This window comes from Tinamus guttatus, unplaced genomic scaffold (genome assembly GCF_059628265.1).
Source record: "Tinamus guttatus ecotype Peru unplaced genomic scaffold, ASM5962826v1 Tinamus_guttatus_pri_ptg000172l, whole genome shotgun sequence".
NCBI lineage: Eukaryota > Metazoa > Chordata > Aves > Tinamiformes > Tinamidae > Tinamus > Tinamus guttatus.
The window spans coordinates 229,275-338,111 of NW_028288706.1; the positions used below are offsets into that span (position 1 = coordinate 229,275).

Below are 108,837 nucleotides of genomic sequence, written 5' to 3' on the forward strand. Positions count from 1 at the left end.
CCGCATCCGCGGGGCGGCGGGCGCCCGTGCGCTCGGCCGCGCTACCCCCGGCGGAGCGTGCTCCGGAGCGGGGCCGGGGCCGCCGCGCTGCCCGCCCGCCGCGGGCCGCCCCCCCACATCGCACCTCGGCACCGAGTCGGGCGGGCGGCTCCGCGGGGCGCGCACAGGCTGCGGGCGGTTTGCGAGGCGCCGAATTAAAACAACTTCCCCCCGAACGGAGGTCTGACTCTGGGAAAGACTTTTTAGTGATTCGCTCCCCATCCCCACTGCTTAACTCTCTCGTCTCCATCTTTTGCCTTGGCAGTAACCTGCGCAAGTAGTGATAATATTATCCCGAATACTATGCTGCCACCAAATGTAGGAAATAAGCCCATTATGGCGTGATTTAGCAGCGTGGGCTGGTGCTTAAGGCCGTTTCCCTTTCCCCCAGGGACATGTGTGGATAGTCCCGCTGTGGCCTTGCAGGCACTGCTGTCCCCAGGGGATCAGGGCTCGTGTGCCAGGGCATCAGGCTCGCCATCCACAGCGGCCTGACCCTCCTCCCTCCATCTGTGCTTGCAGGGGGCTCTGCTGCTGCTGCTGCTGCTGCACTTCGGTAACTTTGGCCAACTTCGCGCAGAGAGGATGAGCAGTAAATCACCAGAAAGGTGAGGCAGAGGACAAAGCAGACGTCTGGAATCGGAGAGGGCTGTAGTTAGCTAATTGTGATCCTTTGCCTTCCCTTAAAAATAGACTCCAAGTATAGTGATGATTCTACTGAATGGTGCGACAGTAAGCCAGGCATCCTTGTCCAGGAGGGAGGTAAGAAAGGCCCCTGATTTCTCAGCAGGAGAAACAATCAGTCCTGGCCAAAGGCAGCCTCTTTGTTTTTAATATTTAATTCTTAAAACCTCCACCTCATCAACATCCCCTTTCAATTCTCCTCTGAAATCATTTCATTCCTCCCTTGTGTATACTTCTTGCTGCTATTATTTATTATTTAACACTTTGTGATGCAGCTTGTGCTTGAAATACTGCACAAAATGAATCTGTTCCATACTTCTTACTGCATCTGGAGACATTTAAGGTCCAGTCCTGTCAGGCACATCAGATTATGCAAGCCTCTCTGTTGATTTCACTGCTAAAAAGCTGCTTAAATATTTTGCATGATTAGTACTATGCATGTGCTGAAATAATAACATCATGAAATGATTTATTTTATGGGCTCTTAATCCTGACTAGCTATAGTACAAGTTTCTTGTTTTGCTGAGATCATGGTATTTTCCTTAAGAATTCTCCCACCACTGCAAAGCCTAAAGGATTTAGGCTAGATTCTGCTATCTGCTGGCTTCTACTCCATGAGAATAAAATCTGGCCCTAAGTGGAATATACTCAGAAAGAAAACCCAGCACTAGGGAATGGAGGAGCTTGATTTAAAGCTCCTTGAAGAAAACATTTCTTATGACACCAGAAGGCTTTGAATCTCTTCACGGAACCCATAAGCCATATATTGTAAGCCTAGTTAATCATAAGTTACTCCAGTTGTGCCTCTTAGTCCTATTAGCAGTAAGGTTATTTTATCTGGATCATGTCTCAAATATTTAACATGCATTGCAGTTCTGGGCCTGCTAAAGAGTATGTTAGTGGCTGCAGAGCACATAGTTGTAAAAACACTTGCATACATTATCTAAATACAAAAACATTAAGTAGAACAGTGGAAATACAAAACTTTCACACAGTATTGATGTACAAGTTGGTTCATTATGTCATTTTTGTAAATCTTTTTGCACTGGAGTCAATCAAAAAATGTTATTGATTTCAGTTGTCATTATGAACTGTCCAGAAGCACTTAAGATTTCACAATTTACCACTAAGGCTTTCTGCTTTTAGGAGTTTTCTTATTAGCATTGCTTTAAGGTAAGCATTAATTGCCTGCTTTTCTACAGTTGTATCCTGTAACTAATGCAATTTGCCTTTGGAACAATTGTAAAGATGAATGCTTTGAGTTGTGCCTATAGAGTTGTCCTCACACAAACATATATCCATTCCATTTTGTTAAGTGAAATACTTAATGTCAAGCATAGACTTTACGCAAAAACTCCTATTATTTCCTGCCCCCCCCCGCCCCGCCCTTTCCCCTGATTCCACTGAAACTCTTACATGTGGATCAACAGCAAGCTTGTAGCTCAAACATAGAAACTAGGCATGGAAATCACATACCAATGTATAACCACATTTCAGTGGAAGTTACATAAACAGTTCAGCTATAACAATAATACATTGTTATAATAAAATAATACAGAGAATAATATATTAGCACCTAGAGACCTGATACAAAGGATGTAGTATGCTATGCACCCTACAGGCAAAAACATCAATGCTGTTAAAACTGTCATCGCCTTAATTACAAAGCCAACATATAGTTCTGTTCTCTGTGCACATGTACCAACAACTCAACGTGCCTGTATTTTACCAGATGGAAGTACATTGTATGCATGCTTATCCATATGCAGAAATTGTTAGTGTTGGGCACCTTCACTAGCCCCAGCAGTGAAACCAAGGCTTTAGGGGCCTGGAAAACATTCTCAGTGTTAAAGTTCATCCTTCTGGGTCAATGTGGTGCTCTTGAAAATTAGCATGCCTTTACAAAACATGTTGGTTGGTCAGCTTTTCAAAGGCAGCACCCCCCATAAAACACTAAAAATAATATTTTACTGCAGGATACTCTGTAGATGTATGTATGTATGTATAGGTCCGATATTCTGCTTAACTGTATAAGCTATTAGACCTGATCATTACAGGTTTTTAAAGAAGATGAGAAACTGAAAAAGAGTAAAATTAGGAGAGAAAGATAATAAATTAGTCTGAATGTTAAAGTGGAGATAAATCTGAAGAATCAATGTACAAAATCATAATTTTATAGAGATATTTCTTACGCAACAATTGCAAAAACCATGTTCCAGAATACATTTTTTAATAATAATGACAATGTTGATACAACCCTTGAGTGTCTCTTGCTGGAAAGAATAGTCCTTTGCTGAGCACTAAGCCTTTGGAGCTGCCCAGCCAATCATTAATTCCCAGGAAATGCCATATATGCCGTGTAGCTCAATCATTATTATTAACAGACATTCTGCAGCCATGGAAAACTAGAAAAAAAACAAAAAACAAACAAACAAAAAACCCAGCTAGACAGGTCTGATCTCAGGTAGTACTGATGTGAAAGAGTTTTAGTGATATGGAATGTCATGTGAAACTGCAATGAAGCAGTCAGTGTCTCTTTTCTTGATCATAGAACCATAGAATTGTTTAGGTTGGAAGGGACCTCTAGAGGCCATCTAGTCCAACCCCCCTGCACATGCAGGGTCACCCAGAGCACGTGGCACAGCACAGGGATGTGTCCAAGCGGGTTTGGAAGCTCTCCAGAGAAGGAGATTCCACAACCTCTCTTAGCAACCTGTTCCAGTGCTCTGTCACCCTCTGTCAAGAAATTTTTCCTGTGGAACTTTTGGTGTTTCAGTTTGTGGCCATTTCTTCTAGTTCTTTCAGTGGCCACCACTGAAAAGAGGCCAGCACCATCCTCCTCACTGCCTTCCTTGAGGTACTTCTAGACACTGCTCAGGTCCCCTCTCAGCCTTCTCTTCTCCAGGCTGAACAGGCCCAGCTCCCTCAGCCTCTCCTCATAGGGCAGATGTTACAGGCCCTTGATCATCCTTGTAATAGTTGACAGTTATTTCATAAGAAAAGGGGATGTTTGGATGCATAGATACAAAACACATTGCAGATGGAAAACAAAAATGTGTTTTATCAGGCCATCTTACAGCAGCATGTGCTGCTAATCTTGCTAATCTTGAAAACAGTACTTTTAAATGTTCAAATGTTTCCGCTGTGGAGTAACAGGGTAGCTTGAGATATGAAAGAAATTACCCTAACATACAAGAGTTGAAGCCACAAAATGAAGTTAGCTATGAGAAACCTGGGATTTACAGACACAATCTCAGGATTTGGAAGTATTATAAACAGCCCTGGACCACACAGCTCACAAGTTTGTATCGCACATCTCCACATTCTTGAATCAATGCACATCATACAACCCCATCTGCTCCTGCTGAAGTTTAGTCATTCCTTCCATTAAGAGAGGAGTTTTGCCACTGTGATTAGGCTAGCACATGGTTAAAATACAGCTGGTACTAGACCTTTCTTTTAGTTATAAAGATAACTCTTCATAAGCCTTTTCTTTATATTGTAATTTTGAAAAATTGTAATCATTAGTATCATATCAATGTAGCACTGTGTAAAAACCTGGCCTACAGTGTGTTGGTACTAAATACATATTTCCTTTTATAGTTCCTGAACACACATAATTTAAACTAACCTTGCTCTCTTTGTTAAAAGATTGGGATAGAATGAGCTTGTTGTTATAATTTCATGAGCTCATGGCAACTTTAAATGGAACAGCTTACATACATACATTACACATCACACTGAGCATTTCTTAGTTACTGTCTTCAAGACTGGAAAAATATATAGCTTATGCATAGCACAGGGATCACAATCAAACTTAAATTCTTATCGAGGCAACAGGAACAAAAAAGCACAAGGGGCTTGTTTTTATGGCTCATTAATGTAGAGAAAATAGTTTACTACAATTCTACAGTGCTGAAACTACTTATAACACCTAATATTTTGCTCTTCAGTCTTATTGTAGAACCAGAATTGTAGTAGTTGCACAGATTGGGGGTGGGGAAGAAGCAATACATTCACTTTTGGAGTGAAGTTAATGAAATCCTGACAGTTCTTTTGTGTAATTCAAAGGAAATGGTTTAATTTGGAAAATTTAGATAAATTTGGTAAGTGGATAATTTGCAAATATACCGGATGAACCCCATGTAAACTGCATAGGTCTTCAGAAAACAGAGGGAAAAAAACCCTGAAATGTCTAGAACAGCTTGAAGCAGGATAGCTGAAAAATGAGTTGTGCCCTCAGGTTTTCCTGTTGCACAGCTCTTGCTGTGATTCTGAACAAGGAAAACTGCCAGTCAGTTTCTCTCTTTGGCAAGATTGATATTGCCTTTGAATTGTAATGTTATTGCAAGTACCTGAGAACAACATATGTTTCTGCTCCTTAAAATTAGGCTGCCATGGAATTTAGATCTGGAATGATTGGCCAGGTGTCTAAAGATTGCTGCAACAGACAAAGGAGGCTCTGCAGATCATTCCAGAATTCAAGCCAACAAAATCTTTATGTCTTCCTACCAAAAAAAAAAAAATCCATGGAGGATCAAACGAACAATTGGAGCTGCTTTTGTATCCTTCCACCTGAAACCCCAACTACCTTTGTTCCTGGGAGCTCAACTTTTCAAGGCAGAGAGGAAGCTTTTTTAAACAGACCTAAAATAGCATTAACACTTTTCAAGGTTATAGGCAGTATAATAGGCTGTATACTCTGCCTGACCACAGAGAAGCTGGGCTTAGACATTGAAGAGGATACAGCAAAGAAAAATTTCTAATCTTCTGCTGTCTGTCTCTGGCATATGCTAGAACAGCTAAGGAGCCAGTACCTTCACTAAAAAAATCCCAAATGACTTTATATAACCTCTGTTATCCTGATAACTCAGACAAGTTGTGTTCTAGCACAACTAGGAATAGGAATGGCTATACTAATCAATCAGGTTTGGTCTCTCAGTGTCAGTGCTATTAACTCTCAAGGGCTAGCAGCAAGCCTCCAAACTCCTCAGAAGTAAAGCAGCTCCTCTACACAGAAACATAAACTTGCTGTATTACATACTTAACAACAGACTTTTGCTACCGTGTATTTTTGTGCCTTCCAAAATGTATCACCAGGCAACCAATACCAAAATTCTTATTAAACACTAGACCTTTCTAGTACATCTCCCTGATGGTAACTTTAATGGTTTCTCTCCATACTAATATCACAATATGCCCATCCAAGGCTTAAAGTATTTTGTATCTTATATATAGTAATAATATTTAGATGCAGGAACTTTCACGTTTGTGAAGAAGATTGCTCTGACAGTTCCATTAAAAAAAAAAAAAAGTTAGCTCCTAAAAGATCCTCAGTAGTTTAGTACTTTAAAATGATGAGTAAGTCACAAGAGATGAAATAATGGGTACAGAGAAAGTAAAAATGGCCAGAGTTCTATGATACTTCTTTGATTATATGACATTTCATGGGGCTATCGGGTTTACTTGTGTATAATATCTGGCCACAAGTCTCAAATTTGTTTTTTAAATGTTAATATCCGCAGTCCAATTCAGTATCCATCAGATTCAACAACTGTCTTTCCATTGATATAAAATGAGAACTGCACTGCGTGCTTTTGTTCAGAGATGTTGCATAATTCCAGCATACACAGAAATCACCAGATGTCTGTGTGGTCAGTACTGAAAACCGGGTCACATATTTAAAAGCCTAATAACAAATTCAAAGACTAAATCTAGGCCCATATGTTGGAAAGTTGTTGACGCTCACAAATACACACACAGGTCCCAGACCAGCCTTTGAGGCAGATGGTAACGATTGTCCCTTCTTAACTCTTCTTGACAGTCAAAGTAAAGAGCAGTATCAGAGCTGGCTCCAAGGGGATTTGCTCGTCCGCTCCGCAGGGTCACAGACAGAGAAAAGAAATTATCGGCCAAATGTGCTGACAGATGAGTCAAAAAACCCCAAGATCTCAAAGAGAGAAAGTAAATGCAATTTCCTATATTTTCTTCCTAGAGAGCATTGTGATAATGCTAATAGGATTTATCACTGATATTTCTCAGCACAGTGCAAGTGTGTTATACCTATCTTGAACATCTAAACATCTGTTTAGGCATTATAGCTATATGGAACAAACTAACACCAGTCCAGTCTCTTTGCTTTTTGCATCATGTTAACAATGCACTGAAAAGTAAATGCTTAAAGGAACAAGAGTGTTTTGTAGCAAAATGTTAGTTCTTTTTATCTTGCAGTTTCATAAATTGTATTTGTCTAAGGTTAATATTATTATTAACATGAAGTGCAGTGATCAACCATAAATAATGGGAAAAATTAACTGTAATGTGAAACATGAAGCAGGGAGTCTTGAGAAGTGGTAAAAAAGGATGCTGATAGCAGATCCTAGTTGTATCTTTTTGTTGTTGTGTTCATTTAAATCAGCAGATTATCTCTCACCTGAAAAATATAATCTAATTTCAGTAACATACCTAGAATATCTGCTCCCTAAAAAACAGGTATGAGATTACTGCAGACTACAATAAGATTAAACACATTTTTAACGCTTGATGCTGGTACCTGAGAGTACAGTTTTCAGAATGGATTACCTGATCGGCGTTTGGATAGTCAAGCGACATCGGCATAAAATGTAAAAGGAACTGCAATGGAGATACTTTTGTGTAATATAGAAATTATACATATATAGGGTCGGTTGTAATGGCGTACTTTTTAAAAGGACAACTCACAATTTTCTTGAGTGTGTGTGGGAATTAGTCTGTCATTCACTCCCACACACCTGACAGAAAGCTGGCCTCTTTAAAGTCAATTTTGTAATTTATATACACCTTGAAGTTTTAAATATGATTTTCCAGTTTAACAAATTCTCCCTGTGAATATATTGATTTTATTTCTTCTCTAAAAAAATGAAAAATAACAAAATTAAGAAGGAAATCATGTGTGATTTCTACATAAAATAGAACAACAGTTGAAATTAAAAGTAATCCTTGATAAAAAATAAAATGAAAAGGAGATAATTTAGATGATGGAATAATAGAATCACTTTCCTACATAAACAATGCAAGTATCTCAACTTATAATATGATCATGAGTGAAAGAGAACAGATATCTCATAACATCTGATTATCTCACATTTTTTGTAATGTTCAGCTCAGCTTGAAATAAAAGCGCTTGCATACCAAGATCAGAAGGAGACCCTACATGCAAAGACTGAATCTGAGTCCAATTTTCAGTCCCTTCATCTCATCACAAAGGATTTTTGCAGTATTAGGTCTATTGGTTGTCATTAATTTCTTATTAACAGCTGTACACTGAGGACAAAATCTTGACTAATTAGTGCTAATAGAAACATTATCATTGACTTCAATGAAGTGAAGATTTCACTCTAAGGATCAAGATTTAACGAGTTTATTCTCACTGAGATATTCTTGATAGGACATAAAGTTCCATTGGTTTCCATAGGGTCACTTCATAAGTTTGGTGTTATTTATAATGAACGCGAAAAACATGAACATAAACATAATGAACATGAAAAAGATAGCCAGATTCTGATGCCTGCTGTATGAGACAATATGGAAATACTTAAGGAAATAATATTTGCACGTCCAACTTATCTTAAGTTGCAGTGCAGATACCTATGCATTGCTCAAAGTGTATTAAAACAGCGCTCTGGTTTCTTGCGTCTCTGTCTGTCCGTGTCGGAGGCACAGTGAAGCCCAGGGGAGGCATCACCTGCTGGCAAAGAGATAAGCACAGATCCCCAGCACATACACTGAGAGGAGCAGCCTGCACCACCAGCGCAGCCAATAAAAATCAGGAGTCCTTTTCAGGAGCTCTTTTTTTCTACCTTCCTCCAAACACCCATCCTAAACCACTTTGTGTGCCATAACAGAATTAATGGGTGAAGGCTGCTTCCCTCTGTGTTCATGAGCTTTCCCTAAAATCATAGTCCACTGGGACAAGAGAAGAGCCATCCAGATAAAATTTTCCTGGCAGCCAGCCTACAGCTGTGGAGTTCATGCCCTGATGATGCTAGAACAATTACAAATCTGCTCTTTCTGAATGAAATATAAAATCCATTTTCTTCACTACCTGTTTGAGAATAATAATAATAAAACCATCCCTGTGAGGACATGAGCAGAGAGCTAGAAATCCTTTACTGTGATTACACTTAAAGCTTGTAAAGGTGTTCTGATACCATGGTGATGAAGACAGTACAATTGCCAAGATAGATGATAGTCCAGCTGGCACTTCTCCTTCCACCCCCACACGTCATGGTGCTCACCACAACAAATTTATGATTTGGTCTTAAAAATCTGTTGAGTCTTGTTGGTCTTTATCAATTTTCCTGCAGAAACTGCAAAATGTTCTCTTCACATTTTTTGATTTAGTCTGGGCTGTGTGAGAGGTGCACAGTGCTTGCAGAAACGACACCCATTTAGTATTTTAGGCTCATATTGTTTATTGGACAAAAAAAAAGCACCTCTAAAACCCTAGGTGATTAATAAACAAATGTCAGTTCTCCTTCTTGGTGAAGGACTATTCCGTACGCCTATCTGTCTTCTCTGTCATCTTAGGCAAGATTTACCCAGAATGGTATTATTACATTTCTCCAGGTGTGATGTGATTTATTGTTCAGAAACTCAGAGAGAAAGCCCCCTAACTCCTATTTTGTACTTTTTCTGTTTACATAGGATTTATACAAGGTGTCAGTTCTTCTTATCTAAAAGATAAGACAAATACCTTCTAGATTAGACTATGTAAGAATCTAGTAATATTACAGATGTCTTTTCTTCCAGAAAGAAGTGTGAAAAATAATAGCAATCTCACTAGTTTACAACATCTTTGTCAGGATACTTACTCAACCCTAAGTTTCAAGCGCAAAGCACATTTTCACAAATTCTTAATACCCGCTTTACCCCAAAATGCCACTGCACCCTGCACTGGCAGTGCCTTTGCTGGCAGGATTTGCTGGCATATGTCAAAACCTGAACAGGTATGGACAAGGCGCTAATCTTCTGCCTGTAGACCAAGGTACTACCAGGAGAAGGTGTTGCAGGGAAAGCAGATACCATTCTCCAAGATTTATAAATTCTTTAGGCAATATGCTAGCAGTTAAGGGTAAAACATATTTTTGTTAAGAAATTAGTGCCAAATTTTAGCTATCTGTGTACAAATCTATATGCTTACAAAATATTTATACTCGAGAAGATAGAGGAAGTAATTAATATTCAGGTAGTATTTGTAGATGGAATTTTAATGGCCCTAAATGGAACTGAGGTTCCTTTCACTCAGAGAGATTTGTCCCTTTATCTGCTTGAGGTACAGAATTCTGATTAACCAAAGTTTAGCCAGAAAGCAAATTAGTGCTAAAGCGTGAAAATCAGAGCTCTGAGACTACTCGCATAGCCAGTAGTCTCAAAGCATAGCTAGCTTTTTCCATCCAAAGAGTCCAATTAAGCAAACCTGGCAGAAGTCTTAAGAGCAAATACTCTCTGCTGCTAAAAACCTGATCACTCTTTTTATTAAGACAAAGGGTGCCTGTCTGCTCTATGGGGAGCTAAAACTGTTTTTCTAAGAGGAAAAACAGCTCAGCTTCCAAGATCAGTGCTGCATTTCAGCAATACAGAGCTACATCTTTTCTTTTTTTTTTTTTTTTTTTTCTGGATTTGGAACCTAAGGCCGGAAGTTAGAAATTCTAATACACTCACTTTATGATACCACCTTTTCTGGCTTACAGCAAGGTAACAGATACCTTTTTAGGCCAGGGCTAAAAAGGGCTTAGGGCTTCTCGGTCTGTTCCAGGACAGGCTTCCCACCCGTTTGCTGTAGGTGGGCTGCAAGTACCGGAGCATAGCAAGTGCATGCAAGTGCATAGCAAGAACAGACTATACAGAGATCTCTAAAAGCCTTGAAATGCACAGTGGAAGAATCCCTAGTACATGTCCAGCTATGTTGGCTTATATTGGCTGCATTGGGAACGAAATTTAGAATTATGCAAACGATCAGTTCTGTTAAATACCTTCTTAAGGTTTAAGTGAGATAGAAGTAATCCAGAGAGTTTATCTTGATTCTTCTCACAAATCCCTTCTCCTTCTGTCTAGATGAGTGAAAATCTGCTGAACTGTGTAAGTATCTTGTTTATATAGCTATACATTTTATATTTAATAATATTTAAGCTTTGTTTGACCATAGCTTGCCTGAAAACAAACATGTAAAACAACCCAGCTTCAGATTGTACTTGACCTTCACTTAAGCAAATTATCCCTGAAGATTTCTGGAAAGGCAAACAGAGGAGTTGCTTTCCCATCATCCTGTTCCAGCAAAGAATGTCATAATGTCCATCCAGGTAAGCTTTGAAACATAATCAAGAATGCTGTTCTGCCAAAAGCTCAGCTCTGGCAAATTCTCACCAACTCAGAATTCTTTAACACTTTGCACGGCAAAAATCAAACAATTTGGTGGCAGCTTAGACTAGACTTAGACTAAGTGCTTGAGAGCTGATAAAAGCAAAAAAAAAATACCAACATCTTGGAATGAGGAATAGAAGAAATCCATCATATACAAAAGTAAATACTGTACTGAGGTGTAGCTCGTTGTTATGGCATTACCTCACATTCTGTATGTTACCTAAGCATAGGATATCACGATCTTCATTCACTGAATCAAATTAGTCTATCATTTGTATATTTTAGGTATTATACAAGCATTTTGTAGACATATATAAGTTTATATACTTTTTTTTTTCCTCCAAAAAAATCAGTTATTCCATTCTGCAATACCTAGGTTTGTACATTTTTCCCCCATAAAAGCTGTCATTCAGTCAGGAGTCTCAAATGCAAGACTGAGACCAAGTACACAAGCCTTCTACATAGAGAGGTAGATGCCTTGGAAGGAAGATCCTAAAATTCTGTCTGCTGCCTGGAAAACATGGCAACCAATAAGGAAATGCTGATCACAGAGGTTGCAGTGTCCTCTGGAGGTTAAATAGCTGGCTGAAGAGTCAAGCAGGTGCCTCTAGCTATTCAATTCCAGAAGCTGGGCACTTGGAAAGAATCCCATTTTTATTTTCTCAGCATGGGAAGAAGTGATCCCCTCTTCTTTTTGTTGTTTTTGGTTAGCATTTTAACAGAAGTCATTAAAAAGAGACGAGAAAGCCTCTTCAGATTAAGATGAGGAAGGAGAAAAGCCCCACTTTTGAAATCTCAAGTGGTAGGACGAGTAATACACCCACCCGGGGTACACTCCACTGGGGCTCCCTCCAGTCAGTGATTCTTTTTCATATTCAAGGCCTTTCTTCAAGGCTCTCCCTGGAGTTTAACATAATTCCTGTGGCAGCTGCAACTCAAAAGGTCACTGCATTCATTGCAAACACCTTGAGTTATGGTACTGTTCATGACATGGGAGTAAGGAAATACCCCTTCAGAGTCTAAACATCAACTCCAAAAATCAAAACCTTATACTGGATTTATAAGTAGTTGAATGTGATTGATGGATGACATTTCTTCCATCCATGCTAAGACATTAATGTTAAAAAAAAAAGGATTTATAAGGAAGAGACTCATGCATAGGCACCTAACTGACAGTCTGTGCTACAGATTTAATTCAAAGACAAAATATATATTTGTATTCTCTTGATATTCAAGTTAATTGGTAAATACTGACCCCAATAACTACTGGCGATCTTGCTGTGTGTGTAAGAGCCTTAGCTAGGATGCTAATATCCAAACGATACCAACTTATACTCTCCTTGGAATGATAAATTCCTATTTTTTTCATCTGATTTATTTCCATGGAGCAGTCCAAATGGATAGGAATGTATCACGCTTTTGATCTATGCACGTAATTCCAAATGACAACATATACAGCATGCATGCCATAGCCTCAGCCACTATGAAAGTTTTCAGTGTCCATTTATTTTTTATTTCCTCCTAGGCACTTACTGTATTCTTTCTACCATGCTGAGTTCTTCTGTTTAGAAATATTGTAGAACTGCAGGAGGAGCACAGTCAATTAATTCCTTCATTTGAATAATTAAATATTTTAAATATTCCCTCCAAACCTTATGTTCAGCTACAGATATATTATTAATAGTATCTTGTACTTGTGCTGAAAGAGAATGTTAGGCACATAATTCCAAGAACCTGGGGAGGAGAATGTTTCCTGACACTATGAATTTACCTGCCCAATGACAAAGTTACCTTGCGCTATTTCAAACATGCTTCACACTGTAATGATTACACCACATGAATGTTGCGCTTTTTATGAAAAATTCAGCATATAATTATTCAAAAATATTGTTATGACTGATGAATCCATCTCACTGCATTCAACAAAAAATGTTAAACATGCTTCAGTATTTTCAGGACATTCCTGCGAAGACCACTGCATTAGTTCAAGACCACAGTTTGTAGCCCTGTTGTCTGTTGTCAAAAGAGTGTCACAAATATGCCATGGTCAAAAATTAGTTACATGTCTGCCTGTTGAGTGAGTTCCAGTCAACGAACAACCTTGGATCTTTACTTCTTTGGACTGGCTTTATATAATTTTCCTGACCTTAGCCCCGCTCCTGAACAGTGTCCAATGACACCCTGCTCACTGTCCAGGTCTGACTCGGTAGAGTGACATAGCTCAGGAGACTGTATCCAAAGGCACGCAGAGACAGATATTCTTAAATGAGTACAACAGGTCACCGCTGAGTGAGTATCTCTGCCGCTAATTCCCGGGTGTCTGTTTGATCAGCATGTGCATCAAGACTAGTCTCACCTCTTGGCTGCATTTCTGCACAATGGTAGTATATTAACTCAGTCGATGCCCACAGAAATCACAATATCTAGGTACTAGTAAGTGACAGACAACTTGAAATCCATCTTTTGATTAATTTCAGTCAGGCTATAAGAATTGAGTGGGAGATGATCTTAATGGAAAGATACTACCTTAATGAAAGAGATTTACTCCTTCAGATACCCCCAAGACCTGTAATTTATTATCTGTTATCACAGAATTGCCATGATGTCTAGGAGACAGCACACTGGACTGCACTCAAAATGTAGATGACCTGGGGTCTTAGTTTTATCTGCTTTTAAAGCTAGAGTGCCTGAATCACAAATGGATGGAGATTTTTTTCTTGAAAGGTCACAAGAGTAAATTTGCCACAGAGTAAGTTAGTTTAGCACTGAACGTAGCACTCTTCAAATTCTTCACTTCCACAGAACATACAGCTTCTATATATTCTCCACTGCATACACTTGCAAAAAACTGGCAAATGTGAAAATGATCTTTAATGGTACTGTGCCCATCTGGAGAAGAGGCACTTAACTTAATTTGTTGATTTTGCCTGTTGCACAGGGGCAGTAGCTTCACTGTGATCATTTTCCAGCAAATGTAGGAATGTAAGACCAAGAATGATTTCCAACAATAAAATTTCAGTTTCTTTTTTAAAAAAGAAAGAAATACGAAAAGGGAGAAAGCCCATTTCCTATGAGGAATTAAAAATGTATTTTTCAAAAGATTTTAATTTTACACTTGGACATGTTACATTTATTTAGAGATCTGAAAAATGCTGGAGGGTTTAAAAATTTAAAGAACAGCACTATGGGAATACACACTATGTTTTATTATCATTAAATTAGCTGTTATGAATACATCCAACTTATGGAAGAAATCTGGGGGGGAAAAGCAGTGAAGAGAAACCATAGGAACTTTTCACTTCCTTCATGTGATCATATCTCTGTCTAGCTGTCAGCATTGCCTGACCACCCACCTGAACCTTAGTATATTCCTCAGGCGTCCTGCAAATACAGATAGGATTATAATCGTAATGCCAGAGTTGTTCTTTTCTTATATAAGAATTTATAAGAAGTATTCCATGCTACACTGTAGAGCAAAATGACATTTTTTTAGGGTCAGACTGACCCATTGCTGAATTTGGGTAAAGACATGAGGAACAAGATGACAGGCAGGATTGTGCCAGTTTCTGTTGCATATGCAGCACAAATCACCTCTTAGAAATATACAGCCCAGTCCCCTAGCAAAAATACTTTATTCGAGATGGCCATTATTTTTTCCTGTGCTCTGGGTTTTATTTAGTTTACTTCAATTGATACTGCATTGGAGGGAATACACTGGAATGAAAGACCAGTTGGTCCTTTCTACATCTGTTCCCAGATGTCACTGTATTAACTAAGAATAATGATGAGAACTTGCCTGCAAAGGATGCAGCAAGAAACAAAGTCTAGTAATTTGCTTTACTCTCTAGAGAGATATATTCTTTCAGAACAAAAACTGAGAAAGAAATCAAAGTGCATGGTTAAGAAGTTTGTATTAAGGGAGTTTCAGAGGCTATGCCTATATTTTATTCCCAAAGCAAGCATTTTACTGTTAGGACTGACTGACAAATAAATTACTGTTACCTAAAAAAGTCTCTTTAAAGATATAGTACGTTTCCATTGTTGGAGTCCTTTTCTCTCAACTGTTTTTTTAAATTTAAATGTAGTCCAAATGATCATTAAATAGATCCTTTAGAAAAATAAATCATTCCACTACTCTGAATGATTACATGGAAAAGGTACTTGTTAAATGTAGCATTTATTTAATAATGAAAGGTATTACATTGCTGTATTGATATTGATTTCTTTGTTTCAATGAAGATTAATATTTTCTTAAGGTAAATGATCACCTCCACTGACTAAAGATTAGCTCATATAAATATATTTTTATATTGATATAAAATAAAGGTCACTAAATCTTATAGAACAGCAATTCTCAGATTTGAAGTTATAAGATAAAAAGTGCAAGTGGAGGCGAGTTGCAAGGGTAGAATTTGCTTTGAGAAAAAAAAAAGATGTACAACTTCAGGAGTTCAGTGTTCATGAGCTTTTCAGCCAACACAATGGCAAAGCAACTTAATTCTGATCTTTGGCTACAGTGTTAAATTAATTAGCATTTTATTCTTACGAATACAAATTAGAGTGTAGGCCAGTGCACTTAATTTGATATCCTCCTCTCTTTGCTTTTCTCAACTTTGCTCCTATCCATCCTTTTTCTGGACTCTTCCCTATGATTGAAATTCTCTCTATCTTGTGTGCCAAGTATAATCTTTTCTTTTAAATCCATCCTCAAAATAGATTTCTGACACAAAGATTCTCAAATCATAACCCTGCAAAGATTGTCACCATCTCTTGAAGTCCTACCATACACGCTTAATGCTTTTGTCCCAAAAGCTCTTGCAGCTTTCACATGAAGGTGAATCCAAAGTCATGTCAGGGAAAGCAAGCATTGCAGAACAGCTCTGTAATGCATAAAACATGAGCAAACATTTTACACAATTCCTACAATAATGGCATTACAGACTTCAGAATTGATCTTATTTTTTCACCATCAAATTGCATTTTATATATTCATTTTCTGATAGAGTTACATATTAAGGTCTTTTAATTTATTGGAAAATGACCAGACTAATTCTTGCTCATCTTGTAAAACAATATAATAGAAAGATGAAAATATGCTTGAACTATTATGCTCACGTTCTGAAAGCTAAGAAAAAGAATGGACTTCTTACTAAAATAAGGGAACCGTACCGATATGTTTTTGACAGCTGCTTTGTGGATTCGAATATCCTTCTTATTGCATTGCACAAACTTGCATGTATTAACCTATTACAGTTCCATAAGGCAGAGATGTTTTTAAAAGAAGTGTTTCTCAGTGTGTTTTCACCCTCAAAAGTATTGCATATCAAAGTATTTGCATGCTCAACTGCCTGGTTTAGAGTTGTCATGCAGCGATTCATTTCAGTACATTTGAACTTCAAATAGAAAACCAACTGTGAGCAAGAAGAATAGTCTTTTGAACATATGGCCAAGCTGAAAGTGAATGTGACAATCTTTCCTGTATTGTCTATAAACTTCCTCTCCTGATTTATGGGTTTCTTTTAATATAGAATATCTACTTACTGCTGAGATGGTCAGATTCCAAACCTACCACGATTCCATATAAATTAAGATTACATCCGTGTGCCTTTCTGCCTACACATAATCTTGATTTCTGTTTGTGCTTCTAGGGCTTGCCTGCTCGAGTCAGTTATGCAGATACACGTTCATCCTTTGCACGTGCCCATGCGGATACGGCCTTCCTTTTCAGTGGGAGAAGGGTAGTTTGATCAAACCAGCAGGAATAAAATATATTACTTGGGGCCCCAACTTTTTTTAAAAAGAGGATAACTAGCTCCTTTGGCTACTTAATACCTCCTCCTTTTGCCCTTTACTGCTGCCGAGGAAGCCGTATTGGCTATTTTCAGTGATAACTGAGGAAAACAGCGCAGAGCCTGAGTCTTGGTAGCCGAAAAAGTCCAGGAAAGAAGAGTGCATCTTTCAGCTCTGAATCTCCCCTCACAGTCAGTGAAGGAGGAAGGTAGCTGAAGTTAAGGGCTAATGCAAAGCAGGTAGATTATTTTGCTTGGCAGGAGATACAGTTTTGTCCTCATCTATTATTAACTTTGTAAGTAAAAGTTTTCTGGTATATCTTTTCAATCATGTCAGCCTTTGTGTGGCTCTACCAGAGTTCAGATTTGATCTCTATCTCTCTTCACCCAAGAGCTGTAAAACACTTACAAAGCTTTAGACCGGGAATCTGAAAGTAGTGTAAAATATAATTTATTACTGAAATAATACTATTGAAAAATGGCCCCTTTAAGGTATCTAATACTACTCTCAATAGAAAAGGAAAGGTCCTTGAAAATGTGAAAAACTTTCTGCTAGCCAATGCTGAAAGAGAGTCCAAGCTGAAACACGAAAAAAAGAGTAATATTTAATTTTGAAATAATATTTTCTACAAATGAAACTAAGATGTTTGCAATTGCAGTAACATCTATTCAACCTCCTCCCTCAGTCTCCTTTCCTCACTTTCTTCAGTCATTACTTGAGTGATTAAAAAACTTAAGTGGGTCATTCCTACTTAAATTAATCTGTGGTTTCCCCGGGTTACTTCTTTGTTCATCTCCAGCTTTAATTACTGGGGAAAAAATAAAATAAAATAAAATAAAATAAAATAAAATAAAATAAAATAAAATAAAATAAAATAAAATAAAATAAAATAATTTTTTTTAAAAAAAAAAACTTTTTCTGATAGAAATTTTGGCAGAACGGGTGCACCTTTCAGAAGCCATCCTGTTTCAGGAAGTTCAATCACTACTGTATTAGGGAAATCACAGACAGTAAAAACAAACTTAAGATTATTTAATATGCAAAACCTGACACATCACAAGACTGAATAGGGGGGATCCATGAAAACTTTTACAGGACAAAATTTGTTCCAAGGCAGCAAAGACTCTCTCACACTGCTGATGGGATGCATTGGTGAGGCCGTATTCCGAGGGGAAGTTGTGGGAGTGGGAATGTGTGAAGGCTGACAGCAAACGCAGTGTTTGTCTGACTAACTACAGCTTTCCCTCGCACAGAGCGGGACAGTTCTGTGGCTTCAAACTTCACTCAGCATCCTCACAGGCTCTTTGGAAAATGGGATGACAGTGGTTCCTCTGTCTTTTACACATCTTCTGCAGTCTCTAAGACAGTCTTTCTCTTTTTGTGGCATGATCTGATATAGCTGTTTCTTAAACCCAGTGTGACTGGTGATACTGCGTGCTTCCCCAAAATACGTGGTTAAACAAAGGATCTGCAAGGAGCTTGCCTGCCAAACTGTAGGAGAGATTGATTTTTTGTGCACTGTTTTCTAATTTCTCCAGACAACAACAACAAAACGCTTGTTATGTTTATTTATATAAGAAATTCCTAATATTAAAGAATTTTCTTGAATTTCCTTCAGAGAATATCTTCCCCCCTCAAAAGAAAAAAAGAAAATAATTTGCATGTCTGTAGTATAAAAATGACTTTATCCAGTTTGTAAAATAATTATCTGCTTTGAATAAGGAAACAAAGGGATTTTCTTTGCACTTCTGCAATGCATTGTGAGTCAACCAGATAACAGCAAAATAAGAACGTCCTTGTTGTGTGCCTCGTTGAAAAAAACATCTAAGTGCTCTGATTGTTTATCGAATTTTGATACTTGAAGGCTTGCTGCTCCTTTCCTTTTCTGGCAGAAATAGCAACTGCAGTTAATGATCATCTGGGTTTTTATTTTTTTCCTAATAAGATATCATTTATCAGCAGAGAAGGAGAAGGGAATCTGAGAGTCATGCATACAGATGCATAAACTAAGTGCTGCCTCTTTTGCCAGATTGCTGCTTTTGCTTGTACATTAACGGAAAACCCATTTGTTTAGAAATAAGGCAAGCCCAAGAAGTCTACCTTTAGTTCTAGATGTGAAGCAAAAGGGTCTTATATCTAGATTTTATTCTCAGATGAACTCCAATAGTGTTCACTTGGAACCTGTGGCACACAGACACACGCAGGTACCAATAGACTAGAATTTTCAATTGCACTCGTACGTCTAATTCCAGTTTGTGACTGCAGAGCTTTCAATAAGCACCAGGAATTTAGATAGTAAACAAGGGCCATCCTGTTTTGAGTGGAATAATTATGGACATGCACAGAACTCTGTATGTATAGAGGACATTTAAGCTGTGAAATTCTTGGGTAGTTTGGAATGAATTGGCAGTCAATCAGCTGTGCAGGAGCAGAAATGTGTCAAAAATATTACGCACCGGTTTAAAGAACTGCCTGTAGCCCAGCCTTGTATTTTCTGAAATGGTGACTGGTCTTGGCTTTTGCATTTTCTGGTAGCCCAGAGCCCCTAGCAGCAAGTACACAGGGTCTCTCAAAATGAAATCTCAAAATAGGGAATCAGAGGCACCATGAACAAAGTAGACCCTTGGAATATTTGGCTGCACATAAAATGATTGATACATACATTATAATCTTATAAAAATGGCCAACATTAGACAGAATCTGTATCTCTGTCAAAAATGGGAATTCAGTGTGCAAAACAAATTGAGTTAAATAGTGTGTTTAACTCATTACATCAACTTTTATACCTCTCATAGCTACAGTGATTCAAGGAATATATTATAGGTTACTTGAACAAATGGAGCCTGCCCACACTAAATGAGTCAGATAAAAATCAATTACATTGTGGATTCTTAACTGTGGAAATAATCAATGTCATCTTTGTTCACTCCCTAGCAACAAAATATTGGTCCTGGTCAACTGATCTTTTAAAGCTGGTTTGTGCAAAATATCCCTTTTTTTTGCTATCTTATCCATCATTGTTATTGCGCTTTGGGGACCCTCCAAAAACAGAAAGCTCTTTGCTATCAGCCCTGTAAGATTACTAGGATCATTTAAACATTGATACGCATTCTTTAGTGGAGTTACTTATTCGTGTTCATACCAAATGTAAAAAAGGGCAGACCCTATGCTTTATCATATTCTATACGTTCTAGGTGCAGATTGATCAATTTATATTGTCATAGTCTTCTAGGAGTCTTTTACTGTCAGCAGCGGGGTGGGAGAGGGGGACAGAGACAGTTCTGCAAGTTTTCAAAACTTACTGATTTTCATCCATTTGCTGGTTTGGGGGGAGAAGAGTAGGAGGGATATTAAATGCCAAATCTTCCCAAATGTTACATCTGGTAGGACTGTAATTTATTCTGCTATTATAGGATCAATGGGAGTTGGAAGGAGAGATGGATAGAAAACAGACTTGAAACATCATACTCTTTATTTATTCAGCCTGTGAAAGTCCATATCATCTCTGAATAAACACAGTGGTGCGATCCTCTTTATTTCATCAGGTTTTATTAATTCCCCTCATTTTCTCTAAGTTATCCCTCAAGGACGCATACATATTGGGATGCATTGAAAACAGATGTTGATAATCCTATGTGTGATGTTTACATCTCCAACCTTTATTGGATTCCCTGAATTCCAGATGGCACATAGTCATTCTACTCTGTGTATAAGATTAAAGGGGTTTAGCTTAAAATCTGCATTGTTGTCTGTGCTTTGTAATTTTAATTCCAACATTTAGACCAACCCCATTCTGTCTTTTTAACTTTTTGTATTCTTCCATATTTGCAATTTAGTATCTCCTTGTCATTTGCTGAGAAGAGAGAAAGGGTTCCTTCTGCAAACCACTGCTTTGACCACTTTTTTCTTTATATAAATAACCCATCAGAGACAGTAAATTTTAGAATAAATTTATTGTTGTTTTAGCCTTATTGTCATTTCCAAAGCACATATAACCACACTCTAAATGCAGTAAAAATAACGTAGATTGTTTGCAACTGGGTTTTTCTCGATTTCTAAACTGCTAAGAACTGCTAGGATAGACAGCATCTAGACTAAGACTTAGGAGATCTTAACTCCTAAAATCTGCACTATTCTAATCTCAGCTCACCCTTACATAAGCACTTCTCTTTCACTGCATCTATTTCTCACTTTCTATCTACCTTCCTTTCAATATGCTGTATGGTTTTTCAGAGCTGTATATTCTGAAAAGTTTCTAGAATGTACTGCTCTGTTATACAGGCACTATTGTGCTGTATGTTCACAGACAACCAGTCCCAGTCTTTAGCTGTAATTATAATGCAATTAACAAGTAAAAATAATATAGTGAAAGAAATAGTTGCTATCTCAGTTTGACTTTTAAACTTTAATTAATAAAATTATTGATTGATACTTCTTGATATATAAATAAGACATGTACCACTGTATTTATTTGGTGCCATTATATTCATGACAATTTGTTTAACAAATCTAATCCTATGACAAAATTCTGCTGCCTTATCTAGATCTTATCTGGAATAAGTCCATGAAAATCTATAATTAAACTAACATAGATCTGTAGTAGCTTTAAATGATTTAGTCATAGTAAAATGAGCTTAGCTGTGTAGCATTTGGTCCACAGTCTTGGCTTCAAAAATGCGTGCTCTAAATTTGGTAGAGCAAGGGAAGAAGTAGAGAGCAGAAATCCCCCTCCTGCATACACACTCCCATCCTCAGTTCTCACGTTTATATGCAAACGTTCCTTTATTTCTGCAGATGAACACACTTCTGCACTCAGGCTGAAAAACCACAAGAAAATGTGTTTAAATTACAAAATGGAAATTTCTCATGGCATCCTCATTAAAAGAGACAATTCTCATGCCAGTGTGACAGCAAAGAGTCCATGTGAAGAGGAGGCAACGTGAGCACACCCTGCACCTGCCCCAAGAGCACAGAGCGTCCTGCCACTCACCCAGAGAGATAAATGACAGCTACAAAGTGACAACAAAATTAGAGCCCTATATATTCATCAGAAAAAAGAGCTGGTAAGTTAGAGATTTCGATAAAGCTAGACAATCTTTGAATACATTTAAGACAAATACAATTTCATGTGCTTATGAAAAACAGGTCTTTCTCCTAGCAAAAATAAAGTATGCTGACTTACTAAAATACTAATATTCTCGCTACACTTGTAGGTGTTTTTTATCTGGATGGCATATTATTTGCCAAAGTCATACTGAGTCTGTTAGCACTCCTGCAGCTCCCAAAAATATATTTTGGTATCGGGCTGCGCAGCACTAAAGCTGGCAAGAAGAAGACGGAAAAGGAATCTAAAGGATCAAAAAACACTTTGGATCTTTCAGCCAACTGGATTCATTAGCATGAGCTGCCTCAGCAATAACTCACAATGATGTATAGCTACGATGGCATTAAAATACTTAGCCTGGCAAATAGTGGGCAAGAAGTGGGAGAAGGAAGGCTTTATTTTTATACTGTTCATATTGTTGCTGGTGGTTTTGCCCTCCCTGCAGGCTCCGGGCGCCTCGCGCAACATGGCGGCGCCTCTCACGGCGGGCCTCAGGTGAGCGCCCCCCGCCCGCTCCGGCTCGAGCGTCCCGGCCCCGCCCCCGGCGGCGGCCCCGCCCCGCGCGGCCTGTGGCGGCTCGCGGAGGCCGCTGGGCGCCGGGCGGGCGCCATGGCGGCGGCGGGCGGCGCGTTCCTGAGGGCCCGCGGGCGGACGCTCCGCGCCTTCCGTGCAGGTACCCGCGGGGCACGGGGCGCGCGGGCCTTGCGGGAGCCTCCCGGCAGCGCGGCGGCTGCCGCCGAGGTGGGGGGAGCCGCGGGGGCGCCGCTGGCGGCGGAGGGGAGACAGGGAGCGAGCCCGTGTCGGTCCCGGGGCGCGTCGGGTCCCCCCAGCGCCACCCACTTTTGAACATCTGGGCAGGTCTCCCCCGTTCCTAAAGCCCTCCGGCGTGGAGGGTCTGAAGTTTTCCTTTCCCGGCGCACCTCTGCCTTGTGGTTACAGGTATCCTCATACTGCCCTGCAGGGAGGCTGTTCTGACTCACGGCGTTTGTGTAGCAATCACAGTTTGTGTTGGTTTGGCAAGGTGAGCAAGGTCATCCAGTCTAACAGTTTGTCATGTTTTCTTGCGCTTTGTTTGAAATATTTGACTGTGCTTGTTGCCAGATAAAAATTGCTAACTCTGAACATGTGAAATTATATATGTATACAGTCATTCTGGCAACTTATTAATTGCAGATGGTCCTGATGGTTGGGAACAGAATGCCTGGCATTTGTTGAGGGGACAGATGGCAGACAAGCCATCTAGTTACAGCAACTGTATAATGAAATTATAACAAAAGGAGTGTTTCAAAGGCAGTGAAAACCCTTCTGAACCAAAGCTGTATATATGAGCCTCTTGAAAATTGACTTAATCAAACTTATAAGAAAAATGCTGATCTGAGTCCCTGGTTTCCAACTGTGCTCCTTTCTCCTGATGTGTCTGTGTTGTTTGGTGTTCTTCGAATAAATATTAACTGAAGCTTTTTTCACAGACCGGTTGTTTTTAATCTTGTTTAGGACTTTCAGGCTATCATAGTCCAGCCCCTGTCTCAGGGTATGCTGTTTCTCTGTCAATATTTTACTTTGTTCTTTTCAAGAGAGTAAAGTTCAACACAGTCTCTTAAGAACTAATGAATAGAAAAGCAGAATCCCAGAAAACCTGGCTAAAAAAAAATGAGGCTAAAGTTTCTTGTGTTTTAAAATGAAAATCAGTTAGCATGTTTTGTTTATTTTTCCCCTGTCTTTAGAGTTTGTTCAGAGTCTATGGACACGGTTCCTTCTTGCTGAGCAGTTTGTTACACAAAATGTTTGTCACCAGCTAGCTCTGCCACACGTTTCCTTCAAAATTTGAAAATGACCCTTGAGGAACTTCCTTTCTTCTTGCTAGCCTGCTTGCTAAACTGCTGTTCCACATCCTATCCCCTAATTATTGTCTTGTTAAGTCTGCTTTCGGGGAATGTGGAAGTTGTACACATACCCTGCTCTGATCTACTCCAGATACCGGATTTATGTGCAACTCAGAAGCTCAAAGTGAGGGGCCTAAATCGTGTGTATGATCAATGGGGTGTTGCAGCAAACGGTGTGTAAACACTTCTTGTGGACGAGCTCTCTGTATGTTTTGGCTTTATTCTTTAATGTGTTGTGTGTCTCTCCTACCTGCGTGCTTCAGAGGTCCACTCCTTTCATTAGCATGTCAGTGAAGCAACAAGATCATACATTTGTGTAAACTTTGTCTTCTTCCACTTCTCCCCAGACCTCTCTTGCTCTTTTAAGCATGCTAACAGCGCTGTGCGGAGAATTTCTGTGAAAGGAGGTAGAATGCCTTCTTTCCTATTGGTAATTAAGGAAGTGGTAATACCACCAAGCAGACCTTCCCCGTTTCCCCCATTCCTCTCTGACATTCTTAGAGGGTGTGTGAGAAAATACCTGTGATAATGGGGAGACTGGATGTTGCAGGAGGGAGCATCCTGCTTCTCCGTGTGCTCAATGCCATCCTGTAATGCCTCTAGATACCCTAACTACTTGGAAACTGAAAGCATGTCCAGACCAGCTCTCTGGGGAGAAAGCCCACACCCCATCTGGGTGTTTCTATTTGAGTAACACCAAAATGATTCCACTTTAAAATAAACAATCCTACTTCCACAGTTTAATTTGGTTCTCTGATTTGAATCTGGCTTTTCATACGTTTATTTGATGCTTTCAAAAGCTTGAATTGGAAAAGACAGTTAACAAACATTGTGTACTCATGTTTTCAGTTCCACTTGTGATTTTTATAAAAGACCTTTATTCGTGTCTCCCTCCTCCTTCTTTTGAAAACTGTAGAGCTACTTTTTGGTTGTTACTCATAGGGAAGCTCTTTTATCCTTTTGATCACCTTTATTATGCTTCCTTTCCAGATGTGAAAATGCTGGAATAGTATTCAAGACAGGAGTGCAACTTGGGTTATACAGGAGTGTAATGGTGATGGCGTTTTTCTGTTCGGATCCCTATTCTTGTCCTATCTATGTTTTTTTTTGTTGTTATTGAACACTGAGGTGACTTTTCTCTGTAGTACTCAGAACTATCCCTGTTTGAAGTTGTTCTTTCCCTGGATATAACATCCTCCGCGTTGCCTTGAAGTTCGTGTGCTGCTTTCTTGAATGGACAGGCCGAGCAGTGGAGTCCTTCCATAGTAATGCTCAATCTGGCCTTATTTTTACTGTGACAAATAGATTAATCTTAGCAAATTTCACTTCCTTGCTATTCAGTTGCTCTTACAGTTTGTTGTTAGGACAGATCCACGTGGGATCTATGTGTTTGTCCATTTCTTTTTCTTTTCTAGCAGTTGTTAATTTGATATATTTGTTTATTTGTGTGTGGACAAGGAAATCCCCAGGAACCTTTGTTGCAGCTCTGCCAGATACAATCTGCCTGGACCTCCAAGAGGTGTCAAGTGGATTCCCCTTGCTGATGTACGTACTGACTCCTTTGAAACTGTAAACCTGAGAGATAGAACTTCTCTCTATAAAAGCCAGTGATAATTTTTTAAGAGATAGTTACTGTCTTTGTAATCTTTTCTGTTAATTTGTCTGCGTAGATACCAGCTTTGCTGTTTACTAGTTATCAGATCACTCTGGAGATCTTTTTAAATGTTGGTATGATGTTGAGCATCTTTCTGCTCTTCTAATGCTAGGATGTTCTAAGCAAGGATTTACACTCCGTGGGTTTTATTCTCAGTTACTTTAGAGTTCTGTGAACCTTATCTCTGTTGAATCCTCTGCTGGTGTCTGTAGGGAAGGATGATGGCACTGGATCACAGTGAGCATGGATGTCGTCTGGGATGAAGCATCTGGCCTTCTAAAGGCTTGTCATGCCTTTGAAAGGGCTTTTCTAGTTATCAGGTTTATGCTATTTCCAACAGTTCTTCACTTTTTTAGCTGGACTTCTGGGGCTGTTGCATCTTTCCAAAGTATAAAGTCTTTCCTCTGTTCTTATTTGGATACAACTTTAGTTTTAGTGTCAAGGTTTTAGAGGCTTTCTTACAGCTGTTGTGCAGTTGGGCCAGATTCTTTTCTGTCTTTCAGAAGTCCTTCTCAGTAAGTGTTGTGCATATGGTCACATATGCAAAGACATATGGGGTAGTGTCTTTGAATAATTTCCATGCTGCCTTCAAGGATTTTTGCACTTGTAAAAAGCTTCATAATTGCATGTAATTCCCTCTTTGAAACTAAATACAGCTACAGTCATTTTTTTTCTCTTTCCTTGCTTTCACATGAATGTTTAATCTTGGTAAATTATGATTACTGTTCTAAAGCTCTTCAACAGTAATATTTTTGATACGGGTTTTGCACTGATGAGAACAAGCCAAAAACTGCTGGCTAGCTACTCTGTTCCTTCCCCAATGTTGGCTCCAACTGTCAGATGAATTAGGCAAATTTTTAAGTGGGTTTCAAGCAACTCTCTAGGCCTTTACCTTGTCACATATAAGACATTCCTCAGTAATTACTCCTTACAAGAGATGTTTTATGCTCTCAAAAATGTGTTTCAATTTTTTTTTTCTTTTTCTGTTGCATCCCATAATAACTTGTCGTGGTTGTGCTACAGAATCCCTCTAGCTATTTCTGAGGTAGTTTCTAAGGTACGGCTGAAAAATACGGCTAAAAAGAATGGAGGCTTCATGAGATTGTGATCTGCTTTTGTATTTGGACATACGAGCAATAATGGCAGTATTTTTTAAGTCTTACTGATAATGTTTTAATGTTGAATAAGAAATTACATAGGACTTAGTGAAACTGCTTTTTTTTAAAAAAAAAAAAAAAAAAGCTTTTCCAGAGCTAAGAGAAAGAAAAACATCATATTTAAAAGGTAAAGGGCAGAAAAACTTCACAGAAAAACAAAATGAACCCCAAAACCACAGCGTGTGCTATTAAAAATCCTGCCACTATAACACTGTTGTTACAGGTCTGCTTCGAGTGGTTTACAAGACCAACCTGTGTGTGTTTATATATTTATGTGTATTCATGATGCTTAGGGAAGGGAGAAGAAAACAAAGGGGAAATTAGGGACAAGCAAAAGTAGAAGATAGGAAGCTGTACCAAGACACCAGTTATTGCCCTCCAGAAAGGATGAGGTTAAGGCTTAAATCTCATGTAGATCATCAGTGGCTTTTTGTGTGTGATCACAAAATACTAGTGGTTTTCCCCTGTGATTTACTGCTGCCTACTTTGGCCCTTCATAGAATAATCCTTAGATAAAATTAGAAGCTGGAACCAGTTTTCAGCCTATACTACTAAAAATACATTGTATTGATCCTGTCGGTGTAGTTTGGCTTGCATTGGAGCAGAGAGAGTTGAATGTTGAAACAGAGCCATAGCAGCATATTTTGGAGTTGGACTTCTGTGCTAATCAACGATAGGACTCTTAAGGAGGCCCGGGAACAAGGCGGATTTGGAACGGGAGCTTTGTGTGGCTCCAAGAGCAATTCCACAGCCATCACTTCTTCAAAATTGGAGACTGTCCATATATCAGTTAGCTGTATGACAAGGATTTGTGGAGTGACATGTGTGAAGAGGGACGGCTCTGCTTTGTCAGCTCATGGAGGCACTATGTGTGTGTATTTGTATACCATATTGACGAGTGTGTGTTTTGATTAGTGGGTGTGGGCTTGATCTTTTTTTTAAATGACATCTATAATATCCATGGAAACTTCTTAGTCATGTAGGTTAAGGTAGCTTTTTTTTTTTTTTTAAGAAAAAACTTTTGCAGCATGCCATGATTAAGTTCAAATACAATCACCCAAAAGAGAATAGTTGAGCGTGGCGCAGCCCCAAGCATCTGCTGCTTAAAGCACTCTGCTGCTGGATGCAGGAGGTGACGGAGGGCCTGTTTCAAAACAGCCTTAACTCTGTCTGCACAATGGGACTTGCTACTGAGAAATATTTAATATGCTGGAGAGGCATATTAACAGAAGCTGCTGAGAGAGAGTGAGGACCCACAGTATGAGAGACCAGGTTTCTGTTGCTATCCAAGTCAATTCTTCCATGAGAGACGAAGGCTTCATGAGGACCTTGGTGTCTTCTGCAGAACTGAATCTGTGCTCTTCATTTAGCTCATTTTAAGGCAGTCAATATCAGAGCAGAAAGGAAGAAATCTTGTACATTCAGAAATACCGGGGTTTTGTGGGAGAACTGGCTGAATAGGTATCAGGATGGGAGGTTGCAATGCATTTGGGGACTGTTGCATTTGCTTGATTTTTTTAAAATCTTTTTAAAAATCTTTTGTAAATTCATTACAGATTGACACTAAAAATCTGAAAGAGTAACCCACTGCTTTGAAAGTAAATTAGTAATTCTTGCATCTTGGGGCACAATCCAGGCACCAGCTCTATCTGAGAAATCTGCTGATTCCTACTTGGCACTTGCATTTACTTATTTATTTTAGAAGGTCACAAACAGCCTCTGTGCTCACAGCGATGAGGAGCCAGTTTTCAGTTGGCAGAGTCTCAGTTCTGCTCAATCATGTGATGCAAGGTAGAAAGCAGAAAAAATATTTATTAATTGAATCCTAATCTTTTATTGATCTACCTGGCATGCACTTTATCTGCTATGACTCTAGCTCATCTAAAAGCTTGAAAAATAGACCTGACCTATGGACTGGAAAATTGAAACTCCTAGCGAGAGCTGAACTTTGGATCTCACTCTCAGAACAGCCATTGCTGCTTTGGAAGAGAGGACGGCAGCTGTCCGTACTATTTAATTGGAATTCCGGGGACTGATACCTAGGATGTGGATCATGACTAGATGATCTTTGTGAGAACAGCTGTCCCTCCTGCCCAACGCTGTTCGTGGTTGCCTCATTTGGGCACTGCATGAGCACCTCGGGAGGGAGATTGCTGAGAAAGCCCAGGGAAGGGGGCCAGGCGGCTCTTTGCGGGCCCTGACTTGGCACACGAGCAGGCGAGGCTCGTGGGGACCTACCTGTTCTGCTTGAGCATCCTGGCAAACAGTCGGCCAGGGAGGAGCGGTGTGCGGGACTTTGGAGGGTAATGGTCCGAGCCCGGACTAAGGGTTGTAGGCAAATCACTTGCTAGGTGAAAGACTTGTGGATCCAGCTGTGCTACAAGGTCTGACTTCTGTTCCTCATTGCTACTCCCATGCCATATTGGAGCAATCGCACTGTCTGCTCTTGGTTTTTAAGCAAAATCAGCCAAATATCTCAAGTTGCAACAATTTAACTGTATGACTGGACTGATGTTTTCACTTGCACGTATAAGGGAAGCCTTCTGCAGTGTTGTCTGCTGACAGACTGGGGAGAGCAGTTAACTTATCTCGTGAAACAGCAGGATTCAGAACAGGGCTTAAGACTCGCTGCACCTGCAAGTTTGGTGCTGGTGCTGTTCCGTGTTTAGCTGCAGAAGTCTTGTATTCCCACTTAATCAAACCTGCAAGTACAACATAGAATCATAGAATCTTAGAGTCATTAAGGTTGGCAGAAGCCTTTAGAGATCATCCAGTCCAACGCCCCAGTACATGCAGGGTCACCTACAATGTGTTACACAGAATTGTGTCCAACATAAGTAAATAGTTCTAGGGATTTTTAAAAATAGGTTTTCTAGTTGTTTGGATCAAACATCTGCAAAGAAGCTATAAATACATTGCCTTTTTTTGGTAACTATTTGATAAATTATCTACTGCAGGAGTAGCTGTTTGCTAAATTGCTTGACCAAGACCAGTGAATTAAACATTTTAGTAAAATGTTACACAGTCCCAATTCCTGCATCTCTTCTGTTGTTTCTGCTTTTTCTCTTCATTTTGTTCCTTTTCATCTTTGTTTTTCATTTCTAAATGAGAATATAGCACATACCCCTCTACATCATTTTCAATTTCTTTCTCTTTTCACCTCCTCTTTCCTTTTCTCCCTGCTGTTCTTCACTTCCACCCCTGCATCTTCTGTTTCTCCTTTCTTCTGCCACTTCTTGCATGTGTGTACTGAACTTCTCTTTTCAGATTCATCTGCTCTCCCTCCCTCTTTCTCCTTGCCTCACGTGATCATCACCCTCCTACTCGCATGAATGTGTCTGTGCACAGTCTGGGAGCCTTTCGGGTACTAAAACCTTGAGAGTCGCTCTACTAGCGCAGGAAAAAAAGCCCGTGAAGCTTCTATTTGAAGAGTCCCTGCTCCTGCCTTGCAAGCTGCTTTGCTTCAGCTCACGTCCTGCATGGTCTGCTCGCCAGGCCTCGCTGTTGGAGTGCGAGGGACGCGTCGTTGTGCCTGGGGCACGGTCCAGTGCTGCTGGTGGGCCTGGGGACGTGGAGCTGCACGGTCACCTCCTTGAGAACAGCATGAGTTGTCTTCTCCAAGCAGCTCCTGGAGAAAAACCAAAACCACCTTTGTATTCTAGGCCACTGTGGTAAAATCACTGGTTTCATGTTAGTGCAAAATAAGAAATTTCCTCAACACTGATGAAAAAACGTGTCTTCCGGGTTGCTGGGAGAAGGAGAGGTGTTGAGAGCCCCTGCTGCGTTTTGAGGCATTTCAGCGTTTTCTCGGAGTGTCCATGTAATGAGACACTCATTACACACATGTGCCGCTCCTCCAAAACAAGCTGCTCTTTCAGACCTTCCTTTTCTTAGTTTTCTTTCAGATGGCTTGTGAAAGATTTCTGATGCGGGCTTCCTTTTTATGACAGCTCATAAAAACTTTAAGTTGATTTCTCTGCCCAAACAATACCTTTGATGTAAGCATGTAAGCTAGATTTTTTATTGCAGTCATATTTTTCGTTTTCCATGCAAGGCACAAGATAAAAACCTAAATATTTTTTTGTCATTCAGCTAGTTCCATAAGACTTCTATTGAAAACTCATGGGTAGAATAAGGTACGTCATTGGAAAAGTTAATTTCATTTCAGAATTAAAAGTTAATGAGTGGCTAAAAGTTTCCATCTATAAAATGTGAGTATTATTCAGAGCAAGGCATTGCTAGCATGAATTGATAGACAGTGTTAACTGATTATAAATAACTTTAGAAATTGAATATTATATTAAATAAAATGCAGGATCCTACGTTTGGCAATGGGAATTGATGTCATGGCAACACAATACAGGTACCAGCAGCTCCTGGGCGTTGCCTCTCGTGGTTCTTCCATACCCAACCCCAGCCTGGCTATGTCCGCTGGGCAAGAGACAAATTCTGACCCAAGTTTTCTGATTTTTCTTGAATTAAACACACCTGCCTCCTTACAAAGCACAGGGCAGGCTGGAACCAGGAAAGCTAAAATTCAAGTGAGTCAGCTTTACAATGACCCTTTCTCCTAACTTTGTAAAAAAGAACCCAAAAGAAAATCCATACTGTGGACATAGCATGCGGTTATGTGGTGTTAATAGGGGATTAATCTAGTATTAACTCAAACTGTGTTTCAGATCGGACTGACATAATATATGAATTTATTTATGGATTATATTTGAATTTGAAATCATTCACCATTTTCTTTTTTTTTCTTTAGATTAAACTATGGATTGGTGTAGGCAGTGATTTTTTTAACAGTTGAAATGCTGTTAAAAATATCAGTAAAAGTGTAAAGCAAAGTACAGGTGAGCACAGACATGGTGAGAAGTGTGGGAGCCAGGTGCAGCTGTCCAAACCCAAAATACTCAAGATGCAAGTAGGTGCCTTCAGACACCTGGGGAAACCACAGTACACTCATGTTTGTTTTCCTGTTGAGGACTGAGGCACCAGTCTGCAAGGTGGCATACTCATTTGTGTTTACAGTTTGCAGCCAAATGTAGCTTTATTTGCACAGTGTTCTTTAATGTGCTTGCAGACAGTCCTGCCAATCAAGGTTTTTTTCTGTGGCACATTTTATTACAGTATCAGAGAAACAGTGGAAAAAAATAGTTGCAGAAATTTTGTTATTTCCTTTGCCTTTGCAGAGTTAAATTTCCTTCTAAGTTCCCAACTTTTTGTTATAAGTGTCAAGTTATTATGGAGGGTCTCTGTTAAGATTTTAATTGTTGCTGCTAATTCTGTCGTTAATGGGATTTATTTTTTTTTGCTGTCCTTGGTTCTGTTTGTCTTCAGTTTTAAATTGAAAGAATTTGTTGGATCTAACTTCTCCCTAAGATTTTTAAGAACAAAATGCCCTTAACTCCTTAATAATTTAAGGACGAGGTTCCTAGCACCATAGAATGTGTTGTGTGTATTTTAATTTGTTAGCTGAGCAATAATTGAAGTCCTGCATGAATCAACCAAAATCAAATGTTATATGTTGTTGTTCTTTGTCTTGAAATTTGCAGCACTATTTGCCGTGTTCTTCTTGCACATTTCCTCAAGTCAAACTTTCACTGATACGTGATATAATTAGATTAATATACTTCCATTTATACAGCTAGCCATCAGAGAGGTTTGTTCCCCAGCTTTTATATTCATGCTCTGTTGTTTTCACAGCATTATATACCTTTAAAGTGGCTACAGCTTATTTTAGTGAAGATGCACTTACACGTTTTCTAAGCTTACATAGCACTTCATTTCTGTTTGTTTAGATGAGGAGTTCGAATGGAAGGGGCCTTTCTACTTCATCCAAGGAGCAGATCCTCAGTTTGGGCTGATGAAAGCCTGGGCCACTGGAGACTGTGGCAATGAAGGCGATGAGTGGGGAGAAGAGATCAAATTAACAGAGCAAGCAGTGCAAGCCATCAACAAGCTGAGCCCCAAGCCCAAGTTCTTCGTGTTGTGCGGAGATCTCGTTCATGCAATGCCAGGTAAGGCAACTGGAAATGGCTCCATTTTCTATACAGTTCAGATTAGCAACAAGGTTTGTTTCATTTATTTGGCTTCACAACACTCTTTCATGGAATCTGATATTCCACTGTTTTCATGTTTGGAGAAAACAAATGCTTGTCAAATTATTCTTGAGTATTTTGCTTTCATTTGGCTTCCTGTATCATTCAGTTCAGCTGTGTACTTTTGTTAGCTGTTTCTTTAGTGACCTGAGAAAATTGTCTTTGAAAAAAAAGTCCGAAGAGGAAACATTAAAATTCTGTCTTCTAAACAAATTGCTTTCAGAAGCTAAATGGGCACTCTAGCCATTGGGCAAACAGTGCTAAGAAAAAAATAGCTATGGCTTTTTGAGTGCCAAAATTGAATAGAGCTCAGAGAATTGTCTGAATTCAGCTATTTAAATTCAACCACTGCAATATTTGAATTCCTAAAATGCAGAAAGTCAGCAAATTGTAAAATTCAACTTGTAGCATTCTGCCCTGTTACTGTAGAACTCAGATTTGTGTATTTCTGTGTACTGAGAGAGGAAAAACAGCAGAGCATGTAGGAAGGTATGTTACAAAGTTTTTCACTTAAAACTGTAAAACTGACCCATATTGCATTTCTTTATTGTCAGTCAAAATCTCTGTTTAACTTGTGATACAGGTAACAAGCTTTCCTATCCCAAATATAGGACAGAAAGATCTCTCACCTTCCACTTTAAATAAAAGATCTTATTGGGAGTGAATAAAACAATGATCTTAGCAGTTACCAGTTGGCAGGTGGTCTCTGAAGTATGTATAAGGGAAATATCTTTTCTTTCTCAGCTTTGATAACAAGCAGACCTGCAAACAGCTTTAGCAATGGAGTTGACAGTACAGGGATCTATCAAGCAGACTTGTTAACATAGTGTCTTCTGTGCTTTGCTTTACACGTTGCTTTGCACTTCACTTGCACCCAATATTGTGCTTCCCCGTTCTTGTTTGCACAGTAAGGTTTTGAGTCTGACAGAGACTTTCAGTAATTCCTTCTTTCTCAAAAAATGAATTTTGAAACCTTAGCTGTGACTCAAACTCACTGGCATTATTTATAGACCAGAACAGGTTTAGGGATAGAACAATATAAAACACACAGAATTTAACTTTACTGGAATTTGTTGTCTGCAACCTCGGTAGGTTCATCGTATTATATATCTACATGTTTGTACTCTATTGGTTTTCTTCATCCATTAATTTTGCAAGTGTCGGTTCAAACCAGCTCAGCCAGAATCATAAGCTAATTTCTTCCAGAGAAGCATCTTGCCTCCCACTTCTTCCAGTTTGTGCAAGTGTTCTAAATGTGTTGTTGCTTTTAGAATCCCTTGTAAGTGGGTGGGGGGAACTCGGGGCAAGTAGTAAGTGTTCTGCATCCTATTGAGAAGGAATTTTTCACAAATGAAATTAAGTAATCCAAGAATTTAAGTAAAATTCATTTTCTCTTGAATATTTATCAAGAGCTCTCAAAACAATGGAGAGTTCTGTCTGAATACTTTTGTCTGTATTGACCTTAAATATTATTAGAAGGCATTTTCAGTTAACAGAGTGCCAACTACAGAGAGCTTGAGTAAATTTCTGGCTTCTACTGAGTATTTAATGGCTGGTGCAATAAATGAGTATGCAAATATATAAACTTGAGTGTTGCAAACTTTTTTTTTTGTTACGGATTTCTCTAGTCATTATTATGCCTTTTACCAGTCTATGTCTGATATTTCTGTAATATTTTAAATACAAATCTGTTAGAATAAAAACATTATCATATTTTACTAACAAACATGTAAAAGGAACCGAACAGATTGTGCTGCTGAGATCACTTGCATTCCTTGTGATGCATTTGCTGTGCATTGTATAAATATTTGAAGCAGCCTATAGCAATTTCTAATGAACTGCAGGAAGGACCAGTTCATTGCTATCTTTTATTTTCCCACTGTAAATGTAGCTTGTAATTTGCAAGTACTATGGGTAAGCAATAAGTTGTTCAGGTTTTAATATTGCTGGGTTTAAAATTGTATTCTTTAGGTCTCTGTAGGTCTCAGGTAGTTGTAAAATAGTTAAGGAAATACATTACTACAAGAAATTTAAGAATCCTCACCTGGAAGAATTACAATACACTTCTACTTCTGTGTTTTTATACATGACTTGCTGTGCTGTCTGTGGGTAAACCTCCAGAAACATTTTTATAGTCAGGCTTTTGTCTTTCCCTCGAAAAAGACTGAGGTAGAAGTGGCTGGTTCTGCCGCGAGGACGTAGCTGTGGCCCCGCGCTCCAGCCAGCTGCCCAGGGCGGCAGGGCGGAATATGAGGAGGGAGGTACAGGCCCCAAGGCAGAAAAGTACTTTATGGAAGAGAGCTCCAAATAAGGTGGTTAAAAAGAATTTGAAAATAATGAAACAGTGCTTTAAATTAAACTTTTTGCATGTTTTGGAAGAATTGACATATTGAGCTTTTCAAGACAATTTTTTGTACCTTTTTTTTTCACTTAGCCCATGGAAGAAAACACCTTCAAAACAAAAGTGTTAAATACAATGCAAAGCAAATATATTCTAAAGTGAGGCAACTTGCACCTTGTTTTTAAAATTCCTCATCAAGATATTTATCAATGGTTTCTTTGGTCTGGCTGGTTAATAGCTGTTTTTGTTTGAGACACTTGGCATTGAGAAACCAAGATGTTGGCTCCATAAGAACTTACTTGTTGCATATACATCATCAAATGGAAATCCCCTGATGTTAGAATTGCAACCTTCCCATGTTTCTTGCAGTGATAATTTTTGGAAGTCTTGGAACAACAGTCACATTTTCTAGTTTTCTGCCACGTTCCATGCTAAATTGTAGGCATTAAGGTAATTTCCTTGTTATGAACAAATGAACTCTTAACTTCCTTTTCTTAATGAAATACTAATGTGTTTCTGCCCTCCTGGTGAAAAGGGTCTGTTATATGGCAGTATCACTGGCACAAGTCTCTCTGCACTCATTCTTGTCCTAATACTGTGCTTGAGATTTCATACTTCTCAAGTACAAAGAGAAACAAAGAATATGAGAACTTTTACAGCCAATAGCTTTTCAGATTTCTTGAAGGCATAAGGATTTGTAGGAATAACTATTTGTAGGAGTGAAAAACAGTACTAGTATTTCTTTTCCTGGATTAATTTCAGTATGCTCTGACCAAGGAGGTTTAGATCTTGGTAAAGCATGTTTATAGCAGTATGGTGCTGCAGTCATTCCGTGTACCTCCTCAGTGGAGTCTCTCTTAATTGCTATGTCAATGCCCTTACCATGTTAGTTCAAGAAAAGGAAGGATTAAGAAGATTAAAAACTCTTCTTTTTTCATTAGGCAAAAATCAGAGATGACATGCAACAAGCCATTGATTTAGATTTAATAATAATTAATTGGGCTTATACTTACCTTAATATCTCAAATTGATGATAGCTTTTTAAATAACTAGCTGTAGGGGGACATTGTACAGGGGGGTGCCTCTGACCGTCCTTAACCTGGACTGAAAAGGCTGACATGCAGAATCACTGAATTTCGGTAAACAACTTTTAAGGAAGTGTCTCCTGTACTTGAGGAAGTTCCTAGGACTGAGATGCTGTTTTTAAATCTTGCGGTTAGACGCTTGGATACGGCTTAGCAACCTATGATATGTTAGCACATTAATGCTTGTAACCAATTACTGATGCTCTGCCGAGATGTTGCTATGCTAATTGCTATATATTGTGATACGTAACGCGGAATAAACGAAGTCAGTTCCAGCTTCTATGAAGTTGCTGTCTGGCATTCCTGACCCGCTCCAAGCTGCAACAAGTGGCGCCCGAACAGGGACCAGAACAGGGTCCGGTACAGGAACTTGGCACAACGGTGCGGGATTCCGGAGGACGACGTATGGGTGCAGCCGAGTGATCCGACCAAGAAGGTGGACCGGAGCGGGTAAGCCGGCCGTGAATGCGCACACGGGAAGACGGCGTGGGGTAACGGCTAGAAGCAGAATTCCCAGTGCACGTGTACATGGAGCGAGAAGCTGCTGAACAACTGCTGCTGGAGTTATTAGCAAAAAGGGAGGCAGCAGTGAGCACGAAGAAGCTGTATGAGTTGATTAAGTGGGCAAGGGGGAAAGGACATTTAAAGGAGCCACAACTTGTTTTTAGTATAACAGAGTGGCGTGAGATAGGGGACTCATTATGGGAAGCCACTCTGGAGGGCAACAAAACTGCCAAAGAACTGGGTCAAACTTGGCGCGAGGTGGCGAATCAGCTCAAGTGTATGCAGGCTGAAAAGAAAATGGTAGCAGCTGCGACGCAGATGCTGCAAGGGGAGGAATCGTCTCCCGAGGGATTGGCAGTGCAGAAGGGCCCCCTTGGACGAGGCGCTACTGCAGTCCCAAAGAGCACCGCCAAGGAGTTGATTGACAGCGTTCTCGGAGGCGGGTCGTCGCAATCTCAGCGTCCCTCGGAGCCACCACCTTTACCACCGGAACCTGTGCCAGCCGGATCGACCCCGACTCCCGAATTGCCAGACCAGCCGACCGCGACTCCCGAATCGCCAGACCAGCCGTCGGCGCCACCACCCCCGGCAGGGGCAGCTGGGAATAGACCACAGGAGCGACCGCCGGAGCGAAGCCGGGACCGACCCTCTGATAAACTGTTCCGAGAAGCCTCTAGAGAACTGGTTCAAGCTCAGGCAGATGGGCGAGCAACAGATGGGGGGTGGTCTGGGGCTTCCGAGGGGCGTTCGGGTCCGCGGGTTTCCTCTTCGCGTTGGTCTGGGGTTATCAGGGATGCGATTCTGGAGGGTCAATGGGAGCCGGCTATGAGGGTAGCGTGCCCGGTAACCTTTGAGCCGGATGGTCAAGGGGGGGCAGCGGGTAAATGGGATCCATTTGATTGGAAAATTTTGAGCCAATTAAGGGATACGGTCGTGCGTTGGGGGATCAAAGGCGAGCCCTCCAGACAAATGCTATCCTACATTTTTAACAGCGATATGCTTCTTCCTAGTGATTGTCAACAAATCGCAAAATTAATTTTGACACCGGGTCAGTTACTGTTATGGGAAAGACAGTGGGCAGCTCACGCGGCACGTGAATGCGCTGTGCCGCGGGGGCAGAATGACCCATTGTTTAATTTACGGCCCGAAACGGTCATAGGACAGGGAAACTTCGCGGATGTGGGGGTGCAGATGCAGTATCCTCCTATTCTTTTGAGGCTCGTGACACAGACCGCCTTATCAGCATTTATGTCTTTACCAGAGGAAAAGAAGGGGCCGTCTTTTGTAAATGTTAAACAGGGTGTGAACGAGCCCTTTGGTGAGTTTGTGGATCGTTTGCTTAAAGCTTTAGAGGAGATGGATGCGCTAGATGAAAGAACTAGGAGGCTTATGGCGCAGTCCTTAGCAGTTGAGAATGCTAATAAACGAACTAGGGATGTGCTGGTGACATTGCCTCAGGGAGTGTCCCTTGAGGAGATGCTTGAAGAGATCGTTCGTCGGGGTGTGGGAAACCCAGGAGCATTTTTAGGGACTCGGGTAGAGCAGGCATTGCTTGATTCAGCCGCTCAGCAGGCGCAAGCGACCCGAGTGTTAGCGGCGGCACTGCAACCCCTTGTGGGAAAGGGACAGAGGAAACGGCCAAGTGATGATGGCCCTAAGTGCTTCCGGTGTGGTCGTCGAGGACATATTCGGAAGAATTGTGATGAAGGGCGTGTTTGGTGCCCCCGATGTCAGACAGACACTCATTCCCAAAAGGCGTGCCGATCAGCCCCTGGTACTGTCTTTTCGGGAAACGGGAATGTGAGCGCGAACCCTGCCCGCGCGAGGAGAACAATGGTGCAGGGGGGGAGCTCTGGCTGCCTGCCACAAGGGGAAGCCTGGGCATTGACCTGGCAGCCGCAGTAAGCATCTGTCTACAAGATGCCTCCCCCGTGCGAATTCCTTCCCAGTTTAAAGGCTTACCTTGGTCAGGGAAAAGAATTGGGGGGTTGATATTGGGTCGATCTTCGGCGGGAATGTCTGGTATTTTTGTAATACCTGGGATTATTGATTCGGATTCGGAAGGGGTAATTGAAATGGTGGTATACACATTGACCCCACCGGTAACTATTGCTAAAGGTAGTAAATTGGCTCAATTAGTTCCTTTGCAGAATTTGTTAGGGGCTATTAATCCCCAAGCAGCTTCATTGCCGCCACGGAAGCAAAAAGGTTTTGGGTCCACAGGAGGACAAGCCCTCTTAACTCTAAACATGAAACATAGGCCATTAGTGAAGGTGCAATGAGTTTCCGGGGCCAAAGCGTGTGCTGTCAAGGGTTGATGGACACCGGTGCAGATTGCACCATCGTCTCAAGCGAGTGTTGGCCACGGCATTGGCCAAAAAGGATAGCCGCAGCGTGCATTGGAGGTGTAGGCGGGGTTCAACAAACAGAGGAAAGTGTTTACCCTGTACAGCTTACAATAGATGATCAAGTGGTCAGCACTCACGTGTCTATCCTGCCGTTGCCTGCTCCTATTCAAATGTTGATTGGCAGGGAGTGCATGGCTCAGCTAGGAGTGGTTCTCTCAACTGCGTCAAGACAGGGTTTTCCTTAGCGGCTACTGTTGAGCAGCCCGTTGCTATCACCTGGATAACAGAAGACCCTGTCTGGGTGGAGCAGTGGCCGCTAACGAAGGAGAGGCTGCAAATAGCGGAAGAGTTAGTAGAGGAACAGTTAAAGGCGGGTCATTTGGTGCCCTCCACTAGCCCATGGAATACACCAATCTTTGTTATTCCTAAGAAGTCAGGGAAGTGGAGGTTACTTCATGATCTTCGTGCAGTTAATCAACAGATGCAGGCGATGGGGGCTTTACAGCCCGGCCTGCCTTCTCCTTCTATGATCCCGGAAAGTTGGTACTTGTTGATAATTGACTTAAAAGATTGTTTCTATACCATTCCGCTGCAGGCCCAGGACTCCGTCCGCTTTGCATTTACGCTACCATCCATAAATAGGGCAGCACCTGCTAGGCGTTATCAGTGGGTAGTGTTACCCCAAGGAATGAAGAACAGTCCAACAATGTGTCAATTGTTTGTGGCCGCGGCCCTGCAGCCATTGCGTACACAGTGGCCACATACATTGATCTATCATTATATGGATGATATCCTTTTTGCACGAGCAGAACCTATTACGGTAAAAGAGGAGGAAGTAATTTCAAAGGCCCTTCGGGAGCGAGGGTTGCAAATTGCACCTGAAAAGGTACAACGTACTCAGCCTTGGAAGTACTTGGGTTGGCTTATATCAGAGGCTACCATTAGGCCACAGAAAGTAGAATTGAAAGTGAGCCTGCGCACGTTGTCTGATGTGCAAACCTTTATGGGGGATTTGCAATGGGTACGGTCTGTCCTAGGTATTAGCAATGATGAGATTGCACCATTAGTGCCTTTACTAAAAGGTACTGACCCAGCGACGCCAATCAGCCTGACAGAGCAGCAACAACAGTGCCTTCAGAATCTCTCCCAGGTCTTGTCTCAGCGGTTAGCCTACCGCCGGAGGTTGGACCTCGGTATAACCTTACTACTGTTAAAGGGGCCGACTAGTTACGCTGCTGTAATTAGTCAGCTCATTAAAGAAAAAGGGGGAGAGACGCAGGTATCGGTGCTAGAATGGGTATTCCCTGCAGTGCGTCCAAAAACAGCTATTGCGACACCCTTTGAGATTCTGGGATCTCTAATTCGGAAAGGTAGGGATCGGGTCGTAGCGATTGCAGGGGAAGAACCGAACATGATAGGTCTACCGATACAAAAGGGAGATTTAGAGTGGGCAATTAGGCACTCGACAGCTCTGCAGTTGGCGTTGTTGGATTTTTCAGGGGACATAATATCGCGCCCAGTGTCGGGGAAAATCGGTCACTTGTTAAACAGTTATGATTGGGTCGAACGCCCTAAGCGATCCAAGCGACCATTGCCAGATGCGGTAACGGCTTTCACAGATGCAGGTAAAAAATCGCGCTTGGCTGCAATTACCTGGCAGGATGGAGATCGATGGGAGTCTCAGACTTTATCCGCGGAGGAGAAGGATTCCCTTCAAACCTTGGAATTGAAAGCAGTAGTTTGGGCCTTCACCAAGTGGGTGTCGGTACCCTTGAATGTGGTCACTGACTCCTTATACGTAGCAGGAGTGGTAGACCGAATAGAAGGTGCCTTGATTAAGGCCATGGAGGATCAGCGATTGGGAAAGTTGTTCCTTCAATTAAGGAAGGCGATTATGATGAGGACTGAGTCTTACTGCGTGATACATATCCGTAGTCACACATGGGAACTAGGCCTAGGGGAAGGGAATGCCCGAGCAGATAGGTTGGTGAGTGTAGCCCCTCGGATGGGACCATTCAATCGGTTTGAAGCGGCAAGAGTGGGTCATGGAATGTTGCATACTAACGCTAAGGGTTTGGCAAGGCAGTTTGGGGTATCATTGGAAGATGCACGGGGAATTGTGCAGGCGTGCCCACAGTGTAGCCACCATGGTCCAGGATTGGGTATCGGGGTCAATCCGAGAGGACTGAGGGCCTTAGAGCTGTGGCAAATGGACGTCACTCATGTGTCCAGCTTTGGAAGATTGAAATATGTCCATGTTTGTGTGGATACCTTTTCTAAGGTCATATGGGCAACGGCACAGCCTGGAGAGAAGGCCATACACGTAAAAAAGCATTTGTTAACATGCTTTGCAGTCTTGGGGGTACCTGAAAAGATTAAGACTGACAATGGCCCTGCGTATATTAGTCAGACACTCCGTCATTTCTGTGATACCTGGGGGGTGGAGCACAGTACGGGTATTCCGCACTCCCCTACAGGACAAGCAGTGGTAGAACGAGCCCATCGAACCTTGAAAGAGTATCTGGGAAAATTTGAAGACATTTCTGACCCAAAAGAGCGCCTTTCTGTTGTTCTCTTTGTGTTAAATCATCTGTGTATTTTTGGTACGGAGGAAGTGCCCCCTATTGTCAAACACACGCAGTGTGTTCCTCCCGTGGAAACCAGAATGTGGGTGCGATTTCGAAACCCGAAAACTGGAATCTGGGAGGGTCCTGCTGAGGTGCTGTTCCTCGGCAGGGGTTACATGTGTGTTTCTACCATTTCAGGTCCCCTGTGGGTGCCCAGCAGGTGGACAAAGGTAGCGGAGGGGCCGACGCCATCCACGCAAGATGAAAACATTTCTGGTACTGATTCTCGCGGGCCTTAGTGTCTGTGAGTGGGAGGCTTCGGTACTCCACCCACGGCTGTTCGACCCTCGGCAAAATATATGGGTAACATTAGCCAGAGAGCTAAATACGACACAATTTTGTGCTAGCTTAGCGACACCCAGCACACCTTTTGTGACCTGTCTGGTAGGGGTCCCACTTCATGACAGTGAAGCTGCGGTTTTTGCGGCTCACTATGATGACAGTTGTAAGAATGCAAATAGCAAATGGTGTGACTATAAGAATATGTCTGTCGTGATGTCGCAGTTCGAGTGGTGGGTTAACGGCCAGCAGGATCTGGATAACCCGCCACAGGAGTTAGAATTGCTAGATTCTCTTAATGCTACTGCTTGTGCTTTCTTAGATACCAGCGCCGAGGCAGTGCCACTGCCTTGGCCAATGCGTTTATCTAATAATACCACCCCCGTAGATCCGATTGGCAATAGTTTAAGTTGGGAAAACTGGTGTGCCGGGTCCGTCCCTGAGGTTAAAGGTAATGCCCTGCCTCGTAAACTTCCTCCCGGATATTTTCTTATATGCGGAAATCGAGCCTGGGCTGGCATTCCAGCCCAGCCTATGGGAGGACCTTGCACAATCGGTCACCTTAGTATGATATGGCCACATGGGCCTCCTGGGAGCCGGAAAATAGCAGTTAGGCGACGAAGGAGTACAAAGGTTACTGTAGGTAGTGATTGCAATGATGATGTTAGTTTATGGAATGATTGGGAAATAATTTTTGCCTCCTTTTTTGTGCCGGGAGTGTCAGCTGCCCGAGCTCACAGGAACATTGAACGTCTTGCATGCTGGGCAGTTAAGCAGGCAAACGCAACCAGTATTGTGCTTAGTGAGTTGTCAGATGATTTAACCCAGGTACAACACGCTGTACTGCAAAACCGTGCCGCTATTGATTTCCTGCTACTTGCTCACGGGCATGGGTGTCAGGACTTTGACGGAATGTGCTGCATGGACCTGCAAGATCACTCAGCAGCTATACATCGACAACTCCACGACTTGATCAAACATACGGAGAAAGTAACAAAAGATGTTGGGTTTTTCGGACTCGATGGGTTAACTGACTTGTTTGGAATCGGGGGAGGGATGAAATCGTTGGTAAAATCGCTACTAATGTTGTTACTATGGGGACTGTTGCTTGTAGTTGGTTTAATGATCACTTGGACCTGTTTACGCGCTTTAATATCACGTTTGTTAAATGCCTTGTCACGTAATCCGAATCTGACACCTCAAGGTTGGCTTGCTTCTCGGGGACATTTGATCTAAAGAAAAAGGGGGAAATGTAGGGGGACATTGTACAGGGGGGTGCCTCTGACCGTCCTTAACCTGGACTGAAAAGGCTGACATGCAGAATCACTGAATTTCGGTAAACAACTTTTAAGGAAGTGTCTCCTGTACTTGAGGAAGTTCCTAGGACTGAGATGCTGTTTTTAAATCTTGCGGTTAGACGCTTGGATACGGCTTAGCAACCTATGATATGTTAGCACATTAATGCTTGTAACCAATTACTGATGCTCTGCCGAGATGTTGCTATGCTAATTGCTATATATTGTGATACGTAACGCGGAATAAACGAAGTCAGTTCCAGCTTCTATGAAGTTGCTGTCTGGCATTCCTGACCCGCTCCAAGCTGCTACAACTAGCAAGCTCCAGCTATATTAAAACTGATTAAAATCATTGTTAATAACTATGCAGCAACTGTAACCGTGACATGTTTTTGTTGATGACTGCTACTGTCAAGTGGAGTTCCTTTACGTTTTACTATCCATTGGCTGATGTCTGTAGGGTTTCTTGCATTGCATTGCTTTCCAATCGATGCTTATCAAAAAAAAAAAAAAAGGGAAAAATAAACCCACAACGAAGCATTTCCCTGTCTCTTAATATGTTTTGTCATGGAGAGCTATGTGAAAGGGTGACTGTTTCAAAGTCTGCACTGTAGCTTTTTAGCTGCAGCAGTGCTGAAACCTTCAGAAAAGGAGCTCCAAGAGACCTCCGAACTCCAGCAGCTCCAAGTGATGAATAGAATCCTGATCAGCAAGGAAGCAATCAAGCAGAGCACTTGGACTCCATTACAGATGTCATTAAAGGAAAGAAGTAATCAGTGTCAGTATCTTGGTATTTAGCTGCTGATTAAAAGTAGTTTGTACTCTGAATATTATTTTCAAAAGTTTTTCTTGATTACATAATCAAGAATAGGATATCTATTCCTGGTAACACTAATATTGTGGTACTTAATGATGAATTTTAAGCAATACCTTCCTTATACTGCAGCTTTGTTACTAAGAATAATTTCTGTGGGCTTGTTAGATACTTATGTGCTGTGATAGTAAAGACTTTTATTTCCACATAATTTGTGTGCATTAAGTTAGTGTGCCATAACCTAGTGTGGCAAAAATGGTAGTCTTGAAAACACAAAATATTGTTGAATATGTTTGTTTTGCTGCATTTTTCTAAAACCCGGAAATATATTTCTAAAAGTACTCTGTGTCATATGTAGTTGAAACCTTCCATTTCAGTTGTTGTAAACTGATCTCTTATTCTTTGAGTCTAACAAAAGCCAAGCAGTTTGAAAGTGAAGCGAAGCAGCAGTGAAACACCCCAACTCCGCGGCCTGCCGAGGGTGACAGAGCGTCGTCTCGCGGTGCCATCTGCCAGCTCGCTCGCCACCCTTGGGTGCAGCCTGTCTCGTCTCATGGACTTGTTCTGTTGGAAATTTTTCAAGAGCTGCATGGCTGAATCCGCTTCCCTTTCTGGTAGTTCCTTTGCTCCTTGCGCCCTCTCTCTAGGCACAAAGCCTCGGGAGCAACTTTTAGCAAAGACAAAGATGAAGAAGCACCGAGTACTTTAGTTTTACCTGCACCCACTGAGATTAGCTCGCTGGCCCATTCAGGAATGAGCCCACATTTTCTTTGTTTATTGCTTTATAACTGATGTAATAGTAGAACCTGTTCTTGTTGCCCGTCATGTCTTCCTAGTTTCAATTCTTCCTGACACCACCTCCGCGTGCCCAGGCCATGTTTCACTCTTGCTCCTTGAAGGTCTCTCTTTGCTTGCCTCTTCTTTTTGCTGTGGTGCTTGATCATGAGCTCCCCATATAGCCCAGCCATTTTCCTGGCATGGATCAGGCTGCACCTTTTATGGGCTGGGAGGAGGCTGTCCATGAAGACCTGTCAACTCTCCTGAACTCTTTTGCTTTTCAGAGCTGCCTCCCCTAGCATCACATCTGCAGGTTCCCTGAATAAGCCAAATCCTGCTTTCTTAGAGCCCGGTATCCGCTACTTTTTTTTCTCATTCCTGTCAGGAACCGGTTCTGAGCAGCCCATCCTGCCGGGCTCAGCCCATCCCTGTTTCCAACAGCAGGTCTCGACTGGCCCCACTCACCTCCGTGTTAAGAGGTTGTCCGGCCTCCCTCCTGGGTAGCTTCCAGCAGGGGTCAGGAACGTTAGTGTCCTAAGGGAACAAGGATCTGCCGTGTGGAGACTCTCAAGCTCTTGAAAGAAGAATCCACTTCTGCACGCCAAATGCCTGCTCTGTAGCAAAATCCTGTCCTTTGTGGCTGCTGTCTCCTCTGATCCTGCCCCGCGAGCTCAGCTAACCTTCTGCCCTCTCCATGGGAGCGCTCCGTGCATTAAAGCTGCCCTCCCATGGAGAGGGCAGCCCCCTACTCCTCCTTTCTTGCCTGCCTTTCCTAATTCACTTGAATAGCAGCAATTTCCTTCCTTCTTCATCTCCTCACTTCAGCATAGATTAGTGCCTGGGAAGCAGTGTCTCCGTTTCAACACCTTTAGTTGCAACAACAGAGATTGCAGCTCTTTGCAAGGTTATTCCATTGAAGAAACAGAAACACTGACTTGTGAACCTGAGACTCTGGCAGCTTTTTCTTTTTTATGGCTAAATTCTTTTGGAGGAAATTGTTAAAATTACTTTTTTTCTAATGATGCTACTGCTGTCAGTAACTTGATAGACATTAATTTTATCCAGCAAAGTCCTTCATGTGGTGTAGATTTAAGCCAGGTGTTTAATTATTTTTCATTAATTGCTCTGCTTACTTGGGTGAAAGAACAAGTAAGACAGCGTCGCCTGCAAACTTTACGTAGCTCTGACTGTAATAAAATGTAGCTGTTTAGAGACTAAATGAAACGAGTCTTGTCTAATAATGTGTATAATCAAAAAAGTGGTAGAACTCGATTAAGCTTCATCTGTTAGCAGTGTAATAATGGATCAGTGAGCAAGTAATGTTTGTGCTTGCAGTTTCAGATTGATTCATTTATATGTATATGTTAATTAGAAGAAATCAAAAGCTCCACAATTGGGAAGTATTATGGCACTTCAGATACACTGTGAATACTTGTACTAATTTGTTTGGTTAAGTGAAAGCATTAATCTCTAATACACACTTTTTCCTGCCCAGGTCATTATATGCTAAGTATTCTGATACCAGCCTTTCCAGTCAGTTAAGCCCAAGTAGTAAAAATTTCCATTTTTTTCCTGCACCTCTGTCTTGCCTTATTAAATGGCTTAATTAAGAGTTTTCAATATGTTATCCTCATTTTTAACACATTTCTGAAACAAATTTGGTTCTGGTGAAGGAATGTTCCTCTCTTGCTGATGTGAGTGGAACCAGACCCTGATGCTTAGAAGAGCCTTAAGCGTTATGGGCTTCCCAGATCCCCCTCAGAATTCCTGTGTTTGCCTGAAGGGCGGGAAGGAGGATGTTCACGTCACTTGTATCTGCTATTTCAGAGGCATTTTCTCTACAGGATGCCCCTGTTCCACTTTTCTTATATTCATTGCGTAGACCAAATCAACCTAGACAACTGTGTAAATCATGGAAGAAGACTAAGTCATGGTATTTGAAATGAACTCAGTTCTGATACAAAAACTCCCTTGTCTCTGTTCTTCTGACATACCTGGTGAATTAATTATAATGGCACTTTCTTTAATAAATCTGCCTATAGTCTCATTTCTCATATTAGCTTCAGAAGCAATTACTTGTCTTTAGTTCTGACTTGAAGTGGTTCTGCATCCAAATAGGTGACTTTGCCCATTCATGCTTTTTATTGGTTTCTAAAGCCTGTGGATTTTGTCGTTGTTTTGTGTTCCTTTTTTCTAGACTGTTATTCTTTTTATAGCTGATCAAATATTTAAATGGTCTTACTCTTTTCAACCTCTTTTCATCTGTGTTTTTTTTCTTGGCTTCCTTGAATTGCCTATCTTGCATTTCTCCTAAAAAAAAAAAAAAAAAAAAAAAAAAGGTTGTGGGGAGGGAAGGAAGCTCTAAGGGGGTCGTCTTTTCTGGAATCTGGAGCTGCTTTTTTCTGGAGCTGCTTTGTGCCTCTTGGGCCTTACCGGTGGTCATGAAAAAGGCAGACCTGGTTCTTGGGGCTCGTTTCCCACGAGTGAAGTCCTGCCCCATCCCTGTCCCTCCCAGCCCCGGGGTGGCTGTCGGGTTCTGTATCTGGCTGACTTCTGCCTTGCAGAGCTTGATGGCTCGTAACTCGCTTTTCCTTCTGGAACTGTGAACAATTCGATTTTGTACTTTGTTGAATGAACCCAGAGTAATGGGGGAAGAGAACAAGTCCCAAGTCCCTCATTTAGGACGTAAAATTTCCTTCCTGCAGAACTATTCACATCTTATCACTCCAGCTGCTCAAATATATTATACAAAATGAACCAGGACAAGAGGAGAGTAAAAGCATGCACCAGAGCAGCATACAGATCAGGAGTGGAGGGGGAGGAGTAGATGATATGGGTTCAGGCTTTTATTGGCCAAAGAGGCAATTACACGTCAGTCTCCCGTAGTCTAGATGCGTTTTTAAGTGTTTTTGTTGAAGTAGCCACAGCACCTTGCAGTTCTGTGGTGGAGGTGGTTGCAGTACTGTAGCAAAGGGGTCTGAAGCCAATGGAACATATGACTGCAGTATAAATTTTGTATCTAGGCTAAATATAAGATCTCATTAACTTCTTGTAGTCTACTACTAAAAATGTTTCCTTAACTTTCAGACAATTTTTAGACATATGCGTCAGTTGTTTCTCCGGTAGAATAAACATCATCCTTGTTTTCATGTGCCAATATATATTCTCATGTGTTCTTCCATTTGCATACATCCAGAAATACATTTCAAATTCTCAATTTATGACTGTGGTACTCTGCAGTAAAAATGACATAAATTGATATTTTTTCAGACACAGACCAGTTACAGCTTAGTGAACAGAAGGTATCTGGGGAGAATTAAACTGAAGCTGTCAAGTTTAAACAAAGCTGCCCAATCTCAGAGCTATAGTAATAAGAAACGTGGGTGTGTGTTACCAGCATTGACATTATATTAACATTTGTGCAAAGGGTTGTTATGAATTAATCTAGTGTTAAGAATCTGAGTGTGAAAGGATGCTCTTCATAAAGCAGAATGTGTAGTGTTTAAAAATAATCTCCGTGGCTACCACTGGGTCAGACCAGCCTCTCAACCGACATTTTGCCCAGGAGAGGTTTTGTTTAACCCGCCGGTGCTGACCTAAGCCTGACGTGCATGAGGTGGCGGGCAGGGTGACGTGGAGCTGGTCACGACGTTTGCATCTGCAACGCGTGGTGAAGTGTGTGTGCTTTCAGAAATGTCTCCTTTGGAAGTGGGAGGCCTTTACAGAGGCGCAGTCCTATCGATAATGTTTTTCTCTTGGCCCTTGGTTTGCTTGCTGCCCGTCTCCCCTTTCAGTTTAGGGCCAGTATTGCCTGTCAACGTGTTTTCATCTTTTTATTGTGCAGCGCAATGTATGTTTGGGCCTGTAAGGACAATAAGAATTCCAGGTAGGAAACAGTGTCACAGTCACAGCTGTTGTGTTAGATAAGGCTAGGATGCAACTAAAGGAGATTCTTTGAGTGTAAATGCCTACAGCGTAGTTGAGGTAACTGTGTTTTCCGCCTGTATTTGGATGTAAAACTTAAATGTCCTAAAAAGAAAACCAGTGTAGCAACAGTTGCCCTCCAGTCCAACATACATCCCTACTGCCAGGAAAAGAAGGTGGGATGAGAATCCAGGGAGCAGCTTTGAGCTGCCAGCCGGGTGTCCAAGCCCATGTACATAGCACCAGTGCGTGTTCACCTCGGAGGGGCTTTTCTCCCCTGCTAATTCTGCACATTTCTCCTCTCTAACACTACCTCCTCAGTAAACCTCTACGGCAGATCAACTCCATTTGATTAACTACAGCTTTGGGGGCATTACTGTATGCTATATGTGAACAGCAAATAAAATCACTGTCATTGTGTGTCCTGAAAATTGTGTAGCCCGTTCTGTAATGTTGTGTTCCATCTGCACGGTTGTTTTTCATATAATAACAGAGGTGACTACATGCACTAAGATTTCAAAAGCAGGTATATATATTAGCATTCTAAGTTCATATTTAGGCAGCAATTAGGGGACATGATTTTCAAATCAGTACTTCTGTATGTGAGCTCTGCTTGACAATTTGATGATCAGGATGCCAGATGAGTTGGACATACTGGCTTCATACAATCAGTACCTCTTATAAACTCTGACACGTACACTGTCGAGAGTGAAGTTATTTATATCCAGAATATACAACTTCGCAATTGAGGAACATCAAAGTTGATAGCTCTGTTGTCCGCATAGTGGTGTGGTTTCATTTCTGTTTATAATCATGGTAACATTTTTAAGCATTCTTTCTCCTGAGAGAGTTACTAACTGGGTTACCCTGAGTTCCTTTCCCATTCCAAGATTTGATGTGCAACAACTGCCTGTAAATCAGGATAATTCTCATATTTCTGTTAAATATGAAAGACGTGAAGATGACTTTCTTCAAAACTGTGGTTTTTATAGATGAGAAATCTCAAAGCATGGGCTCCAGCATCTGCCTTAGAGGGTAACTAACAAAACTCCAACTCATTCAGTTTCCTAAATCAAGCAGAAAGTGCCTGCTATAGCAAATGTTTCTAGTCAAAGCAATACAGTTTAAACCTAGGTTGTTCTTTTTCTCTTCACTAATAGGGGTACGTTGCTGTTGGGAATATTTTGAACTCTTCCTTACAGAGCAGTCTTGGACTTGACCAGGAAGGGTCAGTGAATATTGATACCAGTAAGAGCTGAAACTGGTATCTTCCAGAAAGCTTTAGGTGCCTTTCAGTTTTGGGTTCACTATTTTCTGAAAAAGATTGTTAAAGTAATATTGAAGTAGATGTTTCATGTTATTAAAGTAGATGTTATATTTAATAAAGCCAGCAGTTATTTGCATATGAAGCTGTTTCCTCCTCTTCAGCAAATCTTTCTCAGAAATTTAATGCACAGACTTGTTCATTTTCAGTAGTTCTGTGTTTTAATTTCTCTGCCATATTTTAGTAACCAACCAATAAGCCTTATAATGGAAGAAGGCTCAGAGCAGGTGTTTCACTCTGCTAAGTGAAAAATCCAGTGCAACATCAAACATCTTCAGAGTAAACTTTTGTATTAAAATTGCATTCCTCGCGGTATGGGTTATCCAAAAGGACCCGGTCAGAGAGTTCTGGACCCGAGAGCTGTGGAGCAGGCCGGCTGCCGTGGCTGTGCTTCATCACTGTCCTGCCTGCATCTCAGTTACCGAGTTGGTCAAAATTTGGAGCCCTGTGTTGTTACTAGCGGGTTTTGCACACAAGAATTGATACGAACGTAGTGCTGAAACCCAACTGCAAATGTGCAAGATGCTGTTGATACGTTTGGGAATCAAATAAAGACAGAAATAGGTCAGGTCCCGTAGAAGTTTTTAATGTATATACTGGATTAGCAAGATATTCTATAAAGAAAAGTTTGATAATGCTTAATATCTCAAAAAGAGATTTATCAGAGTAAATCTGGTTGAGAACTGCTTTTATTACTGCTTTTGAACTATCATTAAGTGAAATATTTTGCCAGAGAAACATTAATTAAAAACAAAAAACGTTCTGGATAAAGCTGCTCTATCTGCCCTTGAGGAAAACATATATAGGAGCAGATATTTTATGTAATTTTATTTTTATCAGAAAATGCTGCTACATTGGAATTGTCTGAATAGCAAGTATATGTATAGCAGGTTAAAAGAAATTGTATCTACAGATACAATGCTTAAAATATGGTTGCAGCTCTACAAAAGGACAGCGTGCACGTCACCTTTACTCCTGTCTGAGCTGGCTGTTTCCTAACAGAAACGAGTTTATTTTTTTCTCACTCTGCAGCCTTGCACAGCTGTGGGGAGCCAGCTGTGCTCTGTTCTGGCACACGCATTTTCAGCAGAATGATTCGTAAGCTAAATCCCAATTCCCTTGGCTTTGTCACTGGAGATTGGTAATGGACTGCGAAGTAGAAAAATCACAGGCCAACATTTAGGTACTGGTAAAAATAGTGGAGTTGAAAAGTTTACACTGAATCTGGCTGTATGTAAATACTGTATTTGTGGAATACTGGGTGTACTTTTTATAAATATGATGAATGTTTTTTCTGCACCTGAAATAACGAGCAATATTTAAATTTGATCTAATTTGCTGCCAATAAATGAGTGTAACATAAGTTAACACATTGAGTGCGTTTCTCCTGCAGTTGCAAGATATCACCGTGTTTGATGCGCTCGGCCTCACGGATCCCAAACCAAAGGATTCTTAACTTTCTTATTTTTTTCTTTTTCTCCAAGGCCTTATGCTATTGTTAGTTAATATTGTCTAAGTAACTGAGTAGGTAGGACAATGTTTGTTAACATCTAATAATACCTGTTTTAAGAAATGTCACTATGGATGCATAGATGAACATTTTATAGTAATTATCTGATTCTAGTAAAACCTAATAGAGCCCTCACAGCCTCTGAGCTGCTTAGTGTGAAATTCAATTTGCTCTATCAGCCCAAGGGCAGGGAAGCATGAGATGCTCTCCATGCATGGGGGATATCTGTTCCGCAGTATCGTGTCATCTCCTGTTGGGAGGAAGCCGCAGTGTGGTGGGATGGGAATGCTTGTCTTGGGCAAGGATGCACGCGTTTTGCTTGTGCTCTGGTCCACAGTGGAGCCAACAAGTCCTGCCGACTTTCACAATCTGTCTCTATGAAATTCTCTGAGATATGAGAATATTTGAATTCTTACTAAATCAAACCATATACTGTGCCAATGTGCTCGGTGAAATTTTATGTATGTAAATATATAGAGAGAAGCAGAAGTAGCTTTTCTTCCACGTTCAAGTACAAATTAAATCTCTCAAAGTCCCATTACAGATTCTCTTCTGGCTTCTTTCTCAGCCCAGGGAGTTTTAGGTTGATTTGTGCTGTTCTCAGGCTTAGCGGTTCGTCTCATGTCTGCGAAGCTGTGGGAATGTGTGCACGTGGCAGCCCTCCACAGAGCCATCTGGCTCGCTGTTAATGGATCACTGTTAAAATTTGTGCCGCCTCTGTTGTTTTCTTGGCTTTGGAAGATGTAGTCCACGTAATTTTGACTCAGTCAATCAGGCTGAACTAAGTCTGCCTTTTCTAAACCGCTACCGCTTATACGAGTTACCCCATGTTGTGTAATAGTGCGTTTTGATGGGTATGGCTGGAGCCGGGGTGCGCTGCCGGCTGTTGTGCGCGGCTGTTCCCGTGTCACCGCCTGTGCGGCCGCGGCACAGCCGGCAGGATCGCTGGGCAGACACACACAGGTGCCGGGAGAGCGCGTTTTAAGGGGGAAATGGCCTGTTGGTCACTGACGCTGCTTGGTATCAACTGTCTTTTCATGGCATGTTTTTTCTGATAGCAGAGGTGTCTCCATAATGGTAGACAATGCCCTGGGCATCAGGATAAATACACTTCTTTTTATGTATTCACAACCTTTCATTGAAAGAACTTCTCAGTCTAACAGAAGGACAATTTTATTAAACTCAAGGGACTAGTATTTCAAAGAGCTGTTAATCTTGGTAACTTCTCAATATGAAACTATAAATATTGTGATGGCTTCAAGAAGTTCTAAAACTCTCATGCATAGTCCTTTAAAAACAGGTGAGAAATTAAAAACCTTGTCTGCCTCTTAAAAGAGACAAAGCCGTGTAATGGCCTCTGTTTGATGTGAAAGATCTGAATCTCTAAAACACGTGTGAGGACAGCAGAGCTGTGCTTAATTGAAGCACAATGCTTATTTTCACAGCAGAAGGTGGAGCAGTAAACCCCAGGAATTGGGTTGTTAAGTGGACACCTCAGTGGCTGCAGCTCAGGAAATTGTCACCATTTGCAATCACTGCACTTAGTGCACGGAGACGCTGGGAGTAGTTACACCCCAGACAGGCTGTTGCGTCCAATTATGGGCTTTTGGCATTTCCTTAATAATTGTTAATTATGAGCTAACACTGGAACTAAATTTTCTTCTTGTTTCAGTGCCCAAAATTATAAAACAATTTTAGTCTGTGTTTTTATGCAGGAAAATTCTTCAGTGTGATCATTTTTTGTGTCTCAGAACAGATTACTACTTGTTTCTAATGTACTGAAAAATGTAGTTGCTTACAGCTGTAAACAGATGAGCTTTTCAGTTCCTGCTTTTCAGTGGCAAGTAATGAGAGAAGATTTCTTCCTAAGGAAAACAGAACAGGCACTTTGTCCAGCAGTAAATGTAATTATATTTAAATTATTCTTTAACTATGTAATAAGTGGTTTTTGCACATCATAAAGTTAATGTTTTCAATCTCTTTGACTATTAGTGATACATGGCTGTAAAAGAGAGGGGAGCTGTTCCAGCCCAGCCCAGGCCAGAGTACATCTAGGACATGGCCATGCTGTGTTTATTGAAGTTTGATAGTCAGGTATGGGTTCTCGTGTGCATTAACTTGGAGCAATGCAGCAAAAAGAATACCCATCGTTTAACCTGAGCAGCAGAATGGAGAGGACAGGTGAGTTAAGGACATCAGCACGACTGAACGGCAGCCTGATAGCCCAGGAGATGGAGAAGGGTCGAGGAGATGGGGAAAACGTGGGCCAGGGCAGCGAGGATGGGCAGCCTCCCCTGCCGCCTTAGAGGTGTCCTGCAGGTCTTACCTTCCTGAGCCCTGTGCCTTGATGCTGCCTTCACGTTTCTGCTTGAAGAGGAGACTGTAGAGTGGTGGAAAAAACATTTACATTTGTTTCTGTGCAGCCTTTGCAGAGGGAGGATCCTGTGAGTATGGCCTTGGCCTTTTCCTTCCCTAGAAACATAGAGAACAGGACCACAGAATGTCCTCGGGAAGATAATGAGAATATCTGAAACTAGAGTCTATGATTAGGGCAATTTCAGCGCAAGCAGTAGGAAATAAGCTGTAAGGCCAGGAAAATAGGTACGTCTCTTTAGCTTATTTCTAATGTTGTGTCATTGCAAAAACTATTCATCTTCTGATGTCAGAGTGATTCTCCCGATTTCATTATAAATTAGAGATGGAATAGGACCAATGTTTTTATTAATTCCTTTTTTATCAATGATGTTGTGACACTTTTTATTTTGCTGTTATCAGATTTATTACTATTTTTGAGATTTTGTATAGTATTTTAACCTCCGTTTTAGCTTTTATCTGTTCTTTGGTACGCTCTCCCTTGGGTTAGGTGTTCCGCAGATTGCAGTTGTCATCAGCTCTTTTCAAGAGCGTGGCTTGAATTATAGCTGGGAGTTAGACCATATTTTAAAACTTCTTTCTTTTTCAAAATGCCAGTCTGTTTTTTTCCTTTAGAAGGAAGGTTTTGGGAACCATATCTTGAATGCATTGAAATAACTGAGAATTAGAAAACCAGGGAATGATTGTGCTAAGTTTTTATGTTTTCTTTTTACAAAATTGCCGTAGTTTTACCATTTCTTCACAGATCAAACAGACAAAAAGCAGCTCTTTTGATGACCTACGAGGAACATGGCAACAGAAACTTTGGGAATTAATTCTAAAGAAATTCCTTAAAAGGGCAGCCAGTTGTTTGGATTTAAGCTGCCGCATGTAGCTCTTGTCCCTGCTGGCTGGGCAGCCCCGGCCGCTCCGGCCCCTTCTCCCGCTGAGCTCCGGCGCTTCCCGGCCGGGCTCCAGTGCTCCCGTTCCCGCGGCTTCCCGGCCGCCGGCAGGACAGGCCGGTGGCTGCGCTGCCCTAGGGGAGCACTCGCCCCGCAAGGGGGTAGAGCAGGAACAGCGCAAAGCACGAGCAGCAGCAGCAGCAGTTGGCACTTTGTGCTTATCATATGCAAAACTGGCCTTTATGGGTTATTAATTTAAGTCATTTGTCCTAGGGCAAGGCTGTATTTACAGGCCTTAACATAAAGACTGAGTGTTGCAGCTTGGGGTTTAAAAATGTCACTGCACATAGCAGTGCAGAAGTGAACTCTGTTTGTCACATCCAACCCAACACTTCCAAAGTATTTTTTTGCACTGCCTTCTGACACGATTTTTCCTTCTTATTGCCCTCCACCCAACCACTATTTGAACTCAAAAATTAAAAATAGCCAAATAAAAATGTTCATTATAGTCATCGGAACAGCTCGCTAATCGTGTGCCTGGCAGGGCTTCCAGGGGCTGCTCCCCACGCCGGGTCGGGGCTCCCTTCCCCTCGCCGCCCTCAGGCGGTGGCAGCTTGTCCTGCGCCGGGGCTGGTGGCAGCCGCGCTCGGCCCCTCCTGTGCCGGAACAGCCCTCGGCACCACCGGGGGCTTCTCGGCCTCTCCAGTTTAGGCCTTTGCAAAGCAGAGGGCAAGTCAAAATATCCGAGAAGAGCCTCTACTTAGTGTAATTTCCGAGGCTGCTTGGACGGAGACCTTGTTTTCCGCTTTGAGCAGGCTGTTTTCTGTAGTGTGACATTGAATCTGCCTCTCTGTTGCCATAGGAATATTATTGCATTAAATGAGAGAACCAGTGCCCTGCTGTTGACACATCCAAGCTAAGTGGTTGTCTCTGGAGCTTGCAGCTTCCTGCTGGGAAGGGCTGTACATAATTCTGCACATTATTTCTGCAACTCACACACAAAAGTCTTTCTGCACTAGAACTGTTAGCTAAATTTCCCAAAGTGAAAGCATGTACATTTGCAGTGCTGTACTGTGTTCACATGTAGCTTAATAAATCCTCCCCGTTGCCATCTTCCCGTCCCCTGGAGATACATTTTCAGTTTGAAGTTTCTAGCTCTGTACTGAGGAGGATGAGGCACAGCAGGGTAGAGGGATCCTCGCTCGGGCTCCTGCCCCCCTGGATAACAGTGCAGATGTGATTTAGTTAGCTTTTTACTTTTAGTTTTTTAAATGTATTTTTTTTAAAGCAGCTCATATTGAAACAATGCATGTTCTCCCTGCTCAAGGACCGGCTTTGGTTTCGTGTGGGAAACTCTTTTTTTTCCCTGTGGGTAACATGAGATGTTATTTGCCTTGTCTTTTTCCAGTGGTAATAATGGTATTTTCCAAGGCTGGGAGGATGCCCTGAACCGCCCAGGCTCCCGGTATCTAATACACACTCCCAAGTGATCCCTGCTCACCGGCTTTCGCACAGGCACCAGAATTTGCCCGTGTTATATATGGTTCTGTGGGGCAGAATATACTTTATTTTGTAACTGAGCAATTTATTCATGGCTAATAAGCACCCATTAGGTGCTGCCTCTGTGCCAGTCCTTAATAAAACTTGAAAAAATCTCTTTATCATCATCTTCTTTTTAATCAAATTTTGGTGACTGTAAATTAATCTAGTGATTAATTACACCTCCCTAGAAAAAGAAATATATACTTCTGCCCAGCAGAAAGCTATGTGTTTATATTATAGAACTGAGATGGGGGGATTGTCAAAGTACACAATTACCCATCTCTGAAAATAATGCCATATTCATTACTAAAACAGACTTATCGTACAGACAAGTTGCCACAAGACACTAATTACTTTTTTTGCTGTTAAAGTAGTTCTGGTAATGAAAAAAAAATCCTTAATTTCTTTGCGCAGACATAAAATACAAAGCAGATGTTTCCATTGTTTGTTACCCTTGGGTAAAGCTGAATTACACCAGCCAGTGAGTCTGCTTTTTTTTTTCAGTAGATCATCAGTCTGTAGTTGAAAAATACAACCTGCTGTTGTACCTGCTACAGCGTCTGGGGCAAGTCCTGCCTGTTCCAGTGGTGTCGCGGGCGGCTGCGCCGCGCGAGGCGTTGGTGGACGCTGCTGGGAGCAGCTGGACTGGAAAGGGAAAGAACAGAAGGAAATTCATATTTTGTTAATTGTACATTTGTTCATATTCCTGCATCTTACCGTGTTCAAAAAGCTAATGCTTAATATTCTGTCACTCTACTGGTATTGCCATAAACAAAAGCAAGCAATAGGGGTAGGAAAAAAGAGCATAAAAACTCAAATATATTAATCTTTCATAGGAACTCAGTGGAGAAAGAACCAAGAACAAGATTTGAAGAAAGCTCTGCAGAACACGGACCAGGACATCCCACTCGTATTTGTCAGCGGCAATCATGACATTGGCAATACTCCAACCAGAGAAACGATAGAAGATTATTGCAAGAACTGGGGAGATGATTATTTCAGCTTTTGGGTCGGAGGTGTTTTGTTTCTCGTGCTAAATTCTCAGTTATATTTTGATTCTTCTAAATGCCCCGACTTACGGCAAGCCCAAGACATGTGGCTTAATGGTCAGCTGGCTGCAGCGGAAAAACATAAGTGCCACCATGTGATAGTGTTTCAGCACATCCCTCTGTTTCTGCGGACACCTGAGGAAGAAAATGACTACTTCAACTTGGAAAAAGCAGTTCGTCAAGAGATAATGGAGAAGTTTCACAAAACAGGTACTTTCTTCTATTTCTCTATCCTAGAATTCCTGTTGCAGTTTAATTGTTAATGGTTACACTGCCAAACAAAATACATTAAATTTGAATGGTGCCATTTTCGAGCAGTTTTAGGTATTGCTTATAAGCCTCATGGTTCCCCCAGGTCAAAATTTTCGACTGAGTCTCATCACCTTTCAAAAGGACCAAAAGAACAACTTGGAGCTTAAAATGAAAAACTGGAAGTGAGAAACTCCATAAAATAAGTAGGAAGGAATCCATTTTACAAGCATTCATAGGTACAAGACCATCTGATCTTTTCCTGCTTAAGCACTGGAAGATCAGATATTGCTATAGAGAAAAAACAAAAAAAGGGAATTTGTGTTTAACGTAAACAGAGAAACAGAATTCAGAATTCAGAGTGTAATACAGACCGGATTTATTCCATGTCAGAAAGGGTTTTGCTCTCCTAAGATCCATCCTTGGTCCGTCCATCCGCGCAGGGCTGCGTGCGGGACGCAGGGCGGCCGAGCCAGGCAGGGCTCTTCCCATCGCCCCTCCCAACTGCTCTCATTTTCCTGGCGTGTCCGGGCCCCGCAAAATCTCCTGCCCCACAGTACCAGCTTTCTGCCTCTGGAAAAACACGTGTTGTTTGGATTACTGAACAATGGAAATTGCTTCTGGTATTGTTCCTAATTTCCCATATAATTGTTATGCCTGGTCTCATCCCAAACCAGCCTCATTTCCAAACTCTGGCTTCCCTCCCGTTTCCAGTAAGGAGGGCCAAAATTCAGTTTTCTGGGAGCTTTCCAGAAGACTGACATATTTGCACATTCAAGATTTACAGGTTTTTTTGCCCATGAGGAGACATGCAGAGAAGACCTCATGGTGTCTTAATAGCAGATAGAAAGGTGTCATTTTGGGACTCTAAGAGAATTTTGATTAGGAATTCTGGCTTTATTGTAACAGAAGGAACGTTTTATATTTCAAGAAAAAACAGTAGGATTGTCTGCTTGTAAATGGAAGAAAGTAGCATTTCAAACAAAAAGGAGGGATCCAAAGATAACATAATTTGAAATATATATGTGTATAAGCTAGTCACATCATTACTACATCTTAAATCAATGAGTACCCCTTTCCTTTGCCTCACTGTATACATTTAATCTGTTCTTACTGTAAGAGCTTTTCTTTCTTCTTCTTTTTTTTTTTTTTGAGTGCTCAAGGCAGTGACTTCTAGGATGATTACTCCCAATTTTTGCACAATTAATCTTTTCTTTTTCCTTTGAAAAGATTTGCTTGACAGGTAAAGGCCCCAAATTTAATATATCTGATGTAAAACACTGTGTTTTCATTTTTAAACTTCTCCTAAGGAAAATATAACTACCTGTTTATGATCTTTTTTTTATTTTTTAGATTTTAGTGCTAATATAGTCGGAAATATTTCTCTCTAACGTCATACTTATATTGTTGACTGAAAAATCCATCCAATAACTAAGCATTAATCACAGAATGGCTGAGGCTGGCAGGGACCTCTGGAGATCATCCAGTCCCACCCCCTGCTCCAGCAGGGACATCCAGAGCAGGGGCACAGGGCGGCATCCAGGCGGGTTTGAAGATCTCCAGAGAAGGAGCCTCCACAGCCTCTCTGGGCAGCCTGTGCCAGGGCTCTGGCACCCTCACAGGAAAGAAGTTCTTCCTCACGTGGAGATGGAGCTGCCTGGGGTTCAGCTTGTACCCGTTACCCCTTGTCCTGTCGCTGGCCACCACGGAGAAGAGTTTGGCCCCATCCTCCGTATACTCACCCCTCAGGTGCTTGAACATGTTGATCAAATCTCTCAGTCTTCTCTTCTCCAGGCTAAACAGGCCCCGCTCGCTCAGTCTTTCCTGACAGGACAGATGCTCCCGTCCCTTTATCATCTTTGTCGCTCTGCGCTGGCCCCTCTCTAGCAGCTCCATGTCCCTCTTGTCCTGTGGAGCCCAGAACTGCCCCCAATGCTCCAGGTGCCTCCCCAGAGCTGAGCAGAGGGGCAGGATCCCTCCCTCGCCCGCTGGCAACGCTCCTCCTGCTGCAGCCAGGAGCCCATGGGCCTTCCTGGCCACGAGGGCACATTGCTGCCTCATGGGGAACCTGGTGTCAACCAGGACTCCCAGATCCTTCTCTGCGGAGCTGCTTTCCAGCAGGTCAACCCCTCATCTACGCTGGTTATTCCTGCACTGGTCCTTCTTGAACCTCATGAGGTTCCTCTCTGCCCAACTCTCCATCCTGTCCAGGCCCCTCTGAACGGCAGCGCAGCCCTCAGGAGTGTCGGCCACTCCTCCCAGCTTGGTGTCATCTGCAAACTTGTCAGGGTGTGCTCTGTGCCCTCGTCCAAGTCATTGATGAACAAGTTTAAGAGCACTGTGCTCAGTACTGACCCTTGTGGGGCAACACTGGCCACAGGCCTCCAGCTAGACTCAGCACCGATCCTGAGCTTGGAGAAAGTGGTGTTTGAGTATTGTCCAACTCTCCTGGACCCCCTTTCCTTCTAGGGCCCTGGCCCAGGGGATTCCTCCAAGGAAGTCCCTGAAGGGGTCCAACTTGGCTCTTTTGAAGTCCAGTGGTGCAGTCCTACTTCTTGTGCACCTTCCTCCTCGCAGGATCGTGAATTCCAGCATCTCGTGGACCCTACAGCCAAGACTGCCCCCAATCCTCACATTTCCCACTAGACCATCTCTGCTCCTTAGTATCCGGTCTAGCAGCGCCTCTCTCCTTGTTGGCTCATGGGCCACCTGCATCGTGCAGTTGTCTGCAGTGTTCTGCAGGAACCTCCTGCACTGCCCGTTCCCAGCTGTGCAGTTATCCCAGCAGACAGCAGGGTGGTTGAAGTCCACCGTGAGGACCAGGGCCTGGGACGATGGGGCTTCCTGCAGCGGCCTGCAGAGGCCTCATCCACTGCTCTCCCTCAGGCCTGCAGTGAACACCCACCGCAGTGTCGCCCCTGTTGGCTGCCCTTTAATCCTCACCCGCAGCCTCTCGACTGTCCTCCCCTGTGCCGAGCTCCATACATTTCAGTTGCTCTCACACAAAGGGCAACTCCGCCACCTCGCCTCCCTGGCCCATCCTTCCTACAAAGCCTGAAACCATCCATGGCCACGTTCTAGTCGTGAGAGCTGTCCCACTGTGTCTCAGCAACTGCAGTGAGATCGTGGCCCTGCAGTCGCACATGCATCTCTGGTTCGCCTTGTTTATTCCCTGCGCTGCGTGTGTTTCCATAGGGGCATTTGAGTTGGGCACCCAGTGTGCCTCTCTTTCTAGCTGGGGCAGCTGGAACTGGACTGCCTGACCCTCAGTGGCTCCTGCTTTGCTGGGTTCCCTCCCCAGCCTTGGGGCAGCCTTCGCTGCAGTTGGGCGGCTGTGGGTGGCACCCACTGCCTCCCCGCGGGGGACATGGAGACAGGAGCAGTTCTGGCCTCACGTTTTCTGTCACCCTAACGGTTAGCAACATTTGGCACCACTGAGTGAGTGCTGGGGATGTAATTAGTGAAGAGGTAGCAGGGGTTATATAAGATGTTGTCGCTGCAGTTGGTGAGGCTGCAGCGACGCCGTGTCCCTCTGGACAGTGCTTTGCTTTATCAGAGTGTTCTCACACACGCTCCCTCCGCAAGCAGAGCAGAAGTGGTGCAGACTGAAACTTTTTTATCCATGTAAAATGGTGAGTCACATTTTTCTTTTTCTGGCTAGCTTAGTAAATTTTTTTCTCCTGGTTTATGGAGTTAATTTAAAATACATGAGACTGCAGAGCATTTGTTTCCATGTTTAACCTGGCTGCAGCCGGGCTTTCTCAGTACTGATTTTTCTTCGCAGGGTTATTTGCGATTCACTCCGCTGTGGTCAGTGCGGAAGCCTGGGCAGAGGACAGGACAGTGACAGGCTCCTTGCATGGGGGGCAGGCGGGGACACCAGTAAGAGCCAACAGCCCAGGGAGCAGGTTGCCCAACTCCCTGTCTGTGCCTTCATCACAGGCTTACGGGCCCCACTGCTTCCCATTCTGCCCCTCTGCCAACCCCCCAGAGCCTCCCAAAATGCCATCCGTTTTGGGTTCCTTCAGGACTATGTTAAAAAGATCAATCTTTTATTTATTATTTTACATAATAAGTAAATGAGTCAATAAGTAATATTCACAAGCCAATGAATCAAATGTTTTGCTGCTTAAATGAATACACAGAGCAGGCAGCAGCAAACAGCACAACCAGGAACGCGAGGAAAAATGAGCTGAATCAAAACTTGGCTTCGAGTTTCCTTAGTAACAGCTGCAGTCTGTTCCCATTCGTAACTCCTGTGAGGAATGGGCTTTGTAAGGCCACAAAACGTTGTCAGCAGCTTCCGACGAGGCAGCTGCCAACGTGGGGTCGGTGCATGGGACACAGTGACGCCCGCTAGTTCCTGTCTCTCTGCCTTGCCAAAGAATAATCAATTTCAGCATATCATTAGACATGAAATTGGCTTTGCCCCACTTCAGTTGATAAATTCTTGGAGGATGAAAACATAGAAAAAAATGGTAATGAAATCTCAATCTCTCTTTTTTTTTAAAAAAAATAATAATGGCCTCCAGTTTAAGCTGCTTACCCCTCATTTATTCTGGAAAGTCAGTCTCCTTTGTTATGAATCTTCCAGGCTGGATTCTCCTCTCCCCCTCATCAGGCCTTCTTTCTTTTTATTCCATCTCTCCCTATCCACTCTGGCATGGTTCTCCTCTCCAGTACTTCCAAGCACCACATAGGCCTGTGTAATAATGAAAAAAAAAATCAGTTTACTGTGCATATTTTAGGGGTTGTTGTGTTTGGAAATGTTAACGGATGGACCTTGCCAGTAAGCCAGAATCAGACCTGAAGCTATTTCATGTTTATATGTTTTCTAAAAATGTCAAATTCAGGGCCATGACTCATCTGCTTACAAAGAAAAATGGGAAAGGAGGACAATGTGTATTAATATAGGGCCGTCTGTAAAACAGAGACATTCACACAAACATATGTAGGAATAATGCAGTACTGGGCTGTTGTACAGATGCTTTAAGGTGAGGTATGTAACCAGCATATTTGGCATCTATTTTAAATTTAAACGCGTGATGATTTTCTTACAATCAGTTACATATTACATAATGTTTTGGGTTTAAATATCCGCTCATTACAAGCAGAGATAAAAGACTAACTGTAGAGGCTACATCTGTTATGAAATATTGAATTACATTTCTCACATTAGAAGTGTCCTTAGCAGTTGGGCTAATTAAAGATATAATCATGTCCTTATGATAAATATTTATAAATTGAAAATCTGGCACTTGTAAATATGTATTGCCACTGTGCAAAGTTAAACCATTCTTGTGAGCTGTATAGGAAGAAACCTCGCTGCGATTTTTGTTTAAATGGGGTTATTACCAACAAAATTGACCTCGATAAGGAGATTCTGGGGAGAGTCCAGAGAACGGGTCCGTTCAGAACGCTGGTCACCAGTTTCTGGAAGTGCACGTGTAAAACCCGGAGCGCTGAGCCGCCCTTCCCGGTGCGTCTCCTCTACACGCAGACTCCACGCGGGAAAACCCGGGGCGCCCGGACTGCGCCCGAGCCGAGCCGGCCCTCCCCCCGGGAGACCTGGGCGCAGTCGCCTCTGCCCGAGAGGGGCTCGTTCAGCTCTTACACACGCCGCAGTGCTGAGAGAAACAGCTTTGCATGGAAAAATGAAGAATCTGGTAGTCGATCCAAGAATCTGATCTGCAGGTCATGTTTCCGGATAAACATAATTAATTTTTAAATTAATTAGTCTACGTAAAAGGAGAAATACCTTTCCTACGTGTCCAATTCACATATAATTTTCCTAGTTTAATTATTACAGGTATTTCTATGACCTGAAAAATGTGGTTTTGCTGAGCTACAGGCAGCCTAGTATAGATTTTTTGTCCTGAGAATCATCACTGACAGACTGAAATTAATAAGGCTAACACACTTAACACACTAGTAAGTGTTTCTTAATAACCCTATTATATAAGCAAATATCCGAACACATTTCAGAGTTTGCTGAATAAAACCTGCACTAATACCTGGCTTTCCAGCAACAAAGTAAGAATCTGTTCTTCAGAAAGAGAGGACAAACACAGTAGTTTACCTAGGCAAGAGGCAATTTTTCAGATGTGGTAAAAACATTTTGTGCGTGCAGGAGAAACAAGAGCCTAACTCTATTAAATGTCTTCCCATTTTACCATTTGTGATGGTAGATGCTTTAATTTCTAACAGCCTTTGCTCATGAAAGGATGTGATACCTCCTTCTGCCCCTTGCAGAAATGTTACCCCAGGAGAGTAGAATTAAAGGGGAAGAAACTTTCTGAATAGGGGCAGCTGAGATAAATTTGAGTACAAAAGTAAAATGGGGAGTGCTGAAAGCTGCTGTTTCTAGAATTTACCAGCCAACACACGCCATGCTTCATTATTTAATCTGTCATGTAATCAGCAGTGACAAGGGAGTAATATTTTCTTCTTCCTGCCTTTGAGACCCCAATTTTGGCAAAGCTCTTCCACCAAGTGAGCAATCTCAGGGCTTGCTTATGTGCAGTTTGTCAGTATTTAAGATAATAGAGGTTTAAATACACTGAACTTTAGCTCGGAATCATTTAATCTTGAAATGACGTACTCATGTACAAGCACAGTAAACAAATTTAATATTTTTGATGTAACTTCAGAATAACAAAGATTTTAAGAGTAAGTGTGATAATGTAATGTAGGATGTAGACACAGATACGGACATTTCACATGTACATCATCATTTCCTAAATCATATCCCTTTTTCCCCCCAAAAAATCCATAGCAACACAGTACAAAGTACGCTTACTTTGTAGGAAATAATCCTGTACAGGACGGGGTCTGTCTAAGGTGGACTCAGGAGGTTACAAGATCCAGGGTGTTGGGTACTGGAGTTCTGGTGGTAGAAAGGGAGCGGGTTTTTTGGAGAGAGGGTCTGAGCGCGCCTGGGCACGGTGCTGTCCTGCTAACAGGGCTGAGAGAGATGGTTTTGCAACAACAGCTGCTTGGCAGCCGCAGTGATGTAAGCGCTCCTCAGCTTATAACGAGAGAAAAATCACTTTAATTCCAGCAGAGAGTGTTGCTTACGACAACTACTCAGTGCTATCACTGCTGCGTGGCACTGGAGTCTTGACAGCACTGGCCACGGGGAAAAAGGTAACGGCAAAGCGTGCTCCTGCGCTGGGAGAACACCAGGGCGTGGGGCAAAACTGCCTTGAGAGCAGCGGAACAGCTACTGCTCTTGAAATTGCAATCCCTGCTATATCTGGAAGTGAAAGGAAGGAGGAAAGCCAGGCTGTGCCCAGCGCTCCAGGCCAGCTGGGCCCAGCGGCCGCGTCTCCCAGGCACATCTGGGCAGGTCCGTGGGTATGTGGGTCCGTGTGCCCCGGCTCTCTGTGCCGGAGCCCACCCCACACTGCGCTGCTGCCGCTGTGACGGTACCAGAGAGGGCCAGCAAGAGGCATTTTCCCTCAAGACGGTTTCCTTGTTTTATAGAGCTGCTTCTCCATCTATTTACTTACTTAGTTTTTGTCTCTCCTGCTATTCCTACCAGGCTCTAGCTAGTTGGGGCACCAGCTCTTGCTAGTGTAGCCCTTTCCTTCGGTCCCAATGGAGCAAAAGGTGCAACCAGCAAAAGTAATGACTTTTAAATAAGCGCAGTTCTACCTTAACTGCAAGCTAATTTTCATTATCAAATATAAACAGCAAACACAGAAGCAGAGCAGCTAGACCAGACTGAAGATCTCTGTAGCCCTCTCTACTGCTCCTGCAGCAGAAACCTAGGGAAGAGAAGACAGCAAAATACGTAACAATATTTTTGTAAAATACTTTCCTAGTCTCCAACAATGCATCTTTTCAGGGAATCATTTTATCATATGTTATTAATATACTGCTATTTAAATTATTTTACGCATTTATCCAATTCATTTTGTTTTTTGAAAATTCACCTTTCGCAATGGTCCGTAAGAAGGAGTTTCAAGCTTCGAATCTTATGTGAGGAAATATCTCCTTTTGTTTGCTGTGGTTTGCACTGGGAGTCATAAATCTGCAAATGAAATGCAGAGAACGCTGGTTCACATCAGTAGTTATTTAAAAAAATAGTTCACTTGTTAACACTTGCAGGGTGATAACCTGGATCATGTGATTTCAATGCTCAGCCAGAACTCTTTCCCTCCCCCAAATTCTCTACAGAGTTCATGGCAGAAGAAGGGTCCGTACTGTGCCCATTACATATTTATTATGTCATTCATATTCCACTAATTTAGCCTTCTTCATTCTCTTACAGTCTCATTTGCTGAGAAAAGCATTTATTTAATTGAAGGCTCCGTCTAAATAAAGCCTGCTACTGATTGCCTGTGCTGATTATTCCAGGCATTCTCTTCCTAATTTGGAAAACTTGCTTGCTTTTCTGAGGTTTATTTTTATATGGTAATTTTCTTCCTACATTTTTACACTGTCCATAGCACTGGTTTGAGCAGTTCGAATGGAGGCTAGGCCAGTCACATTTTGGACAAAGAAAATGTACAAAAGAAAAAAAAAAGGCATTTCGGTTACATTAGAAACTAGAGTTGAGAAACAACTACTTCTGAGTAAGGCATGTTTTTGGAGACGAGCCATGGAAGTGAAGTTCATTACAGAAATTAGAGTCGGACAGCCTTGGAATTTCAACTAGTTAAGACTGAATTTGTGCCCAGTCTCATTTGTTTGAGAAAAACTGTTTTCTAAATATGTATTTTCTTAAGAAGCAACTTTTCAATATTTCAAGATAAATGTAGCTGCATTATTTTCCATGCTGTTTTAACTTATTTGGAATTCTCTAATCATTGCATCTAGATTTCCTTTGAGATTTCCTAAGAGAAAAATACTCTGTATTTTTTCAATTAACTTCAGTTATCAAATATTAAAGAATGGATTTAAAAATAATAAAGCTTAGCGTTTTTTCAAGAAGTCAGCAAGAGATAGGTACTTCACAAAACCTTTCCGTCTCACTGGAGATCTTTTCCTCCCTCTTTGTGACCTCGTCCTTCATTAAGGAGGTAATTTGTGATCACTTCAGATCTCACTAGGTCACATATGAAGTGATGCAGTGTATGATCTTCCATTCCTGCAAGCTGTTGAGCGCTGCCACTGAAAGACTTCAGACTGCCAGAAGCCAGAGACCTCACCCACAGTCCACACTTCTTATTCCTTTTAAAATGGACAAACTATTCCTTAAACAGACAGGTTGGGTGCAAAACTTTATAAAAAAGCAGTGACAGTCTGCTGGTCTGATGGGGGGAGGCAGCTCATGGGCACACACGGCCCTTCTGCTCCTCCCAGACCCAGAGAGATGCCCCACGTGGCCCGTTCCTGCGTCTCCTGAGCTGCAGGACCTCAGCGAGGCCAGTGCTACGTGAGAAGGGCAGGAACTGCAGGACAGGACAGGACAGGACGGGACGGGAGGCAGCGGCTCGCCGGGAGCTGACCCGACACACAGCCAACGCCTTGGCTCTCGTTATGTCAAATCCTGCTGCCTCCTCTTCCCTGGTGCTGTGGAATTGCTGTTCACAAGGGCTTCTCACAGGGATAAGGTATAATTTGTGGAAAGAAGACACTGCGGTTTTAAAATAACCTTAGCTTCTCCTGCTAACAGACAAACTGTCTTCTTTTTGCTATTCAGTGTGTAGTTGCTATTCAGGTAATCAGCCATTTTCTCACCTGATTCTTGTCGGAAATCCAATCTTCAGCATGTTAACAACATTTTGATAGCTGAAGCTTTTTTTTTTTTTAAATTATTTTCCAAAATTCTGCTCTTCCGATTTGTGCATTTCCTCAAAATGTAGTCCAAGTTCTATTTAAAATGCTCTTTTCATTAGTATCCCCTAAAAGAGATGGAGAAGATTTCATGTAAGAGACAGTTTCTGTTACTACCTAGCAATGCTTGGGGTTGGGGGACTACGCTGGACAATCTCTCCCAAAGCAGAAGTGCGGCAGGGCGCGTGGCGGGGCCGCAGTCACAGACACCCTGCGCTCCCGAGCCTTCCTCTCCTGCGCCGCATCCAGAACAACCTGCCCTTCCTCCTTTGCAGCTCCTTCCACAGCAGGTCAGGGAGATGGCTCAGCAGTGCCCATCACCCAGCTCGGCAGGAAAAGTTCTGTTTGTTAATGCACCCCACTGTTCGGGATTACAAAATTGGAGAGAGCACCCAGCCAAAGAGAAAATGGGAAATGCTGACAAAAACCTGACCTTACCAAAGGTGTTTAAACTCTGAGAGATAAAGAACCACTGAGAGCCTGTTTAAGTTCCTGTAATGGCATTTGACATTATTTGGTATGTTGGCTCTAGAAGACAGGTACTAGAAACAGTGGAGACACTTACGGAAGTTATTAATTTATTATTTCCTCAGAACCTACCTGCTGCATTATCTAAGCTAGTGTGTATTTTTACAAGCTAAACGGATGCCTGAAGGGACAAAATAGAATGCATACATTAGATTAGCATAAAAACGAACTATTTATTAATACACTTCATGGTCAAGCTAATGAAGAGTCTAAGGCTTACCAACATCTGAAGTATACCTCGCTTCAGACAACACTTATTTACACATAAGGTTTTATTTTGTATCAAAGATTTGCCCAACTGCTATTTCATAAATCATGGCTTAAAAACAAATCACGGCTCTAGCTACTTTTTATGAGTAGGCACTGCACCTTTTTGGCTATAGCTGACTCTACTGAATTACATTTAACCAACCCAAGCATACCTTAAAGCAGGTTATTAAAGCAGTGCCTGGAAGGACAAACGTTGTTTGCTTCTCTCAGGGTTTAGAAAAAAGGAGGTGGGAGGGGCACTAATAATTTGACAGTATTACTTCAGAAAAATGTTTGAAATGAATAAATTAAGTATGAGTGCATACATCTCAAGATTCTTTTTATGTTTAAGATCAAAAGCAAGAGCAAAGTAAATTGCCTGCTTGTCATCTTGGTATTATTGCACTGACTGGTTCAGATTTCCTTCTTATGCTAACTAACAAAAGTGGAATGCAGTGGAGGGAATAAAAAAAGTATTATTGAAGAAAAACAACATCAGTTAGGCTTCTATAAATACACAGCAGTGACCTGTTTCTTTGTTCCAGATGTAATATCCTGTAGCAGAACAGCAGGAATTAACACTAGCAGTGGCAATAAAGAGTAACTGAAAGCTGAAGCAGAATTTTCACTAGAAAGTATCTGGAGTTGGTAGTAAGTTCTAGCAGAGGCTGATCCCGAGAGGCCAGCTCCAAAATGGCATTTCTGCACTGAGCACTCACGCAGCCGAGTCAGTCAGCAGCAAAATCCTCCCTACAAGCAGGAATTTGGATGAAGAGCAACCAGAAACACCAGCTAGTTCAGAACGACTCCGCCTCACCCAGGCCAGGGTTCCACTCTCATCCCCACTGGTCTGAGGAGGATAAGGATTCTTTTTAACTCCAAAGATTAAATTTGGTGGATAATGGAAAGATGTTAAGGACCAATGATGCTTCTGGTAAAAAGAGTTTATTTCCCTGATTAAGCACTCATTTCCCTTACTAGCAGATAGTGCTCCATGGGTTGTCATATCACTATTGTTTTATGGTAGTTACTTGTTTCTACGTGTACTCACATACAAAAATAGCTTTGCTTAGCTGCAGAATAAGTGTAAAGTATCATAAAGAACATGCACTATTATAGCAGCACTGACTCACTGGAAGACAGTACACACGTTGCTCCCATGCAGCTGCTGTGGTAATCAGGCAGTAGGTGCCCTAGGGTTGGATCCCTGGTATCTTCACTTAGCTGCCACTTTAGTCCTGCAGGTTAAAAACAAGACAGAGTAAGGTCCGTGCGAGGTGTCTGCCTGTGAGTGGGCCCTAGGGCACTGCTGGAGCCTGCTGGTGACCCGTCCAGTCCCTGGAGGGCAGCAAGTGCCACACCACGGCCCTGTCCGAAGGAGCTCAGCTGAGCACAGATGGGGCACGTGAAGCGTCAACTGCCCTATGTCCTCCCCACGCACGTCTTAGTTGGAGGCTGCAATGAGCAGCTCCAGCTGCCCAGCATCCTCTCCTACCTGGTCAGGAATTGTATATTTAAGTACATTGCCACAGCGGACAATGATTTCCTTCAGCAACAGGGACTGTCACCAGTCAAGCTCCCCCGAGTTCGTTTCTGTGCTCTGTTTTGGGCAGTAAGAGCACAGAATGCCCAACCAGCAGCCCACAGGCAGTTCTACACGGGCGCCTGCCTGTCCCTGTGCAGGAAGGATTTAAGATTCACTGCTGCAAATGCAGCCCAGTGAATAGGTTCAATGAGAAAGAAATGCCAAGTTCAGAACTGCCTAAGTATTTTACATTAAGCAGGCACAGTAATAACCTGCAAGATGTTAAGGCATTAGAACTGACTCCGCATTCTCCAATTACCTGTAGCATCAGATATAAAATATCCATTCTTACTGTATGGTTCCAAGACCCAAATGGTGTCTAGAAAGCACAAGATCTCTGCGAAGAGTCTGCTATGTTACAGGACTTTTGTATTCTGCCATTCCTTTAAAGCTTCCTGCAGCAAAGTCTGAGTAATCTCTTCCTTTATTGTTTACTGTGCTGAATTGCAAATTTAACTTTTGCACCAGACAGGTGACTATGTTGCACTGAGCAAAGCACAGTCAAACTGATAAACTAAACAGGATGACTCATAAGCATAGCAAGTGCCACCTGAAATAACCTCCATGTGCCCCTAAAACGTTGCTTCATTCTGTTTTCTACCTTCAGTCATTTGCTATTTACATGAGGCTGGGACTAGGGCATGGCAGGACCTGTGCAGATTCTACCAAGTACATACCATACTATTTATATTTTGCTTTTCTGAGCAGCTTAACTTTCATCTACAGGCTGAGCTTAGAGTTGAGCCTAGGTAGAACCCAGGCTGGTATTTTACAACAGGCTTCAAATCAGTATCTCCCATAAAAGCAAAGGAAAGCACTAATAGAGCTGACTGTCTTAGGACAGTTTCACCTGCTTTTCATTTCATCACTGTGGAAGAGGTCTAAACACACTGTAGGGGAAAAGATTATAGGTTTTCTGACTAGGGAAATAAGGATTTCCTTGTAATGTCAGGGGTATATTCCTAGTAACTGCTCTTTGCCTTTAGATTACTTATCCCATTATCCAGCTCCTGCTGTGTGAGGGTAAAAACAATAGTTGATAAGCCTGTAGCATCTCACAAATGACCCCTTCACAGGCCTACTGGTGGAACACAATTAAGCATGGGTTACTTGAACATTACATACGGAACAGCAGGTTGCTGAATATATGAAAGATAACAGCTCACCCTTAGAAGCTCTGCTCAGTATTTTGTAATGGTAAACACAATGGTTTAGACTGTACAGTACATATGGTCAAAATTCACTTTGTCTTGCTATAGCAAAGAATGCAGACCATAAATAATTCATTTCTCAGTATGCTTCAGTGAGTTGTAGTTTTCTCCTAATTTCTTTGGGCATCCTTCATATTCTTTTTTTTTCTTTGTACAGTGAGAGCTTTTCCATTTTTACATTTTTTAAGACAAACGATGTCGCATTGCTTACCCCCAGATTATATTTTCCTTCCTAGACACAGGCATCTGTGACCTTCATACACTGGCACCAGGGTACCTGGTTACATCTTTAAAACTCAGGAAGGTTTGTAGTGTGGGGGGATCCTTCCTTAAGATAGGTGGGAATTGGAGGCTCTAAGGAAAGCAGAGCTTCCCAGCCCTCCTGCGTGTCGGTAATTCAGAGCAGACCTCTCGCGACACGGCCCGTCCCCGCGCGATGGGCGCCTCCGGGGCCAGCAGGAGCAGGTGGCGACGCGGGCTCCTCAAAATGCTGCTTCTTTCACCAGCACCAGCAGCCTCAAAGCTCCCTTGGCTGTGAATACACCATAAAAATAAAGCGAGAGCCTGTGCATCAGGTTACCGCGGGCTGCTCCCTACGGCGCTGGCGCGGGAACTGGGAACGTGATGGGGTTTTAGGCGGCTGCGGATTGAAGACTCGCGCGCAGCCAAGCGTGGGGACGGGGGAGCCACCGTGCTCGAAGAGCCGGCGCGCAGCGCGACGCGCTGGGCACCCAACGGCCTCCTCCGCGCTGGCTGCCGGAGCTTAGTTTTCAGTAGGTGGTTAGCAGGATTCAGCATTTACAGATGACTAACGGCAAAATATTTCCCTATTACAACACAGCACTTTTTCAGCCAACACAGCAAATTGTACAGTCCCTCTTCGTAAAGATTCTGAAATATTCTGGTTCATGAAACAGTCACCTCTGCTAACTGCTGGCCACCCAGTCGCATTTGTCCTAGAACACTTGCCTGTGTGCTTGTTGAGTAACTCAGTATTAACCTAACATAGAATCATAGAATCATAGAATGCTTAGGGTTGGAAGGGACCTCTAGAGATCATCTAGTCCAACCTCCCTGCATACGCAGGGACACCTAGAGCACGTGGCGCAGGACTGCATCCAAGCGGGTTTTGAAGATCTCCAGAGAAGGAGACTCCACAACCTCTCTGGGCAGCCTGTTCCAGTGCTCTGTCACCCTCACTGTTAAGAAATTTTTCCTTAAGTTCCTATGGAATTTTTGATGTTTCAGTTTCCGGCCATTTCCTCTAGTCCTATCAGTGGCCACCACTGAAAAGAGACCATCCCCGTCCTCTGCACTCCCTCCCTTGAGGTATTTATATACACTGATTAGATCCCCTCTCAGCTAACATACTTATAGATACTTCTGCTGACCCATCAAAGTGCCTCCATGACTAAGGAGCATATAACCTATTGAATTCAAATAGAAAAGAATACTTCTAAATTATGTAGGTACTTTTGAAAAGGCCACTCTCCTTTATATTCTCATTAACAGTACCCCAAATCAGCTGCAGGCTACAACATTTTCTGTAGCAACTTGACATAAAACTCATTTACATGTTCTTTATTTGATAGTAAGTAGCAGTTTTCAGCCATCTGGTCCAAGTAGCTTTTTTATCAGAGAACGGTAAGGAAGAGGAGTACAAGTGGCCTTGGGAAGCTGTGACTGACATACAAGGATCATAGACCAGATATTAAACAAACACACACACCCAACACACGCTCCTGCCAAAGCCTCTTTGCCAAGCTTGCTGTTTGCGCTCGCTTCACGTGTTTCATTTCCCACTCAGGTGAACTGCACTGTACTTGCAAGCAATACCCATTACCAGTGACAACCTGGAGACCCCCCTTCCCATGCAGCGTAACACGCACGGGGCTTCTATCTCTCGCCCCAGAAGATTACCACAAACCCCTGGAGAAGGAGCTTCAGCTTTCCTATCCGAGTTACCGTTCAACTTCCTGCCCCTTTGGGCAGCCCTAGCAAACAGGGTAATACAAACATTCTTAAAAGACTTTTAGAAACATCTCCAGAAGCAGGTAAGAACCCCGCTGCTTGCACCCTATCCAAACAGACGGGCACCACCTCAAATTCACAGGCAGCACGGCCCGTAGCTGCGCGCCTGGCTGCCGGCTGCTGAGCAGGCAGCGCCGTCGGGCCCCGCGGGCGGCTGCTCCGCAGCGTCGGCACCGGCTGCATCCGAAGCGCCGCTCCGGCTGCCGGAGCAAGCGCTGCCCTAGGAAGGGGTTAGAGTCGCAGCCCGGTGATTAATGGTTTTACAAATCCTGACATGCAAGAAAGGTACGTAGAATCATATACACACACACACACACATATAGAGGAACTTCTTAACTTTTGTGATTCATGAGATTAATCAATACTTAATTGTTCTGTGGTAATAAAAGCATTCAATTAAGATTTATAAAACATCAAATGAAGAGGGAAGAATAATCCAGTTAGTTGGTAGTGTGAACTGAATCTGCAAAGGAATTCCAGAGCAATGAGTACAGCTTTTACCGACTTACAGGTTTTTCAAGACAAAATGTAGAAATCTGGGGGGAAGGAGGGAATTTTATTGGTTTGGAGGTGAAGATGACCCAATTTCATCTGAATTGAACCTGTTCCAAAATTTCTGAAAAAAGAAAGGAAGCATGACAGAAAAGCAGATCTCGCATACCAGTCTAAGAAGTTGGTCTAAGTCAAATAGCATTTGCAAGCCTAATTTTTTCTTTTTGTTAAATTATCATACTCTGAAGGAAAAGCAAAGATGAATGGACTTGTGTGAACACTGATTTTGCTCATCTATTAGTGAAGAATTCAGTCAAGGATTCCAGAGTACTTTATGAAGCCTTCAACACAAGCGTTTCTTTACCTGCTGCAGATGGTTGTTTAGCTCTTCTCATCCTAACCAGTCTTCCATGCTACCCACCCCCATTTTTTGATGCAAATATTGCTGACTCCTGCAAAAGACCGAAGTATTTCTTTCATGCTCATAATAATGTTCCCCCAATCAGACAAAAAAAAAAAAAAAAACAGAGAATATCAAGAACATCAGAAGAGCTGTGTTTGTAACGTTAATTCATGTGATTCCACACTCAGCTCTTCTTGCTGCTCTTCCTGTCAACCCTTCTCTTCTTGGTTGTTGCCACCTTTCCTGCCCTCCCCACATTATAACGTGCAGCCTTTTCTACTTGAACGGTTTCTCTGATGTGCCTGCTTTATTTTCTTATTCCAAGTATCATCTGTGATAAACACCCAGTATCTCTGTAGAACAGATTATAAATTTTCTTCTCAACTGTTTGTTTCTTTTGGCTCTTTTTAAGGTCACCACTCTTGGGTAAACAGGCTTAAGTTCTGCTTAGTGAATTTTCTCCACATTAATTGACAAATACAGCTATATGATGCCTGTCTTTAACCTCACCTTTCAGAAGCACCATTCTCTAGCCAGTTATTACCGACTGCGTGTATGTCGGTGTGTGCAGTTACAAGCAGCATCCTCTGATGTGCTCATTCTTTCTGGCCAGAGGAGCCATAAGGTGACGAACACACTTGCATCAGACATAGGGACTCCACTAACACGAAGGGGAGCAGAAAGCTGTTCTTTTCTGCTAATCATTTAGGATGCAAGTTAAAGCCAGCAGTTTCCTTCTGATTTCATACTTAATGAATCACTATAAACATGACACCTGGAGCTGTATTGCTAGATTTTTTTTCTCTACAAGCCTGAGCCTCTATCACCTCAACAGCAGCTTTTACTACAAACACATTTTATACCTAACCTGCAACTGTCAACTAAATACACACTATTTTCTTTTTTTTTTTTTTTTCATTTTGCACAGGCGTTAAGGCTGTATTTTCTGGACATTACCACAGGAATGCTGGGGGTTCCTACAGAGGACTGGAAATGGTGGTTTCATCGGCAATAGGATGTCAGCTGGGAGAAGATGAACATGGGCTTCGAGTGGTTGTTGTCACAGCTGAAAAGATTGTTCATCGATATTACAGCCTAACTGAACTGAGCAGCCAAGGAATAGATAAAGATCTCATGGATATGCTTGGCAAGCAAAATTAGGCTGCATCAAATCCCTTTCAACTCAAGAGGTTGATGGGTGTTTCTTCCACTTTAAACATACGGAAAGTTCCAGAAGTTTCCACAAGGTGAAGATACCTTTCTCATTTTGCACCATGCCCCAACACAGCTCTCTCTTTCTTTAAATCCTAAATAACAAAACAAGGAAAGTGCTGAAGTGTTTCCCCTTTAGAAGATGAAACCTCCAGTTATACATGGAAAAACAACCGAACGAGCACAACAATATATTTTTGAAAAGGCCTAGATTTTTTTACTCTGTTCCTGGACTTTCTTATCTGAGAAAGTATAGCCAAGAACAAGAGCAGTTGCTTCCAGGTAACCCCGCAATTTGAGTCTATTTTAATTTGATATTTAAGACATTTTAAAATCAGTAAATTTGATCATTTCTATTATACTCCAAGCAATAAAAATGTGCCATGTTTTTACTCCAGAGGGACAAATCTAAAACTCAATGAAATCAACACGACTCTTACCAGCCTTTGGCTCAGACCTTGTTGCCTGCAGTGGTCATATTTTCTCCCATTTTCCACAGCCATTTAAGTTCTTCAGAACCAGCAGCAGTAGGAGAGCAAACACATTCCACTTTTGCGAAGTCACAGCTTGGGGTTTTCATTATAACCTGATTTTATATTATGAAACATCTGTAACAGATGCCACTGAGAGAAATTACACACAGAACAATTATTTTCCTTTTTAACTGTAGCTACCATTCAATTAGCATATATTATTGCTCTGTTTAAAAAGCTGGAATACCTGGACAAGAAAATATTCTCTACAGAAAGCTATCATCAGAAGTCACTGTTGAGTCCTAGATAAGTGGTAAGCTTTCATTTTCAAATGCAATTTACGAGTGCCTTGTTGTAGTATTACAGCCATGAGTGTTAAAAACCTGTAAAAGGCACATTTTGTTCACTGAAGTAAGTCTAAAAATACATATGATCTAACAAGAGGAAAGTTCCATTCTAAGTTCATGTGCTGCAAACTGTCTGTTTTTGTAGCATATATGTCTGATTTATTTCTAAAAAACCAAACAACCCTGCAGCAGGGCTCTGCCTGCACGGAGCTGCCCCATGCCACCATTCGGTAACCATTTGGGCAGCTGATCTGTTGTGGAGCAGCTGTACCTGCAGATGGACAGGACCCCGGCTGGGTCCCTCCCAACGCACCTTCCCAAGCTAACTGCCTAAGTCTAGCTTATGAATAAGAAAAAGAATGTTTGATTCAGCAGGAAAGAAAAGGATTCTGCTTTCAATCTCCAATTGAATGTTTTCAGGCTTTAGAGGAAACATCTGGGAACTGAGAACTAGATTCCTTTGAAACAGGCCACGTGCTAAGTCCATTGGAAGTGAAGCACACATTATTTCTAACACTTTTACCAAGATCTATGGCCATAGATGTCTCCTAAGCCACAAAGCACTTCCAAACTTTGCTCTTAGGTGACCTGAAGCTTCAGGAACCCCTGCTAACTGTTTCCTGGAGGGTCCAATGCTCCTGCCTGCTCCGCATGGGAAGAACAGGCTCTGACTTACATCTTCCAACCCCATCAGTGCAAATCTTAATGCTGAGGCAGCACTGGAGGGAGCGCAGAGAATCCGTTCCCCCCCATTCTCTTTGCTCTGGCACAGAGCTGCACGGCACAATGCACACAAGCGTGAAGTGCTTTTTCATATGCCTGCTTGTGAAAGGATGTAATTTGAACTGAGTGTAGGAAGCTCGGGACAGCCAAACCTAAGTTCAGAACAAAGTCTTCCCTCAAATTTTAATAGTACTTGCATATAGTGGTCTAAAAAGTAATTTCAGAGGTATGACATTCTAAAATAAAAACAAATGCTTTTTTTGTGTTTTAATAATAATTGTTTTTTTCTGAAATAGCTTTTTATCATTAGAAACTCTGTAACGTTTTGAAACTGCCACCTATGTACAAATCTGGAGTTCAATTAAAAAAATAAAGGTTGCTTTATATCTCAAATATTTCTCTTATCTAGCGATTTCTAAGAATATTTTACATTTATTTGTAAAAATATGAGATTTGTCTGCAGCAAACAAAGTAAGTGTTTGTCTTTGCAGCTAGTTGTGTAAGATGGGGGCTTATTTTTCCATTTCAGGCCTTTCCTCCCTGTACAGGAGCGTAGGAGCCAGTGATCGCGTTAGGTAATTGCATCTCACACTGCTTTCAACTAGCAGTATTAGGCTTTGATTTTTTATAAAGAGGAGAATTCATGAAGGGAGATTGATTTATGCCTCTAGCCTCACAGCCACTGTTTGCAATGCAAAACGACAGTGGTTTATGCCCCGATTCATCCAGGAACACTGCTGAAATCCATGATCCAGGTCCCACCCTCCCCGGGAGCAACCACAGCACCCTGGGGCCGCACACCGAGTTCTGCCACTGTGTGCAGACTGCAAATGCTCTCTGGAATGGAATCCCATGGATCTTCCTTCCGTTCAGTTCTCAATCTAAAAAACGATTTCTGCCAACTTTCTCTTTACCCAGATAAGTTTAAAAACAATTGGGCTACTGCTCAGCTTCATTGCTCAGCTTCACCTGGAGTTTCACAAATCTTTAATTAACCAAAAATGGGGCTCCTCTGACCATCCAATTCCAATACAGTAACAGCAGTAGGGCCTCCAGAATTTCCCAGCTTCTGGTGCAGTGGCTCAACTCACTGGCCGTATCCTGCAGGTGTTTGTTGTTAACTGTGCAAATCGCAAGGTGCTAGATGGGCACTCGAACAGGAAACTACCCTGGCACCAGGGGATCACGGCCATCGCGCACCCAGCCGGGCACCAGGGGATCACGGCCATCGCGCACCCAGCCTGGCACCAGGGGATCACGGCCATCGCACAACCAGCCGGGCACCAGGGGATCACGGCCATCGCACACCCACCCTGGCACCAGGGGATCACGGCCATCGCACAACCAGCCGGGCACCAGGGGATCACGGCCATCGCGCACCCACCCTGGCACCAGGGGATCACGGCCATCGCACACCCAGCCGGGCACCAGGGGATCACGGCCATCGCACACCCACCCTGGCACCACGGGATCACGGCCATCGCACACCCAGCCGGGCACCAGGGGATCACGGCCATCGCACACCCACCCTGGCACCAGGGGATCACGGCCATCGCACACCCAGCCGGGCACCAGGGGATCACGGCCATCGCACAACCAGCCAGGCACCAGGGGATCACGGCCATCGCGCGCCCACCCTGGCACCAGGGGATCACGGCCATCGCGCACCCAGCCGGGCACCAGGGGATCGCGGCCATCGCGCACCCACCCTGGCTGCCACAGCCTGGAGACGGCTCCAGCCTTCACCCATGCGGTCACTGGGGGAGAGCGCAGAGGACAAGGCCACAGCAAGCAGCGTCAACCTTCATTTTCTATGTGTTTTAAGTAGGAAAATTTCAAGCTGCAGTGATGGCAGCAGGATATTTAAGAACCGTATTTTGGTTGCAACAAATAAAACTGAACTTTCAAATTCATACAGCTAGCTCACAAGAAAAGCTTAATGTAAGACACAAATCAGGGTAGGCAGCTTAACCTCTTATGCGTATTTAGTATTATTATATGTATATTATTATACATATTATTAGTTTATACATACATATATACACTACTGGCACTGGGCACTAAGAAAGTAATTAGTATCCTGATTGAGATCAGGATCAAGCTTTTGCCATCAAGCTTTTGCCAAGTATTTTTTAAATTACAGTAGAAAGTAAGAAAACTGATGCCACATTGCACTGCAGCTTCTAAGTGATTTTTTTTAATTCAAAACTTCTATGAACGTTTCTGTGTGTAGTTAATAGAAACGCTACCGTGAGCTCCTGGGACACAGGTAAGGCCTACACTTCTGTCCCACCTGCGGACAGGTAAGCAGTACAAAGCAATTTGGGCTCCTGAATTAGATGGCAAAGCAAAAATACTCAGGGATATTATTAAGGACTTAATGACAAATGTGATTAGCTGCACAGGAAAAAAAAAAAAAACACCTTTTTGAGACATACAAACATTTGCCGCAGTTCTCAGCTGGCCTGTTTACAAAAGAGGGCACATTAAGATGCCAGCGGTGAGCAGCTGCGTACGGATGAACTCGCAGCCCGGGGGGACTGGGACAGGCCCAGCAGCAGCAGCCGCCGGCGGGAGGGCAGCGGCGGCACCGCGGGCTCTGCCCTGCCCCGGTTCAGACAACGGCGCCGCCTGCTCCTGCTGCTGCTGCTGACGAGCGGCCGGGCAGCCACGTGGCAAACGTTTCGGCACGCTGCAGTCCAAGACATTTAGAAGCTAACAAGGTCTGCTTCACACCGCTTTACACAAATTCTCCTTTTGAATGACAATTCAAATGCCCTAAACTTGCACCAAGTTTAAATCAAGTGTGTAAGTCCAAGTATTGCTAAGATGGAAACATGGCCTCATTTATTTAATAGAAATTGTGGGATGGGTCTTTAACCATGGTGCATTACTGAACGTCGCTGTATGAAGCAAGATGTCGACAAAAATAAAATATGGGTAGGCTTCTTTACCTGCACAGATGACAGATTTTTCTGGATTAATTTACTTTCCCAAGCATAATTAGCTAATTTGGAATTAATACCGATGCCTTAACTAATTAGAAATGGCAGAGGTCCTCATGGTCACAGAGCCTCAACTTATTTATGTAGAGAAAAATAATTCATACTGTGTTAAATTATGAAACAATTCACCCATGGAGACACTAATTATCATTTAAGAAAACAATCTTTTGATGTTGAGGATGTATTTCTGTAACTCCAGCAGGGCTGATAATTGTAACTCCTTGTCAGCATATGACTAGCTTTAAAGCAAAATACCACTAAAACTTCGAACAGTTGATGAAGGAGAGAGCAACTGGGTCCTCATGCATTTCTGTGGACTCAGGGTCGAGGAGGTGGGGAAAAAAAGAAATCGAATGATCCCACTTGATTTTGGTTTCCTGAGAGCAACTAAAAAGCCAAGATAACCTCTGGGGACTGAAATTAAATATGGAAATTCATATCAGAACACCAGGACAACCTGTGAAAGTACTCTAATACTACATAATTGATACAATCTGCAGCGGAAAACCGTGATCAGAAGGCAAGCTGAAAAAAGAGGTCTTTGAGAACAGTATTAGTCTGCCAGTTTCAGGGTAATCCACAAATTTAAGAACCCTCTCTCTCTTTCAGCATCTTTTCAAAAGTTCAGGAAGCCCTAAGTAAGTATGTGAGCACTCTGCGTACTGCCTGCTTTTAGTTCACTTGAGTCCAGTATCTAATCTTGCGGGTTCTAGTTGATGCAATATTTTGGCGGGATTATAATATTCAACTCCTGGAGATTACAGACCGAAAATAAATGCATGACGTTTTGTTAAAAAAAAAAAAAAAAAAAAAAGATATTGGGAATGGACTGTCACAGAAGTGAAGTCTCTTCGACCAACTGTTTGCAGGGCCAATGCCCCGCGTCAGCCCCGCTCAGCGTCTGTGTTCGTGCCTCAGCCTGACCTCCCTTTCAAGTCTCTACTACTCCAGCTTCTATCCTCAAGTAGCTGCGTTTCATTCTGCTACTGGAACAAGTAACTTGACATGCATCTAACATAAGCAAACAGACAAAGCACTGAAAACTAAAGATTTTACTGCTTAAAAATTCGCATTTCCTCAGTCTACGTATGTCATTGTACAAGCCATTGAAGACTAATGCCGCATTGTTTCAGCTAATCTTAATGCTGCGGATAAGCTTCTTTCTTTAATGCTCTGATTAAACCTTCTTTTCAGCTGCCACTTGAACACAGAAATATCCTTTACAGTAAGTGAAACATTTATACATATATTAGTTACCAGGAAGTCTGCTTGCCAAAGAAACCCTGACATTGCCCATCACGTGATGAGACACACGCGTAGGAGAAGCAGCAGTTTGCATTGGGGAAATTATTGAGGGGGGATTTCCATTTTAATCATATTCCACAGTTACTAGGAGCTTCTTTCTCTATCTCCTCTAACCTCCATGGGAGACAATCACTTCACAGGGGGCACGGGAACGCAGAGGCTGGAGCCAGGGAAGTGCATGGGTCAGTCTGCCGCTGCGCCACGAAGCTGAGCCCAACACCGGCACGTCCAGGAAGGGCGCATCTTTCTTTGGCAAATATGAGACATCTCCTAAAAGACAGTTTAATGCAATAAATCTTTTTACAACCAGGCACTTAAGACCCCACTGCTATGTCCCCGTGTGCCCAGAAGACAAGCAGCCACGTGGCCGCTTCTACGTGCGCCATGCTTGGATTTGTTCCACTGAGGTCTTCAAAAGGACAAGAGGTACCACCTGCTTCATGCAGCTAACAGCAGCATTACAACAAGGAGGTCCTGGACAATTAAAGATTTATAGTGTTTCATAGAGGGTGGAAAGGTTTTTTTATTGTATGTTTAAACAATTAAAATTATTTCTGGTAACTCCTAACTTGCATCCACATCTAATTCTAATCCTACACTCCCCAACAAAAAGGAGTTTTATTAATTGTTACTCAGCTAAAGGTTGGGAAATTCCAAGTTGATAAATGTACCACAGTGCTCTTGGACATACTTTCTTTGGAAGACACTCTGTAAAAACTAGCAGGGAAAAACATACAATTGAGAAAAAGCATTACAGCAGAACACAAAATTAGTCCTCTAAATGAAACAGAATCCAATGCAGCAGATACAGAAAGGGGGGTGGGGGGAGGTTTACAGAAATAAAGCAACAAACCAAAAGCTTTTCAAGCCACAAGAAAAATATACCCAGAACCTCTCTTAAGAACAATAAAAACTCAAAGTCATTCCTTTTTTCTTAATTGACATTTTCATTTTTTTTCTAGAAGTAATTTCTTCCTTTACCACTTTGTCAAATTCACATATTTTAGCGCATTGCTACTAATAACCAGCTATTCTTCCTCTAAGAGCTCCATTACAGCCTCATCCTACTGAAATTACAGTGTTACATCAGTTTTGGATAGCCAGCAACTCTATATATCTCAATCCTTGAACCCTGTTTAGAAAGGTATAGTAATGTTAATAATATGTGGTTTTTTAAATGAAGCACTAATGGCATCATCTGTGTGTATTCAAGTCTTCCTCTCCCATTTCCATACAAAACAAGGCACAGAGATGAGACCCACGCTGCTCTAACGGACCAGGAGAACTAGTCTACACAGCCTTATCTTTTTATACCAAGTCTTGGGCCGTCACAGTCCATGAGGAGGAGGTGGATGTTCCAGTCTGGACATTTAGGCTGCTTCCACGAACAGCAGTGAGGCCGCCAGCAGGTAATTCATCTTAGCCCAAAACGGAGAAGTGGCTGCCTCCGCAGGTGCTTCCACTTCCACTGACTCCTGCAAAGATGCACGTGGTGGGTTTAGACAAGATTCCTAACCTTCATCTAAGGTTAGCCTAACAGCACAGGGAACGGTGCCACCTCCATGCACACCTTGCTCCTTCCCTGCCAAGGTGGAAGGCCAAGGAACAGTCCAGAACCAGCGGGGGCTGCCTCTGCCACGAGCCCCCATCCCTGTGTGCAGGGAGGGAGAGGACAGTCGTGCTCAGGTGGGCTGGACGGGAAGCGCCGCCCGCACGCAGGTGTTGCAGCTACCAAGGTGTCTGAAACACTGTGTGACACTTACAGAAGTGTGCTGCATTAATTTGCATATCTGTAATTACTGCTTATGCAACTGTAAACTCCTCTTTGAAATTCTGGGTGGATTTGCTGCTGCTGAAAGGTATCGTGGATTACACCCCTTCGGTACCACTCCTCGGCCCTGATCGGAGGAGCTACATTTCCATGTGAGCCACTCGAGTTTGCTGTTTTGCTCCTCAGAACACCCGCGAAGAACTAGATCCGGTTTATGCTGAAAGGGCCTCATGTGCTCACCTCCCAGCGACCCTTCCAACACTTTGGACTCGGGTCACTGCACTATTTACTTGAACCTCTTCCTCTTACTGTTGCTGTCAGTATTACCCAGAGTTGTACGAGCACTTCCTCTCCCTCAAGGAATACACACTTCCGCTAAGGCAACAAAATAACCTCGTCCTAAAAAGCATCAACACTTATCTGGAATAGGAAAATAAACCAAACTAAGTCCTGCACCTCAAGCTATGAGCTCTCTAGCTTGTCTGGTTGTTTGAGTTGTTCAGGTGACTTGGGACAAAAAAAGAAAAATCACAAATTGCTGATGGGAAACTTAAACTGTTCAAAGCAGTTAGGGCTTCAAGCTTTTCTGTTTGCACCTATAACATTCCCAGGTTGTCCTGGGTCTGTCAAAGGCAAAAGAAAGTCCCAATCTTGAGCATCCAGACGAACTCTGCACACCCCAAAGAAGACACAGCTTCCTTGGGATCAGGCCTACTACTGTTTACAGAAACTCACCCCAGAAATTGGGAAATAAAAATCAGACTAGATATGCATTTGGCTTTAAAGATTTTTTCTCATATCTAATACTCTCACATTCTGAAAGGAAACCGAGTGACAGGGCAACACAAAGGTGTTCCCAGCCATTCATCCCTGCTCTGCACCGACCGAAAACGCTGTTAGGTGTGAGCAGTGAACGGAAGCTCAAGTGCAGACACAGATGCAGTTCTCCTCAACACAAGCTAATAAGCACCCAAGCACCTTCTCGTGCGCCTGGATCTCTCCTCCTTCTGGAGCCTGAACACCCGCAGTACTGCTACTGGGATGTCTTTGGATCGGAACACTCTGCCCATGCTCGCCGAACACCGGCCGCGTGCTGGCGGCAGCAGTGCCTCCGTCCTCGCGCGGCAGGGCAGGAGCGCCAGCCAGCCTGCCCGGAGCAGCGGGACACCGGCTGCAGGAGGCTCCTCCTGCGCAGCCCTTTCTAAGCGTATGGGGGTCAGAAGGCACCTTCCTGCTTCTCTTCCCGAGAGTTTTACAATACCACCAAAACTGGTGATCTAGCCTGCTTTTTCCTGACCCTTTCTCGGTAAACCGCTTCCCCCCAGGAATGATCAGATATTCAATCACTTTTCAAGCCAGCAAGGCAAAGGAGGTAAAGAACAGAGAGCCCTGCCTGGGACGGTGACCCAGTCTGAAAGCCGGAACAGGCTCGTTACTGTTTAGAGAACAGCTTTCACTTCCACTGTGTAGCAATTTAACCCAAACAAGAAAGGCATATTCAAAATTCCATTGATTTAGAAAGATAAAGGCCTCCAACCTTCCCGATCCAAGGATGTTCCTTATTCCCATCACTTGCAACACTACCACAATAGTGTCATTGAGAAGAAACATTTGGTAAACTATTTCTAACAGAATTTTGTTTTCTGGAGATAAATACAGGAGGCAGTGTTTTCAATGTAGGTCATTTAAAATTAATTCTAACTTTTACTGGCTGCGCTTTTTATGTAAGTTAGTTCACACAAAGAATCAGGTTTCAAGGGAAAACTAAAAATTTGACAATAAGAGAAACATCGATACATACCAAGGGAAGGTTCTATAGAGAGCAAGAAGTGATGGGGTCATGTCCAAACTCACCTGGCAATAAACTTTTTATTGAGAGCGTTTTTACAAAATTATTTGTTTCACTGCTCTTCTTACCTGTGCATTAGGTCGTGTAGAAGTTTCCTGATTCCTTTTAGAAAAGCTCATAGCGTTACATTATTCCTAAGCCCTCTATTATCAATGCAGATATCTAAGGCCTCTCCTTATCCTCCTAAGAAATAATGCAACCCCAATTTATTTCTCATTAAATATGCATTGTACCACTAATCAGCTAAAGGTATTTTACTTGAAGCCTCTGAAGTTTATTTTAAGTCTTCAACATTTTAATTGCTTTGCTTTGCCCTTGGGTTCCTAGAAATTAGAGAGAGACACAAAACTTCCTGTAGAAGTAAAATATAACCCATGGAATTTCCGTACTCTTAGACAACATTATAGCAATGCAAATTTAAGCATTTACATTTATGGTTTCCTGTTTCCAGTCATTTCCTTCTTCTTTCCCCTCCCTTTTTTAAGCAGTAATTTTACTTTTCCCCTTGTTGACATGAAATATGGGTAGCAAGTGCTATGCTTCAGCACATTTAACCCCTTCAGAGCTTTTGAGTACACCTCAGCTTCCTGAATCCTTCTGTAACACTCTGCAGCAGAAATCTGGCTGCCCAGGCCATAGGGGTACTGGACATGACCTGGTTTGGGCAACCTGGATAATTCCAGGCACAGCACCACAGGGAGATTGGCATCTGCTACACTACACAGATGAGGTCTAAATTAATTGCAAAGAATAACATTAAATTATTCAAGGTCCCTTTTATCTCCTTTACACCTATTCATCACGATTAAGTCTTGCTGCTGTTCTACGTTTTGCAAGTGAAGGAAGGATATTTAAGGAATTTGATTATGCAACTCCTGTAGTGAGGTATCCAAACACATACATGGATAATATGAATTTAGCACTATCTGGAAGCTTCGGTTGTATGGAAATGTAGCACTGCAGATTTTGGGGTTTGATTTTTTTTAATAGAAGTGTTATTTCAACATTTCCCCCCGATCTTACAAGGCAAAAGCCACCTAACTTTGGCACAGAAACTGCAGTAAAGGTCTTAGAAATCTCACAGTTCCATGAAGACCTGCCGATTAGCATTCCCAGCTTTAATTAAATCTAGTGTAGATGCTGCCCTTGGGGACTGGAACACAGTGATGAGAGATATTGTCCTGAAATTAAGACATAGCCTCACAGAGCCCTAGCACATACAGAAAATTGTTGCTGGCTGTTAACTAGAGAACCCCGTCAAGAGAGACTCAAAAATTTGTCAGAGTTACAGACTCTGGATCTTCTCTAAGTGAAGTTACTAGCCACTATCTGGGTTGGTTGCTTGGCTGCTTTAGCAGGAATAATTAGCTACTCAACCCAAGTATTTCTTTGGTGGAAAATGGTCTGTTTACAACACAATGATCCTCATTTTTCCTGGAGAGCTAATCCTCTGCTTTACTGCTGATTACTGCCCTCCCCCTCCACTGGCTCTCCTTACTTGAGCCTGGTACCTGAGCAGAGAGTGTCAAGCAAGCATTCACTGCAAACAATCAGCGTTAATTCATGTCCAAGTCCGGCTCTTACCTTGTGAACTTGCAGCCTAATAGGCTGAGAGAAAGGATAGCAATATTCTTTTCAAGTTCTTTATACCCTTTTAACAAGCAGAAGATGGACTGATGCAATTTACTTTGATCTCACATGACTGTTTCTGGGGTGTCTCAATACACTCTTTTATACATATATGTATTTTTATGGTGTTCATCTCTTTTTCCTCATTATATCAATGTTCATGGCAAGCTACAGAAATATTACTTCACAAAAAGAAGAGTTTTATATTACTAGCACAGTATTTGTACTAGTACAATATTCACTGAGCAGTCAGCCCACCTATGAACCATCTTGTCTGCAGAATACTGGAGCAGCCTCACACATTACATGGCCACAAGAAAGGCTTCACTTAAATAATTTCTTTTCCAAAAAAAAAAAAAAAAAAAAAGGCATGCCAGTGTCTGCTGGGGAGGGGGGAGAGAGAAAAAATAAAGTCTACTTCATTGTTAAGTCTCATGGTTGGCAGAAACCATCAAGGTAAAAGAGGAAAAAAAACACCAGTGAGATTCTGAGATATGCATTTTTTAACACAATAAAAAGCTAAAAAGTATTGAGTACATCCATCAGTACCATTTACTTCTCAGCTGGGAAACTCAACCAACCTTTTCTTCAGTGTTCATGTTCATTTTTGACTCATTACTTTAATGATCCCAGAAAGCTAAATTATGCCCACTGTTTCCACTGCAGGAACCTCCAAGGGCCTCCAGCTGCGCGGAGGATCCTTTACAGCGCCAGACGCTGAAGCACCACAGAGGAAACAGGACATGCTCCGTCTGCAGGAGCTTCTCACTCTGAATTCAGACACAGTGCTGTCAACTTAGATTCAATAACGCTATTTTAAATTTATATCTAGAACCAGTCTGTGGAATTTTTCATCTAGCTCTTAGTGTTCAGACACTTAGGAAAGGAAGAAGAAAGGGTAGACTGGTCGATTTTTTCATAAACTGAACTTTTCTTGTCTGAATTTTCCCTGAAAACTAGCACCAGAACATAACTAATGAACTACTGAGTGTTCAAGTGTGTTGCATCTTTTTATTAGCTGAAACGCCAAGTAGTTTCCATGATGGGTCCTGAATAAGACATGTGAATACTGCGTTTTAACGCACTTAGTCCTGATAAAAATAACCATTTATCAAATAAAGATAAAGCTTTTTCATAAAAAGGCCTTAGGAGTTTGAACATTCTTACAGACATTGCAAAGTAAAGTCAAGTTGCACTCAAATTAAGATTTTAAAAGCCTTCAGAAATATTATTCAAAAGCTTTTCGATATGCTGGAATTGTTAGCCACATTCTAAGTGACATCAAAGGAGTCTTAAAATTGTAGTAATTCTCCAAAATAGTCTAACTTGAATATCTGACCCTGTATCAAATCGTTTGGAAGAAGTGTACTCAAAAGTGTCAGCTTGGACACTAAATTCCAGCAGGCGCTGTGTAAAAATAACAAAGTGTTGGGAAAATTTACTGCAGCAACCAAAATGTGTGGAAGTGATTTTATTTCTTTAGCCTACTTATAAATTAGGATATTGCTACTATGAACTATGGCCAATTGCTATATGAATATTTTATTGAACACATTTCATAAAATATTTTGGATAAATTGCTGAATAAATTATTCATAGTATCTTGCACAAAGAGTAACACTAATTCACTTCGGATTGAAGCTGATATATTCTTCAAATAATCATATTATGAATTTCAAGGTAAGTAATTTACTCATGCATTTAAAGTAATTTTCACCTAGATTTGGTCAGAAACTAAGACTGCTTCCTTTACCCTATTGTTTGGTTATAAGGCACCACCATTAGTCTGAATGTTTTAAGAGATGTATCTTGAAAGCTGACAGGAAGGTAAGTCGCTAGTAAATATTAAGAGCAGGACCCATGCAAACAGTAGAAATATTTCATTCTGAGCTGAAAAAACTGCTTTCAGGAAAAAAAAAAGAGGTGTTCCTCAAAGATTTATCTATTTCTCCTGATGTTTTCATCTATGGTGCTATTACGTATCAGGTGAGATAATAAAGACCTCAACACCAAGACCAAGAGTAGGAGACCAAGGCTATCTTATACGAATTACAATACAATACAGTGACACTAGGATGCAAACTTCAGAATTTAATGCAAATTTCTCTTTTATATTTATGCAGACATAAATATATACATATATACCTATAAACACAAACACTCTTCGGGTAGTGGAAAATTTCAAATGAAATGTATACATTAAAAATGCTTAGTCTTAGTTTGATGCATCTCATGATCCCTTTCCTTACTTCTCTCTACACAAATGAGCCAGGCCAGAGACTGAGAGGTCCAGACCTCTGCAGTTTGAGACATGGAACACTGCCACTCTTCTAGCCAGTCAGGATGCCCTCTTGTTCATGGGATTGTGTTCAGGTAAGTAACATTTTCAGCTGCTTTTTTTTTTTTAAAAAAAAAAAAAAAAACTCCCTGTACTTGTGCTCTGAAAGAAGTGCAAGAAGAAACCTGCAAACTTGTTTGAATAATCCAAAGTTCACATGTGATCCTTAGAGGCCACACAAGTTACACAACATTAGACACAAAGAGGTATCTTTTAAGCTTACGTTGACTAGGAGAGATCTTTGTACGCTGAAAAAGCTCGGAAATTTGTAACTTGCAGTCAATTATCTTACAACATACACCGCACTCAGTGAATGCATTGTTAGAACTCCCCCTCCTATTTACACTATGGGTTAACAAAGCAGCAGTTTCAGTAACATTCAGCAGTTTCAGATGGAGTCGCGCTCATCGTATGGCTTTGACTTGACTCCTAGCAGCATGCTTTCCACCTTCTGCTGAATGATACTCCAGAGCAAAATACTGCTTTGAGCTACTGAACATGTTACAGATCATCACATCTTCCTCTGCTCAAGCTACAGCAGGTATCACTTCGCTTTACATTCTCATGTACTTGTTCTAGAAGAGAAAGAAATCCTTACCCGCCAAGCACAACAGCTGCAGTCAATTGATAAAACATGTCGATCACCTGGCCGGGCTGTTAAGTGCAAGCAGGATCTCTGTTCTTCTAGATCACTGCCACATGGCACCGCACACCGTCTATCCCAAGGGCACGAGGGACTTCATCTGAAAATATACAGACGTGGAGCAAGGAAGCATGACAAAACGGCTGTTTTATACTTACACTCAATACATGCTCTCAAAAAAAAATAGAAAATAAACTTAGCAACATCTGCTGAAGATACTCAGAGCTTCTCCAACACTCCTCCATAGCAGAACACATATTGGAGACACACCTAGAGCCAGCAAACCTTAAATGAGCTTTGCAGGAAGCCACTGCAGAAGGCCTCCACACTGGTATCAATTAAACTTAGCAATGGCCTAGAAATTGGAACTTCTTTATAAAGATCTTTTCAATGTGTTTTTTTTTTTCCAAGAAAAGCAGACCTGATAATTCACCTCTATCAAATAGCTACTTTCTGTAAAAATTTCATTTTCTGTCCATTCCAACACAATCAGGAAAGTCTGGATGATTGAATGAGCTACAGAATAAAAGTGTCTCTTCAATCAATTGAAGCTCGTGGTCAGAACAAGGCCCAGATACTAAAAGAAGGAAAGGATACCAACTCCTTGTTGCAGAGAACAGCCTGATTATACAGAGGACTAGCCCTGCTCCTATTTAGGAAAAGCCCTTTTCTTTCCAACACAGTTGCAGATGTAGCATTCACAGCCTGAAGCACTTCCCTCCATGCCAATAGCCAGTGTGTTCTCAGTCTCTCTACAATACCATTCAGAAGAGTAAGAAAATAAAACAGCGCCTCGGAAGGAACGCACGTATATATTCAAGTAGAGCAGAGCCTTTTGGCTGGTCCAAAATGTTTGCACAGAATTGTTTCATATTTTGTGGGAGCAAGTCTGTCAGGGGGTTTAGCAAACATACAGACATAGCTCTCTGGCTTTTACTTCTGTCACTTACGTAGCATGGCGGGGAGGGCACTGTGATGAAGCAGCTTCTCTGGGAGAACAGAGGTGTTCCACATATTGTTTACAACTTTTTTTAAATGTGAAAAACAATTGATTTTTCTCATCCTGTTCCAGTAAATAATTGTCCAGCCTTTCAAAGCAAGTGAGAACTGGCTGTCACTGTTGGTTTCTGTGATCCCATCTCACCTAAGCGCCTCAAAGCTGAACTCTTGCAAGAAGTCTAAGGAAACGACGACGTCCTGCAGCAGGAAAACCTGAGCTACTTCTATTAACCAGACTACTGCCTCCGCCTTGAAAAGCTGCTGCACTACTGAAAACACCACGAGAGCTACACAAGGACAAAATTATACCTTTAAAGATAGCAAGTAACCACAGGAACCAAGTTGCGCTATAGGGCAAAGGAACAGAAATGAAAGTGTAGATTATGTAATGCAGATTATTTTGTCAGCTAATCACAGCTCCCTTAAATCCTACAATATATGATCTACAATTCTTAAACAGTTTAGTATTTTTACATTGGAAGGGGGAAGGAAATTGGTCTGGGTATGAAACGTGACACTTGTGAAAGCAAATGCAGGCATTAAGACCTAAATGTTTCAAACATTCACACATTCCTACTTTCAAATGCCCACTGTTTGCCATTCTGGCTTTCATTTGAACAGAGAACTACTGACAGTGTCACCAAGTTCACTGAGAATTACAGGCCAAAAGAAGTAATGCTGGTAACCATCCATTAGGAGAAACCTAATCACAGACCTCCAAATAGCTTTCTCCTTTGCATGTGCAACAACTGCCAGTACACAGCACATCACAGAACTGAGTAAGGAAAAAAAGCATAAGCCTAAGTAAGGGATGCAGCAGAACACTTACTAAGCTAGAACTACACTTTTAATCCTATGGGAAGATAGTTTACAATCACATATGCAACTATCTGTAATATACAACAACAGAATTTCCAGCAAATGAGAATAATTAAAATAATATGGCAAGGCTCTGTTTTTGCTGCTGTCTCATTGATTTGAAGTGTTCTCTAATTTTAAAATAATGACAATTTTTCTTCAGTGCCTGGATACCAAGATCCAACTGGATCACTGTCTTCCTCAAGGCCTTTTTAAGAAACATAGATTAAGGCTTAACTACCTTTTTTCAGGCATGCTCGATCATCATTCTTCTACAGTCTTCCTCACTGACCATGAAACTTCCTTCCTGACAACCTTTCAACTCAGTTTATTCTTTTTCATATTATACTAATGTGATACACAGGTTATTTTTAGAGTCAGTTCAAGTGTTCACAGCAAGAGCAATTACAAATGCAGTAAGCAACATCCTAATACTGTTATGTTAAACTTTCTATCCCATGCATTAAATCCCGGTATCCTGTGGAGACATAATCACATTAGAGCTCTAAGTACATGTAATACTTGTGCTTATTGATACGTTGGAGAAAGAGAAGTAACCTCAGCTCATTGACATAATTTCACATTCACTATGTCACATCACTGCTGCTAGTTACTAAACATTTTCATATGCACACAAGTGCCTCAAGCAAATAAAGAGACCTTCAGTTCCAATTCAATCAAACCAGTCACTTCCATGTGCTGCATTTCATTTAGAAACTGTGATAGTCACAAGATGTTCAGCCTGCAAGACAGAGACTTATGCCTGCACCATCCATGTTGGCTGCCCACGATAAGCAATGATAAAACCCGGATTCCCGGCAGACTCGCACACCGGTGACAAGCACTCAGTGTGCCAGGGCTGTAAGGACCTCATGGACAAAGGGGATGTTTTGGAGCAGCAGTGCCCAGGACTGTGCTCTCCTACAATCACAGGGTTAAGGAAAATGAAGTGGATGAATGTCCATAATGTGAGTTGTTGCTAATACACAAGCACAGAGGTATTTTGGAGGTGACAAGTACTCTCTAATATTTTATTACCGTACTACTAAATGCCGATTCTTTGGGATTTTCACATGTGATTGTCTGAAAAGGTATCAGATATATTATTTCACTGGCTCTTTCATACAAGTTGATAAATCAAGCATTGAAACATAGGAAACTATTCTGAAAGTGACCTCTGGAGGTCATCTGTCCAACCCTGCTGAGAGCATAAACTTAAAATGAAATAAGCGTACAACCCACTCTTTCTTTGACATCAAACATAAAATATTTATGAAAAATCACATCTTACCTTGGTGCCCTTAGATGACAATTCCATTAGTGTAACACTTTTGGAAATGAAAACACGATGACGTTAAAAGGCTCACCAGGCTTTTCTCACAGTCTGGGTAGGCAAGTGTTTTGCAGCTGTCTGCTTATTGGTCTTAAACCCTTGTTGGCAAGAGGGAACAAGCCATTAACAATGAAGAGCAGAAGCCCAGGTATATACAAGGCCTGGAAATTTTAATAGGATACTTTCTTTCCAACCCAAAACAAAGTCTCAAGTCCCTTGTAACAAATGAAGACTAGATTATTTTGTAATAATCTGCCTGTTAACAGTTTATTTTTATCATTAAAACTTCATTATTTGTTCAAGAGAAAGTAATTTTAATCTTCCGATACTAGCTTTTGTATAGGCAGGGCTTTCATTTGCCAGATTGAATAAATTAAGAAGATAGATGTGTTCTCCTATTTCAGCATCCCAGGAGTGCAATATTGGGGGATAGTGGATCTTGTTGTCAGGTTGAGGTTACTGCAAATAGGTTTAGAGTCACTAAAGACAGAACTAGGTTCCAACGAGTGGTAAGTGTATTTCAAAAAATCCTCATTTGTCTTGGCAAAACATATACATGCAAAAAGCTCCAGAAAGGAGCTTGGGCAAGGAACTAAGGAATTAAGATATCAAAACAAAATGCACAGGAGATTTTATGAAACGTGTTTGAACGTGATTGGTACAGACATAGAGTTGTGGAAAGGGGCAGGCTCTACCAGCTGCCAATAATACCTGGAGGGCATAAGCAGAGGCAGCAGTGTTGAAGGCCCCCTTCTTTCCCATAAAATAAAAATATAGCCCTACACTGAAGCCCTGCTACTTGGGATAATGTATTTTTTTCTCCTCTTCAAATAAACAGGGATCCTCTTCTACGCCCATTGGCTGGCTGTCAGCCATTCCTGACTACATGAACGCGCTTAAATTTGTTCTTTTTAGAGTTTCTCCTTAACATGCTTATTTGTAGTAATTCAATAAGAATGTTAGTTTTTAGTTTTCTAAGTTTCTAATCTCTATATGGGCTCAGAATAACCTAAAATAAGGTTATTTTAGGTTATTATATATATATATATTATATGATATAAAGGTATAATCTGGCTGCAAGGTGTTAGCTGATATTCAGAAAAAAAATGAGAAAAAAAGGAATGCAAAGAACACTCTTTGAAGTGATGGAGTTGATCACGACTTTGGAGATCTGACTAATTTTTACTTGTTTGGGTTTGGAAATATTAAGCAATTTGCTTGCAAACATTCAGACAGTCCATGTCACATTTAGCAAACGCAGGAAGGATATTCTCATGCTCAATAATCCTGGAGTTCAGTACACATTTCTCACCTGCTTGATTTGCTGTCATCGTATATCATATACTCTCTTTAGATACTACTAATCGTATTTTTGGACTTACTCCCACTTCTTGTTTCTGAAATGTAGCTTGATGGATACATACTTCATAGCTGTTTTACTCCAGTATTGACTACAGTATTTAGAGGCTTCTCTTGGAGGATATGCATCAGCTGAGCATTGGTTAGATTTCTTACCAAATTTAGTAGCCTGAGACCTCTACTGAAAGAGGAACACAACTCTAGCCATTATTTCTTCCACTGCTACAAGCTCGGACAATTTCTAGGATAGTTCTTGTGCTAACTTGTTCTGTGCACTCAGAAGTCAAGGACCTTGAGGCTTTTAATCATATAAAATATAATAAATAAAGGCATGCTACCTTAGCAGAAATCAATGTTGCTCTGCAAACATAGGGAGTTGTAAAACATAAAAGCTACAGTAGTGACAGCAGTTTCAACCTGATGTACTATCAGTAACATACATAAAACTTCAAACTCCAACAAGCCCTACAGGTGCGGACACTTTTTTTTTCCTGAAATAGAAAACCATTACTGACTTGCCCAGTACTGTATTTCAAGAAACTTTTTTTTTTTTTTTTTTTTTTATCATTCCATTAGGGATAAAATGTGTGACCCGTTAGAACCTGTGAGACTGTTACCTACAATTCCACTCTTTCCTATTTTTCCATTTTACCATGCTTCAGTAGCAATGATCATAAAGTCAATGATGTCTTTATAATTCAGATGAATTTCTTTTTCCAACCAGGAATTCAAAAACGGAAAACTAGAACGCTTAAGGGTAATTCAATGTACTTCCTTCCACTCTTCCTTCTGCTATCCTCATTAAACTCTCCCTTGCAATAGTCAATACACTACCTATTACTATAGAGTAATGAGATTCTTTAATGATCCTCCAGTTAAATTCTTGCCTCATGCTGTAAATGAAGAGCTATGGTTCACATATTCATCAGTACAGATCAGTATGTTTGCTCGTGCCTACTTTGCAGTATCAAGCCAGACCCTCTGCTCATATAAATTTGCAGTATTTAACAGATTTCCCCCTGCATCTGCAAAGGCCTCTGTCCGCTGCTTAACATCTATGTTCATTTTCTAGTGCTGCATAATTTACATACTCAAAGCATTTTTTAGACTTTATATACAATAAGCCTTACATTTTTCCAAGTTAAAAAGCCTCTAGGAATCAGCAGGGAAAAGTTCTGAATTTTATCAAAACATTATATATCTTCTATATCAGGAGTCAAATCCTGATAACACTGGAAATATCTAACAAGTCCGTCTCTGCAGTTTGTGCCCCTTTTGACACAAATTTTAAACAAAAAAAAAGAATTGACAAAAATTAATTTGCACCAGAAAAATCTGAGTTATGATGTCTCATTATCTTTCCTTTTGTCCTAGATTGCACTGGATTTCTTTTCTTCCCATGGCAACACAAGTCCAATACCATTCCAGAATTACTACTTCCAAGAACTTCTGTCAGTTTAAAGGCTCTCACCTATTTCTTACCCTCACAAGCTGCAGGGACAACTGTCAGGAGCGGACCTAATAGTTTACAGTACTTAAGATCCAGGTGACCATCTGACACAGATGCTAAACCTGTTTTTAGCTGCACTAGTACTCGGTCAGCATGCTTTATCTGCAGTTATGCTTTCTTGCCAGAGAAAGTACTTAAAAAAAACATTATCTGGGGCTGATAATGACTTTTTTTCCTAGATGTTTCTTTTTCAGCAAATAATTAATGATATGCAAAACACAAAAGGCATCACAGGTTTGCAAGGTCATCTTAGCAAATAACAGATTGAAAGAAGGAGAATCTATAGACATTTTGTAACTTGCATTAAATGTCTTTATACTTCACCAATGTGTCACTTTGAATAATGCTTCCTAATACAAAGAACACTGAGTACAATTGCAAGCAGAAAACACAAAAGAGTAATCTGCGTTATGGCAGGAGCTATCGAATCTGGAGGGAACTCTTGGGGGATGCTTCCCTGAAAGAAGCTATTTCAAAAGCCTGCATTTGGGAAGGCATCAAACCAGCAACTGTCACAGCAGTAAAATTCTACATGGGGCACCAGCCAGAAAACATCCCTTGTCAGCTGTAACATTAGTTTATTCACAATCCTGATCTTCATTGGCATAATATAATAACTATGCAAATGTAGGAGTTGTTAAGGGCAACAGTTATTTCCCACTTTTCCTTTAAAACCCGATGGGAAAGAGCTACTGCTATATCTGAAGCTCTTGTTTAGCAGACATGTAATACCCAGCAAAAGAATACAAAGATCATAGTTTTCCCAAACTTCCTTGTCCAGTTATGAATTTGTTTTTAATAAATAATTGCCAGATTAGTGTCAGAGGATTGTTAACATAAGCACCGCAACAGCAGCAAAAATCAGGATCCACTTCTCTTTTGGGGACTCCCGGAGGAGCTATAGCTGATGACTCAGACACTTTACTACTTGTTTATAGTGTTTGTATGCATGGAGCTGTGGGAAATGATAAAAGCTGGTACCTGGGGGTAAAGGAGGAAGAAAATAGAAAGATGACTGATCAAAGCAAATGTTTCTGCCTGTCTGATTACAAAAAGGCGTAGAAAGAGTTCTAGGTCACTTGCAGCAACACTTATCTGGAGTGACTGACTGAAAATACCCATCACATGGCGAAGCAGTGAGCCCAAGTAACAGGCAAAGGCTGTTCACAGGCAAGTTCCTAGTTCAAGCCCCATTTACTGTACCTGCAGCAGTACCTATTACCACAATAAAAGGGACAGGTGGCCTCTTCCCACATCAAAGGAGAACCCCTCAATCTGATCTCTGCAGGTGATGCCAAGATAGGAACGGGCTGATTCACTCCCTACTCAACACGGGGGCAAGGCTTGCTCAACTACACAGCCGTCTCCCACCTGCTGCCAGTAAGATGCAGCCAGCAATTCAACCACCAGGGAAGAAGTGTTTCCCCTAAGAATTCATATAGTTATGGGAGAGACATGTTTAAGAAAATCACAAGCTGGATATAGAGCAACCTAAGATTCTCCCATTCACATCCTACTACCACTGGCATGAAAAAACAGTTCTCAAAGCAGCAAAAGGAGAATCAAGGCAAGAGCTGCTACTGCAGCACCACCCAGCAAGGCTCTGCATGTTTCTACCAGCATCGGTATCATGATACCCTCAAGTAGGGACAGGGAGATGACAAACAGCAGTGTTACTGCATCTCCTCTGCCCTGCATGGTTTCATTATTCCCCAGTGGTGGATGTAGGCAAGCAAATTAATTTAGGATACTCAGCAGGATGCAGATACTGAAGTCTCTAAAAGAAACATATCCTGTGGGAGTACTTTCCTAGTATACTTTACCACAAAAATATCACAAGATACAAAAGCCGAAAGATCTACCAGACACCACGCCGTTTGGAAAGTCTAGGACAGGAACAAAATACTTACAGGATAACCTGGGGTCTGTAGAGCTAAGAAGCCCTGCAAAAACGCTTGTCACACAGTAATTCTTATTTATTCATTCATTCAGTTGAAAGGAAATTCCTAGAGGAAGAGACTTAAATTTTGTTACTTCATCTTAAAAGAAATCCTCAAAAGAATATAAATTTTCTTGGAAGATGAGATTCTTTTTTAAAACCTGGAAATCCTAGGCACGACTTACATAACCTAGTAAAACATTTAAAGAATATGGAAAAAATGCAAAGAACTTATCAACAGCCTCCTTGACCCCATACCATTTTGTGAACAAGAACTACAAGGCAGTCTGCTTTGTAGCATTAAACACACCAAAAATGTTTTTAACTAATGAATCTGGGCAACAAATGAAAACATCTGACAGTGCAAGGGCTATACAGACAAATGAACAGATCTGATTTGGTATCTTAGCAGACTGGAGTCCAAAGCTAGACAGTGCAGCTGCAAAACAAACTGAGTGCTGCAAACTTCTGCCGGCATCTTCAGCAGGAGAAAATCTGTCCTCTCTGTCATCTCTGTCCTCACATAGTCCTTTTTTCTCCCTTTCAATTTTACTTTTTTCTTGCCATCCCTAATATACCATCTCCAAAAACACTACTCAGTTGGCTACAATTTTGAATATTTATGTACTGATAAATAGCTGTTTTAACGAAATGTTTTATGTTTAATAAAATGTACAGTTGCAAACTGTAAATCCATTTCTGCTTTTTCCTAAGCATCTAAATTCTAATTATGCCATAGATATAGTATTTGCATTCCTTTCAGGGCTGTAGCCTCAGTGTTTATATGCAAATGGAAAATTACAGATTAGAAATCACAAAGCTTACTCTTAATTTGAATCCGTTATGTGTCATGAAAAGCAAGACAGCTAGAAAGGAGAAAGACATATGAAGAAACACAGAATTACATTTCTACAGTACCTTCAAACAGACAAGAAGGGAATTAAATGTCCATTTCAAAGAATCCAAATGTTGCATTTTCTTCCCTTTCTACTTCCACCTACCTGAAATCCCAAACTTGAATCACATCATCTCCATTTGCAGCTTTTGTTTAGTATTTATTAGTTTAATATTTAGTTTACTACTTACTATTGTAAAACAAGCAAACAGTGCTAATGGTAAGCCTACCATCTTGTACAGTTCCCAGCTTAGAAAACCTAACACATGTAAGTATGTATTCATGTTGAAAAGGAGCCCTATAAAGCTTTGAACTTCAAAAAATAATAAATTAATATTTTTGTCTGGGGCTTTGTGAACAAATAGACATTCTAAAAAAGGTGCCTATTACTAAGAGTGCCAGCATTAAATCAGTATTAGGTATGCCAAAACTGCTTGGAAAGTATTACTGGTGTAAGAAAAGATCAAAGCAGCAAAGCACCACAGGAACACGCCAAAGCTCTACAGAACAGACAACAGGAAGGAGAATCACATTTCCACTGCAACCAAACACAGCAAGAACTAGAGGTCTAAAAACTGTTGTGGCCAAGAGCTAACAACAAACACACTTGTGAAACCCCACTCATCTCCGAATACATGGAATAGAAAACCTACAAAAGGATGAAAGTCTATAGATCAATACAACACACTTCAGTAAAAATTGAAGAATATAGAAAAAATCTCAAGTTGCTCTATAATTCCTGGTCTCTGTGGTCTACATGCATCTTTTCTTTGATAGTAAAAGACAAGGGGCAGCAGGTCTGCTACTGTTTATGCCTATTATTTTAAAATTCATGCCATCTTACTTTAAAGCAAACAAATCTCGGGTCCTGGAAATGATCCTGAATAACAATCGGGAAGCATCCATCCAGCAATGTTTGCAGTGAAGTCTTTTCAGCATGTTCTCCTTCCTTCACGCTGGAGTCAGGAGATCAAACTGGGTCCTCTTCTGACCACAAAGGATGTGAAAAGGACACTTCACTTTCAGACATTGAGGAAACCTGCTCACACTGCCACAGAAACAAATAAGTGAGTAGAAAGTGTGGAAATAAGAGATGGACTCTTCTATAAAAGAGTTATCGCAGTGTCTCTTATTTTGCCTGACGGAGGTAAAATCAGAAGGAAAAAATAACCTCTTCATAATCTTTACAGACCAGGTACAACCTTTATCTTCTCACAAAAGAACAAGGAAGAAAACAGAGCCCTGGTTTATTGTGAAGGAGGAAAGAGCAGGACCTGGCGCTTACAAGGCAGCTGTGCTCATGCTAAACATGCACAGGACCCAGCGACGAAAGATGGAATCCAAGAACTCCTTAGAGTTAACCTTCACAAAATATGCATTACTCTACCTTCTTCTGTGTAACTGCGAAATCCTCTAAATCAAGCTCATTCAGTATCCAAGAGCTTGGCAAGCATTCCTGGTTCTGCTTAAGGAAGCCGCACACACATTTTACTCAAGTTTGCTCAGAGACTGTTTTTCCCAAGCCCTCACAGCTCTTTATAAGTCGGAATGCAAACACCTACACTTCAAAAGAGAAATAGCTGTAACGACCCAAAACACTCGCCGCCAATGTGTACAAATACATCCCATCAATACTCGGGGAAAATATGGCCTGTGACCGCCTCTGCTCCCTGAATCATAACGGATGAATTATCCTCCCACATCCCAAAGCAACAGAGACTAATATTGTACTTACTGTATCTTTTTTTAAATGCAATATTTAGTTTTGCGTGAGGGTTATCTTCCTGTCTGACTTCCCTGCATGCCCACGACACTTTTTTCTTAAGTCAGACATCTGTAGTTATCTTACCAGCTTGTACTGTGCTGCTCACTAGTTAGCACAGGAATGGGAGGGTGTTGTTGGGTTTTGGCGATTTATGTTTTTTAAAACACTGCTATTTCATAGAGGACAGGAGCAACCTGAAACATGCAGGATCTTCCTGCTCCACAACAAGTTATGAAAGATGGATTGTCCCAAGAAAAAAGTAAGTATATAGGGAAATAAATAAATAAATAAGAAAATAAGAGAACAGCAGAGGGCAAAATTGCTACCAGGCCTGGGTAAAAAAAAAAAAAACACCTGCTCCCACAGCCATATCCTTTCCTATTCCCAGATAGCCCTTTTCTTGCTTGTAACTGGGAAGTAAGAAACTTAGCTTATTTGTAAGCTTTTCCATTTATACCTTCCCAAAAGCGACAGTGTCACTGGCTCACTGAATCACACACCCTGTAAATAAAACAGACTTTACACGGTAGGCTGTCAATCATTTTGAAATTCTGCTTTGTCAACATCTTCCACAATATAGCACAATACACAAGGGAAACCTTGAACAAAAAAAAAAACAGCACTGCAATTCAGGAGTAAGAACGCATTCTACTGTGTGAAACCTTAATTATGAGCACAAAGCATTAGCAAAAGGTATTCATTAATTCTTTTCCTTGTCCTGACTTCTCCATCCACGGTATTTTCAAGCTCATTTTGTAATACTGATTTGTATTACATTACCGCAACTAGGACAGAAAGCCTTACCACCCTCATTTGTACGTCCACGGCGTATTACTTTCCTTACCTCCTCAGGAGTGTGAGGAAACCTTCATCTAAGTACAGCTCATATGTCTTCTGCCTTAGCACGTGTTGGTTTCTCTCTTGTTTCACGTAAAAAAATCACCCAGAATTAGGTTTGACTGCGGCACTCCCGAAGGCCACGCAATGTAGCAGCTGAACTACTCTTCTCTTCTTACAGTTGTGTTCTGGTTTTCACCAGAAGGCGGAGGCGGGAAGTGCCCCAGTATGGTGGGGGAGCAGAGGCCACGGACGGTTCCAGAAGGGGCTGCTGCAGCCTGGCAGGGCAGCCGGGAGCACCTGACAAAACGGGGCTGCGTGTGGGAGAAACGTCGGCTGCCCCCAGCCATCTCCGAGAGAAACGCCCGGACTAAACACGGGGACGTTGACAAGAAAAACGCTGGGAGCGCCCGGGCTGTGTGAGACCTCCCCACCTTGGGCAACACCGGCATGTCCGTGAGAGGAAACCTCCCCACTGCCACCACCCGTTGTTCCCTGGGCAACGTCCGCGAGGAAATGGAGGAGAAAAACCTGAAAAGTTTTCAGCTACTTTTGCCGGAGCCGCTCGAGGCACTGCGGGGGCCGCAAGCCGCTGCCGCCATGTGCCGTGCCGGGCCGGGTGGTGGCGCCGCGAGGTGGGAGCGCGGCGGTCACCGCGACTCAGCAGGCGCTTCGCGGAGAGCGTGGAGTTGTGTGCGGAGAACAACCATGAAACGTTTAAATAAAAGCAGCTTGGCAAAGAAAGGCATCCTACACAGGGAAAAAATGCTGGGAAGGGACGAAGTAGCAACTTCAGCGCTCCTGAACGCTATTCGGTAGCACCCAGTTCCTGCAGGTTGTTGGGCGCCAAGGAGCCCTCCTTTCTGCAGGGAGAAGGAGGGGAAATGGCGGCAGGGCTGGGTGCGGAGGGGAGGCGAGCACAAGATGGCAGCAGGGCTGGGTGCGGAGGGGAGGTGAGTACAAGATGGCGGCAGGGCTGGGTGCGGAGGGGAGGCGAGCACAAGATGGCGGCAGGGCTGGGTGCGGAGGGGAGGTGAGTACAAGATGGCGGCAGGGCTGGGTGTTGGCAGATGGGCCTAACCGGAGTGGAAACCTTGATGGAAGCTGGCGAAGAGCAGAGAAGGGGGGCAAGGAGAAGAAGGGCATTCGACTGTCTCTGACTACATGAAGGAGGGTCAGGGCTGCAGTGGCCGTTTCTTCTGCTGCATGTTCACCTCCCATGGGGAGAGCAGACGCTCCCTGTAGCTGCAACGCTGCATACCCAGAAGTGTCCTGGCTATTGTCGAAACATCTTTCTGAGACACAGACTCCCTTGATTCCAAAATACGCATCAAGGAAAATGAACAAAAGGACGTAGCCATGAGTAATGCCCTCATTTTCTCAACATGCATCTACTCCAATCAATAAGGATTTGGAGAAAAAAAAAAAAAAAAAGTAGCGCTCCTTTTCCTTGTCTGAGCAGGCCATGGAGTGAGATCATCCCTTAATGCTGACCCTGGACACTGCAGATCATAAAATAATTTGCAGGCTCAGTTTTTGTTCGTGAACTTTCAATTTGCTTTTTCACAAGGAGAGGCAATAATTGATTAAAACAAAACCCGAGGGCATCTGAGATAAAAGGGTGTGATGTGTCACGGTTGTCTGACGCTCCAGATGGATGTGCTTAAAGCTAGAATGTGCATTAAACTAAAAAAAAAGAACAAGAAGAAGCAAATAGGCATATTTTCATCATGTTTTACCAGTCTCTCATGGCACCAACCTGTTAAAGCTGGGAGGGTACACTATGATGTGCTGGCTGCCAATATTGTCTTGCAAGTTCTGGGCACAGAACATATATGTCAGTCAAAACATGTCAGTGTCTCATCAGTGTTCATTCACCTGGGGATGCGAGGATGGTTTGCAAAAAAAATCAGCTATTTACAAAAATGCAAAATTTACAGGCTAACTATGGTGACTAGTTGAGCCCCGCTGCAATGCTGTGGCCTCTTGTGCCTGTCGCATTGTATTTGCTAGTCCAAATTATGTGACTTTTCCAAAGCTGATAGTTGGGAATTTTCGGTCAAATCTTAACATTTTCCTCTTGCAAAGCTGTTTCAGTGTCTGCATGAGCCTTGATTACTTGTGAGCAGCGGTTCGCATAGATTTTGTTTGTTGTTCCCCCAGAGCTCCTGCTTTCATGCTCTGCAATTAAGATACACATGCTGATCAGATTGGTGGGAATCGCATTAGTTTTCGTAGGTGTTATATTGATTAGCTTTTCGCTTTCTCAGACAATAATAATTCCAGTATTTTATAAAGGATGGCAGTATTTACATGATTTTTCACTTTGCTAAATTCTAGATTTGGCTCTTTCATTGGAAGTGATTCTAGTTGCTTTGCTCAAGGCAATTTTTCGTTTACACAAGAGAGTGACTAAATGCTTCCAGTTCAGTGTTTCTCCAGTTTTCTACATGCCAGTCATAATTCTAACATGCTGCTCTTGTCTTGAGCATCCCAGAGATCGCTTCTGTTGTTTCTGGATTATTTCACCCACACAGGCTTGTAACTCCAGTTCTAACTCAAACATAAACGGCAGAGATGAGGCTCTTCCACTGAACTCCTAGCTCCCTGCGTCTTTTCGTATCGCTCTGTAGAGATTTCCCTGACTTCGGATATTCCTCCTTAAAATTGCCATCAAGTCCACCTTGTCTTGCTTTGCCTTAGTCTTGCCATCACCTTTGGGTAGGTGGATTAAGTTTCAGCTGTAGTCAGATTTCACTTTACTGAGTGAAGAAAAGCCATGGGGTGAGGGGAGATTAGAGAGTTTGCTGCTGCCACCACTAATTACACATTAATAATCACACTGTGTTGTTTTATCAAAAGTCATCTACAGATTGAGTCTTAAATAGAGTTAATAACATGACTACAAAATCTTATATATTAGATTATACATCTGATTTGTTTCTCCCCATTTTTTTCCTATGCAACATTGTTTTTAGTATGTGTTTTGTATTTTTTGCATTTTTACAACACAGACTTTTTATGAGATGTTTGAATATTATGGAATTTATACCATTTGTTGAATGCATCTATTTAGTTGCTGAAAACACCTCTCAAACTTAAGTAGGCCATTTGCATAATGCTTAAATATGAAAGCCCACAGAGCTGTTTCACACTGATGAAAACACTAGGCTCTCCAACAGAAACCATTACATGGGCTTTTCACGACACGATAAACAATGGGATTCATTTCTATTAATCTTTCTCAATAACTAATGCTGTGTTAAATGTATTCATAAAGCAACCTGTGCTGCTGGGAGGGAAGAGAGGAATACAAAGATGGATTAAAGATGAGAGAAACTTTCTGATTTTTAATAAATACCAGGCCTCCTGGGGAACACGATCCAGACTATCCATTTCTAATGCTGAAGGCAAGCCCATTTTGCTTCATGCAGTTTTGGAAGTCTTTCTAGTACAGCTCACTGTCTGAATACAGTTATCTTAAGGTTTTTTTGGAGGGGGTAGGCAGGAGGGACTAATGCATCTAAAATTAAAAAATGTTAGTTCTTCATAATGAGAGATACTGAAGTCATGCGATTTTCTGCTTGAATGTCATCCTGTAGCGTGAGACCCTTCCTCCATATGGAGCTAAATCCACAGTAGGTTTTCTGCTGGTAGGCTGCTCTAATACTTTTTACAATGTCATTTGCTGTTGTCTCGTTTTCTCAGGTGCCTCTTTTTTGGGTAGCATTATACACAATCAGTCAGCTTTATGCGTTGCAGAATTGCATCTAGTGCCTTTCTTTCACACTAAAAAGCCTCTGTAGTACATTACACCACTTTACAAATGGGAATCTCATACAAGTCCTTTATGTACATTTGTAAATTGCTTTCATTTATTTATGCCAGTGGCCTCTACACTCAAATCATCTGATTGCTGAATAAACAACTTTTGTCCTGAATTACTTTTTTTTTTCATATCATTCATGATAAAGAAGCTGTTCCTTCATTAGCCTTTAACAAAGTGTGATTCCTTGCAAAGCATACAATGTTGGTACTTTGATATAGGCCACGTTCTACTGAAGAAACTAGAGATAGAAGCCTAAGATTTTTCCTGTATATTTTTAACAGAGAGTTATTGAGCCTAGACTCTGTTACAGACTTTACAGAAATCCTGTTTACCTTAGATAGCAGCAACCTACCTGTTTCCCCTAGAATAAGAGGAAGAAATACGGCCTGCAGGTCCATAATGAACTTACCCTTGAACAGCACGAGTTACCTCATTTCAGTTACTCTGGGCTATCTCTGTTCTGGTGTTATTCCCTATCTGTGCCGTGTCCTTCCTCTCCTCGCCCTGCATCAGTGCCTGAATCTGACTGCCTCTCAGTCACACAAGCTGCTGGCCAAGCCATGAATTACACTGCTCTGCAACAGAGAAAAGCATGAATAAAGTAGAGCACAGGCCAGGCAAGAGAGAACAAAAAGAATCAGGCAGTATCTAGCTCCAAAATAATCCACTGGATTACTGAATCAGAGCTGCAAATGAAGCACACCTGCAGAAACTGTATTTTGGGAACATTTTTCAGTGTATCTCAATATCTGTTACAGTAAGTCAATGGTGCCATTGATCTTAAAAGTACTGCCTCAACTAACTTAACTGCCCCAACTAACTCACCCTTAATGGGAAAATAATCACTGCTTAGCGGTTGTGTATAGCTAATAGAACATAATAACTTGAACCGTTCAAAGGATTTTCCATTTGTCATGATGTCAAACTCAACACTGTTTTCTTCACTAAAATCTGCCAAAAACTACAGCTACAAGGATACTTTTTTTTTTCTTATGCTTTCCAAAGTATTGCACGGACAAAACTCTGTAATTTACAATTTTACTAAAACGGCATCCTGCGTTGCAGTGCTGCCTTTTAGTAGCTTTAATAAATGCAAAGAATTACCTAAGTGCTAAATGTGCCTATTAACACGTACCTAAATAGAACAGTATAATTCTGAAGGAAAAATGGAAATCAACATTTCTTGGTAGATATTATTCTCACTATCAGAGCTTTGTGATGATACTGAGCCATGCTGGAGGAGACTGCCCTTTGCTGCATGCAATCCTGGTTTCCTGCACTGTGTGTTTGATGCAAGGCCTTGCATATTGGTGGTGCTTGGCATAAGGACACTGGCCAGGACAGGTGTGGCTTCCGTCGCTACATGAGGACACTGCTGGCAGGTTTGGCTCCGTGGGAGGACGCAGGGCTCCTTAGCACTAGCATTAAGAGACCTGTGACAGGTTGTGTCCTGCTGTCCTGCTACAGGCATCAAATTCAGATGTCCTGCCTGGGGTACCAGCCCATGCAGAGCCATTGTTATATAACTGACTTCCCTTTTAACCTGGGAAAACCTATGCCCCCTGCTCTGCTGCGAAAGAATAACACTTATTTTCTTTTATCCAGGACACCTAATATCTAATTGGATGTTCTGGATAAAAAACTGTATGATTTCAAGTTAGTGGTAAGAATGCTATTGAGTTTATATATATACACACACAAACGCTGACCTGCATAAGTTGTTTCAGCTTCTGTGTTGTTTCTCGTGGTCAGTTCTTTGATACAGGTCTGTCTGTGAAGGAAGCTTGATCATGCAAGTTGAATATTATAAGGAAAATGGGCTTAAAGTAACAAAACTAATGCTGCTGAAAGATATCTTTATCCATGTTATCTGCATAAGGATGCATCCAAATCCCACTGAAGTCAAAGGAAAGACTCACAAACCTCGCAGCATCCCTGACCCTTCCCTCACATTCACCCTCCTCTTCCCCCTCGTACCAAGCCAGAGGATTCACTAAGCAGGGAAACAAACGGAGTCATACAAGTTGTTCATACGGGTCACATCCCTGCTTTGACAAGGTACAATTTAACCTCAAGCTGAACCTGTGTTTCATGGACCATGGGGAACAGTTATGTAACAAGGAACAGTTAAAACACAAAGAGACAAAGGTTTTACATAGCAAAGCAAAGGTAAATTATTAACAGTTATCTGAAAAGTACTGTAAAAAATACAATGTATCTTGAACTGAATATTATAAAAGCAAAACCTTACCATGACTATTTGTGCATTGCTTAACTCGTCCTTACTTGATATTTTATTGATCATCCTTATAGCCAAATCCTTGCAGATGAGAGCAGCCGCTGAGGAGCTGCAGCCTGCGGCCTGGGCTCTGCGGGAAGCCTCTGTTGTGCAGCCTGGGCCGCAGCCCCGCGGCCCCGGGCCCTGCGCAGCCGGGCGTTCGCAGCCCTGACCCCTCTGCGTGTCTGGGATGGAGGCTACATTGAAGACAACCTCAAAGACAGAAGTGTTAAGTATAATTTCTCTTCAGTTTTTGCCCTTCCCTTATTCTAACGTTCATTTAAATGACTCACCTGCCACCTCAGTGCCACCCCATTTCCACTGAAGTGGAATTACATTCACGTTTAGCTACTTGTGCAGTAATAGGATCATTCATAATCCAAACGCCAGTCCCAAATCAAAAAGCTGCTAACAGAAACCTGCTTTTATCTCCTTCTCCTCTAGACCCACTGTGCGCCTGTGCAGCATTACGCGTGATACAATTGTGTGCTTGCAAAAGAACACAAATTCAATAAAAGAAAGGCTAGTCAGAAAACAGAAACAGAGTTATGATGTATGTGGTCATAAAGACTGACCCAGGTTATTCATTAAGTTGTTATAAAACTCCTCCAGTGTAAAACTCATGGCCAATAAAGAGCACATCCAGGCTGAAGAAGAGCCGAGCTTCTGCAATGGTGGCGGAAGATATGCAGCTTGTAGAGTTTTTTCCCTAAATTTGACTCTCTTACTCATTTTATTCTATTTCGGTAAGTCAAGAGATGACTCACAGAACGTCAGAAGCCAGGCACAACAGAGATACCGTATAACCCGTCATTTGCTTTATAGCGGGAACGCTGGCAAATTGAGATGTATACAAGCTGACGGCTCGCCCTAGTCCTCAGTTCAGCTTTTGACTCTTTTTTACATTAATCTCTCTTTTTACATTAACCTGTTGCACTGTGGCTTTAGATTTTTAAATATTCTTTTCTGTAATCTTGATGTATAGCTGATATAGGAACAATTGTTAAGACTAAAACTGTAATTAAAGATATATGTCTACTGCCCAAATTGCTACTTAAAACGTATTTTTAATTGTTTGATGAATATTTTCAAACTCCACTTGAACAAAAGCCAACACTTTTTTCTATGACGGGCCCATTCACACTAAGTATCAACTACATTTCAGGTCAGAATCCAGTATCTGAGTTTCAGTATCAGTCTTTAGTTCCTGCTAGGAGCGTTAAAACACTGAAAGGAAAAGCTGAGCACTCAGCTCTTATGTGAGTCAGGTCTCTAAATGCCATGTGGTGCCCTCAACGCTGAGGTCGGGTTGGGTTTCTTTTTGTTGTCTATTTAATCTTACTCATACGCAACAGTAGCATTTCTGAGCAGTAACCAAAACTCGACATTAAACAAGCACTGCAGACAGAGCAATATCCTGCATTGTGAACGATAAGATAGCTCTCGCCCCTGGGATATACGATATTGGCGTTCGTGCAAGCCGCACAGCAAACGGTCCGTGATAACCGTTCCACGGTTCCTTGCTCCTCACCAGGCTGCGCTGTAAAGCTGCCCCGTGAGCGCGTGCTCTGCGGGGCACCCGCGGCAGGTCCCCGTGAGAGGCAGCGGCTGCTGTGGGTGGCCGAGACCTGGTCTCTCGGTCCATCCAGACCTCGTGTCAAATAGTTTTTAAACTATAACCCTGAACCTCTTGAAGCACCCCCAAAACAGATGAAAGCCTTCAGGGTTGTACTCCTGAAATGTTGTGAGTAATTTCTAGCACAAGTCAAAAAAATTAAAACAATCTGTCTGGATACTGCAATAACCCATTGATTTTTTTTTTCCTATTCTGTTCTCCTCTCTCCTACTAAGCAAGTTCCTCCCTGGGCCTCACCCGTGTGCTGAGTGAATGTGCTGTTTGTGAATTCCCTTCCATCCTGTGGCCTG

General features: G+C 41.9%; 2 protein-coding genes across 4 annotated transcripts; both read left to right on the forward strand.

Moving 5' to 3' along the window:
* Positions 1-567: 567 nt before the first annotated feature.
* On the forward strand, positions 568-75,260 carry CPPED1 (calcineurin like phosphoesterase domain containing 1). 3 transcript variants are annotated; one of them, XM_088522995.1, is made up of 5 exons: positions 568-647; positions 733-801; positions 32,511-32,729; positions 57,271-57,693; positions 74,943-75,260. In XM_088522995.1, the coding sequence occupies exons 3-5, from the start codon at positions 32,576-32,578 to the stop codon at positions 75,173-75,175; spliced, it is 810 nt and encodes a 269-aa protein (XP_088379121.1). In that variant the 5' UTR covers positions 568-647; positions 733-801; positions 32,511-32,575; the 3' UTR covers positions 75,176-75,260. The 3 variants fall into 3 exon arrangements, with proteins under 3 accessions (XP_088379121.1, XP_088379123.1, XP_088379120.1); XM_088522997.1 differs by lacking the exon at positions 733-801 and having other exon boundaries at positions 584-647; XM_088522994.1 differs by lacking the exons at positions 568-647; positions 733-801 and adding an exon at positions 22,576-22,691.
* On the forward strand, positions 42,211-51,584 carry LOC148594962 (uncharacterized). Its single transcript, XM_088523214.1, has 2 exons — positions 42,211-43,062; positions 51,522-51,584. Exons 1-2 carry the CDS (start codon positions 42,211-42,213, stop codon positions 51,582-51,584), a joined length of 915 nt encoding a protein of 304 aa, XP_088379340.1.
* Positions 75,261-108,837: the final 33,577 nt, after the last annotated feature.

Excerpts from the sequence above, each read along its gene's own strand:
- CPPED1 (XM_088522994.1), top strand. The coding sequence starts at position 22,628 with ATGGCGGCGGCGGGCGGCGCGTTCCTGAGGGCCCGCGGGCGGACGCTC. Across the intron at positions 32,730-57,270 it reads TCTCGTTCATGCAATGCCAG|GAACTCAGTGGAGAAAGAAC; the intron begins GTAAGGCAACTG and ends AATCTTTCATAG. Across the intron at positions 57,694-74,942 it reads GGAGAAGTTTCACAAAACAG|GCGTTAAGGCTGTATTTTCT; the intron begins GTACTTTCTTCT and ends CATTTTGCACAG.
- LOC148594962 (XM_088523214.1), top strand. The coding sequence starts at position 42,211 with ATGTCGCAGTTCGAGTGGTGGGTTAACGGCCAGCAGGATCTGGATAAC. Across the intron at positions 43,063-51,521 it reads GGGGAGGGATGAAATCGTTG|TTGCAAGATATCACCGTGTT; the intron begins GTAAAATCGCTA and ends TTTCTCCTGCAG.